This window comes from Silurus meridionalis, chromosome 23, assembly GCF_014805685.1.
Source record: "Silurus meridionalis isolate SWU-2019-XX chromosome 23, ASM1480568v1, whole genome shotgun sequence".
In the NCBI taxonomy this organism is placed as follows: domain Eukaryota; kingdom Metazoa; phylum Chordata; class Actinopteri; order Siluriformes; family Siluridae; genus Silurus; species Silurus meridionalis.
This window is the reverse complement of record NC_060906.1, coordinates 13,965,474-14,072,445: the sequence shown is the minus strand read 5'-3', so window position 1 is coordinate 14,072,445 and position 106,972 is coordinate 13,965,474. Positions and strand designations below refer to the sequence as shown.

Genomic DNA, 106,972 nt, shown 5'->3' with positions numbered 1-106,972 from the left:
AAAAATTTAATATTGTGTCCAGAATGAGAGTGATCTATAAAGCGGTGATAAATAATCATTTGAATTTTTTTTTTTAATGATCAGATATCACTGCACTGGGCTGTACTTGTGTGTATATCTATTGCTCTTTTATAATGTCAGTGTGACTGATGACCTGCATTGCTCATGATCATGCACTGAGCTGTTTGCACATCTGCCCTTCAACAATTATTACTTCATATCTCAGTAGTACATTGGTATGGAAAGGGTTGGTCAAAACCTACTTAATTTACAAATCTGTTTATCAATTTTGATTAGTGAACCTGTCAACCTGATGATTATTACTTGTACACTCTTCAGGGAACAATGAATTACAATACAGTAAAATGACATTTAATTGATGTTTTTTTTTTTTAGCTCATTCAGCTGTGGCTTCGCTGTTAAATAACCTTCGATGAACTGGAGTTTAGAGTGCCTTGTGACCAGTGTTCCCAGAATTGGCTTCATATCCTCTGTAGCCTGGGATAAAATGGTGGCTGAATATGAATGCATGATTCATTGTGGAATCACCAGCAGAGACAGTATGTAAGCAAAATCATTGTTAAAATTTTAATTCTTTTCTTGCTGCCTGATCAGCTAAAATCAATTATTCATGATCAACTATTTGTGTTACATTGTGAAGTTATCAACATGTTATAACAGGTGTTGATATTGTTCAATAGGATTTTCTTAACCTTTTTTTAATCAGTTTTGATGAAATTTCATTTTGTACAAGCAGTTAATGTGTTGAATAGGTAGAATTTCTCAAATATGTCCCTCTTAAATATAATTACAAATAATTTAGTTTAATTATTAAACCAATAAAAAAAATGCACTGATGGTTGTGTGTATTCTCCTCTATGTTATTATTAGCCTAATTGTTACCCAGAACTGCTGGGTTTTACAAAATGATACATAATATGACATTCATGTTGAATGTGATGCATATAACTGACATATCTTCAAATTAAATACAATTTTATTTGTCACATACACATACATACAGAGTACGACATGCAGTAAAAAGCTTTTTACGACGGTCCGGCATGAGGGAATAGAATGGGGAGAAAAATAAAACAAAGAAAAAAGGTAGATAAATAAAGTATAAAACTATATAACATATAAGAATATATAAAGATGTATACGAGAGAAAAAGATGTATATACAAAAATATGCTTATTACAGTAAGCAGTAAAACAGTAAACAACAGTAAACAATTAAGGTGGTTTTTGATTGTTTGAAGTGTCCGTGTGCGGTATGGTGTGGTGTAAAGTGTCCATAAAGTGTCCGTGTGCGGTATGGTGTGGTGTAAAGTGTCCATAAAGTGTCCGTGTGCGGTATGGTGTGGTGTAAAGTGTCCATAAAGTGTCCGTGTGCAGTATGGTGTGGTGTAAAATATAAAGTGCACTGTGCTGTGCGAGTCCAGAGTTTAAAGTGTCGTAGTGCGAAAAGAGAGATATTTGCAAAGAAAAAGTGTGATGATGGAGAGAGTGGGCCAGTTTTTAGATCCTGGGTGTTTCCTGGTTTAAACTCTGAATGGCCTGCGGGAAGAAGCTCCTCCTCATTCTCTCTGTGTTTGCTTTCAGGGAGCGGAAGCGTTTCCCTGAAAGCAACAAAGAAAAGAATCCATTGTTGGGATGGCTGAGGTCCTTCATAATCTTCCTGGCTCTGGTCCTGCACCGCGTGCTGTAGATGTCCTGCAGGTTAGAGAGCTCGGTGTGGATGGTACGTTCAGCTGAATGCACCACCCTCTAGAGGGCTCGCCTGTCCTGATCTAACTGTGCTTTTATATAAACTTTTGCTGACAAAAATTTTTTCAGACAGTTCAGAAATTTCTATATTAATATTTTCACAAACAAGAATTTTCAATTCTTGTCAGATTTGCAACCTTTACATTTATAATAGAGTCACATGAACAATAAACTAAAGAATTTGTTCAGCCCCATGCAAATGTATGATTTGCAAGTAGGGAAGCGTTAAAGATAAAAAGTCACCCTGAATAATGTGCATATCATTGTTTATAATCAATTAAAGGAAATATAGGAAATTGTATGATATTTTCTTTGTTGTCTAGTTTTAGTTTAAACTTCTTTCACTGGCTAACTTTTGTCTACTTTACACACCATGTTGTTTACTACATGCTGATTCCCATTGTTGTGAATGGGAATTAATATCTATTTACTGTACATCATCTCATATTTTGAGTCCAGTGCTTGTGTCTTCTATTCAACATTGATATGATATTGAACCTTTTTAAAAAAAACGATCATTGAGCAACTTGTTGAGAATACACTCTTGTTTATATAAGGTAAAGAAAAAACTGAGTGTTGTTCCGCACATTTGGGATTATTGAAAAACTGCATCATATCAAACACCTTATGACTACAGTAGCAATGTCCTACTGTGACATCAGCACTTCAGACATCCTCAGACTACTAAAAAAGATCTTAAAGATTATTATAAATTCTGTATATTTATTGTTTCAGAGTAGAAATTATCTTTAACAAATCCACTGTTTCTGATTCAAGCTCTCAATCTTTGTTTTTTAGTAACAGTTCTCATAGCTGTTCACCTGAAGTATAGTTGTATATGCACAAAAAGTCATGTGCATAAGACATCATAGGGCATTCAGAGATCAAGGCCAAAACTGTTGGCACCCATTCAGACAAACCTCTAATTAGAGCTCCATGCTGGAGTGGGACATGCTTTAAATAAGTGTGCTAGAGATTCATATATCAGAAGAGAGTTGACTTAATAAACATGTAATTACCTGTTTAGGCAACTTTAGAGGCTACAGTACATTTAGAGGCACTGCATATTTATATTATTACAGACACAGTACCACTGACATGCTTCTGTGTTGGTGCAGAGTACTATAAACATTATTACAAATATACAACACAAATGAATTTAATTCTAAATAAATGTATTGTAGACAACTGATGGACTTATAGCATGTGATAAGTATGTTTGCCAAATGTTTTAAACAATGTAATTCCATTGGTTCCATACCATGCTGTACCCTACCCTACCCTACCCTACCATACCATACCATACCATACCATACCATACCATACCATACCATATTAACTGAATTTTTGTTGTCAAAATATTATCCTGGATGCTATGGAATGGCAAATCATGAATGAGGTAATATATTAATACAACTGGTTCTAACATACAGGTTTGACCATACAGTATACACATCTTTTTAAAATATCACAATATCTATATTCTTATATTTTGTATATGCTTCTATTATATTTAAAGGCATTAGTAGTGCTATGTAGCAATGTGTGTTTCCTAGTGATTCTGAATCATGTTTTTTATTTTTAATACTATGTTCATTTATCATAACAACTGAGTGAATCCAGTTCCTTAAATGTATACAAGAGTGTGTAACATGTCACATGTATATGAAATATCAAAATAAGTTCTAGAGCTGTCAAATTATTTACCAGAAAATTAAGCAAATGTTTTATTGATACAATTGCATACAGAAATGTTGAAATTGGTTGTTGCAAGACATGTATCTCACACACACACACACACACACACACACACACACACACACACACACACACACACACACACAATTATACTATAATTGATTAGGCATATGCTTTAATTTCATTGCATCATTTAGTTACATTAAAAGTGTGTATATAGGCATTCACACATGAGTGCAGTGTTTCCGAGGTCAAAGCCTGATAAGTATATTAAAATACGTTTATTCACTTATGTTATGCCTTTATTTACTTGTGTGTTACATTATATTTCTAATGTCTTATATGCAGTGCACATGTAAACTACATACTGTAAGATTATTATAACTACTAATCTGGGATAAGCAACTGTAGTGTAACATATTTGACAATGAAAAGCTAGTTCATAGCTGTTCCTCATTAGACATTGAATGTAACAATTAATTGGCAAATTAGGAGTAGTTTTTTTTTGTAAAGTTGTCTTTGGGAAATTGTTGTGGTATAACAGAATTTCCGTGTTTCCCACAGTCTATGACTACACACTTGACAATTTATTTCTTTACCTAAGGACCTACAGTAATTATATTGATATCCTTGTAATGACTAATTGACACTTGTTACTCTTGTGTAATGTTAGTTGTTGTGTAATGTGAGTTAGGCCACACCTCAAGGTTTGTGTGAAAAGACATTTTTGTTGTTTGTTCCTTTTGATGAGAAAAATTGCCTGCAATCTACTTAAAGAGTCATTCTTTGAGTCAGCATTTACAGTCTAACTTTAATCTTAAAGAGCTGCACAAAAGATAGCACATAAACAACAATGTTTAGTTGTTTTCTTAGGCATAGCAAATTCAGAGGAAGTCTACAAAGGACCCTTCTGCTGGCTACAGAGACATGACTGAAGGCACATGCTTGTATTACACATAGGCAGCACCATTTAGAAGTCAGATTAAGCCCAAAATAAAATCATCATATCAGCAGGGTTTTACTGTTTCACCACCTCACACACTGCACGTCATATGCTGGATCTGTGTCTGTTTGCTGGCAAGCAACCAGTTTCAAGAGATTTTTATGTTTGCACGTTTGTTTACTTTTAATCGGTCCATCAAGAGGTAGAAGTAAAAACACAGTACCATCTTACATTTAAGGAAATGTACAAATTCAAATACATTAAGTCAGGCAGTGCTTTTCGGCATAACAGCATAAAGTGAGCTACATCCCTACACGATGTACTTAAATAAATAAATGTGCATAAATATTTTTAAAGCTATTTTAATTATATTTTAATTATATAAGTATATGTGTTGTTGTTTACTATAAAAACTATAAAATGTTCTGACTGTATTCGATTTTTGAAGAATGTATGCTTTTTTTAAAACATATAAATATATTATTTTTTAAAGTGTAGGATTTAGTCCCTAAGCCTGAGTGGCTACAGAAATATACGTCAGCTTTCTTGCTAATATCGAAAACAGAAAAAAGTTACAGAGCAATGCAGATGGACTAATATAAAAAGAATACATGCTAAGGTTTATGAGAGACAACATGCTTAGTTGAAATAAAATGTCCTTTTCAATATAACGTTTAAGGATGTTTAGGAAAAAAATCTTCTTAGATAATTAATGGTACTTGGCTATGTAAAATGGTTTTTGGTTTACCTGCTTCTCAAAGGGATGTACTTTGTCTTTCATAAAGCCTTTAAAACTTTCCTTTTTTTCTAAGAATATGCTACCAGCTCTCTGCCTTTGTCATACAAACAGACACACACAGAGTTCAAATGCCTGGCAATAACAAATTACACTCCTCCCTCGTGCCCACCTCCCTCTCCCCCACCCGAGATGCCCCAAATTCACCCTTGTCTTATTGAGTGTATGGTCACTCTAAGACTCTAAGACTGTTCAGACTGAGGACAACACACACATACACACTTTGACTTAGCATCCACGCCTGAGAGAAGAACAGGAAAGGGAAAGAAAGGTGGACTCCAAATGAAAAAGTTGTTGAAGGAGATGGGAGGAAAAGAGAAGATTTTGAATATAACTAAATATCAAGTGTAAGTCAAAAAAGATCTGAGTGAATGTGGTAAGTCAGGCTTTATACTCGGCATTGTGGAAGCTATTCTGTGTCTGAGATTAAATTTAGCTTCATCAGGACATTAGAGTCTTGCTGTAATTAAACTTAAGATAGCTGACACAGATTTATACTACAGAAACGACACACATTACCCTTTAGCTTAACTGATTTCATGTAAATAAATTATCTGCATATGTTTAGAGGTTGCTAGCTTCCTGTTTATTTGTGTTTATGTGTGTGTGTGTGTGTGTGTGTGTGTGTGTGTGTTCATGTACCATGCATATTCATCTAAGGGTGAAAAAAAGGGCCTCTGTAATTTTACACTGGTATTAGCATTCAGCAGCTGTGTGAGTGATGATTATGAAAGAAGAGAACAACAGGACTGGTGTACAAGACATTCTTTCTCTTACACACACTTTTTCTCTTTTTATGTCAATTTGTTACATTTAATACTTTAAGATATTTCGGAAAATGAACTCTTATTTGTTGACTTGAACACTACTGATCAATTTAGAGTATTTAGAGGGCACAAGCAGTTGTTGTATTTTCTCACAACTAAGCATTATGTACTAAACTAAATCAAGAAAGTGAAACGTGGAGGTGGGGGAGAATAAACACACAAAGCCGAACAAATCCTATAAAAAGTGAACTGGCTGAACATAATCACTAATTTATAGTAATGAGTTCACATGAGTTTTGTTTCAGTATTTATTAGCATTATACATTGGTATATTATGTATATGTAAATATTTGTTAACACTGTAATTTTGGTAGAATTGACCTGGCGGGATTTTGCTTACTTTGTTTTTGGGAGCTCCAGAAGCTATAGATAGAGTGTATGCTTTGAAGTAGTTTGTCATGTCCCCACGGCACAAAACTATACCCACCCATATGCTGCCAAGTTCAAACTGTCAGTCAAAATTAATGGAGAGGAAATGGGGCTGTAATTTTTGGAATGTTTTAAATGCAAATTGAGGTCCTACTGATTTACTCATCATTTTCACTGTGAACTCTACTTGCTACAGCATCTTATATCAAATTTAAACAATTTAGTGTAAATTGTGATATATACAATTTTTTTCTTGTCCAACATAACATCTAAGAAAAACTTGTTACTTACACTATTGACTGTTAACATTTTATCTTTGTCTGATTTAAAATTAAATCTCCAAACTGATGTTGAAATTGAACAGCTGAATCAGTGTTATGCTGGTTGATATGCTGAGTTTTAAAATGCCCCAAATAACTATATACCTTTGTAATTATTTAATACTTAGGTAAGCGTGTAGTAGGTGTATCAATTCTACTAAACTTTTTAAACACTGGTATACACTTTTTCTACTAGAAAGTAATTATATATTTGATAAAGGACTAAAATTGTGTTAAATAATTAGTTTGTAAATTGTATTTTAGCTAAACTTTTTGATGCAACTATGAGCCTTAGTATCTATATAAGCACTGTGAAAAGCACACTTATACTAGTTTTGAGAGAGAGAGAGCGAGAGAGAGAGAGAGGGGGCAGACAGACAGACAGACTTCACCAAATTTTGATGTTATATAATAGAGATGTGTTGACAGACAGACAGTTTATCTTTGATCACAGTGGTAAGAGTAATCCTAAACTTTTGAATACTGCATCAAAGAAAATAACATGACAGACATTAACATAGCACACAGTCCCAGGCTTGATCTAAATAGTTTCAGGGAGTTACATTACAATAACTACAACAAAATAACTGACAGTGACGCATATACACCTAAGACATAAACACATACAATATACAAACACATTAAAAAAGGCCAAGTATTATATAAATGTAACATTATTTATGTGTTTGTTTTATGAAATAATCATTGTCTTTAAATGATTAACAATTATCTACTAAGATATATTTAATTTTTTAAAACAATTGCGAAATAACCCCCTAAATACCACATTTGTCAGCATATCTATCCTGACGATTACTAACAACTGCTTAGGGAATGGAACAGAACCACTTAACATCTTTATCGTTGCTGTGGATTTTGCTTAAGCTCAGGCGCCATAGCTGATTCAGGATTATATGGGTTGAAAATAGAACATCATTCATTAACTACTTTGTTAGGGAAACCTCCCAGTCCTTTGAGACTACTCCATACTTGGAGGTTGAACATTGTGTTACTTGCTTTATAGTGGGATGTTCTGTGCGGTATCATGCCCCAGTTGGCACCTCGTCCATAACTAATTAACTGGGGCTGAATGACCTTTACTGAGATGGTGCCTTGGGAATAAGATATAAGAAGACATTTTGACACATAGCCTGAAATGCTATACTTCTATAATGACCCTTAACTTACTCTATTGTTAGAAATATCACACTCGATTGATTTTTTTATTATTATTTTAAATTAAAAAATGGTACATATCATTTATACATATTTACATAAGCAAGATTTCTGGTAAGCGACCATGGCTAATCCATCGCTCCTGGTTACTTTTATTTAGCTGGCTCATTGGTCTCCGGGTTTGCTAATCCATTCCCCAATCCACCAGTCAGCTAAAGATAGCCTAATGTTATGAGATGCTATTCCATCTCTGTACTATTATAAACTCCTTACCTGGCAATGATGGCAACCATGACTGATTTCTCACACTTTCCATAAAATACTGACCCCAATCCTAATGGTTTATTTGTTTATGAGGCGACTATGACAGATCTGCCTGTACTGACCTAGATTGCCAAGTACAGTTACTTTTTTTCCTTTCTACTAACTGTCTGTTGGTTAACAAAGGTAATATGTTTAAAATTCTCTCAACCCTTGATTCAACCCTTGCAAACAGGCATGATTACTACCTACTGGATCGAATATAATTAATCTCATGAAGAATTATAGTCCATCATGAGCACTTCACTCAGCTGAAGTGAAACTGCTGTTAATCTTGAGGGTCACTAACAACTTGTCAGGGCCGGTACATGAATACAGGTCAGATGTGTGAGAGTCAGACAGTAAACCAAAGAGGAAAGGATGAACCAAAGTGGAGAGATGGACTTAAATAAAATGAACATTCCCAGATTTTAGTAAAGTCCTAAGACTTACAAATACAATAAGCAAAGGGTATTTATAAGTTCTGTGTCCCAAAATGCAAACATAGGAGAACACAAACAAATAAAGAAACAAACTTCTACCCACAAAGTGCAAGCTAAAAAGAATGAAGAACTTGAATCAGAAATAAAGGGCTGGCCAAGTCACATTAAACAATAAGAAATACACAAGGGACGTATACACAAGGGACATTGGGGACATTAGCAGATGCGAGAAGAAAACATTTGGGGAATGAGGACCTCTGGTGTCCAAATCCTGACAGCTAAGCTGGTAGACAATGTTTTTCCTCTACTACTTTAAAAATGCATGCAGATAACACCATCTCTAGACATTTTATAATAATAATACTACTAATAATAATAATATTAACAATAATAGTAATAATACACTTTTAATTAATTAAAAAAATAATTTAAATTAAAATTAATCAATAAATACATATAGAATACCGTTAGTCGTTGTTATAGTAGTAGTAGTAGTAGCAGCAGTAGTAGTAGTAGTTGTAGTAGCAGCAGCAGCAGTAGTAGTAGTGGTGGTGGTAGTAGTAGCAGTAGCAGTAGTAGTAGTGGTAGTAGTAGTAGTGGTAGTGGTGGTGGTAGCAAAAGTAGTAGTAGTAGTGGTAGTGGTAGTAGTAGCAAAAGTAGTAGTAGTAGTGGTAGTAGCAAAGTAGTAGTAGTAGTGGTGGTAGTAGTGGTAGTAGTAGCAGCAGTAGTAGTAGTAGTGGTGGTAGTAGTAGCAAAGTAGTAGTAGTAGTAGTAGCAGTAGTAGTAGCAGTAGTAGTAGCAAAGTGGTAGTAGTAGCAGCAGTAGTAGTAGTAGTAGTAGTAGTAGTAGTAGTAGTAGTAGTAGTAGCAGCAGCAGCAGTAGTAGTAGTAGTAGTAGTGGTAGTAGCAAAAGTAGTAGTAGAAGTAGAAGTAGAAGTAGTAGTAGTAGTAGTGGTAGTAGTAGCAAAAGTAGTAGAAGTAGTAGTAGCAAAAGTAGTAGTAGTAGTAATAGTAGTAGTAGAAGTAGCAGCAGTAGAAGTAGTAGTAGCAGAAGTAATAGATGCAGCAGCAGCAGAATCAATGAAATCTTTTTTTTGCTTTTCCTGTAGCTCAGACATGTCTACCACAGATAGCAAGCATGGAAAATGTGGTCTCCCTAATGCAGTGAACGCTCCTATGCCACATACGGCATTTCTGAACAACTATGTCCCATTGGGTGGAGAAGCTGCGAGGCCAGCCATTGGACGCATGGAAAAAGTGGAGACTCTGCGCTGCTACTGGGAGCTGAAACATGTTCCAAAGGAGGGTCTGGGGCAGGTATTTCTCTCACTGATGCATAGTCAGATACCAACAAATACACCTATCAGCTTACTATCCCCAATATTATTATAGTATTGTATTGTATTGTGTGTGTGTGTGTGTGTGTGTGTGTGTGTGTGTGTGTGTGTGTGTGTGTGTGTGTGTGCGCCATTATCAACTGCTCTAAATAGTTCTCTACTAATCCTGATATTCCTAATGGCCCTAACCACACTTTTATTTATGTTTACTGAAGATGAATACATGAAAATATCAGTAGTGTAGGAATAATATAATCAATGACTGATTAAATGAATGACTGACTATATGAATGAATGAATGAATGAATGAATGAATGAATGGGTGGATGGATGGATGGATGGATGGATGGATGGATGGATGGATGAAAGAGTTTTACTACATTACTCCACACTAGGTACTAAATACTATACATTTAAATAAATAAGTAAATAAAGGCTTCTCTGTAGACATCAATGACAAATGATAACATACAGAAACAAGTGATTGTAATTGTTTTTGTTGTTTGAACAACTCCTGAACATTAGTACATTCACCAATAGAGGGGGTTGTCATGCTGTAATGCTTGCATAAGTAAGTAAGGCTTAATGATGAAGTATTTTATTCATACAACTCATAAACTCCAAAACATTTTTAAGAAACTCTACATAATATTAGTTTTTAGGTTTTCATTACTGATATACAAAAATCTTTCAAACCAGGCAAAATAAGCACATTGACATTTCGTTGCCTGTTCGGTGGCAAACTGTTTATAGACCCAAAACACCCAATGACCCCAGGATACATTACTGATGATGCGTCCCAGTGCATCGGCATGATGTATTTTGTATTAGAACTGCAACTGAAGCCACAGAGAAAGCCACTAGATGGCTGTGGATTAAGAGGGCAGAGCGGTGAGCAACTGCTACTAGGACACAGGCCGGAGTCTGATCAACCCCGGCTGGGCGAGAATGTCTAATGTTGAAAGACTCGAAACACCCAATGACTCCAGGATACATCACTGATAATGTGTCCCAGTGCATCTGCATGATGTATTATTGATCTGACACATATTGTAGTATGTTTGGATGCAAAAGCACTGGAGAGTAACAAATGACTTTTAGCTCAAGATCAGCACAGTAATTTGTTCTTATATATAATTTGTGCTTGTCTACTACACTGCTTAAACAAAAAATTAATTGAGAAAACAAAATCATGGAATATAGCATTTGGCACATTAACTGTGACATTTTGCAGAGTAACTGAATAAATCATATATTTCTGCAGCTATACATTTTTGAAGGTAAAACCTGAGAGCCAGCATTATGATTATCTCTGTGTCAGGGATTAAGTACAGATGCAAGTGCAGGTGCTTGATGCTTTTATTCAATATAGCAAAAATAACCTAAATGTCATTTAAAATCAGTGTTGAATAATCAAAAGTCAAGTGATGAGCAAACAGCATAAACTGGACTAGGCATAATCACAAACCAAGAAAACTAAAACTAGATTGTGAAAAGAAACAGTAATCAGAAGGCTTGGTATTAATTAGGACACAATGACACAAAGCTTTTTTTTTTTTTTTTTTTTTTACAATGATTGTGAGTCCTTTAAAACTTGTGTAATGAGTTGTGAGCAATAACCTTAAAGAGATTGTTGTTGTGATTGGCAGGCATGTTTGGAGAAGTATAGTATAGTATCCTGAAAGACATTACAGGTTCCTGGTCTATTACTGACTCGATATTGCAGAAAATAAAATCAACAAATTATTTTTACTGCAATAATAAACAGGGCAGTGGTGGTTCAGTGGTTAAGGCTCTGGGTTACTGATCAGGGGTTCAACCCCTAGTGTCACCAAGCTGCCACTGTTGGGCCCTCTGAGTAAGGTCCTAACCCTTTATGCTCCAGGGATGCTGTATCATGGCTGACCCTTGATTCTGACCCCATATTACTGACATTGTTGGGATATGTGCAGAAAGAATTTTCTCTTTGTTGAAATGTATATGTGACTAATATATTTATATTATATATTTCTGTATAATTTATCTAACAATTACTGCTAAAACAATTACTGTAATAATAATAATAATAATAATAATAATAATAAGTATAATAATAATAATATTGCATCATAATAGCATCACTAAATAATAAAATTAATTTTACAGTGGGGAATATTATTGTTTGATCCCTGCCGATTTTGTAAATTTACTCCCTCACACAGAAAGGTCTAGAATTTTTATGGTAGGTTTATTTTAACAGAGTTAAAATCTATAAAAGAATTCATAAAAAAAACTTTAAAGAAAGGTTACATATTAATTTGTATTTGAACAAGTTTAGTAAGAGTTTGATCCCTTACCAACCAGCAAGAATTCCAACTCCCACACATCCAAATTAGACCTGTCCCTTTAGAAAAGTGCTCCTAATATCAACTCATTATGTGTATAAAACACTGTCTCAGAATCAGCCTCTTTCATTCAAACCTCTTCACCACCATGAGCAAGACCAAAGAGCTGTCAAAGGACGTCCTGCAAAAAGCTGGAATTTTATTTGTTAATCAGTCAATTTATCAGTATCAGTACGTTTTTAACACATGGTGTGGGTATTTGCAGTATGTGCCCGTTTTGCTGATCTAATTAGTACATCCATGCAGCTCTCCTAACATGAATGATTAGTAGGATACCAGCTCCAGATGCTCTGGTCAGGCATCTGTCTAAGTCTTGGCCTCACTCAAATAGACATGCCATGCATACCCACTAATGTGTGAGTGTGTGTGTCTGTGTGTGTGGCTTTGTTTCGAAACTGCTGAGGTAACAGGGTTAAAAATCTTGTATTGCAGTTTTTTTCTGATATGATACCTGGATTTGGCAGTCAAGATATCCTTTCTAATTAAGTAATAGAAAAAAAAGAACCCAAATGTTTGCTTTGGTTTTTGGCTGCTCAATGATGATTAATGATTTCCCAAAGTCTATCTTTGTGAATCTGATTTTCACTTTGGCCTTTGGTTTAAGTGCTATAATCCTCAACTAAAGAGAGATGATTGGTAATGTTTAATCCTTGTCAAGAATGTAGAAATTTGAGTGTGTGTGTTTGTGTGTGTGCATGTGTGAATATAAGTGCAAATGTGCAAGTGCAAAGGAATGACTGAGCACATTAATTGCTGCGTCTAACGATAAAGGATACACTGGGTCCTCTTCTCCACTTTGCGTTCTCTCAGAGCCAGAGTTCCACCTGTCTGAAACTTGTCTCTGTGACTGACACATTTTCTGCTCCTTATAGAGAGGACGACTGGGGAGGGGGGGTCACTTCTGTTTCCCTTTCAGAATCTGTGGCTTGGCAAAACCGTTGATGTCGACAACTAGACTACTAATGACGAGAGTCTGAAAAAAGTTATAGGGATAGGAATATTGAAATCTGGTATTAAAAGTGTCATTGCAGTAGATTTTGAGTGCAGACAGAGGCTTGGACTTGGGGCCCATGTTGGGATACCATGGAGAACTTTTTGCGTGATAAGGATGTTTGGATTGTGGGTAGTGTGTGCATAGTTGTATCTATTTTATGGAGGAAGTTTTGGAGTTTATTCACTCACAAGAGGAAACAAGATAAATCAGCAGGAGGCACTTCAGTTCAGGTAACACGCATGCCCTCATTTATCCCCCACTGTGCTGAGGGCTTTCTTACATATGACAATAAATGTAATGAATGTGAATGTGGCAGGTTTAAAAAGCTTTAAAAGCTTTTCATGTAAAATAAGTTCCTGTAAATAAATTTATTGTATGGATACATGTATTTTTGATTGTCTAATAGCACAAAAAGCATGTGAGCTGAAAGCTGTGAAACCCTCCTTGGATGCTTTGGTTACTCAGTGATAAGTCAAATGTTTCAGACTTTCAAATGCACTTCATGTGATGTGGGTCATCAGGTTTTTTGGTGATGCTCTGCTCTGTTTCCTTTCTTTTCTTTCTCATATTTGTTTAAAAGTGCTGTATGTACAAGTTAATCAATAACATTCTTCAGGAAACGTTCTTATTGACATTTTGAGCATGACCTGAACAAAGTACACACAAGAAAAAGTGCAGCTCCTTTTTCCACCAAAATTTTTAAATGTATGAAATTTAATAATAAAAGTACTATACTCTAGGATTTTGCTGGTCTTGCAATGCTATTAGTTGTCACAGGGATTTTTTTTTCCATCTAGCTTCTGATAATAAAAGCAGCATGAAACAGAAAGCTAGAAATGTTGATGTACAGGATAAAAAGCAGCCCGGTGGAGCACCAAGGGAAATAAGATGAAAGGGAAAAGCCCTTCATGTGAATGCTGTAAAAATCCTTTAAAGTCTATTTTGAAGTAACTTCAGTTCAGTCTGATGTGCAAACATGTAACTAACATTATTTAATTAGGCTGGATTAACTGCAACATCTCTATCCAGCAAGCAAATTCCCAACTAGGTGCAGCATATAATTTGTACAATTAAGAATTTAACAACACAATGAAAATTGCATTTGAAAGCAGTAAGCATTGTCACTTCCTGGAATCTCTAGCTAGCTTCTATCATTCAATGTAAACTGAAAGTAGCAACCGACATGGATAGTCATTTACTAGTTTGTGAATTAGCAGCAATTGTACTTCATTACTGTACATAAGTATACATTTCAAGTATCCGTACGCTATCAGAGTATTTTCATTTTGGGAAACTTTTCTTCCATTATAATTAAATACATTTTAGAGTGTAAGATCAAGCTTTTTACACCATTTCAGAACAAAACATGCTGTTCTCTGCTACTTTGAAGTGAATATAAGACTTTCTCTTTAAAAAGGTATAATGTGCAGGAAAATGGAATAGTGAATTGCACATTTATTTATTTTTTCTCATTGGTCACTACATTTTACTTGGTTTACTTAAGAACAGAAATTTTGTACATTCATAAAGTGCGACTTGTGGCACAAATACTATATTAAATTGGAGAGGGTAGCTGAGATTCATTTAAATGTATAGAGGATATAGAGGCATAATCAGATTTGTTTTAATTTATGATGAGAAATTAAATATTTAAAAAACTAGTTTATGCTATGAATAAACAGCATGTGTTTAGTTAAAAGAAGTCATGGTTGGTTCAGTGACTATTATGTACTGTTGGTTATGAGCTCAAAGTATGTGGAGAACATCATGTTCAGGTGGAATAGGATCATCAGCAATGCTGAGCACAGGTCTCTTACTGTTGACTGTCAGAAGCAGGTGGCCCTGTGTTATGCTGTGTTATGCTGTGCTTTCAGTCATTTGAACGTAGTCAAATTCTATTTGCTGAAATCTACAGAAAGCCTCAGGCAGATGAACGGTTACTAATTTCAGTGCATGTATATACTAGACAAGATTGCATTACATTATATATGTGTGTGTTAATTTTCATAATTTTAAATGCGAGATATATATCAATACAATTTTGAATTAAAGTAAGAAAACTATAATGTTGAAACTGAATGAATAAATAAATAGACCCAATAAATAAATAGACCCCATCAACCCAATAAATAAGGCATAATCCAACCAAACTACAATATATAAACAATCTACTCATAATATAATGCATTATATCTAATTGATGAATTAATTTTAATTATTAGCAGGAAATGGCTAGAGTATAGCCAGTGGCTGTGTTTATCACCCGTGTGCCAGACACCTGCTTTCATCACCAGACAAGTGTTTGCCAGAGTTTCCCTGGGACTCCCCCACGTCAGTGCATATGTTTCTACTACACAGCTCCACACATGCTCACTGTGTGTTGTGCATAGAGGAGGTGGGGTCTGTCAGTTTGCATATCAGTTACATAAAATAAATCGAGACCAGCGAGATGTGTTGAGAGAATAATGAAATGAGGGTGGGGACGAGATTAAGTTACAGTACCTTCTTCTACTCTCTTATACACTAAAATAGCACGTGACCTCGAATGACGTTTGTTTGGACATTAATCCACCTTATACACACAATCATCTTTTCTAAACATACCACAGACACACACACACACACACACACACACACACACACACACACACACTACCCATTCTATCCATGAACTCTATACAGTTTACAGACCTTGTAAAGTCAGGAAGATGCCTTTAACACAACCTTTAAGACATGCGATAATGTCACATCACTTCTGCTCAGGTCTTTGGTTACTAACAAACTCATAACTTTTTATGCTCACATACACTCATAAGCACACACACCTTTTCAATTACCTCCTTTCAAATATATCTCCTTTCTTCTTTTGTTACACATATACAAACATTACTGCTTACACTGCCAGGTGGATCAGTGAATGAGTGCCTGAGTGACACTGAGTCATTAGAAGCAGTTAAAGAGCTATTCAGTACCACACTATGTTTATAGCTTGTTATAGTGTGTGTGTGTGTGTGTGTGTGTGTGTGTGTGTGTGTGTGTGTGTGTGTGTGTGTGTGTGTGTGTGTGTGTGTGGCTATGCATAGTTGCTACCTTCCATTGGTGAATCTGTACACTACATGGCACAGTAAACATTTAAAATAAGAATTGATTTTTTCTTTATTGATTTAAAAAAACAATCTAATTATTTTATTTAAATAAATATAGAAATTAAGTATTAGCTTGTATATTTTAATCAAATTCATTTTGTAATTCATTCATATCTTGGAACCCTTTTCATAAAGCTTTTATATATCTATATACCATATATACATGGTATTTATATTTTGCACACTTGCATACTTGAATAAAGTATAATACATGGTTTACTTAAATACAGAGTTTTTGTACATTCATAAACTTCTACTTGTGGCACAAATACTATATTAAATTGGAGAGGGTAGCTGGGATTAATTTAAATGTATAGAGGATATAGAGGCATTAAACAAAATTGTTTTAATTTATGATGAGAAATTAAATATTTGAAAAACTAGTTTATGCTATGAATAAACAGCATGTGTTCAGTTAAAAGAAGTCATGGTTGGTTCAGTGACTATTATGTACTGTTGGTTATGAGCTCAAGGTATGTGGAGAACATCATGTTTAGGTGGAATAGGATCATCAGCAATGCTGAGCACAGGTCTCTTACTGTTGACTGTCAGAAGCAGGTGGCCCTGTGTTATACCTTTCAGTCATTTGAACGTAGTCAAATTCTATTTGCTGAAATCTCCTAATTTTAGTGCATGTATATACTAGACAAGTTTGCATTGCATTATATAATGTACACACTTTTATATGACATTTTACAATTATGACATTCAGAGTAATAACAGGAGAATCAGTTATTAAAATTGATTACTTGACCTTAATTTTCATTTTTAACTCTGAATTAAACTAAGAAAATAATACTATAATGTTGAAACTGAATTAATAAATAAATAGACCCAATAAATAAAGCACCACATAATCCAACCAAACTACAATATATAAACAATCTACTCATGATATAATGCATCCTATCAAATTGATAAAATTATTAAAATTATTAGCAGTAATGGCTAGAGTATAGTGTTTGCCAGAGTTTCCTGGGACTCCCCACGTCAGTGCATATGTTTCTACTACACAGCTCCACACATGCTCACTGTGTGTTGTGCATAGAGGAGGTGGGGTCTGTCAGTTTGCATATCAGTTACATAAAATAAATCGAGACCAGCGAGATGTGTTGAGAGAATAATGAAATGAGGGTGGGGACGAGATTAAGTTACAGTACCTTCTTCTACTCTCTTATACACTAAAATAGCACGTGACCTCGAATGACGTTTGTTTGGACATTAATCCACCTTATACACACAATCATCTTTTCTAAACATACCACAGACACACAGACACACAGACACACACACACACACACACACACACACACACACTACCCATTCTATCCATGAACTCTATACAGTTTACAGACCTTGTAAAGTCAGGAAGATGTCTTTAACACAACCTTTAAGACATGCGATAATGTCACATCACTTCTGCTCAGGTCTTTGGTTACTAACAAACTCATAACTTTTTATGCTCACATACACTCATAAGCACACACACCTTTTCAATTACCTCCTTTCAAATATATCTCCTTTCTTCTTTTGTTACACATATACAAACATTACTGCTTACACTGCCAGGTGGATCAGTGAATGAGTGCCTGAGTGACACTGAGTCATTAGAAGCAGTTAAAGAGCTATTCAGTACCACACTATGTTTATAGCTTGTTATAGTGTGTGTGTGTGTGTGTGTGTGTGTGTGTGTGTGTGTGTGTGTGTGTGTGTGTGTGTGTGTGTGTGTGTGTGTGGCTATGCATAGTTGCTACCTTCCATTGGTGAATCTGTACACTACATGGCACAGTAAACATTTAAAATAAGAATTGATTTTTTCTTTATTGATTTAAAAAAACAATCTAATTATTTTATTTAAATAAATATAGAAATTAAGTATTAGCTTGTATATTTTAATCAAATTCATTTTGTAATTCATTCATATCTTGGAACCCTTTTCATAAAGCTTTTATATATCTATATACCATATATACATGGTATTTATATTTTGCACACTTGCATACTTGAATAAAGTATAATACATGGTTTACTTAAAAACAGAGATTTTGCACATTCATAAACTTCTACTTGTGGCACAAATACTATATTAAATTGGAGAGGGTAGCTGGGATTAATTTAAATGGATAGAGGATATAGAGGCATTAAACAAAATTTTTTAATTTATGATGAGAAATTAAATATTTGAAAAACTAGTTTATGCTATGAATAAACAGCATGTGTTTAGTTAAAAGAAGTCATGGTTGGTTCAGTGACTATTATGTACTGTTGGTTATGAGCTCAAAGTATGTGGAGAACATCATGTTCAGGTGGAATAGGATCATCAGCAATGCTGAGCACAGGTCTCTTACTGTTGACTGTCAGAAGCAGGTGGCCCTGTGTTATACCTTTCAGTCATTTGAACGTAGTCAAATTCTATTTGCTGAAATCTCCTAATTTTAGTGCATGTATATACTAGACAAGTTTGCATTGCATTATATAATGTACACACTTTTATATGACATTTTACAATTATGACATTCAGAGTAATAACAGGAGAATCAGTTATTAAAATTGATTACTTGACCTTAATTTTCATTTTTAACTCTGAATTAAACTAAGAAAATAATACTATAATGTTGAAACTGAATTAATAAATAAATAGACCCAATAAATAAAGCACCACATAATCCAACCAAACTACAATATATAAACAATCTACTCATGATATAATGCATCCTATCAAATTGATAAAATTATTAAAATTATTAGCAGTAATGGCTAGAGTATAGTGTTTGCCAGAGTTTCCCTGGGACTCCCCCACGTCAGTGAATATGTTTCTACTACACAGCTCCTCACATGCTCACTGTGTGTTGTGCATAGAGGAGGTGGGGTCTGTCAGTGTGCATATTAGTTACATAAAATAAATCGAGACCAGCGAGATGTGTTGAGAGAATAAAGAAATGAGGGTGGGGACAAGATTAAGTTACAGTACCTTCTTCTACCCTCTTATACACAAAAATACCACGTGACCTCAATGGACATTTGCTTGGACATTAATCCACCTTATACAAACAACTTTTCTAAACATACCACACACACACACACACACACACACACACACACACACTACCCATTCTATCCATGAACTCTATACAGTTTACAGACCTTGTAAAGTCAGAAAGATGTCTTTAACACAACCTTTAAGACATGCGATAATGTCACATCACTTCTGCTCAGGTCTTTGGTTACTAACGAACTCATAACGTTTATGCTCACATACACTCATTTAAGCACACATACACCTTTTCAACTGGTACATGATGTTTGGGCTATTTTAAGAGCATAGTGTATTATTAAATCACTTTTGTGTGGTCTTTCTGATACACTTCTAATTTAGCATGATGGGTGTTTATTTTCTGGACTGTGTATAAAACTGGACAGATCAAAGTAAAGCGTGTCTACAAGTGCGGTAAATGACAGCCAAACAGCCACTGTACCTTCACAGTATACTGTACATTCACAACATGAATATAATAATTTAGCATAAATTATTGTATTCCCTTAAAATTTGTTGATAAAAACGAACAAGGACATTTTAATTAGGGAAAAGATCCTATCTAACCCCACCCCAAACCTACATTTTTGTTGTTTTAATTGAGTCATGCAGATTGGGACAAATTTGCAAGCATTTGATTCAGTAAAATATTAAATGGTTAATTCTAGAAGGATATTACGCTTCAACTGAATAATGTAGGTAAACTTCCTCATTGAATTTCATCCAAGTTGTCCACGTCAAATCTTTACACTGCTTTGTCATAAGTTCTCTTACATTTACCCTCCAGTGTTTAACAGCAGGACTTGGTTCAGGTCCTTAATGAGTTAGACATCCTGGTGCACACCAATGCATACAGTTACAGTACACCCATAAAAAAAACACACTGATATGCACATACAGATAGATTAACCAAAGATTTGAGGAATTTATTAATTGGTAAACATGTTCCTTATAGTAAGATTTTAAGATTATTCTTCTGTGTAACTATTTTTTGTTCTGACCAGCAGTAGGATTTTTCTTAAAATTGTACAAACAGTACCCCATAAAGACATCGTCATAGAAGTGAATTTTAAAATATTAGAATTTGAATTTGAAATTCAAATTTTGAAACTTTTTTCTTTTTACATAAGTATCCTTTATACCAATTTCAGCCAATAGACTTTTTGAGAATTATGCTTAGCACACCTATTTTAGGGCAGTTACTTCTATTCTGCTTTGCAAAACCACTCAAGCTCCTTCAGGTTGGATTTGAAGCATCATTGCACAGCCATTTTAAGATCTCTCCAGAGATCAGATTCATGTCTGGGCTCCGGCTGGGCCACTCAGGGACATTCACAGAGTTGTCCAGTAGACACTGCTTTGTTATCTTGGTTGTGTGCTTAGGATTGTTGTCCTGTTGGAGGAAGAATTGTCACCCCAGTCTGCATTTATTCTGCAGTCACTGTGCTCATTGGGACTTTCAGTGCTGCAGAAATTCTTCTGTACCATTTCTCAGATCTATGCTACAATTTGTCTTGGAGGTCTAGAAGACATTTCCTTGATTTGGTTTGTGCTCTGACATGCACTTTTAACTTTCCAAATAATGTCCAATCAACTGAATTAACCACAGGTGGACTCCAATCAAGTTGTAGAAACATCTCAAGGATGATCAGTGGAAACTGGATGCACCTGAGCTCAATGTTGAATGTCATGTCATGGGCTTTGAATACTTATGTACATGTGATTTTTATTTTTTTTTTATTTTTAATACATTTGCAAGATTTCAATCAAACCTCTTTTGCATTGCCATTATGGGATACTGTTTGTTGAATTTTGAAGAAAATAATTAATATAATCCATTTTGGAATAAGGATGTAACATAAAAAAATGTGGAAAAAGTGAAGCACTGTAAATACTTTCCGGATGCATTGTACGTCTAGTACTGTATGTCTAATAATAAGGGCACAAATATTCGTATATATAGTAGGTTAAAACCTATATAGTGGGTTAAAAGCAAAATATCAGCTGTCATTCAATAGGGACATATTAAGCTTTTTTTCAGTCACCTATTTTTCTAATTCTTTACATAAGTTTAAATAATTTTTCTCTGGTTGTGTGTACAATATTTCCATGGTTTTAAATAACATGTTACTCATTTATTCTGTTAAAAGAAACATTCAATAAAAGTCATTTTTGCTAAAACGCTATTTTAACAAGACTTTATCATTGAAATATTTATTCGTCGCTACACTTAATGTTGTCATTTAGCTAATTATTTTTTATAGACTGTGACGTAAAAAATGATAATTCTTTTTTTTCCGTTTTGCTATTTAACAACTTACCCTTTTTACTGAATTATTGAAGTAGTATTATACTGCACTTTTTTAATTCATTATAATAATGGAAATATGACTGCTTTGAAAGCTTTCTTATATTTTAACAAAGATTTGTTGGGTGTTCTCTGTTTTCTTTGCCCTCATGTAGCTGAAAGAGAAGAAGAAGACAAATGTGTGCCTAGAGGTGTTAAAATCCCAGAAAAAGGAACCTCCTGATGTAACAGGTACATTGCAAATCTAACTGCTTTGTTTTATTTGGGACATTTGGTTAATGCTAAATTGTTATTGTTTGCACACTGTGATGTGGATATAAATGTTGTACAAATCTCAAACAGAATATGACAAGTATGGCATCATCATTAGCACAACATGGCACCAATATATTAGATATGGCACTGATACATAGTTTATACAAAAAACAATGTAAACTTTGTATATTTATTTCTTTTAAGGTACAGACCAGGATGACGTGGAAAAGGTACAAATGCTTAATCAACAGAACACCAGCCTCTCCCATGGCAACAATGAAGTCAAGGATAGTGTAAAAGGACTTGTGGACTATAGCCAAGATGAGAAAGAAGTGCAAACTAAGAAGAAGAGTGGTAAAGAAAGGCTACAAGCAGAGGGGTAGAAGAGGAAATTGAAAAAGAGAAACATATTTTTATAGAATCCAAGCTAAATGAGAAATTAGAAACCAACATAGAGGAAGAGAATCAGAGAATAGAAAATGGAGATTGCTTGAGTGTCCCTGAGGTTTCGGCTTTACTCCTGTCGACCTGTGAGTTTAACCAAGACCATGATGTCTCCCAGGAAAGGTACTGAACCTTTCTTAAATAAACATCATCTTTGTGTCAACTAACGGTACTGGGGGGCATTTTTACAACACATTAAAATTTATTTGATTCTTTTGTGTAACAACAATGACCACATCGAGTTGTTTGTCAAAACTAGGAGACGGGTAGAGAATCTGGAGAAAGATCTCGAAAAAAGCAAAGTGGAGGAAACGTCAGAGGAGGTGGCTCAAAGTGAGGAAGAAAAGCAGCCTGGAGTGGGAGCATCAGAAGTGGAACCAGAGAAACCTGCTGAAGAGAGAAAAAAAGAACCAATGCCTGGAGAGTATATAATAGGTACATGATGTGCCACAGTACTACAGCCTAAGACTGTTTTTTTTTTTTAACTGTTCTCTTACTATTTATTTTTTTTTTCTGTCATTAGATAACTCACCTCCTCCTCCAGCACCCTTTGAGCACCGTGTGGTGACAACCAAAACCAAGCACATAGCCACCCACTATACCATCAACAGAGAAGAAGTGCTTGGAGGGTAGGCTACAGAAAGCAGAAAGACCTTTCAATATAATGTCATGGTTATATGTATGAATACATTAATCCATAGAAAAACTGAGTGCCAACGGGAATCTTTAAAGATACAAAAAGTGGAGAGGACATTGAATTAACAGTGAACTTTGCATATGCAGTTTATCATATAAAAGATTCAAAGTGGCTCAGTGGATTCGTTTACAAAAACCCTAGTTGCAGTAAACTGTTATATAAACATATGTCAGTTTCTGGTTGAAAATCCATTTTTGGTCTATCCTGTCTGCCCTTGTCCCTGGGGCTACAACTTTGGAGTTTTACATGTAGGTCAAGTTGGGTGAAGTCCGATTGCAGGCCCTAGAAGCAAAGACTAGTTGTCTTTCTGACTAAAAACAAGTTTTTAATGATTTTTCATGCTTTTTATATGTGCAGTTGGTTGCCTGTAGTGAATTTAGTGAAATTACAAATCTTAAAAATTAAATACTTTCCCCATTTTCATGAACACATTGCTCAGGAACTGCACACACTTATCCTATTATCTTCAAAATGTGAATATTTTGTCTGGTTCTGTGTTGTTGTTAGTTGGTAGAAAGACATGTAGAAGATTTTTTTCAAAATTATTAGCATGGAAACCTTACACTGATTTCTATAATATTCTCTACTGATATAGTTTTCTCTAATGTTTTCCTTTGTTATATCATACATTCAACTTTGAGGCAGTGTTTATCTCCTTTATTCTGGCTAGTTTTGAATATATAATTATAAGCCTCTGCCTACTTCTGTTTATTCTTCATACTTCAACACCTTTCTCAATATAGTTCTGGATAAATGGCAGCGTTGTATATTTCAGACACTGCCAGTAGCAAGCCAGGAAATCTTTGGCAACAAAATAACATTTAAAGAATCCTGGACCAGAAAACACACTTGGAAAACTACACCACAGAAGTTATAGTTATAATTATATGCCAGAGTATATTTGCTGATCCAGGAATTTGTGATGCTTTTATTTAAGAAAAACTCTGCTTCTGCTAGCTTTGTCATGCTTTGTTTAAGTTAACATTGCCAAAAAGGAATTTACGTGACTTGCTTGTATCACAACCTGTTTAATTGCTTTACAATCAAAAGGCCCTGGCACAGTACTTGATCATCTGGTTTTCTTGCTTAAGGTTTTCAACTGGTCATCAACTGCACATTTTCAAACTTTTGTTGCTTTAGACATTTTACTAAAAGCATTTTAGACAGAGCTATCTTGTAAACTTAGCGGTCTCTTCTATTAGACAATGTTTCTTTTCTTTTTACCTACTTACCCCTAAAACCTTTACCTTAAATATAGCAGGTGCGAAAAATAATCGCTGTGTGTACTGAAATGTAGCTATAGCAAATAAAATGTTTTTGATTTTGGTAGTGGGCGCTTTGGAATGGTCCATAAGTGTGTGGAGAATAATTCTGGCCTCACGCTGGCAGCTAAGATCATCAAAACCAGGAATCAGAAGGAGAAGGTAAATTGCTCAAGAGATGCATGTCAATGCTGGATATGACAGTGTGTAGCATACTGTACCAAAACAATCATTTTATTAAGTAACAAAAAAAACAATCTCTTAATGCACTTTTCTCTTATAGTATGAATTTTATGCATTTATATATAGATATATTTCTCTTGCCTTATCAGGAAGTGGTTAAAAGTGAGATTGAGGTTATGAACCAGTTGAACCATACTAGCCTCATCCAGCTCTATTCTGCTTACGAGTCTCGCAATGATATCACTCTCGTCATGGAGTAGTAAGTAAATAACACACATACTAATACATCTTAGATAAAAGGATATTTTTATATGCTTATATGTAGGTGTGAATTCAGATTGTGTGTGTGTGTGTGTGTGTGTGTATGATCTTAGTGTCGAGGGAGGAGAATTATTTGATCGCATCATCGATGAAAATTACAATTTGACTGAATTGGACACAGTGCTGTTAATCAGACAGATCACAGAGGGACTGCAATACATGCACAAGATGTACATACTACACCTTGATTTGAAGGTAGCACATGCTTATCAGCCAACTTTCATACATAAGTCATTAATAATAAGATTAAAATTAATCTTTGTTGCTTTTATCCAGCCAGAAAATATACTGTGTGTCAGCCGAGAAACAAATAAAATCAAGATCATTGACTTTGGGCTGGCCAGAAGGTTAGAACTGTGTTTAGAATTAATAGCTAATATTCTAGCCTCATCGTCACTTTTTCTCACTCCTCTTTTCTGCTGTTATTCTTTTCTCTCATCAGATATAAACCAAGGGAGAAGCTCAGGGTCAATTTTGGCACACCCGAGTTCCTTGCACCTGAGGTGATCAATTATGAATTTGTCTCCTTCCCAACAGATATGTGGAGCTTAGGAGTCATTACGTACATGCTGTGAGTCCCAGCATTCAAAATTGAGACCTTCTTGATTTCTTTTTCTTTCTATTTTTTGGTGGTAACATGAAAAGACTGAAAATATTAACTTAATAAAGGAGTTGCCTTATAACACTTATAGGCTAAGCAGTCTATCTCCTTTCCTGGGTGATGATGACAATGAGACACTGAATAACATCCTAGAATGTAAGTGGAACTTTGAGGAGGCCGAGTTTGCAGATATCTCTGATGAAGCTAAAGACTTCATATCATGCCTGCTTGTGAAGAGCAAGAGGTAAACTGTGTGTGTGTGTGTGTGTGTGTGTGTGTGTGTGTGTGTGTGTGTGTGTGTGTTTTATTGTTCATTTTAAGTGTCAGGATTCATTGCAGATTAACGTTTGTGTTCAATCTAGTTGGCGGATGAGTGCTTCTCAGTCACTTAAACATCCCTGGTTGTCTGATCGATCACTTCACTATCGTCTGCATCAGAAAGTAAGCACCTACATCTCATCTCACTGTGTCTCATCCAGTTCTTCTTCAGCTCTCTCAGTATTACTTTGCAGCAGTGGTGGCTGCTTTTTGAATTTTTTTTTTTTTTTTTTAAATAGGGGGCACATGGGTGTCTGTTAAAAACGTGTAAATAAATATTGAGATTTTATTGAGCACACATTTTTTTAACCTCCACAGTCACGTTTAGCCCCAGTAAAGCTGAGGGTCTGGGGTGGGAAAGTCAGTTGTCCAGCGAGTTTTCATTTTTGCTTCCATTAAAACACAATATTTGAATATCGCACCTACCATGCTTCCCATGCAGTCTTAAAACAATTGCTTTATAGCATGTTTGTTTTCTGATGAGTGTGATTTTTCTGCAGGGGAACAAGTGCCACTCCACACACGCACCTCCAACAAAGATCTAAAACAGGTACTTTTAAAATAGGAACTTTCTCTTCTTTAGATACCCATTCGAATAACACCCACGGTTCTTTTTGCAGACTACAGCTTATGAATGGACTAAAACTCTAGATGTTGAAATCTTTACAATTTTATTGATGACTACCAAAAACGTTTAATGATGCATCTTCGGGTTCATTGCATATATAATGTAGGTTAATCAGTTTCAGTTAATTCTTTCTCACCATTTGAACACTGTATGAACTATGTTCCTTTTCTTTTCTTAGTTTATTTCTTAGGTATTTGGATATAAAGCAATTTGTTTTTCTACAGAAAACTTCTTTACCCATGTGAAGAACTGGACCAACAACACTGCACCTGAAAGGCCTCTAGCTGCTATACAACAATGAATATCCATTTCAGACCCTCTATAAGTAGGCTACAACACAATTCTGATTCTTCTTTGTAACACTATCTGAACCAGGAGATCGATTTACAGACTTCCACTTGCTGCGTGCAGCATACACACAACTTTGCTGTTATTCACACAATTCACAATTTGTTAACTAGTCTTATTTTGGTGATTTTATATTCTTTTTTGATATTTATACAGGCACAAAAACAATTCTGTTTCTACAATGTCATATTACAATGTAGTGTAGTTGTGATATGCTTGAATACATGATTACTTTCACTTCATGTTACAAATCCAGCATCCTCACCAAGTTTGTTTCTTGTTTGTATATTGGAAAACATGGCTTTTTGACCATAAGATTTGTATCTGCATTTTAAACATCCCATTCTACATTTAGTTTCCATTTAATTAAAATAACCTCCACTCTTCTTGGAAGATGTTCCACAAGACTTTGAAATGTGGTTGTAAAGATATTTTTGCTCATTCAACTACAAGGGCATTAGAAAAGTCAGGTTCAGTCAGTGTTCCAATTCATCCTGAAGGTGTTCAATAAGGTTAAGATCAGAGCTTTATAACCAGCCACTCAAGATCTTCCACTTCAATCCATGTAAACCATATTTGCATTTAGCATGCTTTGTCCACAGGGGCATTGTTTTGTTGGAACAGGTTTGGGGCTCCTGGACCTCCTATAAAATTGTGTGCCTTCAACTTTAATGGTAACAGATTTGGAAAGAACCACATATGTCTGCAAAGGTTATGTGTCCCATTAATTTTGTCAATATAGTGTAGTTATCCAACAAGAAAAAGAAATTACACGGTTCTCCACTCATACCCCAAAGTAGCTGATTGGGAAAGACATGTAGAGGGCATAAAATTTGTTATTTTCATTTTTGGCATTTGTAACATGTAGCTTGTGCACAAAACCAGACAAGCTCATTTCTGGCAGATCAAATACATACTGTAATTAGAAATTGTGTACAGTGTTTGTTGTTTAATTTTTTGTCTATTTATAAATTATCTACTGGATCTTTTGTTTGTACCCTTTCCTACTTCCTCACTGCTGGATATTTAACTTACCTTCCATGAAGGCAAACCCAACAGTAACTACCATTTGTGTATAATATTTAGTTGTTTAGTTGTATAATACTTAGTTTTTTTTTTTAATCAGTTATTTCTGCTTTGTATCCTAAACTTACTTGAAGTTCAACAATTCAACATTATTATGCAATGCATTCATAAAAGTATGTATGAATCTGAATAAGATCGGAATATGGCAATGCTTAAAAATAATGTGCATATTTTGCTTGGATGAACATTTTCATGTTGTGTTAAGTGTTAAGGTGCATGCTGAGTGTTTTGCTGTTAAAATGCATTGATGTTAAAATGCTTCTGATTCTTTAGTTCAGGGGTGGCCAACCAGTCAGAGACCGAGAGCCACATTTTTTTACTGTGTTACCGCAAAGAGCCACATCATACACATGGGCACACATGAACATCACCCATCCCTTTCTCTCTCTCTCACACACACACACACACACACACACACACACACACACACACACACACACACACACCTCTTCTCAGCCAGATTTATGTGTAAATGTCACACACCAACATAATGACAGAAATTGACTCCTACAGTTCTAAGACCACAGGCCAGTCATTTTCAACAATGAACATGGTGCACTGTCTCACACACACACAAATTCTTAGTTTAAGTCCACAAACAAAAATATAATAATTTACAATAGCGTTTTTCTTTTACTATGCATGTTACTTAGTGGGACTTTTGGCATTCCTTGCCTTAAACAATCCCCTTCAAATCTGCCTCGTATTCCGTTGTTGCCACTCGAAGCAATTCTTTCATATGTGTGTCAGTCAGAACAGATCGATGCTTTGATTTCACGTGTTTCAGGGTAGAAAACACAGACTTTGTGTGTGTTTTTTTTTTTGTTTGAGCGTGTTCACTTCGCTTGAGTTCAATACGGTATTATCGTCAAATGCGCATGCGCGTGAGATGAATATACAGCAGGGGTGGGCAATTAATTTTTTACAAGGGGCCACATGAGAAACCTGAATTGTGTCAGAGGTCCACACCAACGATAATATTTTAGGGATGCACCGAAATTAAAATTCAATTCAAAAGTCAATGAAATCCATAATTTTTTGTGTTATGCCTTTTGCCTTGGCACTATCACTGGAAAACTTTACTGCCTTTTCAAAAACGTCCTGTACAGACGGAGTGCGCATGCTCGGATTGACTTTACTTTTCTGTGCCGCATTCTTCTCATATTTAGAATGGCAATCGGGATGATTGGATTTCAGGTGATAAATTAAACCCGACTTGGGGAAACTCTTTGCAGATACACCCTCTCTTGAAATTTCAGCATTGCATGTTTTGCAAATTGCTATCCGCACACCGCAGACATGTTGGCTATTATCCAGATAACCGTGTGCTGGCTGCGCTTTTTTATTGCGTCATTACAATTGTGTTTAGTCTGATATACCGCAAAGTTTCCCAGTAGGGGCAAGCTCATTTAAGTCTTAAAATACCGTATTGAACTCAAGCGAAGCGAACACGCACATTAAAAAAACAAACAAACACAAACTTCGATATGAACGTAAGAGCCGCATGCGGCTCGCGAGCCGCGGGTTGGCCACCCATGCTTTAATTGCATCGTCAATGTCAAAAAGTCCTATTCTCCACCGGTGTGTAAAATTTGGACTGATTCACTTACATAACTATATTAAATGTATATGTATGCATTTTTTTTTAGATAGAAAAATAAACCAAACAAAGCAATAATTGCAGTTCTTTATAATTTCAGAGTGAGTTGTGTTGTTTTACCAGTGCTCATTAATGTTAAGTTGAGAGTTAACCTAATCACATTACTACTGCATTATTCTGTATTTGTTTGGTTATTTCAAGCAAACAGACACATGGCTGTATTATGTTCTCTTTTATGTTGTGCTTCATATTCTAATATTACAGACATCTGGAAGTCTGTGAGAGCTCGTCCATTGGAGCAGAGACCATTTATAAGACGATCGTTTATCTTTCCTAAAGTCCTCATGCATAACTTAACATAAATGTTAACATTTCAATGAAATTATAATTGTCTTATTGTAGTGACCAAAATCGTGCAATTTAAACGTTATAGGGTGATACATTTCCTCCGTTTTTCAGATGTTGTGCAATCTGCACACTTCCTCACTCCATAGAGTAATGAATGTGTCTAGTATAAAAAAAATTTGGAAATGGTTGGGAGAGGGAAATTGGGATTATCATGGAGTGAGCAATATCTATGGTGACATTGTGTCTCTCTATGGTCTCAACCCACTGCAAACGAGTAAAGACACTATCATTTGTTTTACCAGGAACCCTCACGTCCAGATTTGATCATAATTTGGCAAATGCTTTACTTGGAGATGTGACTCAGGGTAGTAACTTTATATAACTTGAACATATGCTGCTGTTTGGATGCCCTTTAAGAACACTTCAGAAACAGAATCGCCTAACTCTTACACTTCACTCATCAAAGACAAACCTGTTAATCCAGAGAAAGCCAGTGGGAGATGTTTATCTTTAAATACTCTGAACTTTGAAATAAGGTTTCAGAGTACTTTTGGAACATAACCTCAATTGTGCAAATGAATCCAGTATAACTTGTTAAACCTGTCCCAGTTTGCTAGCTCATATTTTAATCTTACTTAATGATTGTAGATATTGTAGATTTATTAACATGTTTTTTTTTTTTTTCATATACATGCAAGCATATGTCAAGGTGAATTGAACTCCAAATAGAAATACTTTAGTAAAGTACAGATAAGTGAGAAAGCGACATAAGTTCAGAAACCAATTGCATTTACTTCGTTACTGTCCACCACTGCACGCGTCTACAGTAACTGGTGCTTCCGGCTCCTCTCGTTTCTGACTTTTCTGCTATTGTGTGCAACCTGATTTGCCTGAAATTTCCCGGTCATGTTCTATAGAGGGCGCTGCGCGACTCAGCCCGGCTCTACCCAGATTCTTCATCTTCCTTTGTATTTCATGTGCGTACGTCATTGTAGCGCGTCATCACCGGCGTGCTCTCTGATTGGCTCGGTCAGCGGTGTGTTTTTGGTGTGAAACTGCCGCTCCGGGAAGAAACAAAAACTCTCCGGAACTGAGACAGAGGAGGAAGATCACTTCGACCGAAGACACAGGAAGCAACATTTATATCCCCGATCAAAAACCGGTAAACGATGGCACAGTGCGCGGCGATGACCTCCGGTTCTACCGGTAACTGCAGCGGTGACAAGACGAGGAAAGTCGCCCTCATCACCGGCATCACCGGGCAGGTAAGGGTCATCTCATCACATCTCATCACATCACATCCAATCATATCACAACACATTACATCACAACTGGAACAGAACGGAAAGAACCTGCACTAACACACCATCTGACACCACATGCCAGCCATATAAAAGTGACAGGTCGACGACAGTCCCGGTTTAGTTCAATCTTATATATTTGTCCATAAGAGTCAATAATAAATAACATCATATTCCTATTATAACCGCTTCAGGTCTCTCATGAATCTGAATAATATAAATAAGTCTGAATAGGGTGAATGAAATGCAATCATACCTTTAAGGAGCGTATAAAACACTCCAAATATAATACAGTATGTAAATACCATGCAGTACACATACCACACTGAAAAGCAGCACCATATATTTCATCAAAACACTTTATATTTTATTGTGCAGTAGAAACAAACATGAATGCAATTCTTCACCACCGGATGAATGAAATTGGTGTCTTTTGCGGATGGACTTCCTTATTGCCCTGCATGTGACGTCATCGTCACGTTCAATTCCATCATCACGTTGTACACGTGTCACACTGAAGTGCAGTCATTGTCCAATCACAGGTGTAAAGTTGTACATTTTTAATGAGGGAAGAACCTGAAGGTGTACATTCCATGTAAATGAACACCCATCATAGATTGTTGTAAACTCATTGCTGATGTGTGGCATTTTCAAATATCTTGCCTGTAGATCTTTTGTACTTGGTTAATGAAAATCTTGTAGAATCCTTTACACACACACACACACACACACACACACACACACACACACACACACACACACAGTGCATGTGTATGCTGATAAAAACAAGGATATTTCAATATAATGCAGCCTCAGGCACTTCACATATTTTACACCTTTGTAGGTTTTTACATCTCAGTCCTGTTCATAAGCAAAGTAGAATTTATTCTCCACTGACCTGAGGATGCAGCATGACCATCCACAAGGATTGTATAGGTGTAATGTCGACTCAGCTCACCTCTGAGTTTGTTTGAAGGCATTACATTTGTAAATAATTTGCCTTTTTGTACTCCTGCACTGTGTAGACATAATTGTAATAAAATATCCTTTAATAGACTGAAGCAGACAGGACAACAAGGTGTCTGGGTTGTCATTTGAATGTTTGTAGTAAATTATGATTTAATCTGTGCTGTGATAATCATGCTCCTGAATCCTGACTAGGCTAAAAACTGCTAGATTGAATAATGTTTGATAAGCTGTCTAGCTGGTTAAGTTCAATAATAGAGACTAAAGTATATTAGCAAGTGTGTGCATTTGCAGGGAGTGGATAATTGCGTAGACATTGTCTATATCCTTTCCTGGTAAAGATATTTTGTTTGCAGACCTTGAGAAAAAGTTATCATGTTGTTAGGGAATGTCCCAACTATGAGGTGTGAGGCGTTTTTCACTGTGTGTAAAAGATACGTTATCTGAGGTGATCATGTGTAGTAAAATTGCCTGTCATCTGAACTTTAATTCTGTTTGTAAAACCTTTAACCATTTTTTAAATATTTATTTGGTTTATATGTGTAGCGCAATAGGTAACAGGGTTTTGAGGTGTGTATGTCATAACACTGTGAAGTGTTTCGTCCTGTAAATATCAGTAGGACATAATAAAACATTTCTTAATCTGTTTGTTGAACCTACCTGTCGAATACTCTAGTACCAGATGTGAAATCTGATTGTCTTTGGTGTACCTGCCAATTTGTTTACCCTTGGACTTGGACAACCCTTTCACTTTTTGCCATGCACTAAAGGTGTTCTGGTGCAGTTTATGTAAAAGGTAATCACTGGCTAGGTCTCGGTTTTGCATTGGCTGGTTCTTTGCCTCCACACAAGTCAGTTCACAATTTATTTATATTAAATTGCACATTTAAATCTATAAATCTAATCAATAATGGACATCCATATCATTAATACAATTATAATCCCATATTATTTGCCAGCATTTGAATGTTAGAGTCAGCATTTATGTATAGAGTGCACATTTTAAATGAAAGGAAAAAAAAAAAAAATATATATATATATATATATATATATATATATATATATATATATATATATATATATATATATATATATATATTTTTTTTTTTTTTAATGGATTTACAAAAATATTTTCTATTCATGCTTTGTGTTCAGTATGGTTTCATTAATAATAAACATACATTTGCATAAAGCATCCATATTTGTTTGGTCTTGTCTTTATATCAGGAAACAGTAAGTTACAGTATGCAAGACATTTCACCTCCACCTTGTGGTACTCAGTGGGATGGTGAGATTTAAGTTAAAACACATTGTTGCTGAGTGATGACACAATAATAGGGTGGATGAGGCTGGTTGTGCTTAATACCAGTATTACGACTGGCTCGACAGGCTGTTACATTATGTGCCAACAAGGCAAATAAGACTTGTATGTGCTTTGTCCCCACACTGTTTTTTGTGTGCCAATAAGAAAATATGTAAATGTAGGTAAATGAAAACATGGACTTGAAGTCAGGTTGGAAATATTTCCAGGTCTTCACTTGTGAGCATTTTTACACCACGTGTTTATTCTTTTCACCAAAATAAAATCTTAAATGCTTTGTATTTCTCTTATTTCTGCCATAAGACAACGAAAGCATTATGTATCTCATAATACTAATGTAAATATCTCAATATAGTGAGGGACAGTTAATAAAATTAACTTTAGAGGAATGAGCTGGAAGTGCTTCTGGATCTTTCGTATTTAGGAGTCAGATTTTAATTTTATTATTACCGCAAATAAAAAAGAAACAGAAGAGATTTAGCTGAAGGTTTTCACATATGGAAATAGACACATTGTATGGTCAGCAGAAGATGCAGTTTATTTTCATGACTTGATTATTATTTCTCTACTTTGGTTTATTCCTGATCTCAGTTACTGCCTGTGTGAACATTGTCTTAGAAGCAGGTCTCTATAAGTTGTACCACAGCTTGGAATTGCAACTCACACTCTTAAAAAAATAAATTGGTTCTTAATTGGATAATTGTCAGTTGTCTGTGTCTGTGAAAAACCTTTAATATCCATGTAATCTTTTCATGGCACAAAAGGTTCTCTGTAGTAGCAAATGAAAAAAATGTGGTTCTTCTTGTTCTCTGTACTGATCCTTCAGGAGGTGCTCCCAGAAACCAAAACTGGTTTTTCCATGCCATCCGGGTGGAAAATGAAACTTTTTTTTTAATGCTTCCTAGCACCAATTTTTTTTTTTTAAAGAGTTTAGAGGATGATCTTCTTGAAGAAATCAGTTGGGTCACAAAGAACCACACGAAAGAACCAGTTACTGGAAGGTTCTTTGGAGAACCAAAAATGTTTCATCTAGGGACCAAGGATGGTACTTCCATGGAATTGTTATGAACACGACTTTTTGGTTCTTCCTGGCACCTTATTTTAAAGACTGCATTGAGCATTTAATTTACTCACCAAATGTTATGCCATTTCCATTTACTTGTCGACTAAAAATCAATGCATATTATCAAGCCTGTATGTGCCTAAATGTAGGTTTATTATAGTCTATTAGAGTATAGTATATTATATGTCCTCTGTGTTATCTTTCTCTTTATTTTGAACAGAGGTACAGATGTGTATGAATCATGTTGACTTTGCTTTCTTTTAAACACCAGCCTGTGAGCTATATTAAAAGTAAAATTATATTTAACTCATGATTAATAATAGTTGCTTTGAAGGCTGGGTGTTAGTGTCAAGTTCACTACATGGGAAAACTGGATCTGTTCATGACCTGCTCTGTCCTGCTCTGTTTCACAATGCCAACTGCCACTACAGAACAGCTTTTGAGACCATTGCTAGATCAACAATTTAACTGGTGTATGTGTGGGGTGAAGAATTGACTAGGAAATAATGAAATAGTAAGGAAGTAATCTTTGTGTAGGGAGCATTGTTCGGGCATGCAGCGGTTAACGGCTATGAGTTCACATACTGCCAAAAAAACATTCAATTGGTGGGCAGGTCTGAACAATAGTCAACATTAAATCGCAAATCAGTAGTTAGTCAGAACATAATGAAATGATAATTACTTATTATTCTTATTGTTCAATATTTATTATTATTGTGGTTTACCATAAGAACTGTAAGCTAATGTTAGAAGTCATTTCACATTTTTATTGTATCACTTTCAGAATTAAATCTACAGATAACAGAAACTTCTGATTTCAGTGATTTCAGATTATTTGTGTTAAAAAGAGAATAAATAACTTTATGTAATTCTACTCAGATTTCAGTATTATGCCAAAATATATATATATATATATATAAGATGCCAAAATCTGAACTATTAGCCCAAGTATGCAGTTTTATCTTTCAACCAGCAGAGGGCACCATTAACCCGCAGTTGCGAGTTAATGGAAACTAAAACCTCTTTAAAAAAAACTTTTTAAACAGATCTTTAAGAATATTATTATATTATATATAACACTTTGTTGTGACTTAAACAACACACTTGAACACACACTTCTTTGTCCATTTGTCATTAAACTTTCCGTTTCAATTGCCAGTACATTATTTACAAAAACATACTTTACTTAACCAGCAACGGTTTAAACCATTTCTTTTAGTTAAATCCACTACTACTCTTTTTTTAAGATCTAATAACTTTTATATTTCATGTATGTGGGCTTCGGTCATTATGTTAGTCATGTGGGCTGATTTAGGAGAAACCGACACTGACACACACACTTTCACTTTTTAACAGTATAACGTTACTGTTAGAGGGATTTAACTGTGGTCTAGATGAGAAATGGTATCAGAGAGAGACGTGTGTGCTGTGAATGGAATGCTGTGACTGTATTGGTTTCCTGTCTACGTCTCTAATCGGCGGGAAACAGACCACATTTCCCAAAAGTCCAAGCGTGCTGATAAACTCTATTTATCGTAGTGGATCATGGGTCCACACTGTACTTTTGTTGGTTGCACATCTACTGACTTGGAATAAGCCTGTATTGAACAGTTATCTAAATATATGATTTCTGAACTTACAATGTATGTGTGATTTGTTTTTCTTTGTCTGACTCATGCTAGAGGTTGCACGTGATCATTAGGGAGTAAGCAAAGATTTTGCAAAGACTTTGCAGGTGCCACAAAGATGTTAACCGCTGGTTTTGGCTCTGGCAGCATCTTCCCCTGATGTTTTACTACCAATGAGGAGTTGAGTTTCCACTTCTTTTTGCTCTTGAGCTTGTGATTAAAGCTTCTCTGAGCAACTGGATTCTGTCTAATGTCTATTTAAGTTTAAGGAAGACTCAGTTGAAGGTTTGATTCCATAAAAGCACATACATGCTTTCTATGGATGCATGTTAAAAAGAACATACACCCTTATTGAATTCTATATTTTTAAATATCCAAACAAAATAAAAATTGTTTTGTTCTTAGATGTACAGCAAGACGACATATTATTCTATTATTTATAGACATATTATTCTGTCATTATTTATATTTATTTGTACAAAAATCAAGCCAAAGTGGAGAAACCATCAGTAAAAAACTAAGTACACATTATAATTCAGTAGCTTGTAGAACCCCGTTTGGCCGCAATAACATGAAGTACAGTATTTGTGTTCTTTATTAGTTTCTCACAACGTCTTACTTACAACGCTGCTTCAGTTCATTGAGTTTTGCAGGCATTTGTTCATAGACATCTCTCTTAAGGTCCTGCCACCGAATTTCAGTTTGCCAAACATCTCCAATTTGTCTCATCTGTCCAAAAGACATTGTTCCAGAAGTTTTGTGGTTTGTTCAGATGCAACTCTGGAACACTTTTTAGAAAGAAGAGGCTTACTCTTGGCAACCCTTCCACACAAAACATACTTGTTCAATCTTTTTCTAGTCGTACTGTCATGAACTTGCAAATTTAACATGCTGAGTCTCCTGAGGCTGAGACTCCTGTGGAGTCCGAGATGTAACTCTTGTATTTGGGTTTGGGTTTTTTTTGTTTTTTTTTTTGCAATTTTTTTTTTTCTGCTGGGAAGTTTTGCAATTTTTATTTTCTGCTGGGAAGTTTTGCAATTTTTATTTTCTGCTGGGAAGTCCACTCTTGGGAAGATTGTCAATTGTCTTAAATGTTTTCCAATTGCGAATAACGTTCCTCACTGTAGAATGATGGATTTGAAATTGTTTGAAAATGGCCTTATAACCCTTTCAGATTGATGGGCAACAATCATTGCTGAATCCATACCTCCTGAGTGTTTTGTAAACACACACGCTCCAGACCATCACGCTCCAGACCAGCCAACTTCGAAAATGTTGGTTGGCTTTTATAGAGGTGGTCACACTTGCTGATGATTATTTAATCAAGGTCATTTATTTAGCAGCTACTTAGCCCAATAAAACCTGTGGAAGCATTTAAGTTGTACTCTTTATTCACACATGGTCTTTACAATTTTAGCTTTATTTTTGTACAATAAATAATGACCCAGTGTAATGTGTTAAGACCTGCTAAGGACTATTTGTTTTTCATTATGTCGTGATAGGTAAAACCATAGAATTTACAGTGAGTATACTTTTATTTTCACACGACTTTAAATTACCTCTAAGATTTGTGCACACTGGTCATGCTGGAACAGATTTGGGTCTGAAAGGAATTTTTTATGATACTGCATCTAAGGACATCCTATACATTTGTGCATAGGAAACAATCTAAAAAAAAAAAATATATATATATATATATATATATATATATATATATATATATATATATATATATATATATATATATATATATATATATATATATATTATAATATACCCTTTTTAAGACTGAAATGCCAGATATTTTTTATTTTTCCCAGAGGCCATTGGGGCTTGGTCTGTATCACCCCAGCAGGAAGCAGGGGTGGAATGCTTTTGGGCAGAGCGGAATGTTCCACAGTTCCAGAAAGTGCAGTTGGACGTCTATGAAGGAAAAACAAAGGAATGAGAAAGAAAGGGCAAGAGAAGGATTAAGGGAGGGCAAGAAAATAGAGAGGAGAGCGTTTCCTTTCACACATTCAGACAGCCACGGTTGTCCTCAATGTATCTGTAACCCAAAGTTACTCCAGATATCGGATGGAAAGATCTAGCCCGTACTTGTGTTATTAAAAGTCATTTTAAATTCATTCAAATCGTTTACAATGACTGCATCATCATGGTTAGTTTATATGTGTATCCTGAGTCTATTTCAGAAACACAAGCAGGGAATACAATGTTAAACCCACATTCTTTATGTTTAAAGAAATTAAAAACAAAATCATGTCTCCATCGTGGGCAGAGTTGAGCCCAAACTACAGGGGTGTGGTGTTTTGTGTTGTACAGTGTTGTATGAGTAAGGACATTTGGAACTGCATCTGAAAAAAATCATTCTGTCCTACAAAACTAAAAGGAAATACGTTTAATCGCATTTCATTTTGAGTAAAGACTTTTGCTGGTTTCTTGTTTAATTTTGCTTAGTGGACGAGAACAAATATTTGAATATTTAAAGTTTTTCATTGAAGAGTCTTTATAACTTCACTTATTCATGACAGCGCTAGATATCATCCAGCTTTAGTGATCACTGCTCTGTAAAGATGGAAGTTGAACTGATTTGGTATGAGGATGACATCAAAGAGCCTGGATTCCCCAAAAAGGATGAGTGTATTGCTCCAGGGGTTGTTTTGTTTTCACTCGTCATTTGGGTTGGAAATAGTCTGCTTTACACTGCAAGTTCTGATAAATTTGTCTCACACTGTCTGTTTGTGTGTTTCAGGATGGATCATACTTGGCTGAGTTTCTCATTGAGAAAGGCTATAAGGTAAAAAAAAAAATGGCCACCTGTTGCACACTTACTCACACACCCACTCATACGGTCATCTGTGGTCAGTGCAATTTCTCTAAATGTTTACAGAAATCTAACTAAAATGTCAATGGACAAAGAGGACACTGATTTGCTTAAAGGTTTCCTTTAGGTTTCCAAGGATCGGGTTAGAACTAAGTGTAATATATCATTCATTAACTGTATTAATAATGATGTCACTAGATGGTATGTGTGAATGTTTGTGTTTTTGTGTGTGTGTGTGCAGGTTCATGGGATCCTTCGCAGGTCCAGCTCCTTCAACACTGGCCGCATCGAGCACCTTTACCATAACCCACAGACACACACGGGAGGGAGTGAGTGATTCACGCAGACTTTTTAATGACATTACACTTCCTTTTTGGTTCAGTTGTATGCGTTTTACAATGAATGTGAATTTTCTATAATGATTTGAATAGACTATGTTTAAAAACCGGGGGGCCTCATTGATCAACCGTGCATTTGTACATACACATTTCTATGCACTTTATTAGAATAATCACATTTTGCTTTTCGATAAATCACGCTAGCTAGAGGTAGAAAGTTGTAATAGCAGATAAACTTCCAGCATGAACGAATTTGTTTGTCCAATTTTCCGTTAAATAACTTGAAGCAGGTGAAAGTAATTGGTTGTTAATTTGATTTCTTTAAAAAAAAATAGGATTGACATTGATCTTTGATTTAAATTAATGAAATAAATGAAAAGGGCATGGACAGAAATGATGGAATTCTTGAACTAATATTTTGTTACACAACCTTTCTGCATTCGAGCAATTTCTGCATTCAAGCAATTTCTGTAGCGCTCAATGAGACTACCTGTCTTCAGGTAGTGTAGCCCACTCTTTGAGTGAGGAGTAAATCATCAGATGCAGAGTGTAAATACCTATGTGGTAAATACAACTTTTGTGTGTGTATAGAAATGTTGTATGTGTTGTATACGCTTTGAAAAATGAGACCACTGGTCTATTACTGCTTATAACTGCTTTCTGAAGAGAAAGGTTCAGAAAATGTATTTATTATAAGTACCTGGAAAATGACCTAAATCTATAACAGCAGTAGTATTTGTGTTATTTTAGTGTTAATTATATCAAGTGCAATTTCTTTTTTATTTATGTTTACTGTTGGATAATATGTGATAATAACATTTTAATGGGTACTAACTGTAACTCATATCAGCAGGACCTGATGGTTCAGAAGGGAGTAAGTTTAATTATTATTCATCAAGTCTCCTTTTCTCAATCGAATACAATGCTATCTGTCTGGTTTTCATGATAATATTATTTTATTCGCTGTTTTTAAAACAAATTGGCTTCGTAACATACTGCTATTGATGTATGGCATGAAAACCAGACTTTGTGCTGATCTACCTTTCAGATTGGTAGCTGGGATTTTTTTTTTCCTGCCAGTATGCGAATTAGCTTACGGTGTCAAATGCAGTGAAGTGGATCTTTGTGCTGTTTTATATGGAAATGGCATGACTTCTGTCTTTTTTCCCCTTTATAGTGAATAAGCCTGTGCTGGGGGTGGGTGTGCACTTCTGGGCAAACAAAAATGCTCCTAAACATAAAGGGCAGTATATGAAGTTTTTAAAGGTCTTTACAACAAATTATTGGTCAGAAAATGAACAGAAACAAATTAATAAAGTAACTTAGTATGGGATTCCATTGAATTTGTTTAAATGTTTAACTCGTTGAGAAATAAGTGTCAGGGTTCTATTCATTTACATTTACATTTGCGGCATTTAGCAGACGCCCTTATCCAGAGCGATGTACAAAAGTGCTTTAAGTCTCTAGTAATGAATAAATCAAAAGGGTTATATAAATATAACCCTTGAATTCTACAATCTTGGAAAGTGCTAATTTAAGTATTTCAAGTATATTCAACGTTGATGGTTTCAAACAGTTAAGTATTTAGAAAAATCCTATGAGCCCAAACATGTGTTACATTTTTCATCAAACATGTGAATTGCTATTGTGATTTTACAGGAAACGCAAACAAGTAAAATCACTGCAGCAATAATAATACAGTAAATGGTGGCAACAGAGAATCTCAGCACTGCGTGTGTTTTTGACAATTTTCTGACCAATCATTTAATAAGGCCTTTTAACTCTTAATATTTTGTCATTTTGGGTTTGGACCATTTTTCCCCCAAGGAGTGTCTAAACCGTATATCTTTTAGGTAGAATATAAAAATTACCTGAAACTGTATTCTTATTTGCAGCAAAGGTTTGGAGGACCTTCTCTTTCCTTTTGTTAAATTAAGAAAATGTCCCCATTATAATGATAAATTCATACAGTCTTATAAATATTACAGTCAGATTAATATGAAGACATTTCATCTTTCAAAAAATGCTACATTTTCAAAATAGGTATTTTTCTTCATCTTCAGTAAGCCCTTTATTCTGGTCTGGGTTTTGGTGGATCTTGCACCACAGGGTGTGAGTAGTATCCATGCTCACAATCTTTTTACACCTAGGGGGTAGTTTACTGTAGCCAGTTCGCCTACTGTCATGATTTTGGACACTGGGAGGAAACCTAAGACCCCATAAGAAACTCTAGATAACAGGGAAGAACATGCAAAGCTCTACACAGACAATATCTCAGGTTGCAGACCCTGGAGCTGTGAGTAGGCCATACAGCAAAGATCACCAATTTCACCGTTGATTTGTTTCATTAATATCTATTAGTAAGATTTATTGTAACTCTTCATAAAACTGTCAACTTGCTTTTCTATCTGTGAATACAACCAGGATAGATTTGATAATGGACTTTCTTCCTGCTTTGAGCTACAGTTCTCTTTAAGATTTCTTTGATTTCATTCTTTTTCTGTTTTAATTGTAAAATATAACAGTTAATTTGAATCGAAAAACTGTTCTTTTATGATTAATTAGACAAGTGTATGTTTGTGTGTGCTGTAGATATGACGTTGCACTATGGAGACTTAACTGACAGTACTTGCCTGGTCAAAATTATCAATGAAGTCAAACCCACAGAAATCTACAACCTTGGAGCACAGAGTCATGTGAAGGTAAAAACCACATCCTTGCAAGCTTGCATTTTGATCCTAATTTATTCCATGTGCGTTTAAAAGCAATATACAGATGCTCTTTGTCTATGGACTGTTCTACACCTACATCAGCTATGACACACACCTTACATACATAAGCTATTTTGTAACGACTGTGATGTGTTTGGGTGTGGAAAATGAACCAGTGACCCAGTCCGGTAATGGTTGTAAGAATGGGTGTGTATGTGTTTGCGCAATTTTTTTCTTCACTCTTTTACCATATTTGCTTTTCATGAATTTGGGATGTAGTCAGAAGGCTAGTTTGAGTGGGTTGGTCAAGAGATGAATACTAGTGTGTGTGTGTGTGTGTGTGTGTGTGTGTGTGTGTGTGTGTGTGTGTGTTTTTTTTAAAAAACAAAAACAGTGAGCAACAGGAGCAAAATTGTGTCCTAGAGGAGGAAGAGATTTAGTGGTAGAGGACTGACAGGATGTGGTGAGTTATGACTGAAGCACTTATGTTTCCCAGTAAGCCACTTATTTATCAGTGACCTTAGATGAGTTGTCCTTAATAAGAAGGGTGACCTCAGCAGGAAATTAAAAAACAGGGCTTCATTGTAACTGCTTTAAGAATTTGTAGTCAGTGAAAATGAAAGTTCAAAAGAAGAACATTATAAAAAAAATAGGAACTGGGAGGTCGGGGCCACAGTGGCTTAGTGGCTAGTGTATTTGCCTCACACCTCCAGAAAGCTTATCCTATATGGGTAACAGAGAGTCTTGAACCTGTTCCAGGGTACGATTTGGTTATTCATAATTATGGTGTGATTTATTTCTCTTAAACTAGTTTAACTACGTGGTTAATGTTGTTACTTTTAAATATTGTGGCATGTCTGTAGTTCTTGTTAAAACTTGGGTTGTAAAAGCAAATAACATCAACAATTAATACACTTTCTGACTAATCAGATTAAATTAATTCAACAATGCTGTGAAGGTGATTTAAATAATGTCCCATCGTACTTTTGCATTATGATTTTTTTTTCGTGCTTTTTTTTTAGTATTATTGGTAAATTGGATGGTCTGTGGGATTAATCTTGTACATACTACAGGTTTTCCTGAGCTGAAATATTATTCCTGGAAAGTATTTCCCATTATGTTAACCCCAGAATGAAAGGATTAGTACATAAAAGAATCACATTCCAGTTTCCATAAAAAAAAATCACCAACACACTGAGCATTATTTAGTATGCATCTAAATAAAAATTCAACTAATAAACAAAATCTTTGGTGATGCAAACTACAGTGTCATTATACCCCCCCATTATACCCACCTATATAATTATAATCTGTCCTTGTTGCTGCGTTTGTTTTTGTCTCCTTACCTAACACAGTCCATCCAGAAAACCATGAAGTGGTATGTGTTTATAAATAGCAGACATCTTTAAATGTGTTTTTAATTAAATACATGCCAAGCAGTGAGGATACCACAGCCATTTTGCCCTACCACACCAACCATCACAGCAGCATACTGTATATACATTTATCTAAATTTCTCTTTCTCTGTGCTTCATGTAAAGCTGAATTCAGAGTAAAACTTGTAAAGCCTATTCATTGTTGCCATCATTAGTGTTTCATATTCAATTCAGAGTGGCTTAGGAAATTAAATCACCACTACACTACAATCAGAAAAGTCCCTACATTTTTAAAGGAAGTGTGAGTACGAAGTACAAACACGTATTCAAACAAGATATGGAAAGCTTTCGCCTTTAGTTGTTTTTTTTGGGCTTTATTTGGTTTTTGATCTTTTTTATCTGGTTATATTTAAGTGATGTAGCTGTCACAGTCATGCAGTGATCTTCAATATAGGTGCAGTGTTTACCTACAACAGGCTTTTAGCTATGCCCATATTGCGTATAACCACTTGATTGCGGTTGTTTACAATATTATTTCAATAAATAATAAATGTCGAAATAGTGATATTACTGACACCATATGGCCAAATGTTGTTGTTTTTTTTGCCCCACCAGGGAAAATACATCCCAAAGAAGTCACACTCACATTATATCGTCATCCCTCACTGCCAGCTTGTAACTTGCATTAATGTGTACATTCCTGTTAATGGTGATTCCGGTGAAATTAGTGCCCTATTTTTCATTTCATCTTCATCTAATAAGTTTTCATATTTCAAATCTAGAGAGTACAATTTTATGTGGTGAACACAGACATGAAGGGTGATACAAGCAACAAACCACCCCAGTGTGCTTGTAGTGAACGTAAGCAGTCGATAAAACGCCACTCAACTGTTACCTGTAATTTGGTTTAAGTGTAATCAAGCTAGAAACAGCATGACCATTATAACAAAAGTCAAGTTAAGTTAATTTCTATAGCCCTTTTCACAACAGACATTGTCTCAAAGCAACTTTACAGAATTTAAGAGTTAATGTAAACAATGTGTGTTTATCCCTGATGAGAAGTCATGGTGACTGTGGCAAGGAAAAATTCCCTTAGATATTATAAGGAAGAAACCTTGAGAGGAACCGGACTCAAAAGGGATCCTGATTTGAAACCCATCCTTATTTGGGTGACATCAACAGTGTGATTATAAAACACTAGCAAGTGAGAACTAACATGAGCACCAGAATGTAAGATTATGAGTAATGTCCTTTCTACAGTCTTTTACAGTCATTTGTGGTTATAGAACCAGGAGCTACTGAGCAACTAATAAAATAGCTCAACATTTGAGATCATCATAGATCCAACATCAGCTTCTCCATGCCAGAGCCTTTAAACACTCAAGGAGGTCCAGTGTCCAAACTCTACATGAGGTGGAATCCAAATGGCACCGGTCCATCTCTAGATGGTTTGGGATGTTTGCAAGGTCGGCATCTACTTCTTTAAAGGTCCACAATCTTCATAAAGTGGGACACAACTGGAGCTAGAGCAACCTCAGGATCCCTCAGGATGGGTAGAGAAAGAGAAGCAGTGGAGAGAAATTAGTGTAGGTGCTGTTCATGATATTAGTTGATAATGTGCATTTGATCAGATGTACTGGAGCACAAGGTTATGAGAAAAGGGAAAATTCCAGCCTGATCATTAATTATAATTAAATAATATATTATAAATCATTATTAAATAATACTCTCTACTGAGTATTTTTCTCAATCATGTGGCTACTTGAGAAAAATACTCAGTAGAGAGAAAGAGAGGAAAGAGAGAGAGAGAGAGAGAGAGAGAGAGAGAACTGTACAGTGCTATAGATGATTCACTACATTACACTTCTAAGTAATAGTAATAATAAAAGTGTTTGTGGTATCGGTTTGTACTTTATTCAGTCAATATAATTAGGGCTGTCAATAATTTTTACAAAAGTATCCGATAACGTAGTCCTTAACCATCATTCCTTCATGTAAGACCTTGAATAAATTCAACTGGACATACTCAAACTATATTTACTACGCTCTGGTTCATTTTTGTTTTATAGTGGTGGTGACAGCATGGCATCTGCCGGTAGCGGCTTAACGGCCCAACAGCTGAGTTGTGTTCAAAGATGAATAATTAATCTCCCAGTGCCTGTAACATCTGTATATGAATAAGGTGAGCAGTGTGCAACAGCAGATGCACAGTATCTAAAGCATGAACCCACTGGAAAGCCGTCACAGTCCAGAGTAACTGAATAGGGCTAAAAGGAAGTGACTTGAATAATTCAGGCGAGGTAGAACTGTTTTGGTGTGGTGAAATAACGATATTGATTCATGTTGTGGATGAATAAGTGCTTTTAAAAGTCCTACCTTGTGTGCAACCTGTTGTATGATAATAGTGACAGAGTGGGAGTTCTGTCATGTTTGTGTTGCTCTGTCTTTTTAGTGATGTTGTTCAGGACAGAGTTTATGGAAAACTTGCTGGGCAAGCCTACCCTTTACTTAAAAAAGAGGTTAGAGTGGAGAATAAGAATCAGAATAACCCCATTTACACAGATACTTACACAGTGATTTACCTCGATATTGTAATTTAACTGGAGTATGTTCTGAATCCCACCACCTGCAACACAGAATGGCTGATGGTACAAAGTTGTTACTTGTCGGATTGATCTGGAGTGTAGAAGAATGAGGTATAAGGAAACAACGAAGAAACCAAGCAATTTTAGAAAATTGGTTGAGGCACAAGAAGAATTTGATGAACTAAAGAAGATAAGACAAGAAATATAATGAAAAACGGCACCAGGGGTTAACCCCAACAGCAATTAATGTTAACCTCTTTCTCTCACTCTCTCTGACACACACACACACACACACACACACACACACACACATTTGCACAAACATAAACACATAGAGTTTTTTTTTTTTTCCTATTGCTCTTATACATTTATGGAATGTGTCAGACTCTCTTATCCAGAACAAATAGCATTTATCTCATTAATACAACTGAGCCGTTAAGGGTTAAGAACCTTGCTCAAGGGCCCAGCAGTGGCAGCTTGGTGGTGCTGGGATTTGACCTTCTGATCAGCTCAGTGGTCTTAGCTGCCACCTCCCTAATAACTCAAATAAATGCAATCCTATTGTATCCTACTTTCTATCTGTGTGTGATTTACAGCAGGCACATTTCTTGTCTGTATAAAAAGTAACTAACAAAAATTAACTGTTGGTTTGAATTATTCTGTCAGTTTAGCACTGCTTTAACCTCCCAGTGCTGGCAAGTGACCATGGTATAAGCAGGATAATCCATTGCTAATAGTGTATTACATGGTTTTAATGCACTATTCACCTCTGTGTCATGCATTTAAATCATGTAACACAATCCTTGCCTTGAATGATCTCTTACTTATTTAATACAGCACAATAGAATTCTTTATTTCACATATCCCAGCATGTTCAGAAGCTGGGGTCTATGCACCAGGGTCAGCCTTGATACTGTACTGCTGGAGCAGAGAGGGTTAAAGAGCCCAACAGAACCCCCAAACTTTTAATCAGTAACCTGTACTATATAGATGTCAGACCCAACTAATACCACATCTCATAACCGTAGTGCTCGGCAGGGACGTTATGTCAATGTTTAGAAACATATTGTGCTACATCAAAAACATTATCAGGAAATTATAAATAATTGTGTCTGCTTAGGGAATTTATGTACCTATAAATAGGAATGTGCTGCTTAGAAATTTGAGATCTACCAGAATCCCCAGACAATGGTAACGCCAACCTCTAAGCCAAGCTAAACTCATTTGCACTTTACTAATTACTTCAACATTTTTTCAAACTGTCATGCAAAGGGTGCTGATGCAACAGACTGGATGTAGAAGAAAAAAAAACATAATGAAGACCTTGTTTTGTCTCAAGCCTTCATTACCCTGCCTGGTTTTGCCAGCTGAAATTACTAAACCTTTCACATTTAACCCTGATGTATACTTGTGCTTATTTTGTTTCCCTATACTGGTGTAAAATGTGAACCATAGCATACTAACTTAGCACTGCCCAATTATGTCATCTCTGTATGAAAGTATGAATGTATGAATTAGAAAGTGCACCCTATATAGAACATGGAGTTTATTGATTCAAGTGGATTTGTATGGGGTCTGCTTCACAAAAAAGACATGAAGAGCAAAAAAAAAAAGGCCAGCACTTGACCCAATGTGGCTTGAAATGCACACAGCATGTCAGACTCGTGTGTGTGTGTGAGTGTGTGTGTGTCAGCCTTAAGTATAATCAATTAGAGATAATGAAGAACAAATTTTATAGCTCTGTTCATGTTTCCCAGGTTTTAAAGCAGCCATGGAAAGCACACACAGCCCACACAAATAATTGTTTTGTAAGAATTCCTTGTTACTAATGCGTGGTATTGCATTATCAGCTGCGGTTTTTTTGTTTGTTTGTTTTTAAGATTATTTTTATTGTCCAGGAGCCACTGCAGCTAATTCTCATGATATATTGACAGAGTACTTCGGATTTGCTTTAATCGCTCTAATTAATCAGATCAGGTATGATATTAAATGTAGGATGTTTAGGAAGTTAGGAACTTTTACAAGGACACGAGTGTGTAGGTGAGCAGAATATCTTGCTGATAGCAGTAATACCTTATTCCCACTTGTACTTTTTGTGCTTGACTACAGTGTGTATTCTGACTACAGGAGTGAATTACAGTGTCCCTGTGTCCCATAGGTGGCACCAAAGTGTCACTCTGTGTGTGTGTGTGTGTGTGTGTGTGTGTGTGTGTGTGTGTGTGTGTGTGTGTGTGTGTGTGTGTGTGTGAAGAAAGAAAAGTAATAGTAAATAGGCTTAATTGTCCCTACTACAAAAGTAAACCTTTTCCCTCTTTCATATGCTCAGTATATTTTTTTCCTCCATGTTTTTTTTAGACTTAGAATGTGGTTCGAGCCTACAGTCGATACGTACAAAGTTGCCGTGGCTGTGCTAAATCCCAGGATAAAGTGTACTGCGGTGTATCATCGTGGTAGGCATAGACTCAGCAGTGTGTGCACAAATCCCTCCTTGCACTGAGTGCCGACTATTCGTTTGGCTCAGATGGATATTCCTTTCCCCCTAATAGCATTTGAAGATCTGTTTGCACCGGGATTAGAAGCGTAAGTGTTAGTAGACTGACTGAAGCAGCTCTAGCGGTTCATGTCATTTTTTTTGTGAAGTGATATACTGAGTGACTGAACGAGTGATTGTGATGTAATATGGATATTTCCTTCAATAATGTCCAACTATACATTATTTCTATTACATTTCGACTACACAGAGGTAATTGTGGGGAATAACTGTTAGCATTGTAACATAGATCAGCTTTATTATTTTTTTTTTCAGGACAAGCGTGTAGCTGGGCGGCTGTAAAAATCTTGTACCATTCATTTTTATTAATGATGAATATAAATAAAAAAATACCATCGAAACCAGAGTTCATTAATATTATGATGCATGTGTCACATATCAGGATTTTGCCGGTTATTTAAATGACTTAAGAAAGTACTGGTAATCTGGTGGTTATGACCAACCTGTACAACTACACACCAGCTTATTAGGAGTGATTCATTTTATAATTAAAGACCGAATTACACATATAGACACTTATTGCATTAACTTGTGTGTGCATGTGAATCAGTGTTACCTTGGCTGATGTCAGCACTAACAAATGAGGCCTTATTCTTAAGAATGACATCACATCACCACAACCAGATTAAAAACACGATTTATTGTGGACCTCCAAAAAAAAAAAAAAAAAAAACCCACACATGCTGATTTATTTTGTCATGAAGGACATGAATCACATTGGCCAGTTCATGTTCCATGGGGGCCTGACACAATTTCAGTGATTTATTCCCAGTTATAGTGCTCTCTCTTTTATCACACTAAATTCACGTTAAATGTGCCATCATCCTGACATCCACGAACGTTTGCTGGGACTTTTTCCACTGAAGCTTGTTCCTGCATGCATCCCCCTGGCCGAGGAATGCCTCCCCCAGCTGCAAATAATGCAACCATATGCTCCATATGTCCTGACACTTCTACCGGTTTTACATTACTCCAACTGTATATATTTTTTTCCCCCCGAAAATATAATACGCCGCTTTATGCTGTAAAAATGTCACGTCTTTTATAAGCGCAGTGACTCGTGAGCAGTTCAGCTGTAGCAGTAGGCTGAGGTTCCTCCAGTAGTGGTGGCGAAGGAATGCACAGAAACGGAGGATAGGTGTTCTCTAACGACAAGCACAAACCTTTAAGATTTTATCGCTCATGACAGATTTATGTGCGAGCACCGATCGTGTTCTTTGCACGCTGCACTGTGTGTCATGGTGACTAAATATGTCTAATAGTCCATCAATGTCTAGCAGTTGGGAAACTACGCAGAGGATTTGATTTACAGCACACAGGCTTTTAGGACTGCCACGTTCTTTACAGAAATGTGTGCAGACACTCTTGCTTTACTCAGACACACACACACATACACACGAAGTTTTGATTGAGTAGGTCTGAAGTTATTCTGTAGTGGGGGTATATCTGGGAGTAAACTGACACATTCCTGTCACGAATCCATCCCCTCGAGCAGCTCACGCTTTTTGGAGAAAAGTCCTGCGGTTATTCTGATAATAGCTCTTTGAATGTGTATAATATCGTGCACACACAACAGAGAAAAGGTTTACAATATTTTAGGATTTCAAATTTGATTACATCCTGACACGGAGTTTGTTACACATCAAGAACGAATTAACTGGCGTAAACCTGCTTTTGTTTTGTTGTTCCTCACACTGCCTTAGCAAAAAAGATGTTTTTGTTCATTTTACAGAAAATGCTTAAATATGCATAAACAGTGTGCATATTTCAAACTACTTTCAGTTTAAGAAGAGACAACCCGAAGTAATGTGTGTGGAAATGTAATATGTATATATGTGTATCTATATCTATATCTATATCTATATATCTATATATATATATATGTATATGTGTATATAAATACACAATAAAATAACAGTTTTCATTACAGTTCTAAACTAATAAATTGTAAGATCATTATGTTGCCAGTTGTGAGCAAGTGAAAATGTTTAGAATTTAGTTGGTCATATTGGGGGAAAATGTGCTTGTTAAGCCAAGACATTTTGATTTCAAGGTTGCATTATTCCATGATGAGAAATATAATTACATTCCGTTATAACTGCCCTTTTTTTCAGTGTATTATGATTTTTGTGAAAATCTTTAAACACACTTTTGAAAAAACACGTTTGGTCATACTCTCCCCTTCTCATTATTAACTTGCTAAATAAATAATTATTCTGCTTTAAATTGCTTGCTTTTGGTTAATGAGCTTTGACATGCATACCTGCAAACAAAATAGTTTTATTTTGTTTCAGTTCATTGCGTGGAAAAAAACGAAAATTTTTGCACCTGAACTCTATTAGCTAGAAGTGCAGCTGTGCAGAAACCTGACTCATGTTCAGTCCTCAGAAATCCTCTGCATAATGCATGTGAACAATTTTTCTGTATTTTGCTTTGAGAAGGTTGTCACTCAGAAATTAGCTTTTTTTGTAACACTAACCCTAGATTTCAGGAGTGTCTGTGAATTGTGCTCAAGTGCGCTGTTTTGGCATCTTTCAGGTCTCTCTTACTTAGCTAATCTAAGAAAAGAATCAATAATAGTAATTTCTTATTAACGTTTAATAGAGTTGTGCTGTTTCTGTGAGTCAAAAAAGCATTGTGATTGTTAAGTAGTGCACTACATCTATTCCACTACCACCATGATATACTGTATGTAGTGAACTTAAATTAATTAAATTTAAAATTATATTAAATGGGAAAACTGGTCTGCTTTTGGTTGAATATTTGATGGAATCATTTGAATACACTTTCCTAAATGAACCGTTCATCCCTATTAGTACTTTTTGTTTGTGCTTTGTGTGTCCGAACAAGTATTACTTTTCTTTCTAACTTTTTTTTTTTTTTTTAATGTAAAAGGTGCTGAATGTCATGGCGGAAACCGAATCTTCTTGATCGTATTACGGGAATAAACTGCAAGCACGTCCATAATCCAGTTTTTATAAATAGCAACGCTGTATATAAGATTTGTTCTGATGTGAACTCTATTATTAAGTTGTCACATCGGAATATGGACTGGACCCACCGGATTGCACAGGAGTGTCTGGACCTCTCTGCATAATGGATAGTTGTATTTGGGGCACTGGAACGGCAGTACAGTGGAATTCCAGGGCCGTGATGCTGAGGGGGGATTTCAACATGAACGCCGCTAAGCCTGTCAGCGTGCTATCGCCGTTTGGTGCGCACATAACTGTTCTGACACACAGTTAACCACACAATAGCTCCTCTCATTCTTTCAAACTTTCTAACTGACAGCACCTGTCAACTGAGATGACACAACATGCCCTGTGTGTGTATATGTCAGAGCGAGAGGTGCACTGGTTAAAGAAGGGGGTCTGCGAGCATGTGGAAACTGTTAGCTGCTGTCAGCACTAAGTTAACCTGCAGCAAGAAGTGTGCGCACACATACACACACTCACGTGCATGTGAGAGAGACAAAGACAAAGAGTGGGAGGGCCTTTACACTAATACATCAGAATTGAGAGAAGTGGACTGTGCAGCAGTTCTTTAAAGAGACACTCCAGACTATTTCAACATAGTCTCTAATTATAAGAGCTGCCATGAATATAAATACAATATACACCAATCTGATTTCTATACAAAAAAAAGAAGAATGAAAATATGTTTACTCATTTTCAATAGATGTCAAGGGTCAACTGTCGTATTCCAACAATAATCATTAACGTGCCGTAAAACTCTTCAAATCTGTTCAAAATTACTTGCACAGTCAAGTGTTGTGGCGGATTTCTATGACTTGTATCCCAGAATGTGTACATCAACAAAAACAGACACTTTTTAGGTTCATTTTGGCTTCTGTTGAATAGTAGATCAGGTATAGCTTGAGATGGCACAGAGCCATTTTTTTTCCCTTTACTACCAATTGTATAAACTTAAAAATCATAAATATCTTGAATATCAAGTGGTAGCTTTGTGGTTATAAGTTTGTACTTTAGTTTGGAAGGTGGTGAGTTCAGATCCCAACACCACCAAGCTCCCACTTCTGAGCATTTGAGCAAGGGCATCTGCCAAAATGAATATCGAGCTTGATATGCATCTGATATTGTTTTCTTACATTAAAAATAAAAACATATGTACATGTAATAAATAAAGCATAAATGTAATAGAGTGAATCCTACCAAAATACTGAGTTTTTTTTCTATGTAAACATTCCCAGTCCCAAATGTACATTTTATTTTATACAAATTCAATCTTTTGTCATTTGTTATGGGAGAAGAGAATCAGGTGTCAATTGTGGGTATGAGATCGGCAACTTCTTTAACTATGTCCATAAACTCTTTCCTCAGAAATGTAATTTGTCTTTGCCCATAGAACTTTGACTTTTTTTTGTGTCTTTTTATCATTTTTTTCCAATTTAGGGAATCTCCACACACATTACAGATACAGTAGAGAAAGTATTGGACTGCTCTTTTAATATGTTCCCATTAAATATGAGTCATTAAAAAAAAATCCAGTTTTTGAGTCTAATCTGACTTGGTACATAAACAAAAGTAATGAGTGCAGCCCAGACCAGCATCAGTCTCTTACTGCAGTTCATAATGATTGGGCTTATTGCCGTGTTTGTATGTTTATATTGGAAAGAGGCAGTGAATGATGAGGTGAGGTGTCTGGCCAGTCAGAGGGAAAGGAATAGCGTGTGACAAAAAATAGAGGAAGAAAATAGAGACGTTAGTATCAAATAAAGCGTAAATTAAATTGGCTGATGAATTTCTTTGCTGACATGTGGAAGGCTTGAGGAGGCGAGCAGGAGTATTGATGGAGGGAGTGAGAGAAAGAGAGAAGCAGATAAAGAAGAGGGAGTACATTTTGTGTGGGTGTGTGTGTGTGTATGTGTGTGTGTGTGTTAGTTATGGGACACAAGTCCTCTATGACACATCTAATTTAATTTTTGCATGCTCAGCAAACAGGTTTGCTGTATATTTGTCTAATTTCCTGATAAACCCTTAATCATTTTCAATAACAACTACGTTCCCTTGAAGTCCTGCAGCAGTCATGGCTCATCATGGGTCAATATTAGAGCCTCAATTTTATATTGAATTTCGAAAATTAATGTAGATAATGTTTAGGATGTTCATTTGACTCACACAATTACCTTCATTATGTTCATTCAATCTCAACATTTTTTCTCATTAATAGACAAAAAATTAAGAGAATTATGCCATTTGAAAATTAAGTAAATTTTAGCATCAAACAAGATTCTGGTGACCCAGACTCACACCACAGAAAAATGCAGTTGGGTTCACACAGTGTATCATTACTGACATAAAGTCAGCTAGAAAGTATTTCTGTTACACTTTTAAATTTAAATCCCTTATACAATTAATGTACTGCACATTGACAGGGAAGTCTGTGTGTGTGTGTGCATATATATGTATATATATATATATATATATATATATATATATATATATATATATATATACTGTACAACAGTGTCTGGTATATAAGTCATTACATTTGAATAATACACTTCATTTGCTCTGCCTTATTTGGAAAAATCATTTGCATCTGACAGAAACCGAGCATTGCTCCAGTTGCCTCACACTCTCTGGGGTGTTGTGAAACACAGGTCAGATTGTCTTGCTGATATCTGGACTTTTGATATAAATGAATCATCTGAATAAAAAAATAAACAAAAAGTCAGACTTTGAAGCAGTATACATTTTTTTTCTATGAACTTGTTTCTGTTCCATCAGTTTAATTGATATTAATGGTACTAGTCTATGTCATTTCCATTCATAATTCAGCACAGAATTCAGCGGCGCTTCTCCAGATCGTCTCGTCCCACAGTCCTTTTCCCACAGTCCCTGTAACCCGTAGCCCATAGTTGGTCTGACCACTAAAGGCTACTGATCGCCAGGCAACACAGCTGAGCGAGACGGTAAACAAGTCAAACCAGAGACAGCGCGATGATGTCAGCTTTCTGCGGCCGCTCCATTTCTTCGTACTCGCCCTTTTCTTTTTCTGTCTTGGATCATCTTGCTGTTGAAGCTCTTACTCTCACCCACACATGCCTCAAAATATGCCGTTAGTCGTTTATAAAGGCAGTGCAAGATCTAACTCCAGTTTCCATCTCGCACTGATCAGCTGTCTGTGTTTGCAGCTTTCACTCGGAGGTGTTCTACACGTTCTTTGTGCTCCGATTCTCATCATCCTCCCACTATAGACTCGTTCTGTTTGTCTCGATGGAGCGCCATGTGGAGGCGTGTGTGTGTGTGTGAGAAAGGATTTTGTCAATGTTGAGAAAAAGAGCCATTTTTAGCCGGTATTAGCTCATGTCAGCTTTCTCTCACTTAGTCATCATTTCTCATTCAGGCCATGGGTTTTGGGTTCCCCCATCATTTTAGTTATGTGAACGTTGAGTTTGCAATAACAGCTCTTTTCCTACCACATACTGTACATAACACTCCAAACTGGTGCATCACAAAACACTTCCCTGTGTGAACAGAAACAGTAACGATGTGTGTTTAGCTGTACAATAAAGCTACAGAGTATGTGTAGTTAACAGAGACATGATTTTCAGTCTTTCGCTAAGAAATTCAGTTGCTGGTATTGAATATTTGTCAAGTCACACACAATTTGCCACTTCATACAATCTAATCGTCATGATACATATAGCAAAAATGGCAACAAAAATAGTTGTTGTTTAACAAAGAAAACTATATAATTGTTGATTTTCCAGATAAGCTTTAACATTTATGGAAGGTTTCTTCGGTGCTTCATAAAAGTCACCCAAAAGGTGTTAAATAGGGTTAAGGACAGAGCCACCCCAATCTTTGTAAACCATATCTTCATGGATCTGATTTTATGCAAAGGTGTATTGTCATGCTGGAACAGGTTTGGGTCTCAGAGTTTAAGTAAAGGAATATTTAATGCTATCTCGTCTATCTATCTATCTATCTATCTATCTATCTATCTATCTATCTATCTATCTATCTATCTATCTATCTATCTATCTATCTATCTATCTATCTATCTATCTATCCTATCTATCTATCTATCTATCTATCCTATCTATCTATCTATCCTATCTATCTATCTATCTATCCATCTATCTATCTATCTATCTATCTATCTATCTATCTATCTATCTATCTATCATCTATCTATCTATCTATCTATCTATCATCTATCTATCTATCTATCTATCTATCTATCTATCTATCTATCTATCTATCTCTATCTATCTATCTATCTATCTATCTATATCTATCTATCTATCTATCTATCTATCTATCTATCTATCCTATAACTTAAAAAGAAGAAAAAACAAGTTGTTATAAAATAGTTTTGTGGGCATTCCACATCAATAGATATAACTAGGATGTTATCCTACTGTGTTATCCTACTGCGTCAGCTATATAAGGTAGAAATTACAATAAAACCTTCTTAACTCTTGACTGTAAATGGATAAAAAGTATGATGTACCATTCATTTATTAAATAAACAAATCAATGTAATATAAGCAGAATAAAAAACTCACTGTGGTGCTTTTATTTGAAAATAATGTAAGAATTTGCGTCTGCTCTGTGACACCACCGGATTCTATTCCAATAACAGCACACCAAAAAAACACAGGTTTACTAAGTTTTTCAAACAAAGGGATAATTGGTCAGGGGTCACCAGAAGGAAGTTTTGTTCCAATGACAGGTTATTGAGCAGGATCCCAAGCCTGGACAGTTTTTTTCTTAGGAGCATGTTGGGCTTCTTGTCCACTCAGGAAATTAAAGTAATACCTATTAAAGAACATCTTTGGTACATTTTCAACAAGATAAGTCTTAAAGGTCTATTTAAACTTTTTAAACTCTCCTTGTAGAGATTTCCCTTACAAGTGTGTTTGGGGCAAACAGGTTTTTGGCTTTTTTCTCTGGAAATTTTGGCTATGATGATCACACAAACAATACATTAAAGATCAGGAGTTTTCCTTTGTAATTAAAAAGATGTTTGTGTTTTTGTTTTTTACAGATTTCCTTCGACCTGGCAGAATACACTGCAGACGTCGACGGTGTGGGGACGTTGCGTTTGCTGGACGCGATAAAGACATGCGGCTTGACGAATAATGTGCGCTTCTACCAGGCCTCCACCAGCGAGCTGTACGGCAAAGTGCAGGAGATCCCACAGAAAGAGACCACGCCGTTCTACCCTCGCTCACCTTACGGTGCACACACACTCACTCATACAGCCTTCTGACACCTGCAAAATAAATCACAATCGGCATAATCGAATGTCAAGCCTCCTCTTCCCCCAAAATCGATCGCTTGAGTTGAAAAAAGAAAAATGCTCTCATGAGCTGCCTTTTAAAGTATAAAAAACAGAGGAGAGAGCTGAGAGCTGAGAGCCGTGAGCTGCCTAAGGATAGAGAACTTCTAATCCGGAAAATTGTGAACAGTAGAATGAAGAAGCTAGCCAGATTTATTCCATGCACTGTTGCAGCTTGTAGTTTTGATGATGATGATTATAGGACTTAATACATTTTATAGACCTCACCTTCAAAACTCTTGTTTTTGCACAAGTATTAGTATTTCCATAAAGTTAAATTGCATATAATTAATGGAGAAAATGTATATCTGATATTTGATGGTGCATACTTTCTGGTTAACTTTAACTTTGTCTTTGTGTGTGTGTGTGTCTGTCTCAGGTGCTGCTAAGCTCTATGCCTACTGGATAGTAGTGAATTTCAGGGAGGCGTATAATATGTATGCTGTGAATGGAATCCTCTTCAATCATGAAAGCCCTAGAAGAGGTGAGGTCACGGAACACACACGGGAAGTGTAATTGCTTTTAAGAGGGTGTGTGATGAATGGTGATGTACAGTTTGCTGTAAAGAGCAGCACCACCCACCACACGCGCATCCACACACACACACACACACACACACACACACACACACACACACACACACACAAAAAGAAAAAAGGTGGGGTCCTGGAAGGTCTTTGATGCTGACAAATATATTTTTCAGGAACTCTGAAGCGGGAGGTAGTGTATACAAGCTGAGAGAGACAGACAGACAGACAGACAGACAGACGGACAGAAACAAAGGCAGTGGAAGAGAGAAAGGGAATGGTAGATATGTACATGACTGCAAATAGAGAGAGGGGAAGAGGGAAAGGGAGAGGTAGAGAAGGAAAGTCTATGTGTAGGCCAGAGGGAGGGGACGGATCTGGGTTAATTTCCTGTCCACCATGAGGCAGACTTTCATTCCAGGAGTAGATCAACGAGCATAGTATGTTTGGAACTCTGTTCTGCATTTCAACCTCTTTATTTTAAACACATTTCTGCTACCAGTCATACACAATCATCCCGGCTGGTACAGGCCCGAGGTGCCATTTACCAACAATAACACACACAAATCCACCATGAAGTCTAGTAAACCTCAGCTACTGTGGATAGAAATATGTTGCTTAATAATCTGCTGTGAAGATCTCATAATAAAAGCTCAGTATTTTAAGATATTTCATGAAAATATAACAGTTTTGTTAGGGTGGGAGTTACAAATGAGAGAACCAAAAACAAACAAGTTAAACATCTTAATAGAGTTTTGAAATATATATCATTTCAAATGATAAGCCTAAAATACAAATATTAGTTTAGATATAAAATATATATATTAATGTAAAATTTGTGTTTTATGTATTTTATTTATTTATATGTATATTTTATATAACATTTATATTACATAAAGGGGCTGTTTATATGATATTGGATACCAGCACTGTTTGTGTTCTGTGAGTGAGCGGTAGCTCACTAGTTAAGATGCTGGTCTTCTGACCAAAAGTTGTGAGGTCAAATCCCAGCACCACCACGTTGCCATTTTTGAGCCTCAAGCACTGAATTGTATGAATTGTATGAACATAATTCTAAGTGGCTCCTCATAAAATCGTCTGCCAAATGCCGTAAATGTAAATATGTAAATAAGTAGAAAATTCAGGATTGTAATAATAATTAGCTTTAATAACTGCAATGTTAAATATGTGCCTAATTTCCTATTGTTTTCTGTAGTGTATTAGTGAGAATTAGTTTTTTTCTGAAAGTGGGATCTCACTGTATTGTTGCTTTAAATCCTAAGTGTTATAGAAGTCCTGATGCACAGCGATACTCAGGACTGTATAATTTGGTGACATTATCAGTCTTGTGCTATTGAAATAATCATGGATCATAAGCAAAACTTTTAGAACGTATAATTTGGAAAAATTTGCATTTATGCTTTTGGTAGACGCATTTATCCAGAGTGACCTACAATTATCTCATTTATACAACTGAGCAGGTGAGAGTTAATAGCCTTGCTCAAGGGCCCAGCAGTGATCCTGATCACTCTGATCAGTCCTGACCTTCCGACACCATAATCCCTGAGCTACCACTTCCCCAAAATAGAGCAAAATAGACATTATGCTGACAACTGTTGTCACTGAAGCTTTGTTTTCTCCTGAAAACTTGCTATTGATGAAAGAGGAACACTTTAAAGACCTGGACGCTTCAGCTGAGGGACCAGCAGCTGTACTGATGTGATCAAGTTCTCAGCTTTCCGGCATGCGCAAAGCTGAACACGTTTCTTTTCACTGTTTCTCACACCTGCGTTTGTGTTCACCTTTTTTGGCACAGTAACCAAGGAGGCAAATGACAGAGATGCTGCTTTAGTGATTAAAATGAATGTCACTCGTCACACACACGCTTGACTTACGAAAAGTAGAACGTAACTTGCCAGTTTGCATTCTTCATATTTGTATGACAGGACTTTAATTACAGTTAAAAAATATAAAAAGACTCCGTTCAGACAGAGAAAGGCACAGATTTTTTAAACAACTTTTTTTTTTTTTATGGGTTGAAAATTCTTTTTTCTTGCTCTTTCGTATGAACACACCTGCAGACAACTGGGTTTTTTTTTATTATTATTATTTTTTTTCTTCCTTTTCCTTTTTTTCTTCCCTTGAGCAGGGGGAATTTAGCCAGGCAGATCTCAGGCTGCGGTCAGCACTCTGCGTCTCTGCTCCTCTTCACCATTCCCCTCACACACATAATTACACTCCAACAGGAAACACGAGCCGGCGCGTGGAGACAGCCCGTCGTAGCCTTTCAAGCACACGCTAACATGCACACAGCAAATCCATTATAGCCACGCTTTCGTCAATCGCCAAACATGGGAGATGAAATCAGATCTCCTGCTGCCCGCCACAGTGCTAGCAGTTGCAGTGTTTAGAGTGCTCGGCTTTGAGCTGCCTGATCCGCTCCTGCCAAACTCTAACACCTGGCCCTGAGCGCTGTGTGGTGAAGGAACCCTTTGTGATGGAGCACAGCGCCTCTTGGGGGGGGACACTATTAAAGTTCCCTCAATGTATTTCTGTGTATATGTGCACATAAATACATTGAGGGCATACAAACATTCATGTGAGACAGGCAAGAAAGCAATATTTGAATTGAGATTTTATAGAATTTTAATTATTTGTGCAAAAAATACAAAAAACTTCTAATTGTAGGTTCGACGTATTCTGTCGTGTATGACCTCAATAAATGTGTATAGAGATATTACAAATAACATCATTTGTGATTTTAGAGAGAGGATGCAGAAATTGCAATCCTGTCTAGCTTATGTAGCGTAACATATTTGTGTTATTTTGTTGTATTTAGTACACATATTACACTAGCTGGATATATTTACAGTACAGACCAAAAGTTTGGACACACCTTCTCATTCAAAGAGTTTTCTTTATTTTCATGACTATGAAAATTGTAGATTCACACTAAAGGCATCAAAACTATGAATTAACACATGTGAATTATATATGGAATTATATACATAACAAAAAAGTGTGGAACAACTGAAAAATGTCATATTTTAGGTTCTTCAAAGTAGCCACCTTTTGCTTTGATTACTGCTTTGCACACTCTTGGCATTCTCTTGATGAGCTTCAAGAGGTAGTCACCTGAAATGGTCTTCCAACAGTCTTGAAGGAGTTCCCCGAGAGATGCTTGGCACTTGTTGGCCCTTTTGCCTTCACTCTGCGGTCTAGCTCACCCCTAAACCATCTCGATTGGGTTCAGGTCCGATGACTGTGGAGGCCTGGTCATCTGGCGCAGCACCCCATCACTCTTCTTCTTGGTCAAATAGCCCTTGATGCCTTCAGTGTGACTCTACAATTTTCATAGTCATGAAAATAAAGAAAACTCTTTGAATGAGAAGGTGTGTCCAAACTTTTGGTCTGTACTGTACATATACATTCTAATTTGAATGTCAAAATACTTGTTACGCTTAAAAAATAATCTTGAATATGCAGTTAAATCCACACAACCATTTACATTTGCTCAAACTATTCGATTAAGTTTTCCAATTTACCTACATTTGAAAGTATTTAGCCTGGTCTTTACTGGAAATGTGGTGCTGAACTGATCATTTAAATGCTATAGCACGTTTAATACAAATGATTTTTGCTTTTGGCTCAACAGCAAATGAATACAACAGCAATGACTCACTCAAACACGTTTACACGTGCACACACATGTCCACGTGCACACGCATAATGAGGACGTTCCATAGTTCTAATAGCTGCTTATTGAACGTTCAGGCTATTGGACTTGTTTACTGCGAGCGTAACCCGAGCCTGAGCCACCATGTTCCGCTCCTGCAGCTGTGGTGGATTGGAGTTACTGACTACATTACAGCTTCAACCTCTGTCTGCTTTTAAACGCAGCCCAGCCCAGCAGGTCTTTTTAAGCGTCCAAGGTTTCCCACAGATCGGTGCACGTGTGTGTGTGTGTGTGTGTGTGTGTGTGTGTGTGTGTGTGTGTTTCTCTGGCAGCTTTGCAGGACGTTTGGAGTGGCTCACGATGCCTCCGGGGTGGTCCACTGACTAGACAAGACTCTCATTTTATGCCTGTGTGTGCCTGTGTTTGTGTGCGCGACTAAATGACTGACTGACTGACACACTGTGGGATTTATTTTGGCCTGACAACTGAGATTTATCCTGACATTTTGTGTCGGGGGTGGAAGAAAAGAGAGGAAAGTGAAAAGGAGAAGGAAAGAAAGGGAAAAATAAGTTAAAGATATGCAAAATGGAGGGGGAAGGACACTGAATATGATGTTTATTGAAACTGAATTGAGACTGTATAAATAGTAGTATTTAAGTGCATGTGTGTGTGTTTGTGTGTATTTTGCAGGCTCTAACTTTGTGACACGGAAAATTAGCCGTTCAGTGGCAAAGATCCAACTCGGCCAATTACAGTGCTTCAGTCTGGGTAACCTGGACTCCAAGAGAGACTGGGGCCATGCCAAAGACTATGTAGAGGTATGTATGTATGTATGTGTGTATATATATATATATATATATATATATATATATATATATATATATATATATATATATATATATATATATATATGTGTGTGTGTGTGTGTGTGTGTGTGTGTGTGTGTATATATATATATATATATATATATATATATATATATATATATATATATATATATCACACACATGCACGCACTCACACACACACAAACACACACACGCACAATCCCTGTCTAGCTCTTAGTCTATTTTACAGCTCTGTTACTGGTTCACATAATGTAAATATGCAATCTGTAAATTTTGGACAACAGAAAAGGCAACCATCCCTGAGATGAACAACAAAATATCATAACATTTTTTGTATTTGAATGGGTATATCATTAAACAATAATCACTTGAAAAACTTCCTCTTCCCTAAGTATAGTTTATAAATTCAATTATACAGTCTTTTTACCAATAAACATGGTCAAAATGCAGTTTTACAGAAATCAGGATGTGGAGGTCAGAGGCCTTGCTATAAACCAAACAAAATAATGTCAAAAATCATTACAATGTACAGGTATAGAAGAGTCAGGGCAAATACTACTAAGTATCTTTAGTCCTTTGTATCAACGATGTCGTGTTTGATTTCCACATTTGCATTTGTCATTTTTGCCCTGGAGCTGTGGCGATAATATAGCTAACATCAAAGCTTTTAATCGGCGTTTTAGTGCTATGCAAACAATCTTCGGGAAATCGGTACACACTCACTTTAAGCCGGAGTGTCTAACATATTTTTCAATGATGCACTGCTTTCTATTAACATGGGCAAGCGGATGCACTGATTCACTTTATTCCTCCTGATATAGTACATGTGACTGAAAATGATAAACACACACATACATACATACATATATACAGTTACATACATATGTACATTTTGCCTCGAGTTTTCAGTTTTAGTCCAAAAATAGATATATTCCAATAGAGGTGGATGAAAACCAGACAATACAGAGAATATCCACACAAACACAAGGAAAACACATGAGGCGGGCAGAAACCCAAGTTTACAATCAAACCTGAGAACCTGCTCAGTAGTTAAAATGTTGGTCTTCTTATCGGTAGGTTATTAGTTCAAATCGCAGCACTGCTGCTTCTGGAGGCCTTGAGCAAAGCCCCTAACCTCTAAACTTCAAAGTTATAAATAAAAAAAAATCGAGGGTATCTGCCAAATACTGTGAATGTAATGTAAAGGGTGTGGCGATTCAGGCATAAAGTTATCCCTCATGTAAGCAACTTAAACATCTCCAGTGGCGAACAAAAGCTTTACAAAGCACCCTTATGGACAAGGGGAACTATTTCTATTGTTTAAAATAGCTTTATAATTGGGAGAAAGCAGCCACAATGTTAAGCACAGGCGTGTTGCTGTGTTCTCTGATCTTGATATATATTTAAACCAAGCTAATTCTCTCTCTCTCTTTTTTTATTTATTTTTTTTTACGCACAGTGGTTTCACTCCATGTCAAATTGAATGTGAGAGCTCTGGGCTTCGGCACGGTGTGTGGGAGACTTTTAGGAAAATGGAGGTGTTTTGTACCATTTGTGACTCTGTGTGAGATCTGTGAAGTCCTGTGAGTCACTCAGCTTTAAAATAGCAGCTGTGGAAAATGCACCATTACTGTAAAACTAAAAACTATAGTTTGTGCTATTAGGTTTGCATCATCTGTGAGAGAGTCTGTGTCTATATGTATGTGTGCGATAAAGAGGAGTGTACGTGCTGGGTCAGAGTGAGAGAGTGTATAGGACTTTTCAGGAGAGGTGTGTGTGTGAGAGAGATAAAGAAAGGTAGAGAGAGTAGTTTGTTCATGTGTGTGCCTTAATTCTGAACCCATGTGTAGTTTTGGGTATATTATTATTATTATATACACCGTCTGGACAAAAGTTTGTGTACATCTGACCATAAGATTAATATGTGTGCTTTTTGAAAATCTCATTTCAGTCAGTCTCCATTTGCTGTTATAATAACCTCCATTCTTCTGGGTAGTTTTTGGATTGTGGATGTGGAGATTTGTGCTCGTTCAGCCACAAGGGCATTAGTAAAGTCAAATATTGATGTATGGTGAGGAGGCCTGGGGTGCAGTCAGCATTCCAATTCATCCCAAAGGGGTTCAGTAGGGTTCAGGTCAGATCTCTGTAGCAGGCCACTCAGGATCTTCCACTGCAACCCATGTAAAACATACCTGTATGGAACATTGTTTGTACCCAGGGGCATTGTCATGCTGAAAGTTTTGTGTGTCCTAGTTGAGGTGAAGGAAAAATTGGGGAAGATCCACATGTCTTCCACACACAAAAGATTAACAGGAATACATAATAATTGCTTAAACATAAAGAGATTTAGTGAATTGCAAATGTGTAATCAGATTTAACTGTGATTGTTATAGGATTACTTGGTATGATCCTCTAACAGGTGCAGCACACACAGTGAAGCAGCATACAGGGTGAGGTTTTCGCATTTTGTTCTACCATTACTGGTTTAATTAAGCTAGTTAATGAATTAATGAATTAATTTATTTATTATAAGCATTAGTGTTAGGAATAAATAGTTCTGTGGAGAGATTTGAATAGCTTGCCACTTTGATGCAAATATTTTCTTCTCGCAAGAAGTCTTCTAGCAACACTGAAAAATGAACGGGACAAAAGCTACATTATACTAGTAACCTCTTTAAGGTCTGTTAAAATAATGTAAGTTGCACACCAGGTATTATCTGTGTATTTCTATCTATTCTGTAGCTATCCATCTGTCTATATCTCAATCACAATGTATGTTGCTTGATGTTCATGTATAGTAGCTGGATGAAGTGTGTGTGGTGCATAGTCAGAATTAGATTTTTTTTTTTTAAGGGTGGAGAGGTTAGCATGGAGGGTTTTGGGGGGTTTAGAATCCAGTGGCCTATGTCCAACAAGGGAAACAAACACAGCTGCAAGCTTAGACCACCTTAGCGTGTGTGTGTGTGTGTGTGTGTGTGTGTGTGTGTGTGTGTGTGTGTGTGTGAGAGAGAGAGAGAGAGAGAGAGAGAGAGAGAGAGAGAGAGAGAGAGAGAAAGAAAGAAAGAAAGAAAGAAAGAAAGAAAGAAAGAAAGAAAGAAAGAAAGAAAGAACGAACAGCTTTTAATCTCATGAGAGGACCGTGTCCCAATAATGCTCGGAATACATGTCACTTTTGACTTTTTGAGAACATCTGTCAGATCTTTGTTCATTAAAGTACTTTTTATCTACAAAAAAAGGCAAACAGAATTTATAGGAAAAATGTAAACAGACAGAAGACCATGCTATGGTTTAGGTGTAGTAGGTAGTAGGACTGACCCTCTCAAAAAATTGCATTTGTGTATCTTATACTCTAATTTATGAGGACTTTTATAGCTCTAGCCTTCTAAAGAAAAAAACAAGTACAGTATATGCAGACAGTTAGCACATTAAAGTCCTAAATATTGTCTCTGTCGTTCTATAGAGACATTTTGCTGTCATGCTTTGTCCTTTTTTTTACATTTACTGTAACTCAAACCAGATTTATCACATTTATTCTAAGATGAAACAGTTTTACCCTGGTGAGAGTAGTCACTAGACCCCAACTAAACCCCAATAAACGCCTGTGGGAGATGTTGGAGCAGGTGTGTTAGAAAAAGCTTTCCTCCATCATCAACAGAACACCTACGTTATTTGTTAGAATGATTGTCTGAACCTCCAGTACAGTTCCAGAGACATGTGGAATATACTGCATAGTGCACTAAAGCTGTTTTGGTGGCTTGTGATTGTGCACCCATCTTTCTATGTTGAAATGTGTCAAACAAGACTCAAACGACTTGTTTCTTCTTTTCAGTAAACTACACTTACTAAAAGAAGGAAATGCTCAGTATATTCCCAGAAAGGTCATACTCAATCCCTTTTTACAAGCCCACGATTAGAAAGGTGTGTGATGTTTTGTATCTGAGATGGCCATCACATGTCCAGCTAGTCTGGTTGGATATGAATATTGTTCTCCAAAATTTTCACTCAAGTGAAAACTCAAGGTAATGCAGTCGTGGCACTCGATTCGGATCAGGATTTCAGACAAGATCTTGTTAATGATGTAATCTGATTTGGATTCAGTTCAGGTCCGACTCGGACTGAATGTTCTTGGGGCTGCAGTCAGGTCACGCTTAATATTTCATGTTTGATTGGCAGTTCACAGTGTAGCGCTGCATGATAATTGTTATTGAAATGGTTGTATATTTTCCTATGCAGAATAAAGCAATATTACTTCAGTCTTTTGAATCAGGACTTTTTAAACTATTTTGCAGCCAGGGACCACTTTAGGTGTAAAATAAATTCCATACAGCACTTTAATTTTATCCAACTGGAGAAATACAATTTAATGATATTTAGCCCTTATTTAATTTTAAGTGCACCAGTACAGTTACAGTGAGGAAAATAAGTATTTGAACACCCTGCTATTTTGCAAGTTCTCCCACTTAGAAATCATGGAGGGGTCTGAAATTGTCATCGTAGGTGCATGTCCACTGTGAGAGACATAATCTAAAAAAAAAATCCAGAAATCACAATGTATGATTTTTTTTAACTATTTATTTGTATGATACAGCTGCAAATAAGTATTTGAACACCTGAGAAAGTCAATGTTAATATTTGGTACATTAGCCTTTGTTTGCAATTACAGAGGTCAAACGTTTTCTGTAGTTTTTTACCAGGTTTGCACACACTGCAGGAGGGATTTTGGCCCACTCCTCCACACAGATCTTCTCTAGATCAGTCAGGTTTCTGGCCTGTCGCTGAGAAACACGGAGTTTGAGCTCCCTCCAAAGATTCTCTATTGGGTTTAGGTCTGGAGACTGGCTAGGCCACACCAGAACCTTGATATGCTTCTTACAGAGCCACTCCTTGGTTATCCTGGCTGTGTGCTTGGTCATTGTCATGTTGGAAGACCCAGCCTCGACCCATCTTCAATGCTCTAAATGAGGGAAGGAGGTTGTTCCCCAAAATCTCGCAATACATGGCCCCGGTCATCCTCTCCTTAATACAGTGCAGTCGCTCTGTCCCATGTGCAGAAAAACACCCCAAAGCATGATGCTACCACCCCATGCTTCACAGTAGGGATGGTGTTCTTGGGATGGTACTCATCATTCTTCTTCCTCCAAACACGTTTAGTGGAATTATGACCCAAAAGTTCTATTTTGGTCTCATCTGACCACATGACTTTCTCCCATGACTCCTCTGGATCATCCAAATGGTCATTGGCAAACTTAAGGCGTGCCTGGACATGTGCTGGTTTAAGCAGGGGAACCTTCCGTGCCATGCATGATTTCAAACCATGACGTCTTAGTGTATTACCAACAGTAACCTTGGAAGCGGTGGTCCCAGCTCTTTTCAGGTCATTGACCAGCTCCTCCCGTGTAGTTCTGGGCTGATTTCTCACCTTCCTTAGGATCATTGAGACCCCACGGTGAGATCTTGCATGGAGCCCCAGTCCGAGGAGATTGACAGTCATGTTTAGCTTCTTCCATTTTCTAATGATTGCTCCAACAGTGGACCTTTTTCACCAAGCTGCTTGGCAATTTCCCGTAGCCCTTTCCAGCCTTGTGGAGGTGTACAATTTTGTCTCTAGTGTCTTTGGACAGCTCTTTGGTCTTGGCCATGTTAGTAGTTGGATTCTTACTTATTGTATGGGGTGGACAGGTGTCTTTATGCAGCTAACGACCTCAAACAGGTGCATCTAATTTAGGATAATAAATGTAGTGGAGGTGGACATTTTAAAGGCAGACTAACAGGTCTTTGAGGGTCAGAATTCTAGCTGATAGACAGGTGTTCAAATACTTATTTGCAGCTGTATCATACAAATAAATAGTTTAAAAATCAATATATTGTGATTTCTGGATTTTTTTTTTTAGATTATGTCTCTCACAGTGGACATGCACCTACAATGACAATTTCAGACCCCTCCATGATTTCTAAGTGGGAGAACTTGCAAAATAGCAGGGTGTTCCAATACTTATTTTCCTCACTGTATATAAACAGTAATCCCCCACTTTTCCGTGGTTCGAATCTCGCGTCCCGGTTTATTGCGGAATTGCATTTGCCACATAACTAATTAGTTTAGCTGATTTTTCCGATCTCTCACGGATAGCACGAAACTTATAGGTAATTGTTTTTATGGAGTTTTATAAAAATATAATAATTATAAAATGAAGTAAAATTTTAATAAAGTACAGTACTGTATACATAAAATAGCATTTTTAAGGTGGTGTCCGTTTATCACAGTTTTCCGTTTATTGCGGGCGATTTTGGAACGTAACCACCGCGATAAACACGGGATTATTGTGTACATATATATTTATATTTATATATATTTTAACAATGGACATTTTCTCAAAGCAGCTTTACAGCAATAAAGTTGTATAAAATTTATTATTTTACAGCTTGATCAGTTGTTATGTTTGATTCGTTAAGTAAAAAAACCAGAGATCTTAACAGTGTTGACCTCATAGGGCATGTTTGTCTGGTCTGCATTGAAGAACACTGTGTTTATTTATTTGTAATGTAAACTATTGGAAAAATTGGGTTCAGTGTAACTGTAGGTATATCATTAATTAGTGAAAGGTCTTCACAAGCGTAGTTATGGAAACATACTCTGTGTGTGTGTGTGTGTGTGTGTGTGTGTGTGTGTGTGTGTGTGTGTGTGTGTGTGTGCGCGCGGCAGCTGCTGTCCCTGGGATTGACATGGACGAGTACTTTCCTGCTGTGCTGAGGATGAAAGCACATGCTCTTATGTCTTGTGTTCTGTTTTCTTCTTCTCTCTTCACATGCCCTTTGTAACCAGAACCTCTAACTTTCCGAGTCTCACACTGCGAGGGAGCGGCAGAGAAAAGATCAGAGGAGCGGGGAAATATTAGCGATGATAGAACCAGAGCAAGCTGAAGCAAATGACAAATGGATTTACGTTTGCCGCTTTCTTTAATATTCTCAAACGTGGTGTTGAACCGCATTCACCCTGCATTCACCTTTCACTGTTCGGGTCACGAGCGGCTGTATATATTTCTCTATTGTAGCTTCACTTTATATTTCTTCTGCTTTGTCAGCAAGCTACGTCTTTCATTACCGAGACTGTGCACACTCCCTGTCTCGCTTACACACACACATTCACTCTCACTTCATCACTCTGCGTAGCGGCGTATTTTACTGTCGACCTCTGTGTTCAGTGTTACAGGGTTTGTCTTTTATAAAGTTGGAAACAAGAAAGTAAATCTGTCTCTGTATATGTATGCTTATTGTTTATTATAGCTAGTATTATCATTAGGTAAAACTAAAATTAGGCTGCTCCAGCTTTATATTCTCTCAGTAACTGTTCCCCCAAATACAAGACTAACCAAGTGCCTAAAATTGTTTTATTTTATTACATGCAATGAAATAATCATAAATAAGAATAGCTAGAAGAATGCACATTATAAGTTTACTAATACACATCATAAATGATGCAAAGACGAATCTAGTTATTTGCTGAAATTAACAGAAATTGTGATTGGGTGGATTAATGAGGCAAGATGTCAAGTGGCTGTGCAAAATAAGAGGGTTTAGAATATGATGGTTGTTTCAATGGTGTTTCCATTATTTTTGCTCTTGAAAATGATCATATAAACTCTTTAGACAAAAGTTTGTGGGCACCATTTATTCCACATTTGATGTTAATATTATAATATCCGGTCTTCTGGAAAGATGTCCCACTAGATTTTTTTTTAGAGGAGTATGGTTAAGGAGATTTGTGTTCATTCATCCATAAGGATGTCAGTAGGGCTGCTGCTATTGATTATTTTAATAATCAAATATTGTACCGATCATTTCATTGATTAATGGAGTAAAGAAGTACTATTTCTTTATTAAAGAGCAATACTAAATATACAACAGATAATAGACAGGTCTCGTAGAATGAACAAGTAATTTGTTTTATTTTTATTGTGGAAATTGCATAGAAGTATATCTGTTAAAACTAAACCGGTTTAGTGCATTTAATTGCCATAATACATCAATATACATAAACAAATCATTAAAAACATACAAATCTATTTTAAATTTCTATAAAATTAAGGTAAACTTATTGTACTGAGTTTTCTTAATGTTCTAGTTTGAAATGATCCCAAACTTTGGAAACTTCCTGTCATTTTCTTTGGCCTGAATCCCCTCCTCGCCCCTCGCTGTTTTCTCCCCGTTCCTCCATTTTTCATTCTGCAGCGTGTTTTTACCTGTCCAGAGCTCTCCAGAGTTTAGTGGGTGTTGCATCAGTAATAATGGTCCGTGAGGAAACACAATGCCCTGTGTGTAGTTAAATGGACTAAATAAGGCATCCATTTAACACTGATGTCCAAGTAAATACATAAGATTGTATTGCTGATGAGAGGCAGACATCTGATGTGCTAGGTTGTAGAGTATAGGACCAGTCATTTTTGGAGCCATCTGCTGCCTGCAGGACAAATTGAAATTATAATAAAAAAAAATCATCCCCCCCCAAAAAAAAAAAAAAAAAAAAAAAAAACCACACACATACACACACACTTCTCTTTGTAGAGACTATGTTTGTCTTGTAAGTTCCCTTTTAGGGAAAAGAGACAGTACTGAGCAGTTCTGATTCACTTGTGGGTGGGGCTTATTTTCAGGCCAGAACTGTTTAAACAGAAGCCTGCAGTGAAGGAAAAAAAAACTTGCCAGATGTTCGGCAACACTGCCGATCAGGTTGTTCTAATGTATCGAAGAATTTATATGATTATTACAGATCTAGGAATATTTCAATTATTACAAACTGCATCTTTATAGTAAAAGCGTAATGTTTTTGTGGCTTTTCTGGTTCAGCTACGGTCCCTGAAATAGAGGAAAATATACAGTGAACTCACGTGACAGGCCAGAAAAGGTCTGTTAATGTTTCCTGCCATGGAATAGTGACATTGTTTATTGTTTACTTTTTTTTTTGTTATGAACCGTTTCATCCAAACATGACTCAGTGGTTCGGTTTGAATTTGGCTCATTGATGCCAAAATGTGCAGACCTGGTTAGTGGCTCAGTACGTCTTTTTTCTAGCTATCCTGACAGTAAACCTCTGTTAATTTGGGAATATGCAAACTTCCACAGATATGTGTGCCTTGATGCCTTCCGTGAAAAACAACCAAAAAAACAAACTTGCACCTCAAGCCAGTCGGACAGGTGTGTGTGTGTGTGTGTGTGTGTGTGTGTGTGTGTGTGTGTGTGTGTGTGTGTGTGTGTGTGTGTGTGTGTGTGTGTGTGTGTGTGTGTGTGTTTGATCAGGTTTCTGTATGCAATTGAGTTTTACTTTTACTCTGCATAAGACCCTGTTTGTCCATTGAAGGCCAAGAGGAAGTCCAGAAGGCTCCTGGCATGTGCGTGTGTGTACACTTACGGGAAACGAAAAATCCCACATCAATCATATTTTTCCACTCATAAATAATTTATACTTTTGCTCTTTCTCACTCTTCCTCATGTTGACTCTCTCTCTTTCTCTCCCTCCATCCTGCTGGTACAGGTCTGGGTCCTACACCAATTCCACCTGCTTTCATTATTTATTTATTTGAAATCTTGCTTTTTGTGCACACACACACACTTTCTTTTTTGCATCATTCGTGAATTGCTAATAGGAAGAACTGGAATAGACGACACAATAATCTTACACACCTATTTTATGACGTGGTGCTTTTCCAGTTAAAATATCTCTGCACACACTGTTCTCACAGAGGGCCACACAGTTTTACTGTTTCCAGTTTAGAGTGGAGTGGTGGAGCAAGAGCCATGCAACATTGGACAGCAGAAGGCGAAAGGAAGAAAGGGTTGTGTGGGTGTGTTTCAGAGGGGGAGCAGCCGCCTGCCAAATAGTCTCTGTATGAAGAGAACAGTGCAGCTCTGTAGCCAGATCTGATTGGAAATGATTAGAATATAGCAGTGTGTGTGTGTGTCAGGGGTGTTGCACTCTTAACCTCACTATGAGCTAAATGGGTGTACAGCCTCGTGTTTTTCTTCTACTTTTTTTTTTTCTTTCCACTTGAGACTGTTGAGCATTGACTATTGTCTCTATGAAGCCGGTCCATGACAGATTGGTTATAACAGGCAATAAAAACAGTTTTCTCTGTGTGTGTGTGTGTGTGTGTGTGTGTGTGTGTGTGTGTGTGTGTGTGTGTGTGTGTGTGTGTGTGAGAGAGAGAGAGAGAGAGAGAGATTTTTGAAATTGATTAATATGTAGTAGTCTGTATATCAGGGCTGGGCTTTATTTTAATTGTTTTTTTTTGTTTTGTTTTTTTTATATTATTTTCACATTCAATGGAAGCGCAAAATATTGGATGTTTAAAATCCACGTTGTACTTTTATACACCCTTTACACCAGATAGCTCTTTATGCAGGAGTAATGATTTGACATGTTTACATTATTTGACATTTATTTATTTTTTTATGAAATGTAAGTATATATACGATTTTTTAAGTCACAAATCATTGTTCAATTTGGTGCACCAGTTGTCATTATGTTGTACGCTATATGGCACTATAATACATATGTACGCCATGTACGTATTTGCTTGCTGAACACCCTAATCATCCCATCCCATTCCCTCCTCCACTGTATAATGCTTCAAATAGGCCCTCTCTGGAAAGGAGGAACAACCTGGTCAGAGAGCTTGATCGAGGGCAGTTGTGTTAAATTAACCCTCTTTGCTCTCTTGTCAACAACAAAATGAGTGACTAAATAGTCTGTGTGTGTGTGTGTGTGTGTGTGTGTGTGTGTGTGTGTGTGTGTGTGTGTGTGTTACATGATGTGGGCAGTGTCATCTCTGTCTATTTGTCTGTCATTATGCCCACCTAAACGGCGCAGGATAGTTTCGGTAATGACTACAGGCGAAAGCTGAGGCCTCTGCGAGAATGTGTGTGAGTGTGTGATAGAAAGAAGGTGTTAAGTGACTTGATGAGTTTTCTGGCATTCTCTTCCACTACAGGTAATAATGCATCACACACAATTACCTGACATGTTTTCACAAAAGGTTCTCGGGACCATGTCCTCCGGCCTTATCACTCAACATCTTGTTGTTTCGTGGGCGTGTATGTGTGTGTTAGAGCTGTCAAATTTCTTTAGAACTTCATTTGGATTTTAATTTTAGGCCTTGGCTCTGTGGAAAAAACAAACGAGGCATGTTTAGTGTGAAACTGTCACACAAGCCTAAATTCGCAACCATGTAAGTGGCATACATGTGCAAGTTCACCTCTCTGACTCATACATGCATTTGAGGATTGTGCAAAAAGTGGAAGTTCAGCACAAAACAAAACAGCCTAGCTGATTTGCATATTCCAGTAATAATTAGTTTTGCGTATTGTTTTTGCTGCCTCACAAAATCAGGTGTAAATTTGTGCAGTAGGTTTTGCTTAGAGCAGTAGAATCAGTGTTGCCAGGCGCAGGATATTTCTGCTGAATTAAGATCTCTGCCTGTACAGCTTTAGATATGTAATGCTAACCCAGTTTAGAAGCTTGGTGAAAAAAATTACCACGGAAATTATGTCTAACTTATAGTCTGATTTATTGCTGATAGCAATCCTGAACAATTTTAACATTTAACATAGAAATTCATGACTTTATGGCTTTTTAATATTATAGGATTGCATTTGACCTCAAGCTTTATTCGAATTTTTCATTTTTTATATATATCGTATTTTCCGGACTATAAGCCACTACTTTTTTCCCACGCTTTCAACCCCGCTGCTTAAACAACGAAGGGGGCCCGATTTCACAAGCTTCAAGCCAAACACCTGAACCCGATACCATTAGACCAATGAAATTGCCGAACAGGTTTAAGGTGAACCAATGAAACTCTTTATATTAAATCACGCTCCCACTGAATCGGGCCGCACCACATCATAAATATGGACGAGGTTCCTCTGACGTTTGACCTGCCGCTCACTCGGACTGTCTACAGGAAATGCGAATCATTCGTCAGGCTGAAAACAACCGGGCATGAAAAAACACACTTCACCTGTAGTTCTGAGCTGCACAGCATCGGGAGAAAAGCTTCACCGATGGTGATTTTTAAACATACTACAATGCCAAAAGAAAAACTCCCGAGATAAATAGTTGTGAAAGGATGGAGGAAGACAGTGAACAATGACTTTCTTGGTAGGCTACTGTTTAGATACAAGCCATGTAACAGACACTGTCTTTCATTAAAGCCTGTGTAAAGGTTATTAGTTTCAGTGTAGACACCTGCAGCTTATAGACAGGTGCTGCTTATTTATGTTCAAAATCAAAATTTTTGTCAAATTCAGTGTGTGTGGCTTATATTTGGGTGCGTTTAATAGTCCGGAAATAACGGTAGCTTGTTCTGTACATTTATATTTTTTGTATTAATTAGATAGCATATCTGCCACATTTACACCATTTTTCAGACTTTTTATTTAAAAGATGATTAATTTATTAAAATATTATGCAAGCTATTACTTTGTTGCTTAACTTTTTGTGTCCTAGCAAATGAGATGTCAGTTTCAGATACATTGCCAGCGCATCTTGCAGCTAGTCCAGTTGCATTTTTGTGCGTCGTTTTCTTCTGTGTTTCCTGAGTGCACATCACATAAAGTCATTTAACATTTAGAATGTTTGAATGAAGATATGCTTTACATGTGTTGGAATGGAAGATCTTGAGTGACCTGCTATAGAGCTCTGACCTGAACCCAATTGAACACCTTTGGGATAAATTAGAAAGCTGACTGCACCCCAGGCCTCCTCATCCTACATCAGTCCATGACTTTACTAACATCCTAGAGAATGAGAGAAGCAGTAGTTACTGTAGAATACTACGAGTATGCAGTATATGTGTAGTATATGTAGCAGATTGTACACTAGTCAGTAACCTTATGGCATGAGGCATGAGCTGGCGTTGGTGGTACAGTGTGAATAATACTTCTGGTATTTTACTTCTAATCTGTTTTGCCTATTTTTTATTTATTTTTTTATTTTTTCAATCTAATCCGAGCATTTCAGCCAAGTTGTAGCATCATGTCATATAAAGAATTCATTTGGAATGATGCTATACAATATTATACTTTCTAAACTACTCATGGAAACAGCAAAATGTAGTTTGAGATCTCATCAAGGAAAAAACAACTTCTAGTAAGAGAACAGAGTCTCCTTTTGACTCAAAACCCCAATGAAAAAAGACCAGGGATCATTTACTGCTAGATCTATTTCAGGTTTACTTTAACAGGATTGAGTAAAGTTTACATATAAAGAACTGTGTGAAAACACCCCCCAAAATCCCAGCTCCAGCTGGCTTCTTGTTCACAGTATTTGATAACTACATGATTATTATTTTGTTTACACTACAGGTGTAAACAAAATAATGCTGTTGTAAAATCTGGGTCATGTAGCAACATTGGAAAAGGTGTGAAAATAAGTATCAATTAGGGCTGCAACTAATGATTATTTTGATAATTGTTTCATCGGACAATTGTTATCATTTATTTATTTATTTATTTATTTATTTGGATTAATTGAAAAAAGTTTTATTTAATTTAATGTTTTGCTCATTGTAATTATATTTCAGGGAATTTATGTATAAAAAAGTGTACTTCAAAAATGCAAAGGCCACATGTAGACATTTTATAAACCTTAGAGTGGCTGCTTGTTGAGGAGTGCGTGGGGGATTTCTTCTTGAACAAATTAACTCATGTTTCTGTAAGAAAAAAATTAAATAAAAAATTTCTAGATGGCAAATTGACAACCATGCATAAATCAATACAAGTTATAATACAAGCATTTAGAATTTATAATGAATTCAATTTTGTACAATAATTAAATTATATAAACAAATTACATAAATTAAATATACAAATATCAAAAACAAGCATTTGAACATTGTAAAGCTACACGAAATCACATGTAAAAAACTATAATTTACCTGTTGTAGCAGACAAATGCTATAAAAAGAGAATGGAACAGAAAAACACAGCAAGCTAACAGGCTTGTTTTAAAAGAAAATAGAAAAAATATGCATTGGTGTAAATTCAAACCACACCAGTGACTAAACTGTAATCGTTTACTGCTGCTGTTATTTGCTGCTTTTAGATTTAATGTTTGTTCGCACTGTTTTAATCGAACCCATCATTATGTTGCGGCTGTGTTATCTTACCTCCGTAACTTGAGCAGCCCAACTAATTGATAATGGCATTCGTTGACAATAAATTTTATTATCGATTTTATCGATTCGTTGTTGCAGCCCTAGTATCAATCACATGCATTTATTCAGAGTACTGTCCATACATGACATCATATTCACACCTTTTTTTTTGTTCTTTGGGTTTGAATCAAATTTTTTTTAGGGATTGTGACAAACTGATGCTCACAAAACCTAGTGGGTCTGTTTTCTATAATGTCTCATTAAATTGGTCTGGAAGGTATCATGATAAACGTGGCACACAAAAACACTCACTCTTCTACTCTCACAAACACACACACAAATGCGCTCCATCGTTTCTCGACCCCAACTGACCCAGTGATCCACTCATCCCCATCTGGTTCTGCTTTAGTCCTCCCCCAAGGGCCGGGAAATAGTTGGAGGAGCCTGCGTTTCCCCAGGGGTGCATTTCACAGGTGCACCACTGCAAGTCTTGAGCCTTTTTACATTAGGCTCAAACGGCCGAAATAACAAATACTGCTCTATTAGAAGCGCCAAAACCCCAGAGTCAGGACAGAGAGCGCACTGAGTCAAGGCTCTGGAGGTCAGTCCGGTTTAACTACAGCAAAGCTGGAACCTTTTCACCATTAAACATCTTAATGACTCAGCAGTCAGGACCCTACACCCAGGCTGTTAAACATCCCTACACACAAACACACCATCCAGATGTGGGCAGTGGTGCATTGGATTGGATAATAGGTCAAGATTGACTGTTTAATGGCAGGAGTTTCTCTTTTAGAGCCTAGAGGCTAGAGGTCAAATGTTGCCCTGCCCATTACAAAGACCTGCTGCAAGTGTGTGTGTGTGTGTGTGTGTGTGTGTGTGTGTGCGCTGAATAGATGAAGCATGTGACCACCCATAGTTGGCCCAGGAGGTGGTAATCCCTGTTGGATTGTAAACAGCCACCTTCATGCTTGCTCTCCTCCATATAGTGGGAAAAGTATGAATTGTGGGAAGTTTCACATCTGCAGGTAGTGAGGTCCTGATTTAGACACAGCTTAAGGTTTATAGGCACCCCCGCTGCGTTTTAGTAATGTACTTCATTTTTAATGTTCAAGATAGCATTGCGCCTATCCTCTTTTTCTCACACACACTTTCTTCCACAACACAGGACTTTTGCAGACATGTAGTGCATTTCTGGGGAATTTAATGAGGTGTAGCTTAAAGTCAGAATTACCCTGCAATTTAGAATTTGCTGATGCCAAGTGGCATCACAGGAAAGTGTTCACCCTGCTGCCAGAAATCGCAAGTTTGCAATGCTGCAGCCATTTGTTGCTGGGAATCCAATGAACAAAATTAGCTGTGCTTTCTAAATAGCCTTCCCTGGCTACTGATACGGGTGTTTAGTGTTGGTCAAATTACCAAATTGGGGAGAAATGTCTTTGCTGGAAAAAAATATTATTCTAAACAAACTAGTGTTATGTCATAAAGCATTTAAGATTACAAAAGAGTATGTGAATCCAGTCATACAACTTCAGAGGGCAGTTCCAATTATAAGCGATTTAATTGTAAACTAATTATAAACTTTTGTTATGTATGAACCAATGTATGAGAAAACCATACATGTATATATATATATGTGTGTGTGTGTGTGTGTGTGTGTGTGTGTGTGTGTGTGTGTGTGTGTGTGTGTGCATCTGTATATGTATATAATGTTAGTCTTTTATTATATGATTCTTTGTTCTTTGCTTTAACTAACCTGAGGGAATGTATTGCGCTGGGAAGAACATAGATTACTCTATAAGGGGAAATTGTGTGTCTTGTTTAATCTTTATTGCCAGGCCTTACTTCATCATCCTTTTTGCATCTTTAAGGATTAAATGATTTCAAATATGGAAAATTGTTTCTAAGATTCCTTTAATGCATTTGCTATATAAAGTGTCAGAGAAAGTGTAAGGCACATCAGACTTCCAAACAATTTCACTGGAAACAAGTTCTATCCTCGCTCTCCTCTTTATTTCTTTTCTCACTAGGGGAAATGTACAATAATTTCCATGACAGTGCACATAGCTGATCAAGAAAAACCATAGTGGCCTCAATCTGTGTGTTCTCCATTGCAGAGAAGAAAAATACATAGGACGTCACTTTGGTTTATATTTTTAGCAATATGGTTTTGGGTTGAAAATGTTTGTATTTTAAAGTGAGCAGTGGTCTGTGTATGGAGTTCTGTTTCGGTTTAGTGATGCGAAATAACTTGTGCCAATTTGTCAGTTCCGGTTAACACAAAATATTAGTGTTCAAATCGAGCCATAGCTACCCTACAAAAAAAAAAATTACATACGGATACGTAAGCCATAGTCTGAACACTGTATTAGAGACCCAGCCACACAGTCCTGAAAAATACCACTCAATTTCAAACCCTAAGGGCCCAGACGACAGACAGACAATAGATGGCCAAGGTAGTTAAAAGGTTTGAAAGGTTCCTCTGTTGAAATAGCAGGAAGTGAGTAAACCCCAAGCGCTAGGCTGAATGAGTGCTTCCGGCTTCCTGTCTCTACAGGAAGTGCAGACTTTTAGAAGAACCAGACTGAATTAGTTTGAATGTGTTATGTGATTGTGGGTGTGGATTAGGGCTCTCCCACATGCAGAAGGTTTTCGTATTGTAGCCTGTCTGTGATGTGTGGATGTGAATATCAGTGAAATTCACGTGTGATTTAAGACTTGCAAATGTGAATGCAACATGTGTGAGCGAGAGAAAAAGAAATGTGCACGCAACTGCAGGATTTTCCTCTCGCTCTGCTCCTGTAGTGGATTTCCTCCCCCTTATTTTAATCAAAGAGCCTTTCGGCTCATTTCAGCCGCAGCCAAACGCAATCAGAACCTGACATGAACCAGGGCATGCCAGACACACACTGTAACACACACACACACACACACACACACACACACACACACACACACACACACACACAGAGACAGCTGGACCATGTTAGAATTCTCTACAGTAGCTTGCCCTTTCCCAGTTATTAGAAATGTATTGTTCTGCTGCTTTAGCTCAGATTTTATTCAATGCAGGTGCTTCAATTCCTCCAACAAGAAACACACACACACTTACACAGAGCAGTCTGTTCGTTTCTGTGTCACACACGCCAACCCACAGCTTGAACACATAGTACTATGTCTCAGCAGCTCAGCAAAATCAGAACATGTGATTCTGATTTATAGAGCCTTTGCCTCCAATATGACAAAAATGTATTTCATTATAACTCTAGATATTACTAACTCGGAATCGTCTGGACCTGTCAGTTTTGCTCCGCCATCGCTGCGTTTTATTATCTTATAATTGTGTATTTGGGTGTGCCAGGATCAGAAACATGACTGTTTAATGTAACACAAATGCTGTTTAGTGTGTATAACCTACTGTAGCATGAACAAGTTCAGCCGACTAACTGATCAGACATGCACACAAAAGCAATGAAAGTCAGGGAACATCGGTTTCCCCTTCGCACTGACTGGCAGTTATATTCTGTGTTCAAATTGTTGCCTGCAGTGAAAAGTCTGCATTACATAGACTGTTATAGAGAACAGAATTCATCATTTAGGTGAATAATTACATTTCTTACATGACTCTGATGTACTCTTAAGTTTTATAGTTCCGTCACATAAACATGTAAAACAGGATTTAAGTCTGTGTCCACACCAAAATTAAACCGATTTCAAGAAAACAAAAGCAGCCAAATGGAATATACACTGAGCATGTGCGACTAGAATACATTTACATTTGTTTTAAGTGCAACATGTAAAATCCTAGATGGAATGTTGCCAGGTGTGGTAATATATTTGGAATAACTTGTCACTGGTTGATGTAATGTATGTTGTGTAGGGATAATAAGATTTTTTATATCGCACTTGCCTAAAAAATCTATGCCTTCTTGACAGGTGAAAAATTCGGTGGCAGAATACTGTTGCAATAAATAGGTTTGATAACATTTTAAACATAAAAGATGACCTTTGCATGTGCAAAGCCCTGCAGTTATAATTGTGTATCAAAAAGGTTGTTTTGGCTACACATTTAGGAATGAAATGAAACAAACAAATTGGTGTACAAAATAATAATCAAAGAAATTATCATTGTATTATGTTTCAATATTTAAGCACATAGCAGTCCTTGGGCTTGTGTGGAAGAGTTGGTGAATTAAATTGCTGAAACTGAGAGCATTGGATGGAGGATGTGATGTCTACAGCAGTTTCCGGGAGGGTTATAAGTCCTCATGGAACATGCACAGTTTTTTTTCAATGTTTTGAGGCCATTTCCACTAAAACAGGAAGTCAGAAGAAGTTAAATAGCCAATAGAATTTATTTTAGCTGACAGCCCAGGCTAAGCCCTACTTGACAGCTAGAACTATGGCTGCAAGCCTGAGCAATAATGATGCATTGGATTTGCTTCTGCAGGATTTAACCCCACCTCCTTCACCTTTTCCAGCAGACCTTGTCTTTGGAGTCAGTATGTATCAATATAAGCCAAGAGCAAAGTGAGACTGTTTCTCAGCATGGTGATTTTTATAAGTTTGGGGGCAGAATCCTTTAGATTCTTGAGAGTATTTGATTGTACAACTTCAAGTTACATATTCATATTAATTTTTTTATTATTATATTATTATTATTATTTAGATTTCTTGGGGATTTCAGTGCCCTGCAGTAGAGTTATAAAATAGTCAGACTTTTTGAATTAGCAATATAGTGTCGATGTGACTCTATGTCTCGATGTGAAGCTAGTATCTGCACTTCAAGCTAAATAATTTCACTTATGCAGTAGACTTGGAAAAATGACTTTTACAGCAATTTTCTGTTGAATTGGAATATTTGTAGACTAACAATTAAAAAATTATTTGGTAGTCTCTCTAGTCATCTTGCAACCCCTGGAGTGCACAAAAAGACATTCTAAGCACGAATGAATAGTTTATGCTGGAGAAATATGTGACCCCAGTCTTGTAGTTGGTGTAAAGCTTCTGCATACCTAATGAAAGCTTTCCCCAAGGTCTTAGAGTTAATGGAAGAAGAGAGAAAATCTAGTTACTATCACCAATTATTCAGGGATTTGTTTATGCACAAGACAAACATCAACCTAATTTGTTAGCAATCAAGCATTTAAGTACCCTGGCTCTGCAAGCTTTACATTTTTATCCAGAAACAATCTGCCAAGCCTTTGTTGTAAACCGATCTTCTCAACTAAGTATAACTCTGAACCTCAGTCCAAGTGTGCAGCGCGCTGAGTGACAGTGCTGCGCGGCTGGAATTTCAAGTGAGACAGCCAGTTTAGGGTTTAAGGTCAAACATAGCCTTAAATATATGGAGAGGAAAAATTCCTGTAGCTTCCAACTTAGACTCTACCATGTACAAAAGTTGGTAATGTGTTTTTTTGTTGTGCTTAGGGTTTTTAAACATTAATACTCAAAACTAACTAATAGTTTAAGGTGCATGAGAATCATTTGTATAAATTTTTCAGTTAAGTCTATTTTATAAACAGTATAAAGGTATCTGGTCATAGACACCACATATAGTCATATTTGTAAATGCTTATTGATAGAATTTAATAATATTGATAGTTGATCAACAACTGAAATTGTGGGAGTTGTTATATAGTTGTGTTCTTAGTGCTGGGATAACATGCTGATTAGTTTTCAGAAATATTCATTTTGCTTCATCTTCTCAGTGGTAGGATTTTTGCTGTCGCATTGTTATTTGGCTCAAGATGCTGTGGATCAGAAGGTTTAGCAAGATGCATGTGTGAGAGAGTCTTTATTGTCCATGAGGTAATGATTTAAAGGCCTAATAAGGTTTTAATTATGTTTTACACGGGGTGTTTAATATAGTCCAGAGGTTAAAACATACCAGATCTTACCTCCTCCTTTTTCTCCTCCTCCTCTTCCTTCTCTTTCTCCTCCTTATCCTGTTCTTCATCCATCCTCTTATCATTTTCTCTTTATAAGTCTCTGCCTTTACCATCTCATCTCATGTGAGTGCTTTGTGTAATAATGGCTAAATTAGAAAACAGACATGCAGGTTGTGAACTTTGTTCTCGCAGCCATCTTAACAGTTATCTTATCAAAACAGTGCATTCTTTACATAGCTCCTTTCTGTTTCGCTCCTCCAGCCAATCCAGAGCCACTGACATGAGCATTTGTGCTTCCATATTCCTCGAATAACACAGCCTACAACTTTTGTATTGTGTGTGTGTGTGTGTGTGTGTGTGTGTGTGTGTGTGTGTGTGTGTGTGTGTGAGAGAGAGTGAGTGAGTGTGTGGGGCTGGGCAAGAAGGTGACGTGCTTTTTGTTTTTTTCTTACTTTCATGACAGCACAATAGACAGGAGCCGCCCTCACTGTACCTGCATAAACCCGACTTTACACACCTGAAACCAACACCCCAGTCCACACACACACACACACACACACACACACACACACACACACACACACACACTCACACTCTCACACACACACACTCACACAAAGCTTCCTGCCAAGACTGGTTTCAACTCTGTCTTATATTCAGCATTTCGGAAAATAAATAGAGTTTAAAAGGTATGTGTGTGTTTGTGCTCTAAATGGCTTTTGCTTGGCAAGAGGTATAACAGTGGTGCTTTCATCAAACTTCATCTTTTTACAGTAAGACTGTTAATAGAAAGAGAGAGACAGAGAGAGAGAGAGAGAGAGAGAGAGAGAGAGAGAGAGAAAGAGCGTGTGTGTGTGTGTGTGTGTGTATACAAAAAAATCCATACATGCATTGCTTTTTCTTATGCAGTGTAAATATCCACACCATGATTTCAGGCCTCACTGTCTTTCTTTTTTTTCTTTCTTACTTTTTTCCTCTCTTTTTATCATGCATGCAAACATTACATGATGAACTACATGGTTTCATCTGATTTGATTTGCCTTTCAGCAAAGTTTCAGGATGGGTTTATCTACTCTTGCAAATTATGTATACAGTGTATGTACAGTATGTTTAGTGCCACACATTATCACTCTTCTGTCCTTTTTTTTGCACCCATGAGCACCCAAAGACACCCATGATTACATTGTGCTTGATTAGTTTGTTGCCAAAATTATGATTTTGCAAAAACAGGTTCAACACATTTATTTTTATTTATTTTTTTTAAAGATGTTTCGAAACGCCGAGTGCTGCTTTTTAAACAGATCATGAAAATCACTACATTTGATATTAAAGCATTTATAATATAACTATTATAGATTTTTATAGATTTTTAGATCATCTGTAGATAGTCTGTGCAAACTGTTTTTAGTTAATCAGCACCTTGTTTATATAATGTGTTTACATTAGTTACATGTAGGCAAATTAAAAAGCCAAGCGGATGTTGTTTTTTGCATTTGAATGTTTGTGTAATAAAATCTTAGACAGAGGAACAAGACAAAGGTAATCTGATCTTTTGTCTGTGTAAAATAAGAACAGTATGTTGATATTGCTCAGAAAGTGGGATGTGCTCGAAGTTCATAAATGTTATTGTTTTTACTCAGTCGAAGGTGGGACATACCAATCCAAAGCAGTATTAATTTAAGGAAGAGAGAAGTACTAGTGAAATTCACACAAACCTCAAACGTATCTTTTTTTAATTTTAATTTATTTTTTTATGGCCATATGTGGGTTTTCTCCAAACTTTTACCACAGAGTTTGAGGCACATAAATGTCTTTGGATGTGGTAGCAAAACATTTCCCTTCACCTTAGCTAGGTGGCCCAAACCTGTTCCAGCATGGCAATGCCCCTGTGCAGAAATCCAGCTCCTGAACATGTGGCTCACATGGGTTGTATGGGATCTCTAGTGGCCTGCTATAGAGCTTTATCAACCCTATTGAACATCTTCCCAAATGGGAATTAATTGTGAAATTTAATGTGCGAAAAGCCCATATGAATTTTATGGTTACTTGTCCACAAACCTTTGTCCAAACCGTGTATTTACAAACCACAGCAACACATCGCACAACTAAATGACTGTTATGTTTCGTTTAGAAAGAACCCAATTGAGTGTACTTATGTGGGATTTTACCGTTTACATCATATTGAAGGTCCCTGCTTTTGTTTTTCCTCACTCGCATTGCTCAGGCATGAAGTGTTTGCCGTGCATGTGTGTTTGTGCATGTGTGTGTTCACACACCTGCTGCTCATTTTCCAATTTGTAACCAATATGTTCAGCAGTGGGCTAAATGATGCAGATAACCATCTCTCTACTTTGTAATGCACACTCTCTTACACACGCACTGCTGTGGACATACAATTTGCTTTTACATATACATATCCTGGATGGTTTACAAATTATATACTCTTACACTATTTTTCCAAACACAACAAATATGAAGAAAAAACAATTCTTTCATCTGTATGTGTACATTACATTTGGGTGTGTACATTACATTTCTACATTTCAGACGTTTGATGTTTGGCTTACAATTAGATAAATAGAATATATAAAAATAAATAAAAATAATGTATATTCAAGAACAAGGGATTACCAAAAATATAGGTAAATATGCACCTAATTAGTGTATAAATAAGTGAATGAATGAATGAATGAATGAGAGGAAAGACAGAGCAGTTAAACTGGTGTGTAACTGCAGGTCTCAGTGGCAGCAGGAATAAGAGAAAATAGCTTTTGTGGAAGAGCGCTAATAAAGTTCACAGGTGATCTGCAGGCAAAACCTCAGTCTGTGTGTGTGTGTGTGTGTGTGTGTGTGTGTGTGTGTGTGTGTGTGTGTGTGTGTGTGTATTTGGACTATGGCCGTACGACAGCCTGTCTGTGCCTAACTCAAACCACCTGCCTCAAACAGAGCTCTTCTGTGTTCAGTACAAAAAAAAGTCTGTGACCGTGTGTGTGTGTGTGTGTGTGTGTGTGTGTGTGTGTGTGTGTGTGTGTGTGTGTGTGTGTGTGTATGGTGCAGTGCAGCAGGGAGCGTTAAAACTTTCGCCAGTTGCAAAATATGCTTCCAAAAAAATACAGCACATGTAAATAAGGCTCAAAAACTCTCACCCAGCCTTGCAAGAGCCTGTTTGTGTTATGTGCATATTTGTTTTATACAGGTGTGTGTGTGTGTGTGTGTGTGTGTGTGTGTGTGTGTGTGTGTGTGTGTGTGTGTAGGAAAAAATTTAACATCACGCTTGTCCTTGTCCCTGATTTTGTGCTTGTGTAATTTAACAGTTTTAAGAGAGAGTTTGCATTTCAGAATTCAAAGACAGTGGAAAACAGAGAGGAACACACACACACACACACACACTCAGAAAATCAGGAGGTGTGATGGGCATGTCACCACGGTTAAGCCTATGGCTTTATTTGCCTTTCACCTCAAACCAAGACCTGACAGATTTTTTTCTCCTTCATACCTTTCTCTCTCTCTCTCTCTCTCTCTCTCTCTCCTCTCATTCCTGAATGACATTTTTTTCCAGGTCTTAAATTCATACTGTAGATTAGATTGTTTATGTCCATTGGTCACCATTTGACCACCATCTCCACTTGATCACTGTGCTTAGTAATATCACTACACCTTTCTGTACAGATGCAAATAAAACTCACTTGTAATAGACAAGTAATGAAAATATATATTTTTAATTTCTTTATGAAAAAGGAATGAACTTTTCCTCCCTTTGTTTCTCTCCAATTCGGGTATTACAAACATCTCACCCACTTGCTAACTCTTGTCCAATCACATGGTGGGTAATAACTAGAGTGGCTGGGGTGTGCACGTCCTCAGAGGTACGTGGAGTGGACTGTTCTTGTCTAGTTTTTGAATGCCTTCATTTACTTTAAGCCGCAGTGATTGTGTTCGCATGTAACCACTTATTCTTGTTTCTGAACAGTAATGCTGTTTTTGATTTTGGGTCATCTGTCCGTCATTCACTAACTATTTGCTCTACATTTTCACATGACTGCTACAAACCAGTAAAGGTGAAGGTTAGGGCATGAGTTCTCTGAGTATCTTTTTAGATTGTTGCTCATGAAGTGTTACACTTTGAGGAAAGTACTAACTGCTCTTTTTTTACATACATGAGCTCTCAGATGGCATGATTGGCTTTAATTGGCAGCATGGAGACTAATGCCATTTCTCCCACCATTTTTTCCGTTTTGGACTTCCAGTGAAGGATGCAGACTTAAATCAGAATTTTATAATACTTTTTAAATGACGCTTAGCATGTACATGCTGCGATTATCCCTACTGTTTTTAGATTTTATTGGATTTTGAATCATTTAGTTTCTTTTTGCACTTGAGTTTAAACAGGCCGACCAATAGGATGTTAGTGGGAAAAGGCCTTGAATAAGCATGTCATTTTTTATTTTTTTTATTGAAGAAATAACAGAAATGTGAGAATGCAAGATTTACCATTTTCATGATTTGTCCTCAGGCTACATGCAGCCGATCAGACACACTTCCGTTCATTTCATTGTGAAATTGTAGCTAATCCAGATGTCAGTGTCGAGCTCGAGCAACGGCTGAACTCAAAGACTATCAAGCACAAGACTGCCTTGATGGATGGGCAGGAAGGCAAGGCTGATAAGGCAAGGGGCTACACACTACTTCCCTGCACACACGTTAAGGGTTTTTGCCCTCCCCCTCTGTCTGTGTCTGGGCTCACATTGTAAATGCAGTAAGTCATGGGTGGACTGGACACCGGCAGCCCCATGCGAGTTTAAAAAAGAACATTGAGCACGCACAATGACAGGGCTTTTACAGCAGAACACGTTGCACTCTCTCCGGCCTTCACCACAAAGATTTTGGAGTGGGGCTAGAGGTTTTCTGTGGGTATTTGTATGTGTGTGTAAGTGTGTTAGTGTGTGCGAGTCATGAACAGGAAGGGGAATTTTTGCCTGGGCCTCTCAGCTGTCTCTCACAGAGGTAATGATCCAGAGCAGGGGAGAGAAAAAAGTACTGAGGGCGAGAACCAATAAGGCAAGCTAAAGGAGAGAGGTGAGCACAAGGTACGATGGGGGAAACGAGGTAAAATGGAACGAGAGCATACATCTTTCCAGTACTGCTTCGCCAGACTTTTTATTGAATAAATGTGCTGATGAGTGAAATCATGGACAACGAGGTGTTTCCTAAAGTCCAGTTCATGTCTGAAACACCTGAGGTCACTGCTTATGGAATTCATTTCTTGTCAATAGGAATCATATGCTCGACAGAACAATGGCAAAAAGGTTTCTGAATCGCAAAATCATAGTCCAATGCCAAAACCTGTAACCATTACATAGCCAGAATTATTGGCACCCTTTTAAGAATAACAAGATTAAACAATTCTCATTTCAGACTAAAAGATTTTTTTACTGTGAAGATGTATTTCTAACTTTTTTGGTAAAAAAAAATAGTCCACATGTACACACTTTTTTAAAACACATTATAGGTTTATAGACTTTGTTAAAAGCCATTTAAAAAAAAAAGTTCTCCTCAAACTGCTCCTTGACCCATATTATAGGTTATTATTAAACTCATGTTGTAAACAGTTTGGTTGAAAGCTTGCAAATTGTAATTAGCACCAAACCTGTTCCAGTGTACAAAGTCCTATGTACAAAGTCAGCTATGTACAAAATATGGTTAGTGGATTGGAGTGAAAGATTTTGCATGGCCCGCTATAGACCTCCTCACCCGCATCATTACCTGAGTTTACTGATGCCCTTGTAGCTGAATGAGCACAAAGCTCCACAACCATAATCCAAAATCTAGTGGAACATCTTTCCCGAAGAGTAGAGATTATTATAACATCAAATGGGGACTGAATGTAATAGTGGATGTTCAAAAAGCGCATATGAATCATATGGTCAGGTGTCCACAGATTATTGTCCATATTGTTTATTAATAGAAAATATTTTCAGGTACATTAAACACAACTGTTTAAAATAGCTTTAAATCTCTTGATTGCAACATTAAACCTGGCATAGCTTTAGGAATATTGCAAGACTTGGCATTAGTTATGGTCTTGACAAAATTATTTGTGATGAACAGCTTTTTTGTACCACATTTAAAGAAAGCATTTTTAAATCAAACTTGAACCAGATGTTTGCTTTTGGATAGTCTGAAGTGTGTGTTGTTTGTATTTACCTGTGTAAATAAGTAAGTAGTTTCTCTTTTAAAAGTTTGATACTAGTAGAATTTTCTCACCATTTTGAATTCTCTTATAGGGGTATGGGGTTTGTTAAACTTAGGGAATATAAAAGATTATTTCCACACACACACACACACACACACACACACACACACACACACACACACACACTCGGGGTGTGTATCTTCTTTCACTTTAAATTTATAGTAAACTTTCTATTTTCAGGTGACCTCTTCTTCCCTCCCTTCTGCTCTCTCTCCCTTTCCATCTCCATCTATTTCTCCATTCCCCCACACACACACACACACACACTATTCCTTTCTCCCCCCATGCGTGTGTCTGGTGCCTCATTTGCGCCTGATGGATGGAGCATGTGAGTGGAGCCGGAGTGAAATATGAGTGTGTGTGTGTGTGTGTGTGTGTGTGTGTGTGTGTGTGTGTGTGTGTGTGTGTGTGAGCAGCAGGCAGATTCCCACTGCAGCAGATAGAACGTGCTGATGGACTCTTTATTCTGCCATGGAGTCCAGCGGGGGAAGAGACGCGCATTAAACGTGGAGCCAACTGGCTTCAGCTATGACCATTTAATACTCTGCAGAATCATACACAATGGTGTGTGTGTGTGTGTGTGTGTGTGTGTGTGTGTGTGTGTTTGTGTGCTTTTTATAGATGGAGCCAGATCTACTGATGCTGAGCTGCACATATCTTATCTGTCTCCCCCTATTTATCTTGTTCCCCAGTCTCTTTTATAATATTTCAGCCGGCTTCACAAAAGTGTTTGATTGTATGAGTGTGTGTATGTGTGTGTGTGTGTGTGTGTTGAGGGGGTTTGAAAGGGGTTGATGGGGTGGAGGGTGGGGGGGGTCAGGATTTGGGTAGCCGGACCTGGGAACTAGTTTCTTCATTCCCACAATAATTAATATCCCAGGAGGCTTTGTGCTGACGTCAGGACAGGGACGTGTGTGTATGTGTTGGAGCGGGTGTAGGATCCTAACCACATGAAAGCGCTAAAGATCAGACTGGGTTATATTTTTACAAAATTTCTCAAATGTGTTTTTAAACTTAACAAACAAATGGTTAACTATTATAAGTCAATTTCCCTCTGTCTATCCACAAAAATAAACAACTACAAAATATTGAGCATATTTCTACACATTTTAGTGTTGAGTATAATTCTACACATTTAGAATTTTAGCATCTCTAAGTGTGCATGATATGCAAATTGGAAATGCCTCCTGATTAATAGTTACTGTCCTCCATCGCAACATCAAAAAACAGAGAGGATCTATTATACACGCTGTAGAGATGACAATGAAGAGTTTTAAAATGTTATAATAGTCTTATAAAAATATATTAATGAAGCATAAAATACATTAAATTTAGTCAGCGTATAGAAATGAATGAATCAGCGATTATTTCTCCATGTCAGCATGAACACAGCTCAGTAGACTGAAGAGATGATGATGATTTTTATGCCTCATCTCTCTCTCTCTCTCTCTCTCTCTCTCTCTCTCTCTCTCTCTCTCTCTCTCTCAGGCTATGTGGATGATGTTGCAGCAGGATGAGCCAGATGACTTTGTCATAGCTACAGGGGAGGTCCACAGCGTGAGAGAGTTTGTTGAGAAAGCCTTCAAACACGTGGGCATAACCATTGTGTAAGTATATGCGTGTGTGTATATATATATATACACACACACACACAGACTGTTTCTATACTACTTTATTATTTACAGTGTTAATCTTTATGGCATTTTCTGTGCTATTCCTTTGAAGCCTACATAATGCACCTAAGCACTTTAACAAATTGCACTTTTCTGTTGGCTTCTGGGAGCATTCTGACCTCAAAACTGCTGCCTACATTCTGTATGCCATAAACAACGGCATTGGATTGACCAAAAATAAATTTAGTTGAATTCCCTGTGTACCTGTCTGTTTTCTCTCTGTAAGCCTGTTTATTTTTATAATTGTTGTTCACTCTACAACAAGGAGAATAAAGTACTTAGTCAGTTAAGTTATTTAAGTCCATGGTACAAAAAATAGAAGTCTGGCACTAATTTAACACATTATGGGATAAAACAGGCTCATGCATATGATTCCAAGAACATTATACACACTAAAGTATGAAGTTGGGCGGATGAAAACCCTGTGGAGTTTGTTGATGATGTCACTGATTGTTATGTTAGTCAACAAACTGACAGAGAAACAGGGTGTTTTTGTTCTACACAGACAACATTTGGATTATATATATATATATATATATATATATATATATATATATATATATATATATATATATATATATATAAAATGATGGATAGATAGACACAAATTTATCTAATGTATGTAATATGTATGTAAAATATTGTATATTTCTCACAGGTGGGAGGGGAAGGATGAGAACGAGGTAGGCAAGTGTCAGAAGACAGGAGTCATCTATGTCAAAGTAGACTCTAAGTACTACCGTCCCACTGAAGTGGTGAGTAACTGATACTTGAATTTGAAGCATGCTTCATGTGTGAGTGCACGTGTGTGTGTTTGTGTGAGAATGCGAGAAAGATTTCCTCTGCTCACTTCAGTCATATAACAGCCCTTTCATCATACTGGTGATTAAAATGTTTTCTTTTCCTTAGTTGACTTTTGAAATGAATTTTGATCATTGCCGATTGTGCATAAGAAGTCATGTTGGTCACTCAACCTGGAATTCAAAAAAGGCACTAACTCAGAAAACAAAACAGGCCTACTAAATGACTGCTGACAGATGGAAAACACACACACACACACACACACACACACACACACACACACACACTATGTTGCATGTCAGCTTAGAAAGTTCCACCTCTTGCATTAACAAACAGGGGCTCTATCCAAGGCACATGTTTTAAGCCTCTGGATTTGGAGTAAATACTGGGAAATACTTGTAACCCAGTGGTTAAGGTTCTGGTTTACTGATCATAAGGTCAAGGGTTCAAACCCCAGCACTGCCACGCTGCCACTGTTGGGCCCTTTTTTAACCAGAGGTACTGTATCAAAGCTGACCCTACACTCTGACCTCAGCGAAGAAGAAAAATTTCACTGTGGTGTAACGTACTCTGTCTCTTTTTTGTTTATTTGCCAATTTTACTATTTTAATTTGTGTTTTCTAGTCAAAGCCCTTACTGCATTTTTTTCATTGTAAATGGGACTCATATTACAGAGAAAAGCAAAGAGTAAATGTTCCTCTGTTTTCTATGTACATAATCTGCTGATGTATATTCATGCAAGTACAGTATTTGTTTCTTCATGGTTTGGTTTAATTTAATGCTAAACCCAGAGTAGCCACAAACTCTCCTGACTGCCAACATACACAGCTCTCTAATTACATTTACTCATCTTCATTAATCAGTTTATCCCTTTATTTTTTTCTCTCTAACAATTTGCAGAGAAGCTACATTTACTTTTTTTTAATTGTTATTCTTTTTTCCCCCTAAAAATGACTTGCATGTAATGCAGAATGCAAGCCATGTATTCAGCAGTATGACTCAAGAGGGTGAAGTACTGCAGAAGAAGTGAATTTAACCAATTAGCCAGAGCATGTATGAAGAACACTTAACATAACAGCTGGAGTAAATGCTAGTACTTATGCCGGGATTATGCTGGTCATGACTCTCAGGCCGTAAATTTAAGGCTCTTACACCAACCGGTTGTAAACTCAATTTTCACCAAGACCAGGAATAAAACATTCACTGGGCCAAAAGCGTGGTATAAAGTCTAATTTAAGACCATTCCTTTGGCATGTACTTTCCTATTTACAACATTTTCATATTGTGTATTATATTTCCAACAAGAGAATAAGTAACAGGAATAAAAGCTACAACATTTTCAAGACATAACAAATATTAATTATGGTATGAGAACAAATATCGTTGACATTTATTTTATTTGTTATTGTGTGGCATATTAAGTGTTTATTCTGGTTGTGCTGCTATTATGTTTCACTATTAGTTTAAACCCTTTAGTAAATCAACAGCTTTGGACCAATAAGTGTTGTGGATAATCCAGTTAGTTTTCTAATTATATGTAAGAAAATGACATTGTGTTGATTTGTGGAATTTAAATGCTTTAAAGCCTAAAGGCCACAGGTGTCTTTGTAAAGGTGGAACTGGTGCTGGCGGTGAAGTGTGCATGTGCACACACTAAAATTTGAATGACAATAATAATAAGACAGAAACATGTAACAGAGAACAGGCCAGAGCAAACAGATTACAGGGCCAAATGCCGGTGTTGCAGATTTAAATAAACTGTGATTTAAATAAACATTGGTAATTTATTTACAGACTTTTACAGTCTTTTAACAGTTCCCGAACTGCAATCAATATTTGAGGTTGTTGATCTCTTCCTGGCCATTGTGTTGATTAGAACGAATTATCTGAATTAATTCAGCAAGTGTACTGAAAAAGAGTGCAGTGAAACCTACTGAATAGATTGTTTGATTTAATTTGCATAGAACACGTTCGTACACAAGCCATTACTATGAGTCAGTCACTAATGAAAAGCAGTTAGTGTGATCTCCCCTTCTGCTTGTTTTATGCAAATAAGTCTGCAGACTCAAATAAACCTTCTGTTAGCGTGTGTGACTTCTTGGGATCTAACAAAATACCTGTTCAGCATGTACAACAGGCACCACCAAAATTATATTCCAGCAATAAAATGTGTAATTACACAATACGTTTAACCGCAAACACACCTTAAAGTCTTTCTTACTCTTCCTTCCTATTAACTTGAATTTGGTCTTTATTATACAGAACTATATTATGGTCTTTATTGTGTAAGGATGCAGCAATGAATGCACACCCAAATTCCTTAGCGAATAGTTCATCTTCCCAGTAAGAGAACCTGATAAATGGGCTAGCCTTTAACATGCTACACAGTCATTGTTTTTGTTGCAGTCTTGACATACCTACGGTATAATGCATAATGGAGTATTTAGATGTTCTGAATATTTTTGCTATAAATAACAAATAGGTGTAAGCACACTCTCTCTCTCTCATTTGATTTGAACCCTGGTTTCCTTCTCCTTCGATGAGTTTGTGGCAATATAGCAATTACACTCAGATGTGGACTGAAATAACCAGCACAGTGTGATTGCAGTTAGAAAGTGATTTGACCCCGAATTGACCCGAGTGCCGGAAGTCACCCCGACATTTTGTGTGGTAGCATTTAAGTAGCTGTGAGCTCCAAAAATACAAAGCAATAGCTAAGGCCATAGCTAAAGAAACCGAGTGTGTTTTGGGCAAACAAAACAAAATGCTTTCTGTTAAATACAAAACAGAAAGTAATAATAAAAATCATTATTTCATCATTTATGCAGTGTTGTGCTACGTTTTCCATCGCTATATATCTGACCAGAAAATGTTTTGCAAGTGGATATTCAGCCCTACTTATTCAAGTTTTTTTTTTTTGTGGTTATTTAATTATATAATTTAAAACCAAAACAGAAATAACAATTTTGCACTTAATCAGACTCTGCAATCAAACTAATAGCTGTGACTGCAACTTAAGTTCCAGTACACACCAAGCAACAAGCACTGGTGTCAACAAATGCCTACATAATTCCACTTTTAGTGTCTCATTCATCTGTGAACAATCCATATTGCTTAGACACCTCATCGTAAATATCTTGACCAGAAGGTGGCAGTAGCTTGTATTCATAATAATAATAATATAAACTGGTAGAACTTGATGCCAGTGGCACCAACAGATACTCCTCTATTGCCAACATGTCTAGTCTTATTGTTACTTATTTGTATGCCTGAAACTGTTTAAATCATTGATAAATAAAAATCTTTCAGACATTTGACCTCTAAGCTTGACCCTGTTTGTATTAAAATTTTAACATCTAATTAGTTATTAAATGTACTCTTCTAGTTACATTGATAATTCTATAAAGACTTTTTAAACATTCAATCACTCATTGTTGAGATACAAAGACAAACAAAAAAACAAAAAAAAACTAAATTTGAATTGGTGTGTTAATAGATGGAATATTGAAATATGAAATATTACATGACAAAGCATTTATTAGTTGTAGGACCTCTTAAGTAAATTGTTAGTGTGCTTGTGATGTAGTCAGTTTACCTCACTGTGAAAGTCCTTTCATGATTTAGGCATTCAGTTTAATATGCCTACCCAGCCACAGCAGTGGATTAAATAATTTTTTTTTAAAGAGATTAGGATAGTTTTAAGTCTATAACCCACTAATCATTGGCATTTTGACATGCTCACTTGGCCCTGATGGCCACTGCCAATAATCTACTGTTATTGGTCTGCTGGTGTTGGTGAACATCTCTTGTAATAGCTTCTTTAGGGTGGAGCTGAAAGCAGCTGAAGACCTTTCTGTGAACTGTATGGTGTGCACTCGAGAACATTCAGCAGTTCCATTTAGCCAGTTTGGATTTATACTTCCATTTTATTCATTCATATGCTGATTTAAAGCAGTTTTATGAGCACTTTGGTGAAGGTGGATTTCAGGCAGCCGAAGGGTTTTTTTTTTTTTTTTATTGTTCATTTTCCAGACAGTTTCAAAGAAGGCCTCATCCATTTTAATTTTTTTAATTTTTATTCTTAGTGGGGTAAAGCCTATGAACATAAAATTTTAAATTGTTTTATTTAGCGCATTGTGTTTAGTTTTTTTAGTGTATTGTTAGCATTACATTGATTTTGTATGTAAACCTATTTACGCTAAAAAGAAATTGCCTAAATTGCCTAATATGTGTGAGTGCATGTGTTTTCATGTCTTCACATGTCCATGTATGTGTCTTTTGCAAGTATTTATAACATGGACTAGTTTTTACTGAGTTGCTGTTTCCCTTGGAATTATGGAACTGTGGAATTATGTGGATTGTTAGGGATTAGGGTTATAGCATGTTGGCATTAAAGAGGGATTAGATCAGTGACATTATTATAGTAAACATATTTCCAGAAAGAACCTCAGAGAGGCACAGATGGACATGAATTACTGCAGTTTCACAGAGTTTATTATAGATATTTTGTCACTATGGATTTGAAGAGAATAAGATGTTTGGCGACTTAAAAAATAATGACCCCGGAAAACAAGACCTCTAATAACTCAGAATTTTCAGAATAATAAAACAATCCTGCACCTTGTATATTTTTTTTACATTTGACATGAGGTATTGTTTTTGACAATCTCTACTAATGGTGATTTAAGCTCTGTGTTGGAGGGTAATGGACAACAATTGGAAAACTGTGGTGTAGCTTGATATTGTTTGGGTTTTTTTGTAGTTACTGTATGGATATTGATGTAGCTCCACTCTCAGGCTTTATGGTTATTTATGCGTCTCATATCTTGCTGGTTATGTGTGACTGTGTGGAAACTGTAGCTGAATGTCTATAGACTACAAGACTATGTGTAGCTTGTGTATATATAGTTTGTGTGTGTGTGTGTGTGTGTGTGTGTGTGTGTGTGTGTGTGTGTGTGTGTGTAGTTTCGTTACTCTAGGAGACTCTGCGACTGCCTCTACATGTGACAGATTTATGATGATATGCAGTGTAATAGGTCAGAGCTGTTAAATCCGAGTGCGAATGATGTCGTAAAGTGTTTGGTCGAGTGCCAGGCTGAGCTCAAATCTATAGTAAAGTTGCTCTCCGATGCCCAGTCTTTCCTCTAGGTGACCGTATATATCAACTTGACTTTTACTGAGCACACTTCAGAGCTATAAGTCTGCCGGTTCACAGGCGGATCCTGTGTTCATACAGTTGCTACTGTGTTTCTCTACGTCTCATTTTCCTCTCGCTTCAGGCCTTTCTTTTAAATGTTTGTCAGTGTCACCCTGCCTTCGAGACGAGGCTATTCATGTGAGACATGCCCCAGCTTACAGCTCCGTTCTGAACCTGGAGGGATAGAGACGAGTCTGAGAGCAAGCGAGAGTGAGGGAGAAAAGCGATGACAGATGAATAGTGAAGGGGACTAAGAGCGAGCAATGCAGCAAGGGAGGCTGAGGCAAGGAAATAAATGGAGAGAGGGAAAGAGGGTGTAAGTTCTCCCCTGGCCTTCTCTCTGGTATTTCCTGAAGGACTTTGACTGAGCGGAACCACCCTGGGCCCCATGGAGGGGAGAGAGGGAAAAGGAGAGAGTGTGTTTTGTGAAAGAGTGAAAGAGTTCATATGAACTATAACTAGAAGGAATAGAGTTATGGAAAATGTGGCCGAGAACCCAGGTGATTTTCACTTTTTGTTCTTTGGATATTTTCGAAGCACGACTGAAAAGAGTAGATCATGTAAAAGAAAGAAAGACCTGAGTGTAATTTGTTGGGCATGGAACTAGTGTCATGTTCACACTATTATAGATACATTTAAGAAGTTTTCCATCCAGTCTGGGGCTTTATGCTTTTCCCAAAATATTTCCATCCACACTCAAATATAAGGATGGGAAAATGGTTAGTAAGAATGCACACACTACCTGAGCCAAACGGCTTATCGTGTATGCCAGGAGGTGTGATGTGCTGCATGACAGCAAAATAGGCAATTAACTCACTAAAGCACTGGGAGAGATTGCAAAGTATTTATTCAGTATATTTCTATGGTCAGTTGTGAAACAGTGACCAAAATACATGCCAGCAGAAAGCAACAGCGACTTGTTGGAGTCAGGATCACATGACAAGCAGGAACCTATCATAGGTCAACAGGCAACAGCGTTTTCCAAAAATCTCCGGTTCCCTCCAACCACATTTCCAGTTGAAGAATAAAAGAAATATTATTTTTAATGCAAATAGAAACCAAATAATCACAATAATAGCAATGCAAAAAAAAGTATTAGGCATTTAAAATGTGTTTGTATTAGTGTGGACAAGTCTTGAGTGGTTGTGTGGGAGAGAGAGCTACGAGAGTGGAGGTTAATTGCAGGCTGCCCTTTGTAAATGGCTTGTCTCTGTGCTCGTTATCTTGATTGACTAATTAACTCTGGCTCTCTCACTCGCATTCATTCAGTCGCTGAACTCCTGACACGTCGCATTCCTCACTCTCTCACTCTCCCTCTCTCTCTAGACTGGACAATTTTTCATCACAGCCACGAATGGTGGGTGAAAATATATGGGAATTTAATCTCACCAACATCCTCTTCTTACTGACTGCATCCTGTGCAGGCTTATATTAGCATGTGTCTGTGTAAGAAATATTCTTTCCGTGTGCTGACTTGAAAATTGAGGAGCTGGCTTGATTTCAGAATTACTCAGGAGTAGTGATGCTAATTATTGTGTGCTTGAGTATAATGGCGTCATTATTCGAATTAGTCTAGTTTGTGTGCACTAGGTCTGTCAAAATCCTTTATACAGCTGATGTCAAGTTGAATTATTTTAAAGCTTTCTGGTTAAGTGCATTCAATTGTCTGTCGCTGATCATTTTATACTTTAAAGAGTGAGCAAAAATTAGCAGTAGCATTATGTATGTTTACTGTATAAGCTAGAACGTCATGCCATTGAGAAATTAAAAGTAAAAAAAGATCGGACAATTTTAATTAATAAAATTAACAATTGGGGGTATAGAAATAGTTTCTTATGCCGTAATTTAACATTCATTTTTAAAATCGCGAAATGTATCATTTGCCAAAGAGTGATGATAATTTTAAAATTAAAAACCTTATGTCTGAGACACACTACATAATTTATATAATTGTCAACAGCATTGAACATTTTTCTTTTTTTTCTTGATATCTCACAGTATTTTATGGATATAAATGTGACTTCAGTTTAAAAGAAACATGGTGAATAACGGTTCAGATCAACCTTCACTGGATATTGGCCTTTCATACCAGTTTTTTTATTTATTTTTTTTACTGGTCTGTCTGTAGATTGTGAGTAGGGTTAAGATTTACCACAGCCTGCACCTAATTTTAGGACAGTCCAAAACCTTTGTGATAAAAACCTATAGCAAGATAAATCACATCGAAATCAGTCTGATAGTCCTCTAGTTCCACATGAGGGTATATACAGGAGAGAATAGTAATAATTTTTTATGCTTTGATTAGAGAGGTCTAACATGAACAAGGGAAAAAAATCTATAGTACATTTATACAACTTGCGTTAATATTCTAAGGAGGTTTGCTCCTGTATGTATCGTGTGTTTATGGTAAGGTTATGGAGTCTTTCCCACACACACATGGCTGGCCCTCTCCTGTATGTGTGCAGGCTGAGGTCAAACCCACAAAAAAACACTGGACTGCCTGATTTCCCAAGCCCTTCGAGAGGTGGGCGGCAAACTTCCTGACCCTCACACACATACTGTACACACACCCCGGACATTTGTGCATGTGTGTGCAAGTTTTCGGGGTAAATGGTTGTTTTAAATGCTCTTTTTTTTTAATCCCTGGGCTCTACCAAACTGTATTCATGATTTCCTGTTTTTGTTCTTGCATATAGAGACCTTATTTTCTATATCAAACTTGGAAGAGTTTCACAATAATAACCTGCAGACCAGTGCTTAAATATGAAATGAACAAGGCTTTCCAGCGAATCATTAACAGCATGCCCAAAAGTTTTTTTTACTCATCTGAACTCAACACACAAAGCCAATTGTTCTACGGATGCTTGGTGAGGTTGAAACGTTCTCAGGAAGTGAACTCTCTTCATGCAGCTCTTTCACACAGCTGATTTTGTAACTTAAACAACCCACAATTCTCTCAAACCATGATCTGTGGGCTCTTTTCACCTCTTTCTTCAGCATCAATCACACTGTGTAGGGAAATGGTGTGTTTCAACGTGTAATTCTGGTGTCCTGTATGCAACTGTTTCAGACACGGGTAACTTTGTGTTATGGCTCTAATTGTGATACTTTTGTGTTTTGTGTATGCATTACCTGATTTGTGTGTGCTAGCAACCATTTGTTTATTTGGCTTTTAACATTCTAATGGATGATAACAAAAGGATCGTACATGTGCACCCTGTCACTTATACCCCAGGGAAACACAGTAAATTAAGAACTTTTCTTTTTTATGAATAGGTGACCATATTTGTTTATTATGAATATCCTTCGGGGTTTACAGTAAATGTTTTAGCAACTAATAGAGTAAATCGATTTCAGTAAAAAAAAGAAAGAAAAAGCAGTTGCCATCAAATTTCACTTAGTAGAACTGTATTATGAAGAATGCTGTGTTGTGCAGTGTCACTTCAGTTCAACTGAAAATATATTTGATTGAAATGGCAGGACATTGTACTGCGACAACCTCTTATATAATGAACTTTATTTATTACACTATACTGGTAGGCTTATAACTTGACTTTTCATTACTTGTTTGTGCGAATCTGATACTGTATATCAGGTTGATTTTGCATAAGTTTGCATGGGCTGAAATGATTTAACATGGTCTTGAATTAGTTTATAAAGCAAACATTTTCTTACTTCAGAACACATTATTTCCATCAAACTCAACGGCAAAAAAAAACCATTTGATTCGCTGATTTTTGAAAGCTAAAGGAGAAATCCACACTGCAAATCACCTTTGGCTGCACACACCAATCTAAATAAATTCAGCAGCAGGGGTTTTCAGTTAGCAAGAAGTGAAGTGGGTATTTTAGATTTAAATTATTTTTCGTTTTCATGTCAGAGAATTAAACAAATCATGCTTTTGAAATGCATGCTATACATACTGCTGTAAAAAGAAAAATCTTATATATTTATTTTGTGAGGAACAAGTCCAAAGAAAATGATTCTTAATTGATTAAATAACAAAGCTTTAAGGAAATATTTTGAAAATATTTATTTTTCATTGATTAACAAGCTACTCATCTATATCTATCTATCTATCTATCTATCTATCTATCTATCTATCTATCTATCTATCTATCTATATGTCTATCTATATGTCTATCTATCTGTCTTTTATTTTTAAAAATTGTTTTTTTTATAAGAGGTGATTAGTAATTTGTGTGATATTGTTGTTGTTTATATTCTTTCCATATCTTGCCACTGTATACAATTTAAAAAGGTGTTCTTTGAACTCCAAGTTTTATAAGAGGGTTCTACTTTGAATCTTTTTTTTCTTAAACAAAAACTCTCTGTTGTAGGGTTTCACTGATTATCAGCGATAAATCAATGAGATTTACTAAAAGGAGACCTCAAAAGAACAAACTGAGTAACCCTCAGACTCAGTTTGGAAATTTGGTTCAAGGATTTAAAACCTGACGTATTCTATGACTGTGTAAATATTAGAAGTGTGTCAAGTCAGTCAACACAGAGAGTGACAAAGCAAAGTCAGCAGAATTTTTAATGATCTCTTTTACAGAATAAGATGCGTTTACAATGTCTGTGCATGTGTAGGTTTTTTTAACTCTCGTGTCTGAACGCGCACCACATTTTTATTGAGTCACCGAAAATAATAATACTTATGGCAGTACAGATTTATTCTGTTTGCATTTAATTACCACACTAGCAACAGCAATATTTCCTTGGATCGTTCAGATACTGATAGCGGATTACAAACTCACAGTACAACTCTGGGTGTGTAGGACTGTGATTTATAACTGACCCTGGCAGACACTGGCACTCTGAATTTAGGTATGCTGACGCCTACTCTGAGTTGCTTGGTTTAATTGACTTTATTTCACAAGCATGTTTTATATTATGTTATTTGGTTAGTCAGTCATGCCCCAGTTTCATGTCATGACATTTGCTGCTACAAAGAGAACGCTCCAGATGGTATTTCAGACAATAGCCATTTCATGTTTTTCTATCTTGCTCTCACACTCTCACACTATTGTTCAGTTTGATCAACTGACAGAAACATGATGTGACATGAATCTTTCTTGCTGAATATGTCTGTCTCTTGGGTTTTATGTGAGATATGAGTGACCAAACCAGCTGAGATTCATTTAGCTGTCAGTAAATCCTAATTATGATTAATTCACCACTTTAATACATGCCTGAGTCTGAAAGTTCAATGCTATTTATGGTTCTAGATAAATGAATGTTGTTCATTATTGGTTTCAAAGATTTCTTTATGATAAAATTCCTATAAAAAAAATATTTATTAATTATACCAGATCTAAAATACAATTAAAAAAAAAAAATACATAATTGAAAACTAGAAATAATCACTGGACAAAATAGAAAATTAATTTTAATAGTACAAGGTAATTCATTTCATTTCTTAAAAGTAATATTCTGCATATTTGTGCAACTTAAGTTTAGTGTGAAAAAATGTTGGGTAAGAGGAAGAGCGTGAGCACTGTGTGCTAATATTTCACATTTAGAGCTTGATTTATAATGTTTGTCTTATAAAGTACATTCCTGGATCTTAAAAAAAAAAAAAAAAAAACCTTGTAGGCTGTCCATACAAATGAAATCATTAAAACAAAAAAAATTATAATTATAGAGGGTAAATAAACATGTTTTAAATAAACAATTTATATAATTATAATTTTGGGGGTGTGAACCTTAGCTTTATAATCCCACTGGCTATGGTTTACAAATGAGGGTGTGTTCAACTGGACTTCATAAAAGTGCAATTAATGTGTGTATGAGTGTGTTTGTGTTCTGGTTCCTTAGCGCTGCAGTGTAATCAGATCAGCCATAAAGGCTTCTCAAGCTCTTTAAGCTGGCACCCTGAGAATCTCCACTAAAAACCCATTTCTCACTCTGGCTGTGAAGGAGAAAGGGCAAAAAGGGAAAAGAGAGTTTGAGATCGGCCACTCAAGTCCTATAATCCATCATGCTCAGTCACTGGGCAAGAGGTTAGGAAGGAGGTTGTGTTAAATAAATGGCATGCCTTTGCCCTCACCTGCCCCAAGAGATACCAAGCCTGACACCTGTGTGTGTGTGTGTGTGTGTGTGTGTGTGTGTGTGTGTGTGTGTGTGTGTGTGTGTATACATATGTGTTGAGGTAAAGACAGAAAAAAGAATGTGAGGTGTTGTGATGTATGGAAGGTCATGCTAATAAGGGAGGAGAAATGTTCAACTCTTCACTTCTCTCTGTGTTTAGGACTATCTGCAGGGAGACGGCACTAAAGCTCTTACGAAACTTGGCTGGAAGCCACGCGTGACCTTCGAGGTGAGAACTTGAACCAGTTCAGTACAATTTTCCACATTTAAGAAAGCGATGATTCTGACGGTGTGCGCATGTGTAATGTTGTTCAACAGGAGCTTGTTAAAGAGATGGTGGATGCAGATATTGCGCTCATGAAAAGCAACCCAAATGCATAAGCCCGCAGGCTAACAGCACATCTACATACCATGGACCTGTGTGTGTGACCAAGAAAGAACGCGCTTTACTCTGTAGATTTTTTGTTTTGTTTTGTTTTTTCCCCAGGCACTATGTCCTGTCTGTAAATCCTGCATTTGGCATTTCACATTCCTTTTATAATGTCATATGTCTAATCATGAGCATGTGTGGGGGCTCTTAGCTTTTTATTTTATTATTAATATATATATATATATATATATATATATATATATATATATATATATATATATATGTGTGTATATATATATATATATATATATATATATATATATATATATATATATATATATATATATATATTAGTGCCTTTAAGTGTCATCATTGTGGTAAGGGTATTAGGATATACTGAGTAGTTGTAGTTTTATAACAGTTTACAGCAGGACTATTTTCTAGATAAATGTTGATTAATTTCTGAAAAAGGATTTCTAAAGGTTTATATAAGCTGGAATCTGTCTTTAAAATATGTTTAAATGATTTTTAATGTTAGCTTAATCATGCTATCTTTAATATTTAATAGTTTGTTTTGTGTTTTTTTTTTATAAAATTTGCATATTTAATTATTTTTTTCTTTGATTTTGTTCATTAAAAGGGGATTCAAATTCTATTCAGATCTGGCGTCATCAATTATCTGGTTTGTGTTTAACTGTCATTATTAAAATCAATATTGTTGTAGTCAGCAGTTGTAAAATGCAGGTCACTGGTGAAATTTTTTATAATTCTGTTCCAGTATAAATATATATTTTTTAATAAATACCCTATATGAACAAAAGTGTAAGGACACCTGACCGTCATGTCCATATTTGGTTCTTCCTAAAATGTTGCCACAACGTTGAAGGCACACACTTGTGTAGGATGCCTTTGAACACTGTAGCTTAAAGAGGCCCAAACATGTTCTAGCATGACAACATCCCTGTACACAAAGTAAGGTCCATGGAGAAATGGTTTGCTAAGGCTGAGTGGACAAACTCGAGTGTCCTGCAAAGATCTCTGACCTCAACCCCATTTGACACCTGAAGGGATTTTTGTTAACAGTGACTCCACTCCGGTCCTCCTCGCCTGACCTCACTGCTTGATGTCACTAATGCACTTGTGGGTGAATGAGCACTAAAATCTAACAGAAAACCTTCCCAGAAGAGTTGAACTTTGATATGGGAGGTTCGACAAAAAATATATGGGTATGGTCAGATGTCTACATAATTTTAGCTTTACTCTAAATATAAAAATGTTCTACTACATCTAAGTAGAGTGGCATGGTGTCTCAATGATTCAGGGAAAACCTTAGTAGATAGAATAGTTCAAATACATTGCCCTTGGTACGAGTTTTTCATGTTTTAGGAGGGACTGGCATCCCATTCAGGCTGTGTTCCCACTTACACCTAGTGTTCTCAGGATAAGGTCCATGACCAGGATAAAGCATTTACTGAAAATAAGTGTCCCTGCATTCACACAAATAAATGGCAAGTTGCTTGTTTGTAGCGTTTTTATTTTAGTTTTAGTTCATATAAGCAATATGTTAATAGCTAATATGTACATATTAAAGCACACGTCTACAATATTTCTCCTATTTCAATTCTTATTTGAAAGTAACTGGTTTTTGGTGGTAAAGAGCTTTGTTAACAAATAAGCCATATACCTTATTGTGTACTTCACCAGAGTCAACAACACATACCTATTAATCAATATATTTTTTCAAACGTATTAAACATTTAACTAAAACTCATCGATGTGAAAAATTGGTTCTTTGGTCTGGACAGAAGAGCGGAAGTTAACTTTACTAGCTGCAAACACACGTCAGAAATACCAGTAACCTCTGCTTCCTCCTTAGATCTTTGTTTGTTTGTTTGTTTGTTTTTTGTTTGTTTGTTTGTTTTTATTTTTTTATTTATTTAATTTGTTTATCATGATAATGATAACACGTCGGTAACAAACAGGGCAATATAAAAACCACGGTTATACGATTGTCTTCCGTTTCCAGTCCAGCAGTCCATAAGAGCTAATTATAGGTAAGTATTAAGGTTTTGAAAGCGGAATTAGAAGCGTGCCTCATGTTTAGGCATAGAATTATTCTAACCAATCAAATAGATTTGTCGGGTCATATCTAATTTGCATAAAGTAGGAGGCTAACCCTGCTTTTAAATCGGGTCAGTGAAGAGATGTCAGCAAACTCAAGAATAAAAAAAACATTCATTTAAAAATAAACCAAGTCTGATACGAAACGTTTTCTAACTAATTATGCTACTTATCTAGTTAAAATATTTGTATTTATGGAAGGTATGTAGATATTTTGGATGGCAGAATGACATCACTTCAGACATGTATTTATATGCAAAATATACATATTTTTTTTAGCTTTTTTTTTTAGATTTTAATTACTTTCCCAGTTGTACTTAAAAAGCAAACTGGGGAAATAATCTGCAAATATTTCAGCTTTCAAATATGAATTCTTTCAGTCCCAAGAGTAATTATTATTATAATTATTATTATATTATTATTGTTGTTATTATTATTATTATTATTATTATTATTATTATTATTATTATTATTATTATTATTATTATTTATTGTTGTTACTAATTGTATTTTTTGTGTACACGCCTTTGATAGAAAGAAATGATTTTGGACTATTTAAAAAAATATATATTTTTAAATATTTCTATTTAATCCCCAAACCTACCTTCTGTGTCCCTCAATATTCACATCTGTCCTGCACCCCTTCGCCTTGCTTCTATGAAATCTCCACTCTTGGCCACAACATATACGTTTTGCGTGACAGAAAAGAACTATATGCCTGTGGCAACGTGGAAACAATTTGCCCAATGTTAATAGTTCTTTAAGATTAGGTCCAAAATGGACGTCTGAAGGTTTTGGATAGTTAGGGATTGGTAATGTTCCTGAAGGGGTTCTCTGATATACATCAGTCTGTTGTGGGGTTCTGCATAAAATCTATAAGGAAGTGTACATTGAACCTTTTTGGCCCAGTTTTCCTCGTGGCTATTTTAGAAACGGTGCATTTAGGGCTGAGGGCGTCAAACCGTGGCTCGCGCCAGTGGGTTACCGGAGGGTCACCGAGCTCTGTCGTTTTTCCCCGCGCGCTCCCCTGCCTTCCTGCTCTCCTGCCTGCCTGCCTGCGAGCACAATCACACCCTTGTATTCTGAAGGAAATGCGTGTCCGCTTGAGCTACGTCCAAAACCGCACAGTACCGCATTAAATAGTAGTCTGTCAAACGGCTCTGCTTTTAGACGTGTAGAACCTGCGGTTTTAATCTCCTAACGCACGAGTCAAAATGATGTCAAAGTTTTGCCATATAAAGATACAATTGCGTTGCCGCGTCAAAATAAGACGCACGTGTCCTCAGTAGAGAATAACGGTGCACTGAATCTAATTGTGTACAGAACATGTATTTTTTAATGTTGCACTCAAGACCTGGTGCTCTTTCTGAAGGTACACAAGATATAGCCAGAGCAGTGGTTCCCCAAGCGATCTGAGAAGCAGAGTCTCAGTTTATTTAGCTACAGTGATGGAAATCACAAACCGCAATTACAAAACTTCTTTTATTTATTATTAAAGGTTTAATAGTCATCTGTGTGTTGACTGATCACGGGAGTAAAATGGTCATTAGCCCAAACCTCAACAACTCAAAAAACAATTCATTCTAAATAGTCTTGGTTCAACTTGAATGGCACGTGTTATGTCAGTCGAAAACCCAGGAATTAAAAACGGGCCAAATATAATTTTACGCACTGAAATAAGCAGCAGATATTTTTTGTGCATTAAAAAAAAAACAGTCCTAAAAGGAACGTTTTAAAGTTAAAGCTTGCCAAATGTCGGAAAACCCGTACCTTAGAGAACCAACCACATTTTTTTTTACCAACCTGGGAGCCATAACGGTAACCTAAAGCCCTCAATATTCCAAAAAAACCTAAACAGGAAAAACATACCTCTGTGGTGTATATTCATCCCGCTGTTTTAAATTTAAGCTAATTTTGCATATATCTCTATAAATAGCAATGGACTATGCTATTTATGGAGAAATATCCAAAATTAGCAGTTTAAATATAAGGATCTCCCTTTTCTGAATGCGATTAATCCAGCATTAATTTATATTTGCAATATTATTCGCATAGATTAATTAGCCAGTTTAATTTGACTTCATGTGATAACGAAAGAACCTTAAAAAAAGCTCATCTCGCCAAATATCATAATGAAAACTACTGTAATTTGTAAATGTTCTGTTTTGACCTAAGGGGGTTCAACCTTTGCATTCAACTCTGTAATGATAAGTAGGAAACTAATAGCATGTTTCCTAGACGGTGAATCTCTCATGAGACTCGCAATCCCAGGTTTTTGGAAGAGGCATTGCGCATAACCTTTTTTTTTAATTGGAGTTTGAGTCTCTTGGATTAGAGGAGCAGGAGTTTATGGGCTTTTGACGGCACATCGAGTCTGTAAGGTTCCTTTTATGCAACCGATTTAAACATATAGAGGCGAATGTAGGCCTGATTAAAAGCAGACGGCAAAAACCTGCCCAATTCC

General features: G+C 36.5%; 2 protein-coding genes across 4 annotated transcripts; both read left to right on the top strand.

Annotated features, from left to right (window-relative positions):
* Positions 1-9,756: 9,756 nt before the first annotated feature.
* On the top strand, positions 9,757-27,423 carry mylk4b (myosin light chain kinase family, member 4b). The gene is made up of 15 exons (XM_046835913.1): positions 9,757-9,957; positions 21,999-22,074; positions 22,303-22,328; positions 22,457-22,665; positions 22,802-22,977; positions 23,066-23,171; positions 24,570-24,663; positions 24,834-24,943; positions 25,059-25,200; positions 25,282-25,352; positions 25,448-25,576; positions 25,698-25,850; positions 25,969-26,047; positions 26,425-26,474; positions 26,777-27,423. The coding sequence occupies exons 1-14, from the start codon at positions 9,757-9,759 to the stop codon at positions 26,467-26,469; spliced, it is 1,617 nt and encodes a 538-aa protein (XP_046691869.1). The 3' UTR covers positions 26,470-26,474; positions 26,777-27,423.
* A 3,548-nt stretch (positions 27,424-30,971) lies between these two features.
* gmds (GDP-mannose 4,6-dehydratase) lies at positions 30,972-103,042 on the top strand. Of its 3 annotated transcripts, none has more exons than XM_046835673.1 (12): positions 30,972-31,199; positions 38,966-39,010; positions 39,279-39,366; positions 40,229-40,249; positions 41,968-42,077; positions 56,618-56,810; positions 57,291-57,395; positions 61,805-61,932; positions 89,742-89,860; positions 90,585-90,681; positions 102,178-102,246; positions 102,336-103,042. In XM_046835673.1, exons 1-12 carry the CDS (start codon positions 31,104-31,106, stop codon positions 102,396-102,398), a joined length of 1,134 nt encoding a protein of 377 aa, XP_046691629.1. In that variant the 5' UTR covers positions 30,972-31,103; the 3' UTR covers positions 102,399-103,042. The 3 variants fall into 3 exon arrangements, with proteins under 3 accessions (XP_046691629.1, XP_046691628.1, XP_046691630.1); XM_046835672.1 differs by having other exon boundaries at positions 40,226-40,249; XM_046835674.1 differs by lacking the exon at positions 40,229-40,249.
* Positions 103,043-106,972: the final 3,930 nt, after the last annotated feature.

Coding starts and splice junctions, on each gene's coding strand:
- mylk4b (XM_046835913.1), top strand. CDS start 9,757: ATGTCTACCACAGATAGCAAGCATGGAAAATGTGGTCTCCCTAATGCA. Junction 24,664..24,833: donor CCAGGAATCAGAAGGAGAAG/GTAAATTGCTCA, acceptor TTGCCTTATCAG/GAAGTGGTTAAAAGTGAGAT. Junction 25,577..25,697: donor GGAGTCATTACGTACATGCT/GTGAGTCCCAGC, acceptor TAACACTTATAG/GCTAAGCAGTCTATCTCCTT.
- gmds (XM_046835672.1), top strand. CDS start 31,104: ATGGCACAGTGCGCGGCGATGACCTCCGGTTCTACCGGTAACTGCAGC. Junction 40,250..41,967: donor ACCTGATGGTTCAGAAGGGA/GTAAGTTTAATT, acceptor TGTGTGCTGTAG/ATATGACGTTGCACTATGGA. Junction 56,811..57,290: donor CTACCCTCGCTCACCTTACG/GTGCACACACAC, acceptor TGTCTGTCTCAG/GTGCTGCTAAGCTCTATGCC.